The 112,788-nt window shown below is 35.6% G+C and overlaps 6 protein-coding genes, 2 long non-coding RNA genes and 15 other non-coding genes across 27 annotated transcripts; 18 read left to right on the top strand and 5 right to left on the bottom strand.

Moving 5' to 3' along the window:
* Positions 1–14,383: 14,383 nt before the first annotated feature.
* Positions 14,384–17,245, top strand: LOC104892964 (uncharacterized). Its single transcript, XM_010678990.4, has 3 exons — positions 14,384–15,603; positions 16,294–16,944; positions 17,065–17,245. The coding sequence occupies exons 1-2, from the start codon at positions 15,493–15,495 to the stop codon at positions 16,942–16,944; spliced, it is 762 nt and encodes a 253-aa protein (XP_010677292.3). The 5' UTR covers positions 14,384–15,492; the 3' UTR covers positions 17,065–17,245.
* Positions 17,246–19,847: 2,602 nt separating this feature from the next.
* Positions 19,848–27,464, top strand: LOC104892994 (uncharacterized). 3 transcript variants are annotated; one of them, XR_007274526.2, is made up of 4 exons: positions 19,848–20,860; positions 25,877–25,971; positions 27,006–27,083; positions 27,155–27,464. It is a non-coding gene; the product is annotated as an uncharacterized LOC104892994 (long non-coding RNA). The 3 variants fall into 3 exon arrangements; XR_007274524.2 differs by having other exon boundaries at positions 19,881–20,860; positions 27,006–27,464; XR_007274525.2 differs by lacking the exon at positions 27,006–27,083 and having other exon boundaries at positions 19,906–20,860.
* A 4,971-nt stretch (positions 27,465–32,435) lies between these two features.
* Positions 32,436–34,060, bottom strand: LOC125497880 (uncharacterized). The gene is made up of 3 exons (XM_048645588.1): positions 33,709–34,060; positions 32,900–33,522; positions 32,436–32,552 (listed from the first exon to the last, which is right to left on the bottom strand). Exons 1-3 carry the CDS (start codon positions 34,058–34,060, stop codon positions 32,436–32,438), a joined length of 1,092 nt encoding a protein of 363 aa, XP_048501545.1.
* A 1,446-nt stretch (positions 34,061–35,506) lies between these two features.
* Positions 35,507–36,433, bottom strand: LOC125497881 (uncharacterized). Its single transcript, XM_048645589.1, has one exon. The coding sequence runs from the start codon at positions 36,431–36,433 to the stop codon at positions 35,507–35,509; it is 927 nt and encodes a 308-aa protein (XP_048501546.1).
* A 12,842-nt stretch (positions 36,434–49,275) lies between these two features.
* On the bottom strand, positions 49,276–50,654 carry LOC109134947 (uncharacterized). Its single transcript, XR_007274527.2, has 3 exons — positions 50,450–50,654; positions 50,148–50,175; positions 49,276–49,575 (listed from the first exon to the last, which is right to left on the bottom strand). It is a non-coding gene; the product is annotated as an uncharacterized LOC109134947 (long non-coding RNA).
* A 13,569-nt stretch (positions 50,655–64,223) lies between these two features.
* LOC104892965 (ribose-phosphate pyrophosphokinase 2, chloroplastic) lies at positions 64,224–70,503 on the top strand. Of its 2 annotated transcripts, none has more exons than XM_048644833.2 (8): positions 64,224–64,612; positions 65,990–66,163; positions 66,323–66,571; positions 66,912–67,055; positions 67,138–67,305; positions 67,752–67,821; positions 69,207–69,288; positions 69,449–70,049. In XM_048644833.2, exons 1-8 carry the CDS (start codon positions 64,496–64,498, stop codon positions 69,456–69,458), a joined length of 1,014 nt encoding a protein of 337 aa, XP_048500790.1. In that variant the 5' UTR covers positions 64,224–64,495; the 3' UTR covers positions 69,459–70,049. The 2 variants fall into 2 exon arrangements, with proteins under 2 accessions (XP_048500790.1, XP_010677293.2); XM_010678991.4 differs by lacking the exon at positions 69,449–70,049 and adding an exon at positions 70,093–70,503 and having other exon boundaries at positions 64,225–64,612.
* A 6,561-nt stretch (positions 70,504–77,064) lies between these two features.
* Positions 77,065–77,156, top strand: LOC125498099 (small nucleolar RNA U61). Its single transcript, XR_007274865.1, has one exon. It is a non-coding gene; the product is annotated as a small nucleolar RNA U61 (small nucleolar RNA).
* A 95-nt stretch (positions 77,157–77,251) lies between these two features.
* LOC125498103 (small nucleolar RNA snoR14) lies at positions 77,252–77,343 on the top strand. The gene has a single exon (XR_007274870.1). It is a non-coding gene; the product is annotated as a small nucleolar RNA snoR14 (small nucleolar RNA).
* Positions 77,344–77,408: 65 nt separating this feature from the next.
* LOC125498089 (small nucleolar RNA Z101) lies at positions 77,409–77,500 on the top strand. Its single transcript, XR_007274855.1, has one exon. It is a non-coding gene; the product is annotated as a small nucleolar RNA Z101 (small nucleolar RNA).
* Positions 77,501–77,602: 102 nt separating this feature from the next.
* On the top strand, positions 77,603–77,684 carry LOC125498090 (small nucleolar RNA Z101). Its single transcript, XR_007274856.1, has one exon. It is a non-coding gene; the product is annotated as a small nucleolar RNA Z101 (small nucleolar RNA).
* A 217-nt stretch (positions 77,685–77,901) lies between these two features.
* LOC125498121 (small nucleolar RNA R30/Z108) lies at positions 77,902–77,998 on the top strand. Its single transcript, XR_007274887.1, has one exon. It is a non-coding gene; the product is annotated as a small nucleolar RNA R30/Z108 (small nucleolar RNA).
* Positions 77,999–78,086: 88 nt separating this feature from the next.
* Positions 78,087–78,184, top strand: LOC125498086 (small nucleolar RNA snoR31/Z110/Z27). The gene has a single exon (XR_007274852.1). It is a non-coding gene; the product is annotated as a small nucleolar RNA snoR31/Z110/Z27 (small nucleolar RNA).
* Positions 78,185–78,401: 217 nt separating this feature from the next.
* LOC125498111 (small nucleolar RNA snoR134) lies at positions 78,402–78,544 on the top strand. Its single transcript, XR_007274878.1, has one exon. It is a non-coding gene; the product is annotated as a small nucleolar RNA snoR134 (small nucleolar RNA).
* Positions 78,545–78,676: 132 nt separating this feature from the next.
* LOC125498109 (small nucleolar RNA U36a) lies at positions 78,677–78,761 on the top strand. The gene has a single exon (XR_007274876.1). It is a non-coding gene; the product is annotated as a small nucleolar RNA U36a (small nucleolar RNA).
* A 53-nt stretch (positions 78,762–78,814) lies between these two features.
* On the top strand, positions 78,815–78,908 carry LOC125498069 (small nucleolar RNA Z223). The gene has a single exon (XR_007274834.1). It is a non-coding gene; the product is annotated as a small nucleolar RNA Z223 (small nucleolar RNA).
* Positions 78,909–79,179: 271 nt separating this feature from the next.
* LOC125498085 (small nucleolar RNA snoR31/Z110/Z27) lies at positions 79,180–79,277 on the top strand. The gene has a single exon (XR_007274851.1). It is a non-coding gene; the product is annotated as a small nucleolar RNA snoR31/Z110/Z27 (small nucleolar RNA).
* Positions 79,278–79,481: 204 nt separating this feature from the next.
* On the top strand, positions 79,482–79,620 carry LOC125498112 (small nucleolar RNA snoR134). Its single transcript, XR_007274879.1, has one exon. It is a non-coding gene; the product is annotated as a small nucleolar RNA snoR134 (small nucleolar RNA).
* Positions 79,621–79,856: 236 nt separating this feature from the next.
* On the top strand, positions 79,857–79,930 carry LOC125498075 (small nucleolar RNA Z199). Its single transcript, XR_007274841.1, has one exon. It is a non-coding gene; the product is annotated as a small nucleolar RNA Z199 (small nucleolar RNA).
* Positions 79,931–79,950: 20 nt separating this feature from the next.
* On the top strand, positions 79,951–80,025 carry LOC125498123 (small nucleolar RNA SNORD18). Its single transcript, XR_007274889.1, has one exon. It is a non-coding gene; the product is annotated as a small nucleolar RNA SNORD18 (small nucleolar RNA).
* A 2,012-nt stretch (positions 80,026–82,037) lies between these two features.
* On the top strand, positions 82,038–82,131 carry LOC125498079 (small nucleolar RNA R64/Z200 family). The gene has a single exon (XR_007274845.1). It is a non-coding gene; the product is annotated as a small nucleolar RNA R64/Z200 family (small nucleolar RNA).
* A 68-nt stretch (positions 82,132–82,199) lies between these two features.
* LOC125498110 (small nucleolar RNA snoR117) lies at positions 82,200–82,272 on the top strand. The gene has a single exon (XR_007274877.1). It is a non-coding gene; the product is annotated as a small nucleolar RNA snoR117 (small nucleolar RNA).
* A 1,771-nt stretch (positions 82,273–84,043) lies between these two features.
* On the bottom strand, positions 84,044–86,277 carry LOC104892966 (peroxidase 20). The gene is made up of 4 exons (XM_010678992.4): positions 85,827–86,277; positions 85,523–85,714; positions 84,895–85,060; positions 84,044–84,797 (listed from the first exon to the last, which is right to left on the bottom strand). Exons 1-4 carry the CDS (start codon positions 86,031–86,033, stop codon positions 84,385–84,387), a joined length of 978 nt encoding a protein of 325 aa, XP_010677294.2. The 5' UTR covers positions 86,034–86,277; the 3' UTR covers positions 84,044–84,384.
* Positions 86,278–87,082: 805 nt separating this feature from the next.
* Positions 87,083–97,117, bottom strand: LOC104892967 (type I inositol polyphosphate 5-phosphatase 2). Of its 2 annotated transcripts, XM_010678993.4 has the most exons (11): positions 96,248–97,102; positions 96,044–96,149; positions 95,827–95,919; positions 95,285–95,375; positions 95,070–95,174; positions 90,727–91,567; positions 89,609–89,793; positions 89,398–89,506; positions 88,701–88,849; positions 87,593–87,821; positions 87,083–87,477 (listed from the first exon to the last, which is right to left on the bottom strand). In XM_010678993.4, exons 1-10 carry the CDS (start codon positions 96,278–96,280, stop codon positions 87,614–87,616), a joined length of 1,920 nt encoding a protein of 639 aa, XP_010677295.2. In that variant the 5' UTR covers positions 96,281–97,102; the 3' UTR covers positions 87,083–87,477; positions 87,593–87,613. The 2 variants fall into 2 exon arrangements, with proteins under 2 accessions (XP_010677295.2, XP_048500791.1); XM_048644834.2 differs by lacking the exons at positions 87,083–87,477; positions 88,701–88,849 and having other exon boundaries at positions 87,682–87,821; positions 96,248–97,117.
* Positions 97,118–112,788: the final 15,671 nt, after the last annotated feature.

Genomic DNA, 112,788 nt, shown 5'->3' with positions numbered 1-112,788 from the left:
TCAAAATCAAACAAAATCACAATCAAACAAAATCACGACATGAATTAAAACTAACAACATGCAATCATTTATTGTTTCAATTCAAGAAAAATTACCTTATGAAATTAAACGACATGCAATTCCTCCGAATTTCAATTCAAAAAAATTCAATTCAAGAAACAGTTGAAGAAAATTACCTTATGTGTTTCTGGCTGAGATGAGCCGGATGAGCTGGTTGCTGGCTCTGGCTCTCTCCTCTTTTCACCGCTTAAGGCTCTCTCCTCTGCTGCTGGTGTTTATGTATATATTGATTTTTTTTAATTTTTTTTTTGGTTGAAAATGAACATTAAATAGATGCAGTTGAAGACAACTACAGTTGGGTGTTTATGTGGTTGGAGAAAATGCAGTTGGGTGCAATTACTTTAGGAGTTTAGGTGCATCATTTATTGATTTTTTTTAAAAGTAAAAATTAGAGTTGATCCACAAACCAATGCAGTTGACCGGCTTGGATTCAGGCCTAGAATTATTGCCCAAAGCCCGAAATATTGGAGCGGGATTTTCGGGCTTTTTAGGGTCGGGCCCAAAAAAATTAATTGAGATGTGTGAAAATTGATTTCCAAAGCCGGCGCAAAAAAAGAAAAAATTGGGTCCGACCCGAATCGAGCCGAAAAAGTCTTGCCCAAAGTTCGCATTTTTTCTGGCGGGGCTAATTTTGATCAGCTCTACCTTATAGTATAATATTTGTTACCCTTTTTTTTCCGTCACAAACAAAGTGCTTCAACAATTAAATGAATAATTGCTCCCAAATTGCTTCAACAATTCCATCATTCTGAACCCTGAAACTAAGTGGGGTGCTTTTGAATCTTTATCTCAAGTCTTTATTCGGTCGGAAGTTACCCCTTGAGAAGTTCAACCATTAGAATTTATACACAAAAGCATTACACACTTATCGGAAAAAACTTTGTAAAAACTTAGAATGCTAAGATAATTGCAATGCCTTTTTTAACATTCCATGTACCAAAACCGTCTGTTTGAGTGTTTGGAACTCAAAAGTCTTGGACATTATTGATGAGGATTTTTTTAAATGACCAAGGAAGGCATTACCGTGAGCTATTGACTCGTGAGTTGAACTTCATTGTTGGGGGGACCTTACACGAAAATGAGGTTCGGGAGGCACGACACTCGATATTTGGGTTGAAACTCAACAAGGAGTCGACGTTCATTGCCATTAAAGGCCACCCAAGACGGCGTCGTACAATTGCCCAAATCATTGGTGATGATCTCAACACGGCCATGTTGTGCCTCCCATACTCCCACACATGAGTTCGTCGTCCCGAGACCGATTCCAATAGCTGGCTTTCGGGTTGGATTGCTTTCGGGTCGGGTTGGATCGATTCGGATTGCTTCTGGATCCGGTAGGTCCGAGACAGATTGCTTTCGTATCGGGTAGGTTCGAGACAGATTGTTTCAGATTGGTTTCGAACCAAGTTTGTTCGTATTGGATTCGGATTGGGATCAGATTATTTTAAGTTCGGATCAGATTTTCGGACCCCCCCCCCCCATTTTGGTCCCAGATCGGACCACGGATCGGATTTTCGGATCGGGACTATCTTTGCCAGCTCTAGTGATTATTCAGCCATATTATTTTATTGTTCGCGCGGTCCACTCACTCAACATTTTATCAGTCAACTCTCTCTCAATTTATTTTTTATTTAAAAAAAAATCAAAACACCTGTTGACTCTCACCTTCATAAAACGATGATATTTTATAAAATAATATTGTTATTATTGGACAGTGAACGGAGTATAAATAAGATGAGAACGATAAAACATTGAAGGTAGTTTACAAAACAATATTGATAATTTTAAAGAAATGTATATATTATAAAACAATAGTACATAAATTGTTTTATTTTCCATTACTAGTATTTTTTTTAAAGGCATAAACTATTATTTGTATATATCGTCATGACTATTTTATATATAGATTACCATTGTTGTTCTTTGGTCTATTATTATTGTTTTATAAATTACGTGTATTGTTTTATAAAAAATATTGTGGTAAACTAATGAATTATCATTGTATATTGTCTTGATTGTTTTATAAATTACCATAATCGTTTTTTAATATGTGGCCATTGTTTTTTTTTTTTTGAAAGGAAGAAGGAAATTATATTAAATCGTAAGAAGCCAAAGTACAAATGTGCTAAACAATTTCCCCCCCTCATAACATGACTATAAACTAGATTAGAAAAAACATACCAAGGATATCTTGGCCTAGTGGTTAAGATTGAGGTGCTGTGAACGATAGGTCACAGGTTCGAATCCCCCCTCCCCTTCTTTGTACTTTGTACCGCCTTCGTAGCTCATATGGATAAAAAAAAAATAGAAAAAACATGACTAATACTGTACGGGTATAACCCAAATGTATTAGCGGCCACCTATTTTTAGGCCGCGAATAAGATTATGGACGCGAGTGTGATAAAACCATTAAAAACACCGTTCGAGCCAGTTCATCCCTGAAGGACTGACAATGTTGGCGGACGCCTAACAAGACAAAATAAAGGGAATCTTCCCACATGTCAAATGCGTCACAGCCCTAAAGGACTGACAATGTTGGCGGACGCCTAACAAGACAAAATAAAGGAAATCTTCCCACATGTCAAATGCGTCACAGCCCTACACGTGTCAAAGGATTATATGCCCTGTCAGAGGAATAGTACTTCTATAAATACCCCAATGGTACTATTCTGCAGGTACATTCTCTTACACACTAAAAATAGCTTATCTCTCTCTCTAGTTTCTCTCTCTACATCCTAGTGGTCCAAATTACTGACTTGAGCGTCGGAGGGGGTTTCCTCAAAACCACCCCGAGGGTAGTTTACGTTTGCATCCTGTGCAGTTTTCCAGCAAGGACGTGAGCTCTCAGAACTTGGCGGACTCTTGCGAGGACGCTAACTGTTTCCAACCGAAACAATTTGGCGCTAGAAGGAGGGGGTTTCTATAAAAAATGCGGACTTTTGTGTATAAATTCTAATGGTTGTACTATTCTGCAGGTACAATCTCTCACACAGTTCTCCTGATGGTCATACAGTACTCGCATCCGTTATCTTACTCGCGGCCCTGCTTCTTACGGCCGCTAACAGACTTGGGTTATACCCATACAACTAGCCCCCCAGCATTTTTTGGGGTCGTGACCGCTGAAGATGCTGTCGGATGGACGCGGGTATCTTTTGCTGATGGTGATGATTTTTATTTTGTTATTTTTTTTTTTTTTTGTTTCAGTTTTCACCTTTTTGGGATAGGTTTGATAGATGCCACGTGTCGCTTTGAGGAGTCAAAGAATTTCGAAAAGTTAATGATTGTTTCTTCCGAAAATCCCGCCCAAACACTTTATTAGGTTTCATTGTGACCTTGACACTTGGCACATATCCCAGGAGAAGTTGGAGGGTTTGTTCAATTCGGGCCCTTGATCTGGGTATAAATGTGACAGGTAGTTTATTTTCTGATTTTTTTATTTCTTTGCTTAAACCTTCCTTCTTCCTCTTACTTTCTTACAGAGAGAACTCCATTACTCGCACTTGTTATTTGCTCAAGAACTGACTTTTTAGTGCTTCTTTCTTCCCGAAAAGTTAACCAAACTTCTAGTTTTCTCTTTCCGGTCCCGGGAGTACTAAGGATTTTGCTTTTCCTTGTCCTGCATTTTCTGGGTTCTTTTTTATTCGGGTTTTCGTGCTTTTCCGGTGGTTCTTCGGTCCAAGTTCTTAGCTTTCGGCGCTGTCTCGGCTTCTTTGGAGTTTTGCCTGTCTTTTCCGGCGAGTTCCACTTTTTGTCTCTTCTCTTTTTCCGGCGACTTTACATTTCCAGGTAACTTTACAACTTCTCTTTGTCTTGATTCTCTTTCTCGTACTTGCCATGTCGGATCAATCTGATAGCCAGAACGCTTTTGATGAGGTCTTTATAACTGAGAGTGACCCCTCTTCCCCCTCTGTTGACCCCATTTCTGAGCCTGATTCTAGTCCTGTGGGAAGAACTAGGCTGTTAGCGGACATACCCCCCACAATTGACAGAGAAAGAGAGTTGAGATCTAAGTTCTTTAACGACCCCTCTACTCCTGAAGAACACAATTTAACCTTGAAATACTTGACCGCTAGGCAAAGTGGTGATAAACAGACACTTAGGGAGCTCAGACATCAAATCCTAGCTAGACGTTCTCGTAGACATCCGCCAGCGGATGCCGTCCCTGGTCTTGACGTTCCCCTTCTAAGGGAGCACGCTTGGTTGGATAGCCTGGCGGATGCTGGCGTTAGGGTATCATCCGATTTTTTCGACCGCTTACAGGAGTGTGTAGCTCCTAATCCCCCTATTATTGATTTAGGTGACGACAGCAATTCACTACTAGTGCTATGGCCCAAGATGATTCATGCTGAGGCCGTTTTATCACCGTCGGACCGATAATGCTAATTCGAAAGCTCCGGTTACTGAGGAGAATCCGCTATCTGATCAAGAAGATGGGCCAGATGTTGGGCCTGGATCAGGTGCACTTTGGCTTGCTGAGGATGCTACAAATGGTCCACTTATAGTGGAAATAGATGGGTTGTGGCGCCAGGACGCCTTAGATTTGTGTTATCCGCGAGCGGCTCGGGATTTATATAAGATGCCCTCCAGATATCGGTTGGTTGTGCCGTCCGAAGGATCTGTCATAACCGAGTGCCCTCCCGGCCATGTTGCCGTTTATACACATCATCTAGAGTTCGGCCTCCGTTTTCCTTTGGACCCTTTCTTGGTGGAGATTTTAAATGCGTTCAAGGTTTGCTTGGCGCAATTAACTCCTTTGGCGGTCCGAAATATCATAGCGTACATTTGGGTAGTGCGTTTTCGTGATTTCCCCCAAAGCGTCAACCTGTTCCGCCATCTTCATTGGCTGAAAAAGAATGGATCTTCTCGGTTGAACGGTTGGTGGTCGACAATGACGGCCGACAAGAAAATGACGGTCCAACCGAAGATGACCAGTTTGAAAGGCTGGCAGGATGCGTTTTTCTGGTTACGAGTGCCGGAAGATTATCCCCTTCGTCGCCATTTTACAGAACCCGCTCCTCATATGGAGCATCTGCCTCTGGAGCCGTTAACTGAGGAGGAGTTAAAGGCTTATAATTATTTTGCTTCAGTTGACTACGACATCACCTTTGAGGACGGGAGGGTTGTTAGATCCAAAGAGCCTTCGATATGGCTTCCTCACTCCAAGTACATTTTGGGAGACAAACCGCTATCTGCTGTCCGCTTATCGCGTGCTTATGAGAATGGTGAGTACTGTTATCAGATTGGTTCGTCTAGTGGCGGTATTAGGGCTTGCTCTTCTTCTTTTTTTTTTTTACTTATTTTATTTTACTTCTGTTTGCTTGTTTGCAGGCTTTGACGACCTTGATCTTGACGCTCTTGGCGTTGACAAGGATTATCGGCCGTTGACACACTTGCCTGCCGCTCCTTCCACCTACTACCCCACCATGCATAGTGTTACTAACGGTCGCAGGGGTGGCAACCACCACGGACCTCAGAATCTTCGCAGGGGTCGCGGGGGGGCCCAGGCTACTCGCGTCCCTGTGGTCGCTACTTCTCCCGTCGCCCCTTCATCTGCTGCCCTTCCTCTTAGATCCGTTACTTCTCGGAGCGTTACTAGGGGGGCGACAAGGAGGCGACAAAGGGAGCCGGCTGCAGCTGACTCGGCTGCTAACAAACGGCAAGCTGTGGAGGATCCTGGCACCTCTGCTGCCAACGAGGTAGTCCAGGTCGAGGATCTGGATCCGACAGCTCCAGGGGAGACTGACGGGTTTGTCGCGGGTGTGAATGATCCGACACCTGTTAGCGGCACTTCCTAGTTGTCGGGCTCTGCTTCTTCCATTAGGGAGAAGATAAGGGAACTGATTACCAGGCCTAGCTTTCTTACTAGCTTATCTCCTGGTATTTTCTACCGGTATCGGGAGTAGATAGAAAAGAAAGAAGTGCCCCTGACTGATTCTGCGGCGGCCGCATTTGCCCCTTCGCCTGTCACTGCTGGCAAGGTTTATCAGCCTGCCTGGGATGTCCGGGAAGACGAGTCCCTTTACTCCGACATCCGGGAGAATGGTGGCATCCTGGCCTATAGGATCTTGAAGGGTATGCAGTTGCCCTTAGGTAGGCCGTCAGGGTCTCTGATCACTCCTGCCGCCCGCCTAGCCCATGATCAGCTGATTTTATGTATCGTCCATTTTCCTCTCTTACTTCCTTTCTTTTTTGGAGTAATCTCTTTTCTGATTGCGTTGTTTTTTTTTTTTTTTTATGTGCAGGCTAACAATGTTGCCCTTGAGCTCATAGAGCAATATCTGGAATACCAGAGGCTGACGGACTCCTACAAAGCGTCCTTAGAGACTTGCCAAGGTCTACTTCGGGATGCGGAAGAGAAGTTGGCGCCTCTGGAGGATGAGGTGGCGACCTTAAGGGATAGGGCGGCCCTTTTGGAAGAAACGGAGGAGAACGTCAAAGCTCTGACCAAGGCGGTGGAGGCTGCTAACAATGAGAAAGTGATAGCTGTTCTAGATGCCTCTGCTGCTGAGGCTCGAGGAGCCGCCAATGCTGTGGCTGAGTTCAAGGCGTCTGATGAATATGTGGCGGAGCTGCATAAAAGATATGATGGTGGCTGGGCTGCCGCTATGAGATGTGTCTGCAAAACCGTCCCAGGCTTTGACTGGAACGTAATTGAGGACGCTCATGCGGCGGGTCAACATCTGTCGCCTTTTGAGGGGGATCCCAACTTTGCGGATGAGGACGCCATTGCAGACGTAGATCCTCGGGAGCCCACGACGCCAGGACCTCCTGCCTCTTGAAGCTTTTGGCGGCCATCTATCAGCTCTTCCTGCTCTTCAAACAGCCTTTAGTTTTTTTGCACCCTAATTTGTAATACTTTTTGAACTATGATGTTGTAATTCGCCCTTTGGTGGCGCCTTGAACTATTATTTTGTTTATTTCGCTAAGTACTTTTTGCTATGACTAAAAGCCTTTTTTCATATTGGCCGCCATAATTTTTTTTGTAGTTGGCCGCCAAGCCAGTAGCTTTTAATCTATGAAAAGTACTTTTAAATTTTCTGATTGTTTATTTTGTTCGTTGTCCGTATGCTTGTATGACTTGTCGTTTTCCTCTATTTTTCCGTTCTTCCTTTGCTCCTATTCAATAAAATGACCTGTATTCAGCCTGTTATATGGCTTTAATTTGCGTCCCAGGTCTGTTATGTGACCGTTAACTTGGTTAGCCTGTTATATGGCTTTAACTTGTGTGCTAGGTCTGTCATATGACCGTTAATGCACTTAGCCTGTTATATGGCTTTAACTTGTGTGCTAGGTCTGTCATATGACCGTTAATGCACTTAGCCTGTTATATGGCTTTAACTTGTATTCCTCTCTTTTTTTTTTTACGTAGATGCTAACAAAGAGTATGATGCAATAATAAACAAGAGAATTTATCGGAACGCTAATGTAGGTCATATTATTTATGTAATTTAATCAAAGGCTCTTGGCCCATTACAATCATTGCCTACACATAATATTTTTTGAGAACATCAGCATTCCAGCAATTCTTAAGTTCTTTCCCGTCCATATCTTTAAGGATAAAAGAACCAGGGCCTATCTTCTGGGTGATGACATACGGGCCTTCCCAGTTCGCCGTCAGCTTCCCCTCAGCATGTGCTTTTCCTGTGGCAGCTGTCCTTCTGATCGAGGACGAGATCATTGACATCTAGTGGCCTTTCCCAGACTTTCTTGTTGTAGGCCTTACTGATTCTGTCTTTGTAGGCGGCCGCTTTCAGTTCCGCCATGAGCCTTATCTCTGGCAGGAAATCCAGACTTTCCTTGAGAGCTTGCTGATTTGCATCCAGGTTCTGATATTTCACTCGGTATGAGGGCAGACCCACCTCGACCGGCAAGACTGCTTCTGCTCCGAAAGCCAGCTTAAAAGGATTTTCTCCTGTCGCATCTTTTTATGTTGTTCTGTTTGACCAAAGAACGGCAGACACCATATCTGCCCACTTTCCCTTGAACTCATCCAACTTTTTCTTGAGGGCATTTAGGATTTGCTTGTTTGCGGCCTCTGCTTGGCCATTGCTTTCGGGGTGGCACACAGCTGAGTACGCGAACTTGACTCTATACTCTGTCAGGAAAGCTTGTATTGGACGGCAGTCGAACTGAACGACATAGTCAAAGACGATAGCCATAGGGATCCCAAACCTTGTCATTATATTCTGCCAAATGAATCTCTTGACTTGGTGGGCTTTAATTTGAGCTGTTGGCTCTGCTTCTATCCACTTTGTGAAGTAGTCTATGCCCACTATCAAGAACTTCCTTCCTCCGGTTGCTTTTGTAAACGGCCCTAGGATATCCATCCCCCACTGCGCAAACGGGATGGGGCATAATATGGGCTGCAAATCATTAGCTGGTCTGTTGATGACGGGAGCAAATCTTTGGCATTTGTCACATTTCTTGACATAGTTCTGAGCATCCGCTAGCATGGTTGGCCAATAAAACTCAGCTCTTAGCGCCTTCAATGCTAGGGCTTTTCCGCCAATATGATTTCCGCAAATGCCCTCGTGTATTTCCTCCAGTATTTTCTTCGATTCCCATGCCGTCGAGCATTTTAGCAATGGCAAGCTAAATGACTTTTTGTACAGCTCATCCCGATATATGACGTACCAGTTTGCCTGTCGTCTCAATTTCTTTGCGGCGAAGGGATTGTTTGGGAGTACCCCTGTCAGCTTGTACGCCACCAACTCACTGAACCACTCCCCCTGCTGATTTACCATGTTGACGGTCACAATTTCCTCTAAAATGCTTTTATCTTTTTGCATGTCTATGGTGACTGTCCTTTTAACGTTGAATGAATTGGAGCAAGCTTAGAAAGAGCAACTGCTTTTGCGTTCTCTGCTCGCGGTATGGCTTGTACTTCGAAATGTCGAAGCTGAGCTATCAACTCTTTTGCTTTCTGCACATACTTCGCCATGTTTACTCCTCTAACTTCAAAGTCCCCTTTTAGTTGGCCGCTAACCAACTGAGAGTCGGTCTTTAGGAGTACTTGTTTGGCACCAGCCGCCAAGCACATTCTCAGACCAGCTATGGCTGCTTCATATTCCGCTTCATTGTTTGATGCTGGGAAACCGAATCTGATAGCGTACTGGAAACTGTTACCTTCCGGACTTGTCATTACTATCCCGGCTCCCGAGCCGCTATCAGCAGCGGATCCATCTACTTCCAATAACCAGCTTTCTTTCTGTTCTATTTCCTCTTCTTCATATGAGGCCTCTACCATGAAATCCGCCCAGGCCTGAGCTTTGATGGCGGTTCTGGGCTTGTATTGAATGTCATACTCAGATAACTCTACGACCCATTTCAGCAGACGACCCGAACTATCCATCTTCTGGAGAGCTTTTTCCAGTGGTTGATTTGTGAGCACCTGAATAGGATGACAATCGAAGTATGGCCTGAGCTTCCTGGCTGCTATGATGACCGCCAAGGCCATCTTCTCCACCAATTGGTAACGGCTTTCTGGGCCGTTAAGAATGTGACTTATAAAGTATATGGGACACTGCCTTTTCTCCTTTTCCACCAATAGTACGGCCGCGACCGTCTTTGGTGATGCTGAGACATATAACTGCAGTACATCCCCTGTCTCAGGTCTTGTGATGGTTGGTAATTTTTTCAAATGCTCTTTTACAGCCGCGAAGGCCTTGCTCTACTCTTCCCCCCACTCGAACTTGTTGTTTCCCCTTAACAAATTAAAGAAAGGTAAGGCTTTGTCGGCTGACTTGGAGATAAACCAAGTGAGGGACGCCATTCTTCCAGTTAACCTTTGGATGTCTTTCACCCCCTTAGGTTATGGCAAGGTCATGATTGCCTGAATCTTTTCCGGATTCGCATCTATTCCCCTTTTGCTGACAAGAAAACCAAGGAACTTCCCTGCCTTCACCCCGAACACACATTTTTTAGGATTAAGCTTCATCCGATACCTTCTCAGCGTTCTGAACGTTTCAGCCAAATCTTCTAGGTGTTCGCGGTCAGATTTACTTTTTTGACGATGATGGTCGTCAACATAAGCTTCTATGTTTCTGCCTCGCTGATCCGCGAACACTTTATCCACCAACTTCTGATAAGTGGCTCCGGCATTACGAAGCCCAAAAGGCATCGCCTTATAATTGTAAACTCCACAGTCTGTTATAAATGCCGTCTTCTTTCTATCTGCTTCGAGTAGGTTGATTTGATGATATCCTGAGAATGCATACATAAAACTTAGTAGAGCATGACCGCTAGTAGAGTCTACTAACTGATCTATCCTGGGCAAGGGATAACAGTCTTTAGGGCAGGCTCTGTTGAGGTCTGTGAAGTCTATGCACATTCTCCACTAGCCGCTAGCTTTCTTTACCATAACAACATTAGCTAGCCATTCTGGATAGTCACATGGCTCGATAAATCCTGCCGCCAACAGCTTGTCGACCTCTTCTTTTATGGCCCTATTCTTTTCGGCTGAAAAATTTCTCTTCTTCTGCTTGATAGGACGGACGGCCCTGTCCACATTTAACCGATGGACTATCACAGATGGGTCTATCCCTGGCATCTCGTCAGCTGAGAACGCGAAGAAATTTGCATTTTCTCTTAAGAGAGCCACCAAATTGATCCTAACCTCTGGATCTATATCCGTCCCTACAGCCACCGTCCTTGCCGGATCTTCCGCCAGCATTTCTTGCTGAGTTTCCCCATCAGGCTTTGGCCTTGGCGTATCCTCTGGCCTGGCCTCTAACTCCTCCATCGATACTTCCATCATTTCTTCACCTTTCTCCAGCTCCTTCTCTCCTTGCTCATTCATGGCGGCCCTTCTCTAAGCCCTTTTCTGCTTTCTTCCAGGTGGGTTTGCTTCTTCTATTGGCATTCTCCTGGCCGGCTGTTTGAGAGTAGTCAAATAGCATGATTTTGCTGCCTCCTGGTTCCCCCTCAATTTAGCTGTCGTCCCTTCATTGGTGACGTACAGCATTGTCAGGCGATAGGTTGAGACGATACCCTGGACGTCGTGAATCAGGGGACGCCCTACTATGGCGTTATAAGCACCAGGGACATCAACCACCAAAAATTCGGTCATAATATCTCGGACTTCATTGCCGTCCCACCCCAGTGAATCCTATCACAGGATATCGGACTAGCTTTAGATATTCTCGCCCTATCATCAGTTTTTCAAATGTTGATAGGTATAGGATGTTGGCGGAACTGCCTCCGTCTACCAGGATTCTATGAACCAGGCAATTTGAAAATTTCAAGGTGACCACCAATGGGTCGTCATGAGGGAAAACTACATGCTCCGCATCCTTCAGCGTAAAAGACATTGCCGGCATTGCTGGCGGTTGCCTCCACCTCATACTTTCGTTAAAATTGACCTGGTGTTTGAACTCTTTCAGACTGGCCTTAACTCCATTCACACTACCTCCATGAACGGGGCTGCCACTAATGACATGAATTTCGCTTATCCTTGACTGCACATTCTTGTTGACTGGCTTTACAAGATCTCATTCCTTCGTCTGTGCTTTATATTAGCTGAAATAACCTCTTCTTATCAAATCTTCTAGGTTATCTTTCAAGTGACGACAATCTTCTGTGACATGGCCGTGATCCCCATGGAAATCACACCATTTGCTCTTATCACGATTTTTGTGAAACATAGGCTTAGGACGCTGCCATTTGTCGCTATCCTTGTTCTTCAGAAAGATCTGACTTCTTGAGGTAGTCAGTTGAGTGTACGCGTCAAATCTGTCTTTGCGCTCACCCTTTCGAACATTTCTTTCACGATCCCTACGATCGCGGTCATACCTCTCACCATCCCTTTCTCGTTCATCTCCTCTTTTTACCATATGCGACTCTTGTCGTCTATCATCTCGGACGCGATCAGATTCACGGCCCTTATCTTTCTTTTGCTTATCCTCTTTCTTCTCAGATTCACGGTTACCCACAGCTTTGTCAAACTCCTCCCCCTGATATAATCATTGGCTTTACTCAGGACGGGACCCAGAGTCGTGTAAGATTTACGACCCAGATAATTTCGAAATGGTGACCCCTCCTTGAGGCCAGTCATCAAAGCTAGCACCGCTACATCTTGTTGTAAGCGTGGAATTGAAACGGCCTCAACATTAAAGCGACCGATATAATCCCTTAAACTTTCGTTGGCCCCCTGCTTGACAGACAGCAATTCTCCCGTAGTAAGCTCGCGGCGTCTATTACTAACAAAGTGAGTGCTGAATGTGGACGACAACTGGGAGAAGCTAGAGATGCTACCTGGCTTAAGACTCTTGAACCATGTCTGGGCTATGCCTGTCAATGTGGACGGGAAGACCTTGCACCATATGGCATCACGTCAGTGTAAAGAAACATGTGGCCTCATAAGCAGCCACATGGTCATCTGGTCCGAAGTGCCATCATACTTGGAGGTTGGCATCTTGATTCTTGTCATTGGATGATTCAATTATCCATGGTGAAAGGGGAGAGCTTAGGCTTGATGAGTAGGTGACCCCCCATCGAATAGTTACTAGCGCCTGAGGCACTGTACTCACGACGGGAGCCACCCTGGGCCTCTTCCTCCGAATGGTACAATTCTTCTGTCTCCAATATATCTTCTTCGTAGTCTGACTGATCAATCCTTTTCTCCATCTCCCGTCCGCTAGGATTCAAGGATCGCATCTTTCGAAGAGGGGTGCCGTCCGCGTTCCTACCGGCCGTGGCCAGTGGTCGCTTACGTGCACCGCCAGCTGGTTGATTGGGTGTGCTTTGTTGGGGGTTGGCAGTCAACATTTGAATGAAAGAAGCTATAGTTTGCAGCTGTTCAGGTGAGAATTGAGTTAGCTGAGCTAAATTGAAAGGTACATTACTGTTTGGAGTTTGTACCTCGGGAGATTGGTAGTTGAATTGTGGATTTCCTATCGCCCCAGTGATGACTGGCTGCGATGAGGTCTGACCGACATCCTTATCCTTGGGTCCTTGATTAGTATTGTTTACGTCACCCATGGTTGTTTCCTTGCTAAGGTTAGGAGGCCCCTCCTTCTAGCGCCAAATTGTTTCGGTTGGAAACAGTTAGCGTCCTCGCAAGAGTCCGCCAAGTTCTGAGAGCTCACGTCCTTGCTGGAAAACTGCACAGGATGCAAACGTAAACTACCCTCGGGGTGGTTTTGAGGAAACCCCCTCCGACGCTCAGGACAGTAATTTGGACCACTAGGATGTAGAGAGAGAAACTAGAGAGAGAGAGATAAGTTATTTTTAGTGTGTGAGAGAATGTACCTGCAGAATAGTACCATTGGGGTATTTATAGAAGTACTATTCCTCTGACAGGGCGTATAATCCTTTGACACGTGTAGGGTTGTGACGCATTTGACAGGTGGGAAGATTCCCTTTATTTTGTCTTGTTAGGCGTCCGCCAACACTGCCAGCCTCTAGAGACACGTTGACTAGGATGGTTCTCCTGATGGTCATACAGTACTCGCGTCCGTTATCTTACTCGCGGCCCTGCTTCTTACGGCCGCTAACAGACTTGGGTTATACCCATACAGTTGGTTAAATAAAAGAAATGCATCAATACTCCTTCATAAGGAAAAGAATCGGATCAATCCTCCCTCATAAGGAAAAGAATAGTATCAATACCTGTTGTTTGTGCTTCTGCTGAAGCTTCCCAGTGGGGTTTTTCGCCTTTCCAATCAGTTATGGCTCCACCAGCACCTTCTATGACCGGTATCGATGCAAGGAAGTCATAGGGCTGAAACAATCCACTAACTAAATTAATCATGATGAAAAAGCAACATGATTATAGCTACAAGATAATGATTCAAACAAATTTGAGAAATTAGTGATCTAACCTTCAAGCCAGATTCAACAACGAGATCTACAAACCCAGAAGCTAAAAGAGCATACGCATAACAGTCACAACCATACAATGGCACTTTAACCTGTTTTCATCATTAGTTGCCAGTTAACATTCAAGGGCTCATATTGACGCTTCTTTTCCCTAGTTCAAATGATATGGGTCACTCTACTATCAACAGAGAACGCTTTCTTTCAAGAATTACAATACCTTAAGTTTATCCTCGTCATAAAAGCAACACCCCCTTCAGGTTCGAGTTCGTTAAGTATTTTTAAGGTTCGAGTTCGGCTTGATAGCTTGATAGCTCGATTTAGCATATAGTCCATGAACCCACCATCACCATCATCATAAGATTGATTAACACACCATCACCATCATATATGTGGAAGTACTTCTTCAAGGTTCGAGCTAACCTCTAATATTGTGATGTTAGGACTATGTAACGAACTGTCCAAATTGATTATTGAAGGTCGTTTCCTGTTGTACCCCAAATATTGTGATGTTAGGACTAGGTCGTTTCTCAATTAATTGTTGCAACTTTTGGGCAACAAATGAATATTTTAAATATGACCAAAAAAAATATCCATTTGTTTAAACTTTTAGAAAATAGGAAGTACTCCCTCCGTAACATATTAACTGCAACGATTGGACATTTTTTCTTTTTACTTTATGTCAAATCGTTGTAGTTAATGCGATATGGACTAATACCTGGCAAATGGGTTAAAATCGATCGATCGGGTCAATAGCAGGTCGGTCAATATTATTAATGGAATTTTGGATGAAAAATGTGATTTCGTCAAAAATGGACTTTGAATTCTACTTTTCGATTTCGGGTTCGGTCAAATGGGTCGGTCAGTTGGTACTGCAACAAATGGGTTAGCACGGTTTCCAAGGCAAATAAGGTAAGTGGGGTTTAATGGTATGATTAAGGGATAAGAGGAGAGAGAAAACGCGTGGAGAGCAATACTACAACCACCCATCTCGAGCAGCTGCCGCCGCGAAACAGCTCCACCCACCTCCAGCCGCCGGCGCAAAATAGCTCCACCCGCCTCAAGTCACCGACGCGAAACACCTCCACCCTAAACCCCAAATCGAACCACCCTTTCTCCATTCATTCATCTTTATCTAATTTTTTTTTCAGATTCCATCTTAAATGGCATCTTACCGGTCTTCTCTCTCTCTCTCTTTCCTCCATTACATCAAGGTTAGTCTTCCGAAGAGAACAGGCCCTTAGAGCCTTTAAATACCAATATTTGATGTCATTTTACCATACAATAAGTTCAGTTTAATTCAATTTAGTTCAGTTCAATTCAACTCAGTTCAGTAAATAAAAACGAGCCATAGTAATCCAGAATTCTTATTCACCTTTTGCCATCATTACACCTAGCTGATCTAATTCGTATTTTCCGAATCTCTTTGACTCTTCTCTCTCATTTTCCCTCTGTATTAACTGCATGCATCAACTCAAGTTTTCTCTTTGACTCTTCTCTCTCATTCAAACCTCTTTTGCTTCGAGCGTAGCACTCTGCCATTTTCGCTTGCGTCGGAACACTGTTTATACAGTACACTATCAATCTATCAATCAAACTTTCCAATTTTTTTGAGTCATGGCATTAAAGCTATTAAAACCAAATAGTGATTTATTGAAAGGCAGTGAGAAGATTGAGAAGAGTGGGATGAAACGGAAAAGAAGTCTTGAAAGCAGCGCCTCATCCAAGGTAAATTTTCTTGCTGCGAATTTTTTTCCAATTTGATGCTTGTTAAAATGAGTTTTGTTATTTCTGAGTTTTCTACTTTCAATTTGTTATTTATTCAATAGTGATTATGAACAAATGAGCACAAATATGGCAATGACAAGGTAAATTTTCTTGCTGCGAATTTTTTTTCCAATTTGATGCTTGTTAAAATGAGTTTTGTTATTTCTGAGTTTTCTACTTTCAATTTGTTATTTATTCAATAGTGATTATGAACAAATGAGCACAAATATGACAATGACAATGATTGCAGTAAACTGTTTTCTACTTTCAATTTGTTATTTATTCAAGCTGAAATTGAAGCGGAAAGAACAATTTTTTCTATTACAATAATTGCTTAAATTTCTTCCTTAGATCCCACACACAAACAAACACCAGTTTGTTAGTAATAAGGAAATTGATGATCAAAGATATTCTTGTTATTGGGTTGGATTGTTGTTGGTTGAATTGTACAGTTTATATTAGTAAAAAATAGTTAGTAAAAAAAATTATGAGGGAATGTTTGCACCTAAAAATTATGAAGCCTTGATTATGAATTCAGTAGTTCTCTTAGGCTTGAACCACCAATTTTTTCTTGTGTCACATATATGTTTAAGTTGTAATTAGAGAGTAATTTTTCTCTATGTTGTTCTAATGTGCAAGTTCTGCATTTAGCCAGTAGAAATGTCAACGACAAACCGTCAATGGAGTATCGGAGAACTTAATTTGGGTAAGAGAGTACTAAAGGAGTACTCAACAAATGGGTTTCATTACAACCATGGAGGTGATTATTGGAACCTGCAAATTTGGTTGGAATTTCTAGCTCGATACAATTCTCTGGCACGGCAACAATCCTTGCCGGTGCTGAATGGCACAGAATTTCTCGATCTGGGAAAACGTCTCCAAAGTGAATATTGTTTGGCCAGAAAGAGGGCCAAATCTTATGGCCATACAGATATGGAAGATGTATTCAGCCCTTGTCCTAATTGCCAGAAGAGGATCCCTGTCTTCCCAAAACATCTTCTGAGCGGATCAAATTCCCTCTCCAATACCCCTTCCGAAGCTTTTGGCAATGACTCAAACAATGGTGGCGGGCAGGAACTCAACAGTGATGGTGGTCGATCGAAAATCGTTGAACAAAAGGTGAAGGAAATGTGGTTGGCTGATCACTTATTAGATCAGCATGTTGTTGAGCTCTTTTCAGCGCCCGAATTGCGTGAAGATGTATGGTATGACTTCCTGTTAGATGATACCATACCAATCAACCGAAAATCCCGATTGTTGATTGTAAAGTTTTGTGGTGGTGCTAGTACCTCTAGGCAGTAGGTATGTTTCTGTTTGAAATTGAGGATCAATTGTTGATTAATGTTCTTGTAGGCTTGAATTCTTAGGTATCATGGTTATCATAACTAATCATGATCATGGTTATTCTTAATTTTAAATCAGATGATGATGCTTGCCAAGGATGCTGCTGCTGATGCTTGGTTGGGATGTTTCTGCTCAGATGCTGCTGCTGCTGATGTTATATGTATTTTATGAGGATTTTTTGTAATTCGGATTTGTTTGATGCTGATGTTATGGATTTGTTTTATGAGGATTTGTTTAATGATTAATAAATAAGATACGTGGATAAGTTGATGATGTTGTTGATGAAACTGTGATGGAGAAATTTATTTTCTGTGGAACTAATTAAGCTCTAAAAAACATCCCAAGTACTAAACCCAATTAGTGTAAACATCCCCTAAATTCAAACCCTAAATCCCCTAAATTCGAACCCCAAATCCCCTAAATCGAACCCTAAACCCCCATTTGCAACAACCCCAAACCCTAACTCCATGAATTCGAAAATTGACCCCTCAATTCGTCTATTTATCTCTTTTCTTTCAAAAACATTAGTCCTCTTTCAGAAATTCTTTATTGACCCACCTTTATATAGTTGAAAATATAGATTATGATCATGATTTCGTTCATGAAATAAGTCCACTAAGATAATCATGAAGTATTACAGTAAAAATTGAAATGGTTGTAATGGATGCAAAGGTTACATATATAATTTATTTACCTTTTCCAATATCACCATTTATATTATTTGTATTTTTACATTTTACATTAATTCAATCTTAAATTTACACTTTATTGAAACATGTTTATTTCTTATATATTTAAATGTGAAGGGAAATATACAAGCTATTGTGAAGAAATCTTTAATGGAAATAAAAAGTTTTTAATGTAATTAAAATAAAAAGTTGAAATAAATATTTATTATCACAAATAATGTGTAATTAAAAATCTAAGTAACTATTGGTATAATAAATCAAATCCGTGCAATGCACGGGTCTTACACTAGTAATAATAATAATAATAACCAAATGGTTCTGATACAGAACAACCAAATGATTATGAAAATAGACAAGGTTTTTCTTCTGAAACAGAAGAACCAAATGGTTCTAAACATATACAAGTTTTTTTTTTTAAAAAGATCCCAGCTCACCAGCTGGGTGTGAACAGAGCCAAATATACAAGCTCCTGAAAAATAACCCAGCTCACCGAAAGCTGGGTGTGAACTTATCAGGCCGGTTACGTTGACGAGTGCCTCTCCAAAGCTCCTGATTTCCATGAAACCTACGTTTACGATGAGGAGCACGAGGAGGAGGAGGAGCAGAACCATCATCATCAGTGCTATCATCGACTTCAAGACACATTTTTTTTATCCCACATGCAAGCTCCTTCTTATACGAGTCGAAATAATTGTGTCCGTTACCGCCACGATTATCAATAACTTGTATCCTATGATTAATTATATTGAACTTGTCCGGATCCAAGATCGGGTCGAGCTCGTAGGCTCCAAGTTGTTTTGTAACATTATGTGGTTTATGTTGAACCACATAGTTGTTACAAAACATCGGGCCAAGTCGTGTTATGAACTGTCTATCTTCTTTCAGCTCGTCTTGAAGCACCCAATTCGAATAGGGTTTCCAGCAAATTTCCTATCAATAAAACATCGAATACAACATCAAAACCCAAAAAAAATTCAATATAATTTAACTCCTAAAATGGCCTACTTGTTTCAGTTTACTCCGAAGCTCCTAAAACAATGTGAGGTGCTCATTAGTTCCCTCGGGGGGAGGGGGGTTCGAGCGAGTCCGATTTCCCCGTAAGGGCGACTAAGAGATAACGTCGGACAACAAGAGTCGATAACTTGGGTAATACTCCCTCTTTTAAGAATGTAATTGAATAATTTGGAAGTTCAACGATTAAAATTTATACACAAATGCACTACACACTTATCAGAATGTTGAAAAAGGCATTGCATCTATCTTAAGGATAACAAAATTTCAAAGCAAGAAGAATCAATTTGTTAATTCTTGAGTTGTGAAGTTGAATGAGTTAATTGGAATTTTGAAATGAGAAAAAATGAATAAAAAGACAAAATAAAGAAATAAGGAAGAAGAAGAGTTGACAGTGAAGTAGTAGAGTAGACAGTAGAGAAAGTGGCGTGAAAATGGCAGTGAAAGTTATGCTTTAGCCTTTTAGGCTTTTTGACTTTTCATCATTTTTATACCTTAACTTTTTTAAAAAAATTATTTATTAAACTTTTGGGTCGGGCCCGGATGAGCCACGAGCCTAAGAGCATGACCAAAGCCCGCTTATAAAAATTTCAGGCTTGCTTCCAAAGCCTATCTACAGGCCCAAAAATTCATCACAAAGCCTATCCGCTTATAAAAATTTATTTCGAATTAGCAGATTGATTTTGAATGCGATTGAGTTTGTATGCGATATTTTGGACGAGTTTAATTTTATACGCTTGGTTTTGATTTTGTAATCAATTTGGTTGATTTTGTAAGCAACCAAATTTATCAAACAGGGCATTTGTAATACTGATAATACAAAGTAGATGATGTACTTTGGTTGCTCTCTAAATTTGGTTGCTCTACAATTTGATTGATTTTGTAATTAATTTGGTTGATTTTGTAAGCAACCTTGTATGCGATTGATTGCAATTTTGGATGTGTATGCTTTTGATTTTGATTTTTATGCAAATTTGGATGAGTTTGTTTTATGCGATTGGTACTGATTTTGTATGCATTTTTATGCAAATAATGTCGAATGCATGTAGAGATGGAAATCCCACCCGCTAACCCGCTTCATCCGGTCCACCCGGTTATATGGATGGGTGAAAAACCCGTTGTAAATGGGTGAAAGGCGGGTGACGGATTATCGGGTTCGGGTGACGGGTCGGATTCGGGTGGTGTTTTTTCATCCGCCACCCGACCCGGTAACCCGAACCCGATAATTGAGAGAGGTTTCGGATATTTCGGATTGGATATCCAGAAATTTTCAGATCAGATTCGGATCAGACTTTTTGCGCTTTCAGGTATTTCGAATATCCGAAATATCCGATTTTTACATTAAATAATAAAATAATATGGAAAAAATAAAAGAAAAATAGCAAAAAAGGTAAAAAAAATATGCATTGATCTGCGATCCGATCCGAAATTTCGGATATCGGATCGGAGTTGGTGGTTCGGATATTTCGGATATCCGACTTTTCGGATTTGATTATCCGGTTTGAACACCCCTAGAACAAACACATCAATATAACATAAAAAATAAAAGGAGTATTTGAATTGTTGAATTCAATACTATTTTGTAACATCTATATGATATAATGCTCTCATTACTCATTCTTGTGCTGTTATTACTCCCCAATCCTATGTGCCGTACTCCTATAAATAAAAAAACAAAAATGCTCTCCTATATAGTCATGTCAATCTCTCTTTCTTCTCTTGTGATTCTACCCTCTGTTCTCGTCAAAAAAAAGATTCTACCCTCTGTTCGGTCACCTCTGTTTCTGTCCTCTATGGTCACCTCTCGTTCCCTCTTTCTCTTTCCTCCATTATTTTTCTGCTGTATCTTTCTCTTTTCTTTTCCATTATTATCTCTCGTTTCCTCCATTATTATTTTACGTTGGCTTACGTTGCATTGTTCACAAACTTATTTTCTTCTTTTCCGTTACCCTTCTTTTCCATTATCTTCTCATTCTATGCTCTTTCATGACCCTTCTTTTTGAAGCTATGTGTTTGGTAAGGTATTTTCACAGCTTGGAAACGGATTCAAAAATTCTTTTCCGTTACACAACAATGGCGGAATCATGCTCGTTTGTTCTCGTTTGATTAGAAAACAGAGTAAAAAGAATGGCGGAATCAAAATCATCATTAGCAACCTCATCTTGCATTCATCGGTAAGACTCATCATCAACAACAATAGAGTGATCTGATACGATTGTGATCATTTGATTTTAACGATTTTGAAGTTATTTTTGATGATCTGATGTTGGTGATTTTGATGATAATGCGTTGATGATTTTGGTGATGCTGATTTGTATGATTAAAGAAAAAAATAGAGTTAATAAAAAATGGCAGATATATTAATAAAAAATGGAAATGGCAAAAATTCGTTTATGCAGGCTTTTGTTTGATGGAAATGGCAGATATATTAATCAAAAATTAAACATCACAATCTTATTTTATACGAACCCAATTATGTTGATTATAACAAGCAAGAAGAAATGGAGTCAATCTTATTTGTTTCCATTTCATTAGGATTCCAAACTATTAATAAGGGTAACATACTAATACAAAGCAATGGATGTTGTGTAAACAATAATCTACTTCTAGTGATCATACAAAAATAATCTACTTCTAGTGAAAAGGAAAAGCTTCTTTGATTTCTATTGTGCTTTAAATCTTGTTATCTGGTTTGTATTTGATTTCTATTGTGTTTTGAATCTTGTTATCTGGTTTGTAAACTAGCTTCTGTTATGATCTTTGCTGTTGGTGTAATCACAGTCTAAGTGAATAATTAATGTAGGGGTGTCAAAAACTGGGCCGACCCACGGGTGAACCCGCATGCGATCCAGACCCAACCTGTTCCGAGCCGAGAGTGGTCGGTTGGAAAGCCGACCCATTCCGACCCAGCGTTCACCCGTGCCCAGTTTAACCCGTGGAGTTGGTAACCCAACCTGAGTTGGGTCGACCCAGTTTGACCCGTACCCAGTTGCACCCGTGAACAACGACCCAGACCCAACCTGTTTCCGACCCAAAATAACCCGCACCCAATTTCACCCGCCAATGACCCAGTTAAACCCACCCAGATATCACCCAACCCAGCTATCACCGACCCAGTTCTGACCCAACCCAGTTATGACCCAACCCAATTTCAACCCAACCCAGTTACCACCCAACCCAAGTAAACCCGACCCAACGCCATTCTGACCCAAGTAAACCCGACCCAACACCATTCCGACCCAAGTAAACCCGACCCAACACCATTCCGACCCAACACCATTCCGACCCAAGTAAACCCGACCCAACACCATTCCAACCCAATACAATCCGGCAATGAGTAAATGAGTTTATGAGTGTACTATTTTTGGTCAATTTATATAATTTTTGGACAGAAAATATTTCGTAACTATTTTTGGCCATGATAATTTTTTATTAGTACTTTAATTTATGACATATAACTTAATTTCTTGATAATTTTCAACTATGTCAATTTCACTGATTTTACATTTTACCCTACTTTTATGATATACTCTTACATAAAATTTATCTTGATGATTTTATTATTTGTATATGATTTATGACATTATACTTTATAGCTTATGAAATCATGTTTAATTTTGGGAAAGTCTCATCTAATATTATACTTCACTACTGCATCCAAGTTTCAAACTTTCAACTACCATTCACAGATTCACTACCATTTTCGCATGTTACTCCAAGAACTAAAAAGTCCCTTAGTAGTAAGATCACATTAGACGAGAAATTAGTGATCTCCATTGAAGTTTTGTTAATGAAGAAAGAGAGAAGAAATAAGCCCAGTCCACAGTAGAATATGTTCTATCGCCACAAATTCCAACATATCATTATCAAATGCAGCAATTGTGCAGAAAATTATCTTTCACTAGATTTTAAGTTCCCACTCATTTCTCTCTTGATTGAACAATTATAATTACTATCAACATTTCTCAACATCAAGATCTGAAATCAAATTTGAAATATTACAAAGAGGTTAAAAAATCTGAAGACTGAAAACAACTAGAACTGTAGATTAGCAAAGCCCAAACAAATTAACAACACATTCATCTCATTTCAACCTTCCAATTTGCAGTTACAGTAAAATTTGAAAACCAGAACCATAAAGGGTACATATGCCCCTTCCTCTTTACACCGCCTCGTCGAGCCAGTCAATGAATGACGTGCTTAGTGACTGAATGTTATCCCTGAGAACCTTCCTCTGCCTCTTTGCTCCTCCCTTTCCAATCCCCTTTCCTCCTTTTCATCTTCATGACATTTTCTCTCTTCTTTGACTTTGAAACTTTTTTAGTATTGTTTGCTAATTGCTTCTGATTATGGTAGGAAAATGACTTTGAGGAGGTGGGTTTATATAAGCAGGAGAAATAGCGCGGTGCTGTGAAATTTTTGAGTTTTGGTTTTGGAGGGATTTTTATTTATTTGGTTATCAATGAACTAGAGTCTAGAGTGGTGGATCATAGATGTAATTCAATCTGACGGTTAACAATGTTGATCCGTGAAAAACTTCATTTGTCATTTGACACCGTTGATGAATTTCATCTAACGGTTATATATTGGTGCTTAACCAAAGTAAAAGCTCAACGGATGATGATCACTATGAAAAAGCAATAAGTATAAATTGTTAGCATCTAGTAATTTTTTTGGTATTTGTATTATTATCAATTTATTTATTACTACTAGTATTTGTATTATAATTATTAATATAAGTATTTATTAATATACATATTACTTTTGTTTATCTGAATTTGTCAAGACTTATCTAAAGTCATTAGGTTTTATTTGAACTTATGCGAACTTATTTTAACACTTATTGTCAGTGTAGCGAAAATTATTTGTGAGTGTGTCAAACCTTATTTTCACTAACGTACATATTTTTAGACCTCATTAAACCTTATTAGTCCTTATCTGAACTTGATTCAATTAATCTAAACTGGTTGTTAATTAGTGATTATGATTAAACCTTATTAGTCCTTATCTAAATTTAACACTTAATGGCTCTAATAAATAGTTTAATAATTAATCAGTATGGAGTATGTACTTATAGATTATGATTGTTAATTGTCAGGTGGTTTGTGCTCACAAAGAAGTGTAGAGCAAATGTAATTTATCTCGATTATCGAATGTCCAACCTCCAAAGTCAAAACTATAATCCGAATTTGATAAATTAGTGATTGATCATTATTCATTAACGAATAATCACCTTAAAGTTTAAATCTTTAATATATATCAATATATGTATAATGTATTAATGCAAGTTTTGACATGTTAATTGAGTTCAACCTTAGTCAATAATATATAAGTATTACCCAATAATATAAGTGAAGTACTAGTTTAGTTTAGTTACTTTTAGCATTAGTAATATAAGTTTGACATGTTAATTGTTATAACTTACGATTTTCTAACTTAATAAGTAATATAAGTACTTAAGTAGAGTACTGTTATTATCTTGAATTAAACTTAGGATACTATTTAAGCAGATGTTTTGAGTTTCAATATGAATTAAACTTAGAGACATATGAATGTATGAATATTTAAGTAATGAAATAGACGGATTCCTAGTATGACTTTTGATTAAGATCCACAACGATACGTATGATTAAGTTGTATAAGATCATTTCATTAATTAATTTATGCCAAGATTGTGAACCTTAACTTAACGAAATTTGATCATGTTCATCCTCTACTAATATGATTATGTATCATCTTCATATGACATATTGGCATATTCGATTGAGTGATAAGTAATTTAACGTTGATCATTGTTACTTCACTACTTATTGAGTTGTTCCATGAACGATCAAAGTCTAACTCTTTTTGTTGCTATATAGTGACTAATTCAGACTTGAGAGGGAGTAAGTCACTAACTAACAAAATATTTAAGTTTAATAGTCTATTGACTCTAACACTATAAGTCTATAATCAATAATCAGTATGGACTATGGACTATGGAGTATGGACTTATGCCTTAAGCCCTTAACAACTTAAATGCTTAATCCTCATGGTTGTTAGTTGTTACTTGTTACTTGAATACTTATGCAATCATGAATAAGAATAAGTGAATGACCGATAGGCGATACTTAGGCAATAGGCCAATAGCCAATGCCCAATGATGAATGGCCTGATAATATAAGTATAACTTATAAGTATTACTTTAGTAACATTTCAAATTAGTAATATAAGTATCAAACTATTAATGATTCAATGTATTATTAAAAAATTCACAATGACTCAATCACAATGACTCAATATCAGTGTAATTACTATAATATATCACTATAAAGTATAATCTATACCACAATATCACAATATCACATGTTATAAGTTTATAACAATCTCGACCCAAATCAATACGCAGCGGCACCGCCGGTTTGATATTTCAGCTGTTCCAAGAACCAAGTCCTATCGATATCCGATTTATTCCGACACAAGTCATCCCGAAATCCGATTTACTCTGACCCAAGTCATTCCGATAATCGATTTCTTGAATACTCAATTAATTCTGAAGGTCGATTTATTATGACCCAATTCATTCTGGTATCAATTTCTTCCGACCCAAGTTATTCCGAAAGCCGATTTCTTCCGACCCAAGTAACCCGAAAGCCGATTTCTTCCGACCCAAGTAATTATGAATGTCGAATTATTCCGACCCAAGTCATTCCGAAGCCGATTTATTCCAACCCAAGTTATTCCGATATCGATTTATTCCGACCCAAGTAATCCGAAAGCCGATTTCTTCCAACCCAAGTCATTCCGAAACCCGATTTCTTCCGACCCAAGTCATTCCGAAACCCGATTTCTTCCGACCCAAGTCATTCCGAAACCCGACTTCTTCCGACCCAAGTCATTCCGAAACCCGATTTCTTCCGACCCAAGTCATTTCGAAAGCTGATTTGGACCGACTTCACCTTATTCCATTCCGATCCAAATTCACCCAACCCAGATACTGGCCGACCCAGTCTCACCCGACCCAGTTCCGACCCAGTTCCAAGTTCCCATCACCCAGTTTCACCCGACCCAAGTTCACCCGACCCACCCAGTTCCGACCCATGACACACCGTCACCCAGATTATTCCGCCCCAAATCATTCCGACCCAGCTTGGGTCAACCCAAACCCAACCAGTGACCCAGATTGACACCTCTAAATTAATGTATGGCAGGGTGTAATTACGGGTGCCGTTGGAGCTGCTTACAAACCATGTCCGGACTGCTTTCATATTCCATTTTTTCCTACGAGAATTCTTCTCGATGGATAGTAAGTTTTACTTGATTAATTTAATGGTTTGGTTTTCTTTCGGTTATCTTTTACTAGTCATAATTTATGCTATGTTTGGATAGCAAGATTTCATTTCAAATCCCGGATTTGGATGAAATCTATTGTTTGGATGACATGGAATTTGAAATTATGAAATTTGTCCAAATTCTTATCAAAAGCCTATATTAGTAGAATTTAAAATTCAAGCTATTACTTTGTCATTTGAAATTTTCTCCTCATACATATCCCAACTTCATGAGTATCTATATTCCAACTTCTCTCATTCTCTTTCTAATATCTATTTCTCTCTCCTTTAGTTAACCCACACTTTTTCTCTCTCCTCTATTAAACCTCTATTTCTCTCTCCTCTATCAAACCCCCTTTACAAAACAATGATTAGGAATTGAAATACAAACTTTAAATTCCAGATTTCAAATCCATTATTTGAAATGAAATACAAGTTTCCAAACACTACCTTATTGGATTTCAATTTCCTACTCGCACAAAAAAATGCAAAATAATTATAAAAATTATAAGTCGATTGTTTACAAATGTACCTTTTAGATTCAATTTTACTACTTCGATTTACTATTGTTGTATGTGTTTATAAAATTCATTATGATAATATTGTATTGTATAGTATAGATTAATACTATCCTGATATAATAAAAGATACATCTTTGTCAAAATTTTGCTTAAAATAAGTAGATTTTATCATGTGTTTAATTATATTGATTGATATTGCAAATTTATAAACAATTATATATTGATGTGGAGAATCTTCTAGAATTTAGTAAAAATATATTCTAAATTTTAGATGTAGTGTACTCCGTATTATATTACTAATTTTGCAAAAAAATAATAATAAAAAAAACGTAATGGAGGGAAAATTTTAATATTGTATTGGTGACACGTGTCACATTTGGTTTTATGCTTATGCAATAAGGTTTGAATCCATTGAATATTCAACTTTGTTAGAGTCCTCCCTTAACAATAAAATAATATGCCTAAATTTTGATGCTGCTCATGTGGAGATTAAGGCCATACTCCAAGCAATTCAGTGGATGAACAAAGAAGGATGGACTCATATGACTATTTACTCTGACTGCAAGGTAGCTGTGCAAGGTGCCAATGGCCTATTCTGTAATAGTGATTTGTTCTATAATATATATACTACTTGCAGAGAACAGAAACATGCATCGACTCAAATTAAATGGCGGACCAGAAGGCTGAATCAGTGTGCTGATCTCATTGCAAAGGGGTTTCGAGGTGCAGCTGTGGAATGTAACAAACTACTGGAATTTGATAAACCTTGTAATTTCGATGTTATGAATTGTAACTCTGATCATTGGAGTAATTATCTTGAAGGGATTAGCCCTTACTTCTCACAAAACCTGGGTTCGTGCCTAATACATCAATCAGGTTCAGGAGTTAACTGGTTTGAGGGACACAACCCTTCAATAAATTCAGTACAGATACTGGCCGTGGCCTTAGTTACATCAAAGTTCACAGGTTTCCCAAACTCTAATAAGCTATTACAAGTAATACATGCTCTCCTTGCTGCCTTAGCAATTGCATCAACTTCCTAATTTTGCTCTCTCTTCATCCATTTAATCTGAATCGAGCTCTCTTTCAGTGCCCTGCATGAAAGGTACATATTATAGTATATGTCAGCACTCAAAAAATCACCATTGATTCCTTGCACATTTGCAACCAAACCCTCTACATTTCCTTCTAAAGGACACCTGTAGAAGTATACATAAATTAATTGACAAAGTGGCACAAGTTCGCAAAGCATTCATCCTCTAAAATAACAATACATCAGTGTTCATATATAACACCATTAGAAGCATTGAGCTTAAATAGGTCCAAATTTAAGAGCATATAAGATAAGGGAGTGTTCATATGCCATAGCTAATACAATAGTCCCGAAGGAGGTCCAAATTTAAGACAGAAACAAGTATTACAATGATCATTGTCTGATTTTCATAACTAATAAAGATGCTACAATATATTAGTAGATCAAACTCCATAGATTGCATCGCACGCGTTTAAAGGCTTCAATAGATGAGATTACCATAGTGTCCTGCAGGAGCAAAAAAATTAATAATTCTACCCTATTTTTCAAACAAATATGAATTTTTGAATTGACACACTTTATCAGAGTCGATCAACATCATTTTACTATAAAAAAATAGCCAAGAAAATAGAAATTGTTGTCTGCCCTACTCCTTAGTCATATTAGACTACTCCGTCGAGTTCAGAAATCAAAATAAAATGACAGAATTCTTTCAACTAAAGGAACTAATGACAGAATTTAAACTATTAAAGATTTGAAGGATGAAGGGACAAACAAGTTACTTAGCCAGAAGAATGTTTAAGGGGATGAGCACCTACATGTGTATCACCAATTCGCCATCAGACTTTTTGAGGATCATTAGACACTCGAAAGATGCCCATACATCTTCTTCTCAGACTCAATAGATAATAAGAGCTGCTCCTCACTGCCCTGACTTTCTGCAAGCCTGCACATCATTTCAACATTCACATGTAGCCCATGATTTAGCATTGCACTATAAATATCATTATTACGCTGGGCTTGCGCATAGGTAATTTGACCGCTTAAATACAAGTGAAACATATTTGAAGCAACTCGTGCAATTAAGCCCTCATTGACAAGTGAATCGTGGCTTCGCTTTCTTGAATTTCCAGAACCGGAAAATTGCTTCACACTGTTATTGGTCACAGACTGAGAAGTTTCTGCCACAGTAATCTGCGGTACCTTTGGTATGAGGCACATGCATAGCTCCTGCAATATTTAGAAACACAATTCAATCTTAGTACAAAAATTATGACGGTACCATGCTGTTTTGGAATCAGTTGGAGTTCGTTCTTACCCTGCATTTGTTGCCGCAAACGCACCAATCTATACTCTTACACATATTCATAATCTGTAATAAGGTCAAACATTCCAAGTTTGGATTAGCCCTAACCTCTACTTCTCGATTGTACTTGGCCATAATTGAAATCCACAATTCATTGGTTTCCCAAGTTTTAAAGCACTCTCTAACTTGCTGCATACCATATTCTTTGATCACTAAGCTCAAAAGGTCTCTCTCTTCATTATTAAATGTGACTAACTTGTAATTGAGGGTTTTTTTTAAAAAAAAAAGTCATCCACAATGATTCTAGATTTTTATTTATTTTTGGGAATGTTTGTTGCTATTTCTGTCTGTCTTTGAAGTTTGAACTAGTAATTAACAACATATTTCATTCTTTTGAATTTTGGAATTGATACTAGTGAATTGAGAATTGATCACTTTAGTTTGGATTTTTTATTTTTACTTTTAGTTAAAAAAAACCTTTTAATTACAAGATTTTGTGAAAATTGAAAAAACACTCTCGTTAAGTGTGATTTAATTACAAGCTTTTGTGAATCCTAACTGACATTTGGGGTTCAATTTCTGATTGTCTTCAGCTTTATTTGCTTCAATTTATGATTGTATTTTGCTGCTGATTAAAGGTGAACTTAGCAAATCATTTTGAGATTATATGCATTGGTGTGATGTAATATTCTTAAGAGGCTTACTATTGATTTACTTTGTTTTAACAGAGTTTCCAAATCACTCATCACCTGAAAACATCACTCATCACCTGAAAGCCTCAACCTCCATGAACAAGCCCCAAATCACTCATCACCTGAAAACATCAACAATTCCTCAATTACTAATACAATAAAAATTCAAAAAATTCATTTAATTAACATAAAATCCAAGACTATGAATCCACGTAACATCAAAAGGTTGGCAGCAACAATACTGGTATGGGAAACCAGCAGCTGAAGCATTTCATGGGGTTAGGAGGCGGTAACATTAAATGAATTTGGTCTTTCATGGGGTCACTGGGTTTTGGAACATCTTAACCTCCCCCCAAAAATTCTAAAGTCACAAATCTTTAACCATTTGAACCTGTTCCTCAACAATCCACCTCATCCAAACCTGAACCGGATAGCAACTGGGTAGTGGAATCAGACATACCACCTTTCTTCATTGAAGTGGATGGGGCCTTTGCCTCAAATTACTCTAGTGGCATTGCAGGTATTGTGAGACACAATCAGGGGCATGGATTAAAGGTTTTGCTATGAAATGTACTGGTATTGATGCTACTCATGTGGAAATTAAGGCCATACTCCAAGCAATTCAGTGGATGAACAAAGAAGGATGGACTCATATGACTATTTACTCTGACTGCAAGGTAGTTGTGCAAGGTGCCAATGGCCTATTCTGTAACAATGATTTGTTCTATAATATATATACTACTTGCAGAGAACAGAAACATGCATCGACTCAGATTAAATGGCGGACCAGAAGGCTGAATCAGTGTGCTGATCTCATTGCAAAGGGGATTCGAGGTGCAGCTGTGGAATGTAACGAACTACTGGAATTTGATAAACCTTGTAATTTCGATGTTATGAATTGTAACTCTGATAATTGGAGTAATTATCTTGAAGGGATTAGCCCTTACTTCTCACAAAACCTGGGTTTGTAATACTCTAACTTGCTTTTGCTAGTAGGCCTTTTACACCTACTGGTACCTTTTATTTATTTGATCACTTTAACCAAAAAAAAAAAAAAGGAGGCGGTAACATTCATCCATGGGGTTAGGCTTTCTAGGTTTGTACTAACAATAATGTATGCATTGCTGCTGTTATGTTTTGATTGTAATATTATTTTGTTTATTAATAATATATTTATTACTTTTCTAAAAAAAAAAAGTTGTTTGAAATAATCCAAAAAATAAGAAAAGAGCAAAAATTGCAGCGATGGAGTTGTTACCATTAATATAAGTGATTTTTCACAGCGATGGTGTGGATCACCTTGAGACGAAGAGCTGTATTTGGTTGTCAGGGATGATCTGGAGGATGTGTTAGACGCTTACAAACTGTCTCAATCACACACCAAAAAGTCATGGATTAAGGTTCAAACTTTTGTGGGCAAGCAATTGTTGGTCTTATTTTGTTTATCTCAGATTTTGTTGCTGCAGATTAATATTAGCACCCTTCTCCCTTCAAAATTTTGTAATTGTTGCTGATTAATATTAGCACCCTTCTCCCTTCGAAATTTTATTTTAGTCTTTTGCTAAATTATATCTAACAAAACATTGTTTGATGCATGGTGAAGGATGATGAGGTTAATAATAAGATTTTGGACATACTGATTGAAATAAGGCGGCTTGAAGGTAATAACTTCGATGATACCCCTATTGATTTTAATGGTAGGGCTATTTGGGTGGCAATCACCAACCGATTGAATCAGCGGAGGGGTCCGAACATTCCGGATTATGAGGTCTTTACCAGGGCCAAACAAATGAGCAATAAGTGTACTAAGAGGGTAAGTTCTTGCTTCTAGTTCTCGATGTAATGCTTGCTATTTGTGATTATTGATTTTAAAAGTTTTATTATCCTGACATAATACTAAAATATTATATTGTTCGGATTGTGTGAACATGAAAAATGCATTTTTGGACCAAATCGGGTGATATCTGAACTCCTTTTACATCTCTAATAAAAGAGATTATGCCTTTTACATCTTTAATAAAAGAGATTAGGCTATCTTTACAATTTACATTGAACTTTGTTGTTCCATAATGAGTCATTCCTACTCCTCCAAATACCATCCACAGTAGCAACAATGGCTGCAAGCATCACATGCTTCCGGATTCACTTAGAGCCTTTGAATCTCATTGGACTTGCTGATGAAGCAGTTTCTGTTGACAGTAGCACCATAACCATTCCATGATTCCTTGCATACATTGGGAGCTGTAGTGACATTCCTCCCTGACCAACATATTCACCTTTTCTTTTTTTTTTCTTGTCTTCGATCTAATAAGTGAATAAGTGAACTTTCGAGTCTTTGATCCTGAACTTTCTTCTTTTCTTGGAATTTGTTTTGCAGCCAGTTATTTTAATAGACAAATTAAATGAAGCATTCGGCCCTTGTGGGAACTGTGGGCACGTTGCAACTTTCCCTGATCTCTACCCCCGACCACCTAAAGCTAAGCGCACGCGCACAGCTTCGCAGCTCTCTTTGTCTGTGTCCTCTGCATCACCCTCGAGCAGTGCACCTCAGGTACCTCAGGTACAGGCATCTCAGATTCTCAGGTACCGGCAATAGAGGATTCTGGACCCAATATTTTTGAACGTATAAATGGCCTCATCAACTCCGGAGATGTTACACTCGAAGAGGGGATATAAGCTAGCAACTGGCTGGAAACACATTTCAAGGCTGGAAGCCAGCTGTTCGCGAAATTGTCGGATGAGAATCTCATCCGAGCTGTGAAAAATCACTTATATTAATGGTAACAACTCCATCGCTGCAATTTTTGCTCTTTTCTTATTTTTTGGATTATTTCAAACAGCTTTTTTTTTTTAGAAAAGTAATAAATATATTAGCCAAAGCAGTTGCTTACATCACTAACATTTGCTTTTGCTTCTCACTACATCTAACAGCAATTCTAAATATGATGTTTCTAACAATTTGATTAGGATTTACATCTGAATCCCTAAAAAACTTAGCATTTCTCTGTAACCAGATGGCATACAAAGTCTCATACATCATAACAAACAACTTACTCCTATCCTTAGTGCTGCGAGCTCTTTTGATGGCCAGCTCCAATTCATTTTAGGCATTTATGGTTGGGTGTTCAAGAAACTAAGGACCTTGGACCAGACTGTCTTACTATAAGAGCAGTTAAAAAACAAATGTTGCACATTTTCTATCTCATTACCACACAATTTGCACAAGGGACTCACATCCCTACTCCATTTGCTCACTCTTTCAGCTGTAGCTAGCCTATTTAGCATGGCTAGCCATAGAATAAACTTACTTTTTGGGGTAGCTTGGTTATTATAAATTAACCTTTTCCAGACCATATTGTCATAATCGTCTTGGAGGAGCTTATAAGCTTTCTTTATGCTGAATTTCCATTGAGTACTCACTGCCTCCCAACCTCCAATCCTTACCAGCAATTCTCTAGCTTCAAGAATTTTTCTTAGAAGCCATGAAGTGTTACTGCTAACAGTAACATTTTCTAGTCTTTGTCTCTTGATGTAATAGGCATTCACCCATCTGCTGAGAATAGATTTCACCAACTGTAATCTTCCAGCATATGATAGCAAGTGAGCAATCCAACCTTGAGCTCTTGCTGTGATCTTGTCAATGAGGGGTTTGCACTGAGAAAAGTTAAGTTTTTTTGCTGCAAGTGGAACTCTAAGGTACCTAAATGGCAGGGTGCCAATAGGCATCTGAATATTTTCAGCCATTTGACTTGCCTTATCCTGACAAACACCCCCAAAATAAATACAGCTTTTCTCAATACTTGCCTGAAGACCTGAAGCCTTTGAGAATAAATTGAAAGCTTTCATGATCTTGGTGATGGAACTTGCATCTGCTCTAGCAAGCGTTAGCAGATCATCCGCAAACATGAGATGAGTTTCTCTCACATTTGGGATGGAAATTAAAATCAGGATCATTACACATATCACCCATACACCTACTCAGATACTCCATGCTCAAAGCAAATAAGAAAGGAGACAAAGGGTCTCCTTGTCTTAGTCCTTTCTTTGCATCAAAAGGGACAGAAGGCACACCATTCAGTAAAATGGAATAAGAAACTGTCTTCACACAGGCCATATCCACCCAATAAAAATACTAGGAAAGCCTAATTCTTTGAGCATACTTTCACAAAAAACCCATTCAACAGAGTCATATGCTTTCCTAATATCAACTTTTATCACACACCTAGGAGAGATATGTCTTCTACTGTATCCTCTTATAAGTTCAGTAGCTAAGAGAATATTATCACCAATGTTTCTCTCAGGAATGAATCCTGTTTGTGCACTATCAACCACCTTTGTAATCACAGCTTGCAATCTCTTTGTCAGAATTTTAGAAATTATTTTGTATAGAGTAGAGCAACAAGCAATGGGCCTATAGTCTCTAGCATATTGTGCATCATCAATTTTAGGGATCATTGTTACAGCAGTACAATTTACAGGCTTATGCATGAAACCATTATCAAAAAACTCCATTATACCTGCATATACCTCATGTTTAATCAAATCTATTCTTGAAGAAAACTGAGTTAAAACCATCCAACCCTGGTGCCTTTGCATCATCAATAGCAGCCAGAGCTTGGTCTATCTCCTGTATAGTGATAGGTTGCACTAGTTGCTCACAAGCAGTAGCACTTAGTTTAGCCCCAGCTCTCACTATATTCAAATCTATTGCCTCCAGCTGATTTGAACTTGTGCCCAGCAAACTCTTGTAAAAATTGCAAATTTCATTCTAAATCTCAGAAGTTTCTGTCAACTGTTCTCCTCTGTCATTATGTAGAGTCACAATTTTATTCCTAGCTTTTCTCACTTTTATTGCAGTGAAAAAGAACTTGGAATTAGAATCACCCAGTGACAGCCACTTGATTCTTGCTTTCTGCTGCAGTATGCTTTCATCAATACTAGACCACTTCCTCAGCTGAGCAATCAATCTCTTTTCTTCCTCTTGCAAGTCACTAGACTGTATCACCTCCGGCAAAGCTTGAACAGCAGCTAATTTCCTTCTAAGTTCCTCCAACTGACGGTGAGCTTTAGAATTTTTTTTTGAATGAAAACCTTTCAAAGCTTTTTTTACTGCTTGAAGCTTCACCCAAATATTTTTCATTTTAAATCTGCTATGAGCTGAACCCCAGGCCTCCTTCACCACTTCAATATAACCTTGTTGATCAGCAAGAAAGTTTAAAAACTTGAAAGGTCTACCACCTTCATCTTGATGCTTAGCAACATTAAATATCAATGGAGAGTGATCTGAAATCCCAGCAGCATGGTAATCTATAACCACATTAGAGTAATGGTTAATCCAGGCAACATTGACAAAACCTTTGTCAATCCTACTTGATATTCTGTCAGGGCCTATACTCTTATTATTCCCAGAGTAAAATAAACCAGTAGTAGGAGCTTCCATCAACTGAGCATTCAAGACAAAATTCCTTAGATACACAGTCTCAGCTTCACTTACATCATTACCATTCAATCTATCTTGGGCATTATAAATAGCATTAGAATCCCCTATCAAAATACAAGGCTCTTGACACAATGACACAAAGTTATACAGATCCTCCCATAGCACCTTTCTATCTGCAATTGTATGGAGACCATAAACAGCAGCCATCTTAAATAGGGTCACCCCATAACTGTTCTGAACCTCCATAGCAATAACTTACTCAGTAGCAAGCTGAACAACAATCTTAACATCATTATTTATCCAACCAACCCAAATTCTCCCCCTTGGTGAATAAGTGTAGTTATTAACCCAACTCCACCTATTACCAAACTTTTTTTGTATTTTCACACTATTTTGATATCTTACTATAGTTTCAAAAAGGGCACATAATGAAATTTTGTGGGAGTGCAGAAAATTTTTAACTTCCTTCACTTTGATGGGGTCATTCATACCCCTCACATTCCATGTTGTAACCTTCATTATGACAAATAGGGATTAGATCCCCTAGCACCCCTAGGACAGCTCCCAGGTAAACCTGACCCAAAATGCAGCTGCATTCCACTCTGATTATACACCTGTTTTCCTTTGTCTTTTGTCTTTCTTGTAACCAGTCTCCATTCTCCTTCATCTGCAGCTGGAGTGTTAACAGGGGTATTAATAGGAGTAACAATAGGCTCTACTGATATCTCATTAACCTCCACTGTCTGATCTTGCACCCTTTCCTCCACTATTTGTTCTGCATATGCTTCAATTGTGGGAGGAAGCTGAACAACTATCTTTTCAACAGGCAAGACCTTCTTAAGAATCCACCTTTGAACAACTCTACTAGTAACAACATTTTTTCCTCCACAATTATGACCCACTACCTGACATTTTTTACAAAATGTAGGAACCCAATCATACTCTAGTTTTTGTTTGAATACAACACCATCAGGGTCTTCAACTGCCACCACTTTAGGTATTTCTTGAGTAACATCCATCTTAATCAACAGTCTAGCATAAGAAATTCTCAAACCTTGACTGGTACATTCATCCGCATAAAGTGGGACACCTAGTACACTTCCTATCCTGCTCAAAGAGTCTTCTCCCCAACAATTCAAAGGTAGATTAGGCATCTTTACCCAGATAGGAATTACCTTCAATACTTCCTCATGAAAATTAAAACTAGCACTCCATTGCTTAACTATCATAGCTTTACCAAAAAACAAGTGAGGCCCTGAAAACAAAATATTATCCCTTTCCTCTCGAGACTTCATTCTAACAATAAAGAAGCCTTCATCATGCTTAAACACTTGTGGCTCTTCCTGGGTTTGCCACTGAGACTTAACATATTGGGATATAGCATTCAGAGTGGGATTTTGTCCAACTACATAAACCACAACAGCATTTAACCAACCCTCACTCATTCTTTCCACCTCGATTTTGTCTAATTTAGCAGTCAGAGTTCCATCAATGAAAACAAGGGGGATGAACTTAATTAGCTACTAATTATTTTTATTAGCTTGATATTTCCGAAAAGATTATGATTAAGAGTGTTTTCTAAAATAAATATATTTACATTAGTATTACGAAAAATGATGTTCATTATGATAAATGATTTTATAATATATTTATGGAATTAATAAGAAAATCTTGTATATTATTACATGATTTTGAGTTACTAATTTTTATTCAAAGCTTAATGTTAATGTTTTGGGTTTCAAAAATTTAGCAAAACCGAACACTTTTAAAAAGGATCCAAATTTGACACCAAAAGAAATAGGAATAGAAGCTTATGTACAGCTCTCTCACAACCGACCACCCCATAACCCTTCTTCTTCCTCTCTCCTCCTTGTCTCTCCCTTGCTCCCCAAGGTGAATGAACCACCAATCCCCTTCATTCCACCTCCATTTTGTTCCCCAAAAATTCAGCTACAAAAACCCATTGAATATGAGCTTGAAAATCACAAACAAAATTACAAAGTTTCCCCATTTCTCTCGGCACCACCCCCACCACCATTTGTGCACCACCTCCGGTGCACAGCCCTAGCCACCCTCTACCGATGCTTTCCTTCGACCACCGGGGCTGCCGGAAACCGCGCTGCACCCCTACAGCTCCACTAAACGCGAACCCCCCGTGTTTCCGCTCACCCGCGTCACCTCGCCGGAGCTTCCTTTCGTCCCTACTCGCGCTTTGTTGTGGAGGTGTTGTAGATGTTTTTTCGCTGTTGTTGTTGGTCTGCTGCGTTGTTGCTCCACCGACGACACCGCCGATGTTCTCCTCTCTCTCGTGCGTTGCCTCTTCGTCGCTGTTACTGCTCCTGCTCCTGCTTCCGCCGCTGTCGGAGTTCCGAAGGTCGACGCTGAAGCTGCGCGGTTTTCGCCACCGACCTCCCGTGTTGTCGCATGCGTCGCTCGCCGGGGTCTTTGTCGTGTGTTTTTCGTCCCTGCTACAAGTGAGCAGAGGTACTACACCCCTTTCTTTTTTATTCTTCCCTCTAAATTCTGATAAAGTGTTATAATGCAAGCCCAATTACTACCTTTTATTAATTAATCTAAGTTGGGCCTAGAATCTGATTTACATTTGTTAAACCAACTCAATTCAATTGTTAAATGTACATTACTTGGGCTGGAAACTGATTTTTCATAATGTTAGTTGAGCTACCTAATAATAGTTGGGCTAATGGAGTTAATTAGTGCTGATTTAGTGCTTTATTATTTTATGTTAGTTTAATTTATTAAGTTAAACATAATGTTGGGCTTATAATTTGATTTACTTAATTTTTAAGATGATCTAAAGTATTCAATCACACAAGTTAAGCTAAGAAAATTTGCATTCAAGTTGCGACTCTTTCTAAAGAAGCCATGTATATGTCTTTAAGTGATGTTCATGCTATGTCGGAATTGAGATAAGATAATTGACCGTGAACAACTTGGCATTATGTTACACTTAAGGTATATTTATTAACTATGTCAGGTTATCCTTATATTTTAGTAATTTTGAAAGCTAAGTGTATCACTGGACTAATCTGAAGATTATTTAGAGTTTGAATTATGTTTAATGACGATAGTCAGTTATGTGTAGGGATGGCAATATCCAGTGGATATCCAGTAACCCGCTCCATCCTGTTTAAATAAAAGGGTGAAAAACCGTAATAAACAGATGAAGACCGGGTGATGGGTGAACCGGGTGACGGATCCGGGTGACCATTTCTCACCCATCACCCGATCCACCACCCGGTTAAGCACCCGACCCATTATCCATCCGTTTAATTTTTAATGCTCAAACTCGTATTTTTGAAACTCGTATTGTTGAAGTATTGTTGTCGAGACTTTATTATTGTGAAGACAACTTCTTAAAACTTGTATGGTGCAATGTCACCTTTTCTTTATGCTAAAAACATCGGCCTATTTATTTATGCTTTCTGAAAGTGTTGGTGGAAATTGAGTACATTATTTTTTTAATAGTTATAATCTAAATTTGATATTTAGATTTTTCACCCGTTAATCACCCGAATCACCCGGTTGTGATGGATGGATGGATTTCGAGTGATGAGTAAAGCGGGTGACTGATGGATGGATGGGAGTCAATCTAACCGGGTGATGGCTCACCGGACCCAAATCCCGCCCGTTGTCATCCCTAGTTATGTGAACTACATCTTTAATAAGCTTGTTATATGGATATGAAGGAATATGAAATAAACATGTCTTTCGTTTCATAAGTGAACATAACGTGTGAAAAGATGACTCTTGTTCTTATGAATGGCGCGTATGAAATGTTTACTATGATAAATGTTCATGTTTCCAAATATGCCACTGTATACCTTTTAATTTTGAAACAATTTGAAAGTATAAATGACTCTTAAACGATATGAAGTATGAAAAGACAACTATGCTTTTGTTATGCTTTTGCTATGATTCTGAAAGTATTTAAATTTATGAGATATTCTTATAGATATCCGAATTGTGCAAATGTATACGTTATGATCATTTTAAAACGAACGGCAAGTATAGGAAGTATGACTCTGATATGAAATAGTTGCTATGTAAATGATGTTTATCAAATGATTTTCAGGCTATGTGGTATGATGATCATGATGTTATGAAAATATGAGTATGATGACACTATGATGTTAATAATGTTTCATGATTATGATTACAATGATTTAATGTAATTATGATATGTATAAGGAACGAAACATGATAAAGTAAAGTGAAAGATGGTTCTTGGCAAGTATGTGGGCACCGAAAGTGTCACCTATAATGTGGCCTCCTTTCTGATAATATGCGGGCACCGAAAGTGTGAACTATGTGTGGCCGCCTTTCTGTATGTGTTTAAGGAGACGTCCCTATATGTGATATGTGATATGTGATACTTGCCAAGTTACCAATGTAAATAAGTAAGATGGAAAGATAAGGATAAAGCTTATGATATGATATGAAATATTGTGATGCTTCTTATATGATATGATACTATGAAGTATATATGATGACTCTAATGTTACGAAAATGTGATTATGAATGCAATTATGTGTTACAATTTCACACACTATGTTATCGATGTATGAGGTGAAAGATATGTGATGACTTATGCATATAATGATTGCGATCAATGACATCATGGGTGATTCTCAAAGTATATGTTTAAGAATGATATATGTTATGTGTAACCTTCATGTCTAGCAATTATGCATGCTCGTATATGTTATCTGAAATGATGACTTCGAATATGTGAATATGACTTTGTAATGATATGACTATGTGATGCTATGACTCGATGAATGCTCAAGAATGTTATGAATAGTCATGTTTATGAAATATGGTTATAAGAATTATGGATCTATTATGATTTATGGGTGTTGTTCGGAGATATGAATATGTGCAAGTTTGTAAAAGTGGATAGTTTTGCTGGCTTGGCATTTATGAACTGAACTGGCAAATGGGTAAGTTACAGGTGGAGGAATTATGTGATATACGAATGAACACGGACCAAAATGGTCATATGAGAATGTTAATGCTATGTCCAAAACCTGTACTTACCAATGAACTATGGTCACGCAAATGTTCCTTGTCAGTAGACTATTCAATGATGACGTTTTCTGATAGTATTTTCAAACAATTACCAATACAATGTATGGTTTATGATACCCTCCCTTATGTTAAACACATGTTCTCTCTTGTTATTTAGAATTGGGACATAATTAAGCTACAATATGAGGTACTGTATTGATTGTAGTAAGTTATATGTATTGTTATGAGTTATTAGCAAAACATCAAAGCAACAAAGTCGCAGAACATTATCATGTTATCTTAAATTCCCGATAAGGAGTCGATATATGAAAGCATCATAGTGAAATGTACTAAATACTTATAGAAAGGATTAAAGATAGTTACGTGATTCGTCCATGCTAAGCTTGGTTAAAGTGTAGAAGTTGTAACAAGTAAAAGATGAATGAATGAAAGAATAAAGTGGAGTAAGTTGTGCATCGAGGTTAATGTTGCTATGTTGTTGTAATATGGTTATGAACGATGTGAACATGATGATGATTAGATGAGAGTCGTAGACACCAAAGCATGTCTTAAGAATGTTTTATGGGTTAGTACTCAGCGTTGTGCTGATATGTGTCAAATGTTTTGTTTTCTCACTACTGTGGCCTGTCACTTGGTGGGTGGCAGTGTTACAATGGTTTCAGGTAGGAATTATGAAGCACCACTTCAAAGGTAGAAGCAGTCATGTGCTAAGAGTTCAACTATGTTGATTTTATGTTTCTTTTGAGGCGAGGACGTCCCACTTTGTATCAGATAATAATTAATGAGTTAATTTTATTTCTAGTGTTGGATGAGCAAATATTGCTCCTGTTTCACTTAAGATGTACTCCGCGGAAGCGTTGAGTTAAGGATTTAGGAATGTTTTATTTGTAACAGGTTTCTCAAGCATTTTTCCCATTTGGGTTGTCCAATTTACAAAGGAGACTTTGCCGAAATTTCTAGAGAATATTAATCTACTATTAAAGTGTTTCTTTAAAGAGTGACAAATCTAAGTAATGTCTCTATAAGTTAATGTTAAATGTTGCCTTGTATGTTCCCTTAGTGGAAAGTACGGGGGTAACACACCGACTAAGTTCAAGTTTTCTGCTGCTAATCTTGATTAGTTAACTTAATAAGGATGTATGAAAGTTGGGGTGTTACAATTTTGCTCTTTTTTTTCTCCATAATACCTATGCGAGTTTTCACACAAAGAACAAGCGGGAGATGATCCGATTTCCTCTAAATGAGTGACAAAACCCATGTAAGGCTCCTTCCAAGTTGAATTCGCCATAAATCTGTCAAGCCTCTCATGGATGTTCTCCATACCTCCTCTATTGTTTGTCCATGTAAATGGATGCCCAATAAAACACTAATCTTCCAGTTTACAATAATCCATAGCTTCTCTCAAAATAGCAACTTCTTCATATTTGAAATCTCCATCACCCTGTTTTTTCGACGATCATAGCATAAGATTGAGGTCTCCTCCACAAATCTACGACCCACTCTCATTATTGTATAGATTTTTCATCAACTCTCTGGTTCTATATTTGTTAGCTTCTTTTGGGAAGCCATAAAACCTGTAAAACGCCATTCATTCTGCTCTTCAGTGTTTATCATTACGTCAATGTGGTTTAGAGATAAGGAGTTTGGAGTTATACTCCAATCATTTTTTCATAGTAAGCCATTCCCACCACGTCTTTTTCTTCCAATCCCTTCATATCCAACACCCAAACACCCAGAAAATTTCAGTTTCATTCTAATTCTTTCCACCTCAGTTAGGTGAAGTTTATTCTCTTGCAAGAAGATTACATTGGGATTTTCATGTACTACTATGCGGCGCAACACATTCTCTACCTTAGGATTCTCGAATCCTCGGCAGTTCCAAGACAAGATGTTCTTCATTGGCCACTAAAGGCCCATTGTGTGGGGCCCGCCACATCCATGAATGAAACAAAAATCTTGTTGTTGAGTTTGAGACACATCTACTCCTCTCTTTTTGTTAGCACATCCATTTTCCACTTCAATAATTGCATCACCTACTCCTGTTTCTTCTCTATTTTTTCTGCACAAACTAGTCACCTGCTCCTGCTTATTCTTCCCTTCCTTAGCATGTCTTCATACTCGCTTCCATCCTTTTTTCTTTACTGCGTCAGGTACACCTTCCTCCTTTTCCTTATTTGTTTTACTAGGAGGAGGCATTACATAATTTTCCACATATATAGGACTCCCAGGTTGTTGGACATTTACTATTGTGGAATCTTGTTGCTGGCCATTGTCCATGATCTGCATACCTTCATGGTTATGACCTCCAATTTAGTCTTTGATCGCACACCCATTAAGTTTATGCACCACCTCTTCCACGTGAATCTTCGGGGTTTCTTCTTTTCTTCCCTTGGGTTTAGTTATGAATAGAGTTTTAGCACAACTAACCCTTTACTTGATCACCCCCCCCCCCATTTTGCTTAATCCATCACACTTCTCTTCCATGGTGACACTTTAATCCAACTGCCATAACCAGGCAGTGGATCTTCATTGTCCTTGCACTCTTCACAGTCTTTAATACCGTGACCAAATTTTGCCACAAAAGATACATAACAGGGCTGGCCTCTCATATTTAACATCGAAGTACTCGTCAACTCCTCCCCGCATCTTAACCTTCACTTTCGCTAATAGGGCTTTACGAACATCTACTTTCACTCTCATCCTAATTGACTTATCAATCCCCATTAATCCTGAATTTTCCAGTTTAATGAAGGAGCTAATTTTGTTTCCAGTGGCTTCCATATTAGCATAGTTAAGTCTTCCCTTAACAGGGAGATTATACACCCGCACTCATATCGGCAACTCATATAAGTACATATCAGAGGGTTTCACATTCCAGTCAATGTCTCCAAGAAGGATGGCATGGTTATCGAAATGCCATGGTTGTCCTTCCATCACTCTTTGCTTATCCCTCCAGTGGTAAAATTGGAACACAAAAGTGTTTTTTCCAATATTACTAATATCGATGCCATGATTAGGCTGCCATACATTTTTTATAGTCGCCATAAAGGCGTTTGTGTTCACATTCCGGTTTGTCCATATCTTTCCTACCACTCTTAACTCCACCCTCGCCTCCTCATCCTCCTCTCCATCTTCCACCCATGCTAGAGCATCCTCCTCACCATTACTTTATCCTCCTCCCTTACATCGCTCTTTCCATCTATCTTCTGCATCTTAAAAGATAGGGTTTTTTCACGTAATTATCCTCTTCATCACTTGGATTACGAGATGAGGAAGCCATATTGTCTACCAGCCTCGATCACAATCGAGACGATAGCCTTCAAACAAGGGCTCGACTAGCAAAACTCTAGAACAAACCCTCCCAAGGAAAGAAAAAACCTAGAGGGAACTTGTTGAGACAAAGTTAACTATCTTTAGCCTTCTTTTCTTGGATTATATCTTAACGTAAAGTATATGTTGCCACGGGGTTGTAAGATTTAAACATGCGACCAATAAGTTGTATAGTAGAATGCTTATAATCTCAACCAACTATTAGATATGTTTTTTTACTCCACGTATTATATATAATTTGGAACATATAGATTTATAACAAATTAATCTAAAATAAAATATAAACTTAAAATATAGAAGTATTATTCAAAATATAAATTTGGAGCATTGTTTGAGATATGCACTAATTTTACTTAAAACAAACTGATAACTCATATTGGGGATTAACGAGCGAGGGATCTTACACAATTATAGTTGTTGGGCTTTGTCCAATAACTTGTTACATGAACAGCGATCCAACCGTCATAAAACATCCGGTCGAAAAGTTGTTGCCCTTTGGCCTTTACTTGTCCTTAACGAACAATTTTGATCCTGTTGGTAGTTTATTCGGCATATCATGACTTGCTATATAAATTGATAATACGATATTGACCAAATAAACTTGTGTTGATTATTAGAGCTCTCAAATAAGTTATATCTTGTCTATTTTGTGTTTGTATCTAGAGCTGTCAGTTTGGTTAATGAACTGCTGGTTGAACTGAACAAACTGAAATTTAAACTGAATTAAACTGAACTGGGAGTAACTGTAACTGAAATCAACTAAAAAATGCTAAACTGAAACTGAAATAAACTGTAAATGAAAAACCAGAACTGAACTGCAACTGAACTGAAACAAACTGTAACTGAAAATAACTGCGAAAAACTGAAAAGTTGATCGATCAACTGAACTGAACTGAACTGAATATTTAACTGAATTAACTGAACTGATTCAAACTGAAACTGAAACTAAACTGAACTGAAACTGATTCAAACTGAACTTTTTTAAACTGGTTTTTAATTGTACACGAACCGAATTCACATATTAGCCGAATTCATGATAGTACCTCCAATTCACATAGAAACACAGAAAATGAACTCACACTGTGTCAGCCTTTAATATAGTTGAGCGTCAAAATAAAGCGTCGTCCATGCTTTAATTTTCAACGCTCAAAATTGGGAGATAAATTATCTTTCGACGCTAGGTTTGTCGCTCTATTAGCGACGCACATGACACCTTGAGCCCACCAGCAACAGCACAAAGGGTGTCGGACAATAACCTTTTCGTCGGACTACACTACTACATTTTCGATCAAAGGCAATGGTTTGAAGGTAGCTAGTGCAACGGTTCTTTAAATACCGTTGCAATAGAGGGGTCTATTGCAACATCCCATTGCTGACTACTTAATGAATTAGGCTATTGCAACGGCTCAATTATAGTCGTTGCATTAGATTGAGATAATGCAACGGTTAAAAATAGTTAGTATAGCTAGTGCAACAGTCATTGAAGAAAACTTAAGCGCGCAAAGAATTAGATCTATTAATTTCCCACTTTTTGTTTATGAAATTTCAAACGCCACACACATCGCCAAACCATAGATCCCTTTTTATCTAAGTGCTCCATAAACTGCTCATAAGAAGTTATCTCACCAGCGGCTCTGCTGCAGATATTCATCAACAAAATTATTGAGTTTTCTACGAAATTTTGGTTCCACAATTCAACCAAAATATGCTTATTGGCTAATTATTTAAATCTATAAATTCGAGTTCAAATGGAGCGAGACACATGAAGACAAATATAGACAACAAAAGGAGAAATTAGGGATTTGAAGCTGCTTCATTATTTTTGTAATTAGCTGCACCAGGTACCCTTTATTTCAATTGTCATTATTATGAGTTTTTTTTTAGGTGAAATTAGGGTTTCAAAATTATTAGCCATTGCTTGTAAATTCATATTTTTTTGTAATCGGAGCAGCATGTAACAATGGCTAACCATCCCTGCAGATATGAGTTAAAATCGAATACATTATATATTGTGAACTTAAAAGATTTGTTGCATTGTTGGTGATGACTATATGCTTTAGTGGGTTTCCGAAATATTATATGATAAAGTTCCTGTAGTTCATTTTTTTGATGAATTCTTTCCGACCTGAAGCATGTTTTACACAGATAAATTTGTCAAAGAGTTGAATTTGGAGCAATTGTGACAAAAAGATTGCAAGTGACAAGTTTCATGTAATGAAGTTGTGTTATTGTGTTTGTATTTGGACGGATTATTGAAAATGATTATATGCTTATCATAATTTGGAAAAAATGGTTGGTTTATTTATGTTACATATGTACTACTCTAGAATATTTTATAGTGTAATCTAACTCAAGTTATAGGATAGTCATAATGGAAAAAGGAACATGTTGCGATTTTTCCAGGTGAATGCTATTGCAGACTTGTTGAAACACACTAGAGTTACAATTGGGGGATGCATTCAAATAGATGGAGCAATTAATCATGTGGATAGGTATTTCTTTTGGTTTCTATCTCTATCTAAGAGAAACTAACAATTTTCTATAAGGAGACCATCCTATAAGCCCTGCAAAGGCAAGGGGATAATACACTAAGCTTTTAAAAGTATTTGTTTAAGGTTGTTTCATGTTGAAACTAGCCATGTACATGAACTTGGAAATCACATATAATTAGATTTTCCACTAGCGATAACATGTATCTTCCTCTAAAAAAAAATATTTGGTGTTGATTAAGTGTTTTGATTGTATAAGCATTCTATATTTATTAGCAATTACTATCTCTATCTGAAGAGTAATACTCTATTTGTCAAAATGTAAAAGTATTATACTAAATGAGTTGTAAAAGGTTAAATCAATTTTCCTAATAAACGTGAATCTAATTCCATCTACAATGGAGACAGGAACTATACCCAGACGGCCAGACCACATACATGGAGAATACCAAAGTATGCATGCCTTAAAATCTGAATCATCTAATTGTATTATTGACTATTAAACATTTTTTGTTTCGTTTTAAAAGAAATGCTTAATAGTTAATAAAACAAGCAAGACACTTAGAGAACCTTACAATGCATTATCACCTCCATTGAAGCTACCATCTGATACAAAAGGATATGGGGAAGTAAGGCACCAGTTATGGTGTATCTTGAAATACTAACAAAATAAGATATTATGGTGTAAGAAAATAAGACTAAAGCTGAACTAATCTATAAGAGGTCTAATAGAAGCTACAATTTTTCTAGCAATATACCTGAATCTTTAGAGGCTTTAACTCCAACTTTTAATGGCTCTAAAGCACCAACAAATTCCCTAGGTTATGGGTATTCCAGTGTAGAATAATAATATGTAAGAAAACCTAGCTTACAAGAAGAGAAAAATGGTTTCAGTTAAGTACAATTTGTTCCTCTTAGTCATCTGAATCATTCTTTCTTAAATTATATAAATCATGACAGTTTTTTGTATGGTTTCAGGTGGTAAAAGAGGGATTGAAGCAACCATTATCTCAACCAATATCTATGAGGAGTTATGTGAATAAAAATGGTCAGATCGTGAGGTACTATTTACTACTATATCTTAGTCTTATTTTACTGATTATAGAGATTAAAAACATATGTACTTACATATTACCAATAGAAAAGGGATTTCTCAAACTTTAGAATTGAACAAATGAAGCAGAAACTCAATTAAAATCACTTCAGCTCTGTTCTAAATAATTTTTTCTTTGAAACTGAAATTCATACCAAAAGGATGGAATGTTTACTTCTCTGTTTTCTTTCCCCAACAAACCAAGGCATTATGATCTCATTACAGTATTTCACACAACTACTTTAGTCCTTGATCAACTTATGCTCACATTAAAGGATCCAATATCTTGGTTTGCAGATACATATATAACTTTTTCATAAAAAGCAATAGTCTGAATAAGAACTCCAGGGTTGACTTTGACATGGATTTAAGAATAGTTGTTGAATGAAATTAAAGTAATAGAAAGTTGACGGAAAGAATAAGACAAGCGTTGTTATGGGTTTAAGAACAGATTATACTACTCACGATTTGCATCTACATTGGAAAGCTACCAATGCACTTGCTACTCTTTCATTTCGAGACAACAAAGATTAGAATATTTTTATTTATTTTTACTTTTTTCTTTGGGGAGGGAGGGGGTTTCATGGTCTTATATGCCTAATCAGAGAAGGACTCATAGTGAGGGAAAAAAAACTAGTAATAAATTGATGAAAAATGTCACTTTCTTTTAAAGAATACAACTAATTTGGTTTAGTCTTAGACTAGAACTCTATGTGCTAATATATATATTTTTTTAATCAATAAGCAACATTTTACTGTTAAAAAGTAAGCAAGGTCTTAAATGCCAAAGCACCACGTATTGGTAATGCCCACCTTAATCAGTAAGTATCATGTGCTTTTTTATTTCTACAAAGCTATCATATTTTCAACCCATAGTTGTTAAATGATGTGCGTGAAGACTAAACTAGTATCTGCATATTGTTCTTGCATAATTGGTCTAACATAGAAAAGTAATGAGAATTGAGATATTAACCTACTCATTTGATGTACAAACATTATATAGGCGCTTTTGTGATGTTTGTTGATTATGTAGTCTGATCTGAAGTCAGTCTTCAGCATAAGTTAGAGGAATTTTAATCTCTATAATCAGTAAAATGAGGTCTTGTGATGTTATGCAGGATCATGTTCCAAGAATGGTTTGGTGAGGCCATTGAGATATCATGTTGGATCTTAACCATTGTGTTATAGGTAGTATGTCACTCCATTCAACCGTTAATAACACAGCAGTGCACTATCTAGCCAGCTCTTAATCCATCACATGAGACCAAATGCTAGTAATTGGATTTTTGAATCAACTGCTTGGAGCTACAAAAGAGGTGTTTTATGCGTGTTAGTTTCTCTTTCCCCTGTTCACTACTTGCTAGATGAAAATATGCTATCTACAAATGAAGGGATGCCAATCCTTTAGCTTGGATTGATTTTGTCGTTTTTACTTCTTTTTCTTACGCAAGCTTAATATGAATATCATTGATTTATTGTGTTGTCATTTCTTGGATAAAATCTAATATAGGTACGAATTGTGAAGGCTCGACTTTGTTGATGGTGTTTACTAACTATTACAATGTTTGAATTTTTAGGTGAATAATGAACCAAACGGAGGAGTTCAAATGTAGACGTCTCACTGTACATACTGTTGGCTGAATTTAGCTAGCTATATTATAATGATGTGTTACTTGGTGGTTAGAAGGAAAGTGATGTATATGTACTTAGATGTATTATGTGGTAAAAACAAATATGTATTTGGGTATTAAGTAGATTTTCATATATGTTATAAGGATTTGTCATGTATACTCTTAATTTAATTAGTTTGGCAAATTGTAATAAAGGCGTGACAATGAATTTTGGCATTTATTTTGTTATTACTAGTATAGAGGGCTCCAATAATTATAGTTGTTTAATAGCTTACAGTAATAATCGTTGCAATACCTCAACAAAAATGAAAAAAAAAACACAAATTCGTTGCACCAGCTTAAACCCGTTGCACTAGCTTCAACAGTAGGCGTTGCATTAGCCCATAAGGTTGCACAATATATTTAAACCAACCACTAACAAAGTCGTCGCATAAGATAGGTGATCTAAGGCAACGACACTTTTAGCCGTTGCAACAGCTCTAAATGTCGTTGCATCAGGTCTATTGCAACGCCTACAAATGCGACGATACAAAACCGCTGCAGTAGGCCTATTGCAACGACTTTTAACCCTATCGCAACGATTTTGATGCGTTGCCTTTGCCTTTTAATGTAGTAGTGCTATGTCCAACATCCGACGCAAATCACGATTATTTTATTAAAAAAATATAAAGTTACAAATTTAAAAAAATATAAAGTTACAAATTTATATAGAATTTATTAGTTTAACAATGTCAATAACACTTATGTTTGATTCTGCACATAATTTATTAGTGTTACTATCAAAAATGTATTACAAACCACTATTCGATTTTGAATGAGAGAAAAATATATGTAAAATAGATACAAATAAATTACATTTTTGCATAAGTACAAAAAAAAAATGTAAAACCAAACTGAATCTAGAACAATGAGAAATAAACTAGGCAGACGATGACTGTCGACGTTTCCAATGAGCTTGAATAGGAAGAAGGCTTCGAGAAGAAGCAAATCCGGATCTGAAAACGAAAAAAAAAGAATTTCAGAACTGAAAATTTAAAAGAAAATACTAGATCTGAAAAATAAACCCTAGACTAGGACAAATGCCATAAAAATAAACAAAAAATCAGATATAAGAAAAACGAAATGATATTATTTTCAGTTGCACCAAAATGAAAAAACTAACATTCAGATAAGAAAATTAAAACAAAAAATGAAAATGGAAAAGCAAGCAAATCAGATATAGAAAATGAAAAGAAAAATCGACAAAGCCAACAAGTAAAACATCAACTCCAAAAACACGAACATCAAATCTGGGCAGAAAAAAAAGCACAGATTGTTGAACAAGAAAACCCACAAGAGAGAGAAAAAGTGAGTTGCATATCAAAGAAGAATTAAAAGTGCTGCTATTATCAGTGAAAATTATAGTGTAAAAACTCGAAAAATGGATGTGATAAAAACGCAGCAAATATCTTCTAGAGCAATTGAGAAAGTGGATGTGATAAAATTATAGTGTAAAATATCAAATCTTCACCACCAAAATCAAGTCCAAAATGGAAGATCAGTGGCAACATCAAAAAAGTGAACTCACTCTTTCTTTTCGATCCATCTTCAAAGATCTGTGTACAAGACAACAATGGTTTCCCAAATGAACAAAATAAATAGAGAAAAAGGAAGACTCCTAAGTTGAAAAGAAGCTAAACCCAATATCTTGTTAGATGAAAAACATAAACTTGAACATAAAAATTGAAACTTTAATGAGAAAAATTGCATCTTTAATAAAATGAAAGAGATGAGATGAGTTAAGTAAGTTGACAAATTAAGAATCACCCATTTGTTGCAAAGAAAAGAATAACAAAATCAATAGAAGGGAGAAGAGAGAGAGAGATATACCAAGGTAAAATTGGTTGGAAATGAGCAGCTACACTTACACAGACGAGAGAAATTGAAATTAAAATGGATGCAGAAGAGAAGAAGAGATGAGGAAGCTTGTGTTATGGGGTTTGGTGACAGTCAAAGGAGGAAGAGAGGAAAGAGTATGAGTTTGTGAGGAACGAGTATGAGAGAAAAGACAAAAGAGGGAGGGTTTAGGGATAGGGAGATTCAATGGTTGGATTTTGATCTTTTTCAAATCAATGGTCTTAATTCATAATCCATGATATTCTTTTTTGACCAATGAGAATTGAGAATGTCCAATTACATGGATTGCTAACTTAATCAATGGTTGGATTTTCATCTTTCTAAAATCAATGGCCTAAACTACTAATAAACTAGTATTGTATTTTGATATTATTTTGATTTGAGTATTGTAAATTTCTAATTCTAATATTATTAGTTTAGTAACTTTAAAAAATAGTAATGTTATTATAACTTAATAGAAATTATAAACTTTCAAAATTAAATTAGCATTATTGATTTTTAATAAATTATTATTCTAAATTTATAAATTAGAAATATGTGAACATGTTATATGATGCGGTGATTAGGGATTAATTTAATACTAACATGTAAGACGTAACACAATAACAGTTAACCTACTACTACTATTGTATAGGTCTTCATTAATACTTAAGTTTTGTTATAAGCTTATATTAATCTACGGTTATTTCTTCTATTAAGGTAGATTTCTTATAACCTTACTTATACAATTATTTATTATTACTCAGCTATAATTTGATTGTATTCAGTTAAGTGAACTTATATACGTTATAACAAGCCTTAATCAGTGCTAAACCTTAGCTTATAGTATACTACATATACGAATTTTTGCTTTTCATTCAGTATCTTACTAATAAGCAATAAGGTTTACTACGACATAGTAACAATAATTAACTACTTTTTCAATTCAATTAGATGATTTGGGTTTCGAAATGAACTTAACTTAAAGACGATTACCTTAGATAGAGTATTGTTATCTTCTATTAAGTTAATTAATTAACTTACATTGATACATTTGTTGATATTATCCAATATCCATTATCTTAAACGAACTTACGCCATCTTGAATTAGCTAATCGACTTACATCGATACATCGATCTAATCCAATATTAACTTGTTTCAATTCAAATTAGATGTTTTGAGTTTCGATATGAATTTAACTTAGAGACGATTAAATGAAGCATTGTTATATTGAACCAATCTATTGAGTTATACTATTCTACATCTGTTGCAACTGAATTGATGCTTTCGGTTCCGAAATGAATTCACCTTAAAGATGATTAATTTAAGTAGAATAGTATTATTATCTTGAAAAAAAACTTAGGGTACTGTTTAAATAGATGTTTTGAGTTTCAGTATGAATTTAACTATAGAAGATTAACTTAAATGGAGTACTGTTATATTAACCAATCTACTGAGTTACATCATTCTACATTTGTTGCAACTGAATTAGATGCTTTCGGTTCCAAAATGAACTCAACTTAAAGATAATTAACTTAAGTAGAGTACTGTTATTATCTTGAATTAGTTTATCGACTTACATTGATACACTCATTCCAATAACATGTTTCAAGTTAAGTGAACGGTTTGAGTTTCAATTACTTTATCGACTTACGTTGATATATTCATCTGATCTAATATCAATTGTAATTTCTTTTAGTTTGGCTAAGATACATGAGTTTCAAATTGAATATAACTCGTTAACGATTAACTTATATGGAGTATTGTTATCTTGATTTCACTTATCGATTCACATAGATACCTTGAGCTAATCCATAATCAACTTATTTTACGTCGATTATAGGCTTTCAATTTTCAAATGCATAGAGCTTAATGACTAATTAATATAGATATATTAATCCATTGAACTAATACACTAAGAGTAAGACATTAATATAATCAACTTTTTTAAAACGTACACTCGTCTTTTGAGAAAGTTTATAATAATTTATATTGATATGAGACGTCCTTTTTAAACCAAATATGGTATGATTTGCATACAACTAAAAGTTTGAATACCGACTTACATAAATCTGTCTTACCCCAAATCATATATATTAGTAATAAAGTTGATTTTTACCGATGTCACTTTCATTCACGTTTTTATAAAGTACAACTGTTTTTTTGAGGCAATTGTGGAAGTGTCGACAACACTTATTTGTTGAATTAATTTTTAACCGGACCCGAAAAAACATTTGGCCAAAATCGGCATGAAGCTCAATTTTTCCCGAACAAATACAAGAGTGTGATTAACTTCTACCCGAACCAATGCGATTATCGTCGAAGTTATGTGGTTTTCGTTAATAACTGAAATAAACCGAAACGAAACTGAAAATAACCTCAACAAATTTTAACTGCATGCTATGGATTCAACCGTTGGTTGGTTTAACTGTTTGGTCAAAACTGATTTAAACTGCAACTGAACTGAACTGAAAATGGAAAGGAAAAAAACTGAATTAAACTGAACTGAAAAGTTTGTTAAACTGAACTGTTAATTATTTCAACTGATACAAACTGAATTGATATCAACTGAACTGTTTGGTTATAACCATAACTGAAATGTTGAACTGAATTGACACCTCTAGATATAATTGTGTCAAAAAGCCTCGGTATTAACTCGACACAGTATTCCAATCTATTTATTAAATGGTACAATACTTGTTCACCCGTTTATAAACACGTGTTTAAAAAGTTGGAAACTAACCTATTTTTCATGTTTGATTCACGTTGTGTTTCCGTTTCATGCCAAGATTGCCAACTATTAACCACTCTAGTGCTAATATACCATTATACCATTATACCATTTTGGTCTACCTCAAATAGTATGTACAATGGGGCTCTCCAACTAGCTCTCCAACTAACTCTCCAAGGAGAGAGAAAATGGAGAGCCACCTCTTACCCAACAATGGGGCTCTTGGGTGTGTCTTGGGTGTCTCTCCATGGAGACACTTTGCCAAAGGGCTCTTGGGGGAGATACCATTTGGGTTGATGGAGAGATGGCTCTCCAATGTGTGAGACCCACTTTTTATTGTAATTACTTCAATTCTTTTTTCTTCATGCAACCATTTAATGATCTTTTCTATAAAAATTATAAAAAAAGATGGTAATAATTATTATGCCAACAAGTATAATTTTCCTTTATCTATAAAATGAGCCTAATATTGGATATTTAAAAATTAGTTTTTCATGTTGTAGGTTAATTCTTCATTCCATGCCAAATTTATGAAAATTAAATATTAGCACTCATAATTATATTGTTTTTTAAAAATTGTACTTTGCTTAAATTATGAAAAAGATTAATTTGTAATTATATTTAATTTACATGAATAACTTAATTTATATAACTTTGATCATAATATGAAATGAGGTTCATTTATTGACATGGGGACCACAAAATAATGAAAAGTTGAATGGAGAGCTCTTTAAAGGGTTTTATTATTGTTGGGTGTTTTTAAACATGACTCTTGAGAGTAGCTTGAAGAGAGAGAATAGGAGAGAGAGTGTGGAGAGCTAGTTGGAGAGACACCAACCATTGTACATGCTCTTAATAGCAATTTTTTTGCCGTTTCTTCAAATTAATCCTTAGTTGTTTGCCACTTGGATCATGTTTTATAATTTTTTGGTTTCAAAATAGTTGCACAGGTTGTTTTTACACGTTTGAGAAGACACTTTTTTAACGTTAATATCTCTAATTGCATATATAAATAAAAAGTTAATATTTAAAATTTTTGTATTAAGACAAATCTAACAATATCCCACTTAAATATGTTTCTTCTTATATAATGGTAAGAGAAAATTCGTCAAAGTTAGTTGATAAATAGTGACCAAATGTCAAATGGTACAACTATTTTAGGCCTGTTCTCTTTGGCATAAAATAGCTGAACTGAATTGAACTTATTGGAGCTGAACTGAACTTATTGGAGCTGAAATAAGCTGAACTGAACTGAACTGAACTGAATTGAATTGAATTGAATTGAATTGAATTAAATTAAATTAAATTAAATTAAACTGAATGTAATAAATATATAAATAATATTTTAAACAATAATAATATGAATATTAAATAATAATTATAATGATAAGTAATAATAACGAATAATAATAATAGTATTTTGGATATTTTTAAATGATAGTTATAAATAAATAATATTAATAATCATAAATTAATAATCATAAATTAATAATAATAATAATAATAATAATTAATGACAATAATGATAATTAATAATAATTAATTAAATTATTTGTATTAATATATTAATACTTGACGATGATATATAATAACAATAATATCTAAGAAGTAAATTAATATTACTATTTTAATATTTAAATTTAATAATATAAAAATATTTAGTAATAAAAATAATGATTGGGTTGGACCGCGAAAATTACATCATAAACCGTCTTGACGCGATTTGATTGGTTTATGGGCTAAAAAAAGTGGGTTTATTTGTGCTTTGACCTAAACCATGTTCCTCCTAATAATAATAGTAATAATAATGAGTAAAGCTATAATAAAAAAATAATATATAGAAACAACATAAATAATAATACTTAATATTAATGATATATATTTAAATAATAATAATAACAATGATAATAATAATAATAATAATAATAATAATAACAATGATAATAATAATAATAATAATAATAATAATAATAAGAATAAGAATAATAAAAGAATAATATAGTTAGTAAAATAAATTATACCAACATAATAATAATATTTAACAAAATGGTTATAAAAGAATGGAGCTGAACTGAACTAAACTGATCTGAACTGAACTGAATTGATTGGAGGTGAACTGAACTGAACTGAACTGAACTTGTTAGAGCTGAACTGAACTGAACTGAAAATAAGCTGGGGAGAACATGCCCTTTGATGAGAAAGGCTTGGTAACCAACGGTTTGAGTCCAAAAAATACTCAAACACCCAAAATAAAATACAATGGTACCATTATAACCTGACATTGGTATCAAATTGTTATCAGGACTGGTACCAAGGTATCAATATTTTCGGAGAATGGTACCATTATAACCTAGCATTGGTACCAAGCAAATGTCAGCCACACGCGCGTGAAATCTTCCAACGCATAAAATGACCAAATTACCCCCATTTGAGTCCCCTAAGAGACTCAAACGGTTGGTTGCCAAGACAAGCTCCCCTTTGATAGAAGGAAGTATAAATTTAAACGATACAAAAAGGTTGAACTTTTCTTATTATTTGTAATTTGCAAAGCTAACGTCATCATTATTGTTCTCATAATGATGACACGTAAAAATAGAAAAAGATGAAGAGACGTGAGTCATGATCTTAATAGAAAGGAGTTAACTACCTAGTAAGGACCTAAAGTATGAGAGTTTTTTCCAACAAGGACCTCAACAATTTTTTTGATCTACTAAGGACCTCATATCTACTATGGTTACATTTTCCATCCAATATTATTAACTTTGTTTTCTTTTTGTTTTAAAAAATTGAAATGGCCCCACCAACTCAATTATTCTTTATCTCTTTCCATATTCCTCTTAATTTGACTTTAACTTTTTTTCCATAAAACTATGAGTATTTTTATCAAATTGGTACTTTAAGATACATTATTTAATCACATGAACATATTTTAAAAAATTATCACATGTGTGTATTTTCAAAAAATTTCTTTAATCATATGAGTATTTCTTAAAATTTGGACTACTCATAAGTATTTAATAAATCTTCATTGACCATATAAGCCCTTTAGCTAATGTTATATATTCACCTCTATTTACATCTTATATATTCTTAGAGTAATTCTCTCATAATAACTCTAAAGAATCGATAATTATATCTCTCTCAATTCTTTACCCTTTGGTAATTACTGCGAGAAGTTATATTTTAAAATATCATTTGGTAATTACTAATCAGACCCTACACAACCGTCCAACCCTTTGTCTCTCTCTTAAAATATATCATGTTTGTGTAGGTCGTAGCTCTCATCCACCATCTTTACAAATCCAAAATTTATCCTAAAAGTTAAAATTCTTTTCCTCTTTAGCCTAATTTTTTCCATTGATAGTGCAAATTTTAAAATGTATCCTCTCGCAATGTGGGCATTTTAAAAAAATGGTGATACTGGTATAACAGTATTTTTCAAAATTTTATCTTTTTTTTTTTTTGGAAAAGATACAAGTAAAGTTTAGGGAACTCTTCTTTCAAGAGTATACCTTAAACTATCTAAAGTAACTAAATAATTGAAAAACATATCGGACTGAACATCAACTAATTGAGATGGATTTTGGAGATGGTGCCCAATCTTTGAGAGGTAATCCGCAACCCGGTTGGCTTCCCGATAGACGTGAACAATTGTAACTTTCCAGAATGAAGACAAAAGTTGAATGTATCTTAAAGTACTAATTTGACAAAAATACTCATAGTTTTATGAAAAAAGAGGTAACGTCAAATTAGGAGGAAGATGGAGAGCGATAAAGATTAATTGAGTTGGTGGGTCTTTTTAATTTTTTAAACAAAAAATAAACAAAGTTAATAAAATTGGATGGAAAATGTAACCTATTGGATGGAAAATGTAACCATGGTTAATTTGAGGTCCTTAGTAGATCAAAAAAATTGTTGAGGTCCTTGTTAGAAAAAATTCTCATAGTTTAGGTCCTTATTGGGTAGTTAACTCTAATATAAAGTTCTCTAGCAACTTTTGATCTCGTCAGAGTTTTAGGCCTTGTTTGGTTGACAAAACAAATCATGGGAAGTGCAAATTCCTAGGAAGTATAAGTATATGAAGTTGTTTGGTTGGCAAAACTATGGAAATTTGCACTTCCTAGGAAGTTCTACTTCCTCCAAAATGGAGGAAGTTACTTACCTAGCTCCCCCTAGGTAAGTAGAGCTTCCCATAGGAAGTTCTACTTCCCATTATCAACCAAACACAATTTTACACTTCCTAGAAATTTCAAATACATGGAAAAAATAACTTCCTAGAAAGTATGACTTCGATCCTATATACAACCAAACAATACCTTAAAAGGATAGAGTTGTAGAATTAATCAATCCATATAAATAAAAGTTTATGCATTGCTATTTGGCATTTGCTACTAACCATTCGGTGTTAGTCTTGTATGAAAACCCTTATAACTTTAACGAAATTGTATAATCTATACAATATATTAAAAGGCGTATACAATGTATACATGTCACGTGGCACCTCTATTACTCCATTAATTAGAATTGTCCAACGTGTATATAAATCATGTCAATTAACAAAAGTAAAAGTAACTTGCAACAAGATTTGAACCCATAACCTCTTGATATTATACATGACACAATTACAAGGGGTGAGCACAACCGGGTACCCAGTAGAATTTCATAGATCCGGACCAAGTGGGTATTAAAAATCTGGAATTGGAACTGGTTCAACCGGGTCTAACTTTTTGGACCCAAACCCAGAACCGGTGGGTACCAGGTCCAGAACTGGGTACCCAATTGTAAGTTTAACAACATACTAAGATTGGCTAAAATTTAAAAACAAAATTAAATGGGCCTAAAGGCCTACTAAGTAATAACTTTTTACTTAACAACTATTATCCTATTACCAATTCTATATGAGTATATGAATAAAAAACCAATTCTAAGTATCGGGTACCCGGACCCAAACCCGCTCCAACCGGGTACCCAGAGTCGAAATCGGTCAAATCGGGTACCCACCATGTATCGAGTCCGATAAAATTCTACCCATAATTGAAACCAGATGCAACCGGGTTCATTTTTTGGACCCAGTCCAACTAGCCCCGGGTCCAAACCGAATCTGGGACTGGGTCTGGGTACCCGAAATTTCTACTCACCCCTAACAATTACCATTTCAACCAACTTTTAATCATGCTTTGTGTCCATATTAATATATCTGTACCTTTTAAATATTGAGTTTTCCTTCTTATATTTTAATGGGATTGGAAAAAAATGTATATCATGTTCGGAGAACAGTACCAACCCGGTGCAACGCCCGGGCCCAAATACTAGTATTTATTATTATGACACAATCTAACTCAAATAACCAGATATCGTTCGATTATCTCAAAATGCTCTCACTATTAAGGCTATGTTTAGTTCACCTAAAATTTTCTGATCTGAACTTATCTGATCTGATCTGAACTTATTTTTTCTGATCTTCTCTGATCTGAACTGATCTGATCTGATCTGATTTACAAGATCTTATCTTTTATAAGATATATTATTACTATTATATTATTACTTTGTAATTCATTATTATGCAATACATTATAAGATCTTATTTATAGTATTACTATTATTATCATTTTATTTCTATTACAACTTTTACACATTTTATTATATAATATAATATTATTCATTATTATAAGAAAAAAAATTATATTATAATATAATTATATATTATACCAAGTCATTAATTTATAAGAGCACTTATACAATGTTTACACTTTCCCTTAAAAAAATGTTTCACACTTGAGAAGTCGCAGACTCAACTCTTTTTTTCATATAAAATAAAATAAGATATACAAACAACTATGACTTGCACAAAAAGAAATAAATAGCGTGCAACTTCAAATAGCTAGAGAGATTTGGAATTCGAGGAAGAGGTATACGAATCTAATTTTATAATTTGTATCTCACACTTAGGTTATTTTGAAATGTAATCCGAACTTAGTAGTTTGATTGTCATGGATTTGAGCTATCATATTTTATATATTTCTTATTTTTGCGTCAATCTTATGTTCTTAACACGCGGTTTTTAATTTTCTATTATTTAGTAACAACAAAATAACTTACAATAATGATAACAACAAGATTAATAATAATTACAATATTAATAATTAATAAGTACACAACAACAATAAATCTTTTGAACAAATATACTAGTAAATAGTAATACCTTTGTATTTTTTTATCTTTCTCACTTAGAATCTTGACACTATTCACAATTAGAGAGAATCTCTTTGATTTTTCTCAATATATAAGAAAAAATATAGTCATGTGGAGTCTTGTTTGATTCGTCTCAATGAGTACTTTATTAATATTCAATTATTATAATTTTTTAATATGTAATGAAAGATATTTAATAGTAATAATGAGTTTTTAAATATAAACATGATATGATCTGAATTGATCTGATCTGAACTTATTTTTTCTGATCTGATTAGATCTGAAATAAGCAAAAATAAGGTGATCGAACTGAACATGGCCTAAATCATTATTATTGGCAAGAGGAATTACTTTCAAACCATCTAATTTAATGTGTTTCACTACTAAGCACTTATTGATAAGACAAGGTTTAAGTTGGTGATAATTTTTATATTTATTGAAAACAAGTATTAGACTTATGTTTGTTACTTAATTATATTAAGTGATATGATTTCATATAATTAAAAATGTTATATATGTAAAGAGATAAAGTAATATTTCCTCTTTTTTTTTTTATCTTTCTCAAATTTTTGTACCCATCTTCCAATGCACATCTTCGAATGTAAATATCTTTTAATATATATTAGTAAAAATTATAATGATTGAATATTAATAATGTACTAATTGAGACGAATCAAACAAGATCCCACATGACTATATTTTTTTCTTATAAATTGAAAAAAATTGAGAATATTCTCTTTAAGCATGAATAGTGTCAAGATTTTAGGTGAGAACGATAAAAAAAATAGAGGGAGTATATAAGAGTCACAATTAACTTAAATTGAGATGTCCTTCCCCCTTTCTCTCTTTTTCTCTCTAAACCCTAGCCTCCCTTAACCTTTCTTCATCAGTTAAAGGACTGCCATGGATGTTTTCATCCATGGTAAGCCCCTCTTCCTCTTTTATTTTTGTTGAATAAATTAGTATCTCTTTATGGGATTTTTTTAGTACTCTCTGCTGTGGAGATCTCTTTCTCCCCTATGGGAGTTGTGAGTATGATTTTTTTGTTTTTAGGTATGAGAAATTGTTCTCATTGGTTGAAGTTCGAGACTCAACATGAAGGTATTGGAATCTCGGATGCGGTAAACATGGCTCGATCAAGATTGTTCTTCCCAAACTATCTCAGAATGGTAGACTTCTTCATCAATAGCTGTTTGATTCAGCAAATATACAAGAGGGATGCGCTGTATTGCTCGATCTGGTTCATTGTAGTTTTTTCGAAGACGAATTTGATTTAACCTTGTTTGATTGTATCTTTTTTTTCTTTAATATCTATTGTAGATGTCGTTTGGCCTTCAATTAATGAAATTTCTCCTTCAAAAAAAATAACTTAAATTGAGATGTTATTTTGAATATAAGGAGTTAAATTTATTTTGATTTTTATCCTTTTTTAAAATAATATTTTTAGGACTAATCATGCAATTAATTAAACAACTCATGCAATTGATTATATCAAATTAAACATCTCACTTGCTTTGATTTAGGACTTCTTATTTTACCTTTTCATTTTATAGGAGATTTTTCATCTATCTAGTATATAAGTCAAGGGGGAGCCATGGTGTCCCCCAATGAAATGTTTTTTTTATCCTTAGCTAAATGTATACTTAATTGAATATTTAGATTTTGTATAATTATATCCTTTCCTAATTTAAAAATGGGTCAAAATTTCAATAATAAACTACATAAGCATTAACAAAGTAACTTGACATAATGAGAAAAATGGTTACTCAATACAAAAATTACAAATTTAATTTGACTATAACACTATCTTAATTTCTAAACACTTTATAAATTACAATAGTTTGTATAACAATAATTATAAATCACACTTCTATAATTATATTTTGAATAAATTTATTAAGTACAGATCCAAAGAATCAGTGCACGCATCGCATGCATAGAAGACTAGTAGTATTATACAAGCCAAGATAGGAGTTGTGGTGTCCCTTCTTGAAAAGACTGATATACTCTTATTCTCACAAAATATTAAATAAAAGATTTTCTTAATTTTTTTCCTCATTTACAAATATGAGTAATAAGGAAAGTTATACAATACCAGAAGAATTACATAAAAATGTGAAAATAGAGGAAACTCACAATTGAAAATATAAATTGATGACTAAAATTAATTTTCAAACAATTATAAAAGCAAAGATTTATAGAGATTATTATTATCTAAACTCTCACTTGCAATAGAAATTTCAAATAACATGCATTAACAAACCATAAAAAAAATAAGAAACTTTAGAGAATATTCACTTTTATTTACTTTTTTTGGGGCTGACAATCAGTTGGGATAATAAATAATTAAAGAGATAAACATACATCATCAGATAATATCAATTTATAATTTTTTTTATCGAAGCACTACTCACCATATTATGCCTAAAAACCTCAATTATCCAGTGAAAATAAATTGAACCACTACTCAAAAAATGCGCCTATAAAATATATGTAGTTTGAATAAATAGAAAACATAACGTAGATAATTGTTTAGAAGGAGAGTTGTTGAATTATCTACCAAATATAATATTAACATGTCCCACCTTGACATAGTCCTTTTTGGAAAAAATTACTCTTTACACTTGAGCAATGCAAATAAAAAGTTATAACGCTCATCAATATTCAACATAAATATTACACACTTAAGTTAGTTTTGTAACACTCTTTGATTTTAATATTAATATACTTTTACATGCATCGCGTACATATAGTGTTATTTTTGCTTATGTGAACCTAACTGAGCTGATTTGAACTTATTTTTGCTGAAAATAACTTCTAATAAGTTAAACAAAACATAACCTTTATTGAAAAAACTGTCAACTTAAACTATTATAATGAGTTGTCGCTGCGTATGTATTGCGTACATGTAAAACTAACTACTCGATATTACGAAATATCACGATGAAAAAATTGTCGTCGCTCGCATCACGTGCTTAAAAAGCTAGTTTTAGCTAACTTAGCAGCTATTATTATCATATAACCGAGAATTAGGATAGGTGAAATTTACATTTATCTATCTATTGATGCTTATCTATACCAAAATCTATTATGTAGTGAACATTTAGATAAGTATGAAGAACTCATTTCTTTGATTGCGTGGGATGCATTTTGTAAGAGAAATTGGAGATGTACATTGCTTTGTCATTGAGTCATTCCCTTCTAGTAGTACTTGACTACTTGATACTATTTGGTAAACCTTGAAAAAAGAACTACATAGAAGGAGGGCCCACTACCGAATAAATTCTAATTTCCAGTACCAGCAGGCCCACTAACAAGTCCAAGTGCGGAAACTAGAGTGTACGTGTGTTGCCCATAATTTCTCGCCCAATTTCGTGTCTCTTCAAAAAGCGCACTTTTAATGGAAAAAACAAATCTCCTCCTATTAAAAAGGAGCGTTGTGTTTTCATTTCTTTTTTTTTCTTCTTTTTTTCTTTTTGATTATAACGCTGAGTCAAGGAAAGTATAAGCTATAAAAACACCTGAGTCACTGTTACACGACTCAACACTAAACAGGTACTCCTATTACTCTATTAGTATTCCTACATGTACTTTGTTCGAACATGTTTGCGTTAAAGACATTTCCACGCCAAATATAACCAAACTTGCTTGGTGGAGATGGTGAGGAACTCATTTTGTGACTTGGAGATCACAAGTACGAACCCCACTTGAAGGTCCAAAAAAATCCACGCCAAATATGGGGAGTAACCAAGTAAGAGCGAAATACAATATGTGAAAAAACTTAAAACTGTTAGTAATTCATCCGTTTCGTTTTAAACGCAACAAAGGAATATTATTTGTAAGATATAAAATATTCATTTGTTACTGCGTTTAAAATGAAACGGAGGAAGTACAAGTCATTAAAATTGAAAGAATTTTATTATTTTATTTTAAAAAATGGCAAGATGATAGAGACGATTTAGACAATAACTCTACAACTTTTTGGTTTGAGAAATGTGAGTTAGCTACTAGAGAATAGGGGAAATAAGAGGTAGTAGTCTTGGGCAAGTGACAAAGTACTAGTTAGCAAGAACTAAGAAAATAAAATGTATATTTGGGTTCATTAAAAACTCAACGTAAATGTAGTTTCAAAGGTAATCCATATCATTTAATATCATCGAGATATTTTAAATCATTATGATATTTTATGTGGTACCATCTCAAATAATTATAGTACCTCTCACAACCCTAACAATTTATGAGCCACCGGCCCACCATCCTAGAGTCTTAGGTGTCACTATTGCCAATTTGCCACCAACCACTCCATTAGGCCTATTCTTTGTAATCAATTGACATTCATTACTATTTTCGTCAAATTTTACAATAACGACCGAGAATTAAATAGATGCTAAAAGGAGAATTATGAGTATGTTTGGTATCAGTAGTGAGGGGGGGATTGTAACAATGTAGCTGACAGACAATAAAAGTGGTGAAAATCTGTATAATTATTAGAAATGTACCACATAGGAATATAAATAACTGCTTGATATCACATGAGATTTTTTTAAAAGTAAGATGAAGTCCCTTTAAGGAAGGGGGGAAATTGAGAATCCCTCCTCCTTACCAGTAGTCGAACGTAATGTCAATACTAATATACTATCACCTGATGCTCGATATCATATGAGATTAAAAACTATGAATAGTACCATATAGAAAAATCAATAATACAAGGATAAAAGAAAAAAAAAAGCTATTGTGATTTGTTTTGCTATAATTTCCTTTTCTATCTTATTTGATTCCAAACCTATCGTATATTTTAATATCACTCCTACTTCCGTAGGACTATAAAATAATTAGTCCTCCCTCTCAATCTCAGGCTCTCAGCAGTCAGCAAAGACAAGAAAAGGGTGGCAACTTGCAATATAAATTCGAAATCCGAAGAAAGTTTTTAGGCACCCCGACTCTCCGCAGAAAGCCAAACAAGCAATAGCAAAAGTGCTACCGCCATACAAATTCCCACATTCTCTCTCCTCTTCTCTTCTCCCACATTCTCTCTCTCTCTATCTCAATGTCAAACCTCGCTTAACTCCAACCCTAACCCTATCTCATTTTTGTCCCGTGTTTTTAATCTCCATTAATGGCGTCTCTTGCACTTCGCTCTCTGTCTTCTTCTTCCTCCTCTTCGTCTTCCTCTTCCTTCAGTATTTCGCCTCCTCCTCGCTCTCTTTCTCGCCTTCTTCGTCCTTTTCCTGTTGTAAGTTTACTTCCAATTTTTTCCATTATTTTTTGTCTTATTTTTGAAGTTTTTTGTGTTTTTTTTGGTTGCGATTTGTTGAATGTCTGAATTGTGAACTCCGGAAACAGAGGAGTTTGAGGATTGAATTTTTTGTTGTTGCGATTGGATTGAACTGCATGCTATTTATTGTGTTGTGTTATTTTGATATTCGATCATCGTTTTTTTTTGTTTTGATAATTAAATGTTATATTGGTGTAATGTATGTTTTTAGGTTTAAACTTCTAAATTATATGATTCATAAAGTAATTTATATGTCGTTAGCAGCAACAAAAACGATAAGTTTAATTGATTTATGTCCAAGGTGTGCTTCATGCTTGTCTTTTCTGGAGTTAATTTTTTGTTTTAAAGAAACCTTTTTTTAAAAAAATTGGTGGCGTGGTAATGATCTAACTATGAGAGAGGGTTGAATGTGTTTTACACTGATATATGAATCATATCATAATAAATATTATTATAGTAATTGATTCATGTCGAAAGTGTGGTTCATGCTTTTGCTGGAGTTGTCTTTTTGTATCTAAGTATTTTTTGTTGGCAAAATGGACATAAATAATCCCAACTATGACCGGTCTGCTCAAAATAATCCCAACTTTGGTTTATTCTAGAATAATCCAAACTTTTTTTTTCTTGCTTTCAACGATCCTTTTTGGGTCTATTATATATAGGATAATTAAAAGTTTAGATTATTTTGAGAGAGTACTCCTAATAGTTTGGATCATTCTAGAATAACCTATAGTTGGAATTATTTTGAGTGGAACGGTGATAGTTTGGATTATTCTGGTCAATTTTTCCTTTTTTTTGTGTGACATTAGTGGGGTATTTTTTTTAAGAAAAGAATTGTGTAATAATTGATTAAACAAACTTTATTTTACTTGCCTTTCACAAGTTTTAACAGGTGGTGTATATGATCTAACTATTACAAAGAATAACTAAGAAAGTGAAGAATTGTGACTCATTGTCCAATCTAACTTCTTTGCGTCTAACTGATCAATTTTTATTTTTTTTTGCAAGTGATGTACATACGATTATCAGAGGACCTTATGTTAGTACATAAGTATTAAAATTGCCATAGGAGATTGGAATGAAACAAAGGCTTAAACACAAACATGAAATCTACTTTAGTATATTGAGGAGAGTGTGACCTGAAATTTCTCGGTACAATATATACATCTTTCCTTTTAGTTTGAAGGGGATGAGGGTTTTAGTAGTCCTTTAAAACACCTCACAGTGATGTGTCACATTAACTTGTTGTTTAGACTTAGGAAGTCTTGCTATCAGAATGGCGCCTTTTTTTTGATATGTTGTAAAGTTATAATGCTTCCCTGTATTATCTTGTAGAAATGTAATGGTGGTGAACCATTGAAGTTGGTTAATGGACGGCCATCTGTCCCAGTCCTTGATGAGCAATCTCTGCCGAAATTTTTGCACTCAAAACGCCTGGAGAATTCTGTAAACAGGAGTAGTACAAGGTTGAAACTATTTTCTGGTTTGGCAAATCCGGCGCTGGCCAAGGTTAGTTCAAGTGTCATATTGCCTTTCTCCCCTCTCACCATATATATGTTGGTTGCAGCAGTGTTAAATTTGCTTATGTTAATGTCAATCATTCCTATAGTTGATTTGTGTAGTTTCAGAACCTTATGAGTTTTCCCTTGTTTATGCTTGATGTGGCAGGAAATTGCTTGGTACATGGGATTGGAGCTGGGAAAAGTGAATATAAAACGGTTTGCAGATGGTGAGATTTATGTGCAGCTGCAGGAGAGTGTTAGAGGATGTGATGTATTTATTATTCAACCAACATGCCCTCCGGCTAACGAAAATCTTATGGAGCTTTTAGTCATGATAGATGCTTGTCGTAGAGCATCAGCCAAAAACATCACTGCAGTGATCCCGTACTTTGGGTATGCCAGAGCAGATAGGAAGGCAAGTGAATTTTGATTTGTCCATGATGCACTCGGTTAGTTTAATTATTAGCATTCTTGTTGCTTTTCTTGAGATGTGAAACTGAAATGAGTGAGGTCTGTGATCGTAGTTTGCTTGTGCCTCGCTTTTGATGTGTCATGCAGGGTATAACTGTATAAGCAGGTTAATAAGACTGATGTCAAGTTTGTCATTCCATTAGTCTTGCAATGTTTCTTAGAATTCCTATTCACATCCTTTTAGGCTTCTAAGTTCTAACTCTCTTCTTGTCATTTCACCGCTGGATATTTCAATTAATTGAATGTAGAAGACCTTACCATCTGAGTTCTATGTGTTTATTCAGACTCAGGGACGTGAATCAATTGCTGCCAAACTAGTAGCGAATCTTATTACAGAGGCAGGTGCTAACAGGGTACTAGCATGTGATCTCCACTCTGGGCAATCAATGGGATACTTTGATATTCCTGTGGATCATGTATATTGTCAGGTAATGATTGATGTTCATCCTTGTTGGTGGCATATAGAGCTGAACATATGCATTTTTTGATGCTCCATTGATCTGTATGCAGCCTGTGATACTTGATTATTTAGCTAGCAAGGGTATTGCATCAAGTGACTTAGTCGTAGTCTCCCCTGATGTTGGAGGAGTTGCGAGAGCTCGTGCCTTCGCCAAAAAGTTGTCTGATGCACCTTTAGCCATTGTGGATAAAAGACGAAATGCACATAATGTTGCTGAGGTAATTTTTTCTTTTGAAAAATTGCTAGGAAATTGATGATCTGGCATGTTGATAAATCATGATTTTGGCTTTGTCTTTATTGTATTGCTTATATTCTTTCTGGAAGCTTGAGGACCTGAGTTCCCCATACTAATTAGTATTAATAGTGTGCTTTAATCTTGTTACTTACAAGTTATGTAATATGATATTGGATGAGGACAAACAACTATCACCTTTCCCGGTTTCCCTATGTTTTTGGTGATTAAATCATTTTTATATTACACATTTTCTGCCTTCTTGAGTTGAGATATGCGTAGATATATCTGCCCCCTCTTGTGTAAACTACAAGATATTGTGATCTCTTTTGTTATAAATAAACATATCATGGTTTTACTACACACATATGTTAAATACTTACTGACAGAGAAAGTAACTCATGGCACAATAACCTGTTTTCTTTTGGGCAGGTGATGAACCTTATTGGTGATGTGAGAGGAAAAGTTGCTGTGATGGTGGATGACATGATAGACACTGCTGGTGAGTTGGGTTTTCTAATAGGATACACTAGCAATGTGTACTGATTTATTTACAGTTGCAAGTGGTATAAATTGATCAACACTATTTTGTACTCTCTTGACAAGTTTGCTGTGTGATAAGCTATTGTTTTTGCAAATCTGGGGCTGTTGAGCATTGTTGAAAATATAAATTATAGTTTAACAAAGGAATGGTAGATTTCAAGGGGCCTATGTTATCTTGTATCCATTGCAATAGTAATCCTTTTAGAATTTGATTAGAAATTTGACCCCCCACCCCCACCCTCTCTTCTAAGTGAGTTCTTATAATTTAACCGTTTCAATGCCAATTGCCTTTGGCTTGACATCCTAATTTGCTTCAGATGGTCAGCACATTATTTAGATATAACATAATCTATTGCTGCTGCCTTTCCTCATGAAATACCTAATTCTTCTTTCACAGTGTAGAGCGGTTATCATTGTCACATGTAAAAAAACTTCTATGTGTCTTGTGCCATCCTTGACAACGTCAAACTGCAATAAACTCAAATATCTCTGATCTCGTCAGAGTTTTTTTAGTCTTCCTAGCACTCCAAAATGAAATAGGCGCATCTTAGCGTGGTTATCCTTAGCTTCTACATCTTTTGAGGTTATTCAGCTACTTGGATATGACCCTGATTTTGTTCTCTTTTTTCCTGCTCCCTTTTGGTCCTTTTGGTGTCATTTGAACTAGTAAGAGCGAGTAACTGGTTCTAGACAGCTGTGATCTATTGTTTCTTGAAGCTCATGAAGTGCTCATTGGTTTTCAATGTTCATCTCCTACTGAGATTCTCCAACTTATAGGAAATTGTTTCCATGTCCACTTTTATCTCCATGTACTTATAATATTTATCACCTATATTAACAGTCATCTGTGTAGCTGATCTTGTGATAATGGGTTCCATCAGTAGGCTTTCTCTACCGTTGATTATTGTACATGATGTGTTGGCTCAGTGCTTTATTCGAGCTATTGGTCAATGTGAAAGTTGGTGTATTGTGTTGATTTCCAATGGCGAACATCACGTCTCAAGAAATGTTAGCACTAGTTATTGAAAGGCTTTGGGCCTGCAGATGAGACTATTAAGAATAAGGGCTTATAGATATCATCAATATGGAGGTCCTGTTTTGGAACTCTGTTTTTAAGGCCAATTGGCTTTGTTTCTGTTCTAGCCATATCTTGTCTTGGCTTACGTCTATGGTGTGGCTGCTTAACAAAAATGCATTGCAATTTCGAAAAACTATCTTGTAAATGTGACAGCCTTTATTTGATATAGGGTCTACATATGTTACTGATATCACTGTTTCCTTTGATTAGATCTGAAGATATTGATTAGGTAAGAATACAATGAGTAATGAAAAATTTGACTGCAGGCACTATTACAAAAGGTGCAGAGCTGCTGCATGAAGAGGGGGCTAGAGAAGTCTATGCATGTTGCACTCATGCTGTTTTCAGGTAAAAAATTTTATCAATATTTTCTGTTTACTTTTACTAGTTAATACTTGGAAGCAGTCAAGTTTCTTGTCCTTGTAGCTCTCTTTGAGACTACCGAATCAAGATATCATTGTTAGCTGCTGATTCTCAAGGTTTTGTTTTGTGACAATGAAATAATCAGATGTTGGTGAATCTTGGTATTTCTACATGGCTTGTAGGAACTGTATCTGATTGGATTTGGATTATAATGTGAAGAGGTGCACTAGATTGCTTTTCTATTTTTTCCCTCCTGAGTTCCTTTCAGAACTCCTTTTTGCTTTAGTTATAATCTTAAGACTCGTAATTGAGTACTAAAGGATATGTATGAATCTGACAAAAAAAGGGGGGGAGGGGAACTATATGAGCTTAGTACATGGTGTCAAAATAAGGCCGGCATCGTATCGTATCACACGTGTCGTAAAGGTTTTCAAATCTACCGAACCGATATTACCCGCATTGTAAAGGTGTAAAAATACCGCATTTTAGGCGGGTTTTAGGGATAATTCATGATTTAAGCCGATATTTAGCGGTATGACAACCACATCAATCATCATCCCTGTTACATCACTATGACCGTTACCGCAACCGTGACCAAAACAGTATTTTCGAACTATGGCTTAATAGGACTTTCTATCAGTTGAAGGATTCATTTTTATTTTCTTGTTTCTAATGTTTTTTCTTTCTTGTTCTCTTGATATAACTAGTATCTCTTGGTTCCTTTTTAATGCACTTATTTATGTATATTACCAGTTTTACTAACCTGACCGATCAATGTATATCTTGCAGTCCACCGGCAATTGAGAGATTGTCTAGTGGTTGCTTCCAGGAAGTGATCATTACAAACACACTTCCAGTAGCAGAACATAACTTTTTCCGTCAGTTGACTGTTCTTTCGACGGCAAACCTTTTGGGTGAAACCATATGGCGAGTTCATGATGACTCCTCTGTTAGTAGTATATTTCAGTGAACATTAATCAGTCAACCAAATAGTAGCGTATCTGTCCTATAGAGCGGGCCACATCTTTGTAGGGACATTGTTTCTTCAAAACACACAGGGTTGATGTAAATTATAAGCTAGTCAATTATGTTTTTCTAGTACACAAGAGTAGCATAAACGTTATTGAATCTTGTTCGATTGTTCCCGTGCGTCATAAACCGGCAATCCAAGAATTGAGGATTGCATTTGTATGTCTTAAATCACTATGGTGTACCAGAGTTTACTTCTAGATAGTAATGAATTGATAATATTAAGAAGAAAAAGCAAGGAGAGAAACTGTTCTTTGATTGATAATATGAAGTTTGACAGTAAATTAAAGATAATAACAAGCATTTGAGAGGCTTTTTTTTCTCTCAAAATTAAACTTTTAAATCCTCAAATATTTTATCGGTATCCTTCTGTCTCTCAATCTCCTTCATTTATTCACATTTTTATTCCAGAAAAAATTCCTATTAATTTTATCAAGACTAGCAATATTAGTAGTTGGAAGAAGGAAGCTTTGCATTTGAAAATTTGCCTTCGAAGATAAATTAGATAGTATCAGGACTGTTCTACATGTTTGGTAAAGAGAATTACCATTTTGACAATTGTTTTTGAGAATTAGTTGTTGCCTCTCCAAAAGTATCTTTAGCAAAGAGAATTACCATTTTGACAATTGTTTTTGAGAATTAGTTGTTGCCTCTCCAAAAGTATATTTAGCAACTCGTTCACGGGACAACCTAAATATTTGCTTAATGAGAGAGCATTATCCTTTTTGTAGGATATCTTTAAAAACTACAAAATCTTGATATGAGACATTAGAAGTACATTGAAAAGTCGATTTTATGATAATTAACTAATTGACCAGACATCCTACAATAATCATCCAGAATATCTCTTGTGAGATGAGAAGAATTAGGATTAGCTTTGGCAAATAGCAAAGTATCATCCGCAAATGTTAAAAAAGGAACTTTTTTAATACCCGACCTACCAATTTTGACACCCAACTCCTTTAAACCAAAGAAACTCTGCTGATGCACTTTCCTGGCTAATATCTCAGCACACAAAATAAAAATATAAGGAGATAAGGGGTCTCCTTATCTCAAACCACGAGACGGATTAAATTGATTGCCTGGGATACCATTAACAAGAACTGAAAAAGATACGGTAGATATACAACTATAGACCCACTCAATTAGTTTCTCGTGAAATCCCAACTTTTTTAGAGTGGTGATCATAAAATTCCACTTAATCTATCGTATGCTTTTTCCATATCTAATTTAATAGCGAATCAACCCTCCTCCCCACCTTTATTTTTGAAGGAATAGAAAACTTCATGAGTTAACAATATATTATCTTGATTAATTCTTTCCGGAATAAAAGCTTCCTGTAGCGGATGAATAATATTGCCCAATGTTACTTTTAATCTAAAATTATTTGTTGTCTTCGAATTTTCAATCTTAGGAATTAATATAATGAAAGTATGATTAATGTCAGATAACATTTTTCCTAAATGAAAGAATGCTTTAACCGCTCTCACTACTGAGTTACCAACTAAGCTCCAATACTTATGAGAGAAATATGGAGGGAACCCATCTGGACCAGGAGTTTTATCCGGAGCTAAATCAAACACCGCATGTTTGACTTCTTCGTAACACACTTCCTTAATCAGATCCAGATTTTCTTGCGGGAAAATAATAGGCGTAGTTTTTACAGACTTTAAATGACGGTAAAGACCAACATGAATCCTGATTATCTTATTAAAAGAAAGGTTATTGGAACAAATTCTCTTGATAATGACACTTTAAGATAGAACAATTGCAAGCTAACCCGAATTAAATTGCAATTTTTGTTGCTAAGTGTATTGTTGATAAATTTTTTAAATTATCTTTTTTGATGATAAAGTTTATATGTTTTGTACGCACTAAAAAAATTTAAAATAATGATGCATATTTATCATTTCATCTTCATTAAATATTGAAAAAAAATATTTAAATGAACATGATACTGCTCATAGAAAGTTTAGAAACTAATGTTTTGTGAGGGAGAGGTGGTAGCTCGATGGAGTACCATCCCAAATTCCAGGGCATTGCCCATGATTCGAATCCTCATCCCAACAATATGTTGGGATTCAATTCTGGACTGTTTAGCCTTGTACCCAACCTCTAAGCTGGAGTGCCCGGGCGGCTAGTAGCCTAGCAGGGGTCCGTCTTCAGACTAATTATCTTTCCTAATAATAATAAAAAAAAAGGACTATTAATGCCATGCATCGCACGGGTGCTAATCTAGTACTCCCTTTATTATTTTTTTATCTTTCTCACTTTCCCGTACACATCTTATCACTTTCCAGTACACATCTTCCAACACACATTTTTAAACTTAAATATCTTTTATTATATATTAGTATTAATTATAACGATTTAATATTAATAATGTATTAATTGAGACGAATCAAACAAGACCCCACATGACTATTATTTTTCTTATAAATTGAAAAAATTGAGAAGATTCTCTCTAAGTATGAATAGTGTCAAGATTTTAAGTGAGAACGATAAAAAAAATAGAGGGAGTATTAGACTAATCACTATAGTAGTTGGCACAAGAAGATTCATCGTTGTTTCATTCTTCCATTTAATGAAACAACATCGATGAATGAGAGAGTTGGTATCGGAGGGTCGGAGATGGTTCGAAGATGTAAGAATTTCTCTGATTGGATTGATAGCAATGGACTTCTGCATCTAGCTAGGTTGCTCAAGACGGAAATTCACTTGGTCAAGAGGTGCCTCTTCTGATTCTATTAAGGCTGCGAGATTAGATAGAGCCATTGCTAATGATGATTGGAGGATAAGGTTTGCTGAGGGTGTTGTTCATAATCTTCCGAAACTTAAGTCTGATCACTTCCCTATTTTGATCAGTAATACGGGTTTTGCTCCAATTCCTAAGGCTTTGAAACCTTTTAGATTCCAAGCTGCTTGGATTCTTCATGAAAGGTTTGAAGAGTTTATGTATACAAACTGGAAAAACGATGTTCCCCTTATTCCTTTTCTGAAATGTTTTGCTAGTTCTTTGCGTGATTGGAATAAGAATATTTTCCACAATATTTTTAAGAAGAAATCTGAACTTTGGGCCCGTCTAGAAGGTGTGCAGCGTAGCCTCAACAATGGTGGCCCAAGTCGTTTGGTTGCTCTTGAAGATAAACTGAAGGTGGAGATGGAGAATGTCCTAGCACAAGAAGAGTTGTTATGGTTTCAGAAGTCTAGACAAAGTGCAATTAGGGATGACCGCAATACTCGTTATTTTCACTTGTCTACATTCATCTGAAGGAAAAGAAACATAATAGAATCTCTTCAAGATGCTGAAGGGGTTTGGTGTTTTGATCAAGAGAAGATTAAGCAGGCAGTACAGGAGTATTGGCATTCGTTATTTCAAGAGCAAGGTCAGTTCAATAACTTGAATTAGCTTCTGCCTGATTATTTTTCAAGAATGAGGGATGATGAGTTTGAAACTTTGAATCGGCCTTTTGCTCCATGTGAAGTTAAAAAAGCTCTCATGAGTATGGAAGTCTACAAAGCTCCGGGACCGGATGACTTTCAACCCTTATTCTACCGAAAATTCTGGGAAACAATTAGTCTGACTCTCATTCGTTTAGTGCAGGAAGGGTTGAATGAGGTTAATTCCCATAAGGTTTAAACGATGCTTACTTGGTGCCGATTCCTAAATGTGATGTGCCGGAAAAAGCCAATCAATTTAGACCAATGAGTCTCTGTAACATTGTGTATAAGGTGGTTACTAAAGTTTTGGTGAACCGTTTAAAACCTGTTTTACCATCACTTATCTCGCCTACACAATGTAGCTTTGTGCCAAATCGCCAAATAACTGATAATGTCATTATCGTTCAAGAAATGTTGCATACAATGAGGCGAAAACAGGGCAAAAAAAGGAACAATGGTGATAAAAATAGACTTTGAAAAAGCCTACGACCACTTACGATGGCCTTTCATTCGAGAATCTCTACTGGAACTTCGATTGCCTCAACAATTAGTGGATGTTGTGATGAAGTGAATAACGTCAATGAAACTACAGATTCTTTGGAATGGTGAACCCATGGAGTCGTTTAGTACAAGTCGGGGAATTAGATAAGGAGACCCATTGTCTCCCTATCTATATGTCATTTGTAGGGAAAGACTTACTCATCTCATTGAAAGGGAAGTTCAATTTGGAGGATGGAGTCCAGTTCGAGCTAGTAGATACGGGCCCCCTATATCTAATTTTGCCTTCGCGGATGACTTGATTCTCTTTGGAGAAGCTTCTTTGAAGCAAGATGTGACTATGCAGAAATGTTTAGATATATTTTGTGAAGCTTCGGGTAGTAAAGTGAGTTTAGCAAAATCAAAAGTCTATTTTTCTCCCAACACTAATGTGCAGGTGAGATATCAAATTTGTGCTACCCTTGCTATGGAGGCTACGGAGGACATGGGTACATATTTAGGGGTGCCTACAATTCATGGTAAGATCTCGAAATCGACGTACCAATTTGTGGTTGACCGCATTGACGCAAAGTTAGCAGTTTGGAAACAAAAAACGTTATCTACAGCTGGTAGAGCAACGTTGGCTCAAACTTCTTTATGCTCGACACCTTATTATGCGATGCAATCTACAAAGCTGCCTCGTTCGATTTGTGACAGAGTTGATCAGAAAGTGTGTGGTTTTATTTGGGGTGACACTGCCGAAAAGAGAAGTATTCATTCGGTGGCTTGGGCAAATGTTACAAAGCCTAAGGATGAAGGAGGTCTTGGGTTGAGATCAATGAGACAAGCTAATGCAGCGTTTCTAGCCAAGCTTGGGTGGAGGGTGTTATCGAAACCCAAAACATTGTGGTCACGAGTCTTGCAAAGCAAATATTGTGAGGGTCGTTGCGACGTTGACATGTTTAAGTACAAAGGTGATGCTTCTAATGCTTGGAAAGGAATTGTGGAGAACATTAAAATTGTTCAACAAGGGATTAACTCGGTTGTTGGTAATGGCAAGAAGACCTTCTTTTGGCATCATCGATGGGCCACTCAAAAGCCTCTCTTAAATGATGCTAGTCCTGAGCCTCCGGAGTGGTTACAAGATGTTACTGTTAGTGAAGTGTGGGACACTAATACAGAGTGGAAAATAGACTTGTTCGCTGACTACTTGGCACTGGATAAACTCTAAGAAATCACAGCCCACGAGTTGACGGCAGACGATGATGCTGGAGATGAATATTACTGGAGTGGTAAAGGAGCCAGATTGTATACATGGGAACCATTGGAAGAACATTTGGCGGGTTCAAGTTCCGCAAAGAGTGTGTTTGTGTACCAAGATCGTGTGATGACGAATGTGGCTCGGTTCTTGCGAGGATTAACTGATGATCCTAGGTGCTATGTGTGTGGGTATGTGGAGGGGAGTGAGGAGAATATTCTTAGAAGATGCCCTGCTACAACTATTGTATGGAATAGCCTTGGATGAGATGGTGATAGTAGTGTTTTGAACGAGGAGTTTAAGGTTTGGTTAATGAGAAATCTTTCGGAGTAGAATAATGGCAAAGGGGAAGAGTGGCCAAGAGCATTTGCAATGACTTTTTGGTGGCCGTGGAAATGGCGTAATGAAATGATTTTCAATAACAATCCTAGTATCCCTATGGATCAAGGGGAGTTCATTATGGTAAGATGTAGGGAGGTGCGCAAAGCCATGGAGTTTGAAGATGGGTACTTGGGTGGTAAGAGAAAGCGAGAGGAGGTGATGATTAGATGGACTTATCCAAGAGAGGGATGGGTAAAGTTGAATAATGATGGCGCAACGAAAGGAAACCCAGGCCCAGCTGGAGGAGGTGGTTTGATACGAGGTCATAGAGGTGAATTTGTGGTGGCTTATGCTATGAGTTGTGGTCGATGTATGTGCACTAAAGCAGAACTGAATGCTGTTGTGAGGGGACTTCTTGTGGCGTGGCATGAAGGGTTCAAAAAGGTGCAGATTTCTATAGACTCTACAGTTGTGGTACGAGCTTTGACTGGGGAGTTTTCTGGGCACAGTCCATATGTTCATATTGTGCGAAGATGCAAAGAGTTGATGAAGAGAGAAGGCTGGGTTGTGAGTATTAGCCATTGCTATAGAGAGGCTAATAGAGATGTTGATTGGCTCGCGAATGATGGTGTGAATGTGTTAGAGAAGTGCGAAATCATAAGGACAGTCCCGAAGGATCTTCATGCTATTTTATTGGGGGACATGGGGGGCGTTGCGTTACCTCGACTAGTTCCTGCACCTTGATGGTCTGTCAAGTTAGTCTGCAGTAGCTAGTAGTGTTTAGTTGTGCTTTAGTTTTCTTTTGTTGCGTTGTTGGTTTGCCGTAGTTGTTGTAGTTGTTTTTCTTTGTTTTCTTGTGTTTTCGTCTGTTTTTTCGTTTGTGTTTGTTGGGTTCTTTGCCCTTGTTTTACCAAAAAAAATAAAAAAAAATATAGTAATTGGCCAATGGGCATAGACTATAGAGTGTCAAGTTTTTTGTTTCATGGGCTAACATGGGCTAACATGGGCTGTACTAGAATCAAGGCTGAATATCAACTTGAGACCAAACCCAACATAAACCCCGAATTAGGGTTTCTGACTTGACACAATTAGGGTTCTTAGGGTTTATAAATAAATCTTGCTTCCTCTTTCAACATCATTCGACTAAATCTTCTCTTCAACCCCTCAAATTTCTCCCCTGAAAACTTTTCTTTATGATTTTTTTTCGTACTTCATATTTCTTTTATACTATTTTACAGCGATGAGGAAAACATCTGTGTCCAGAGTTGGTCTTCTATGGAGGTCCTTCAATGACGGTAAACACAACCCTCTAAGAAGTTCTGAGCTCAAATTTATCAACTTTTCAAAGATTTTCTTCGATTTCGTTCAAATTTAGGGTTTTTTTTTTTAAATTTTGGGTGGAAATTATTGGGAAAAAAGAAGACGAATTGATGATAAGATTTCATTAGTCTGTCAATCCCCTGATCCATTTTAATGGTGTGATGACACAATGATTCTCGACAGGTTCTGATCGTTTTTCCTATTGTTTGACTGAATTTTTTTAATTAATTAATTGTTGTAAAAATTATTTTTTTGAAATTTAGGGTATATGAGGAATCTAAATTTTGTCAAATGGGTAATTTGCGTCTGAATTTCATTGATGCTATACACCTTGGAGAACTGATGCCCTTTTCTAATTCAAAATTATATTTTCACTTGTAAAATATTTAACTTTTGATTTTAATTTTAATTTTTAATGGGATAATTCATGTGATTTTCTTTTTTCTTTCAAAGAATTGGCATTTGATGAAACTTTTATATGCGTCTGATTTTCATTGATGCTAAATATTTTCACCTTGGAGAACTGATGCCAATTTTCTGTTTTTCTTGAATATTTTCAGACTAAATCTTGTAATTTGTTTATTTTACAGTGAGGATGAATTTTATTTTTTCTGGGTCAATGATGGTTTTAGTACTGAAAATCCTGAAATTATTTACTGTTGACAACATAATCATAAATGCTGAGATCCCATTAAAAATTACAGCTTTTTGAAATCTTATGAACTTTGTTTATGAAAATTAATGGTTAAAAAAGAGATTGCAATGAGGATACCAAGCTCCCTCTTCTGAATTAAGCTGAGGACAATTGCTGGCAGAATCGAACCATTATATCTAGCCACCACTGAGCAATCTCTTCCTAACAAAATCTATGAAAAATAAAACACTTTTCTTATTATAATGAAATCTTCTTTAAGTTAGTATTTTCTCCTAGATTAAGAACATCATGTGATGAGATTGGAAATAATCTTAGGACACCTTCCAACACAGCATTAGAAAATGCTGTGAGTGAGAAAGAAAATCCGTTCTGATGATGTTCAAAGTTTCAATCTTTTTAAATCAGGAGTTTTTTCATCAAACAATTTTTACAAAATTAAGATCATGTTGTGAGTGATATAGATTGAATTTTTTAAACAATTTGACTGGATTTATTATTTACTCTCTTTGTTTTTTAGATGCAACATTTGATATTATTATGCATTAGACAATTGTTGCATCTAAACAACAGGGGAATTACACAAAAAAATGCAAAATTCTGCACGTTGCACCCCGGGCTTCTCTGAATAAAAGAAAATGTCGAATGAAGTCCCAATGCTCGTGCTAGATTATTTTGCCGTTCGTGTTGCAGTTTAGCCTTTTTTTTATGGCTGAGTTGTGTCTTAATCAACGGCCAAATCTTATTACCCTTTTCAAAGTTCAATTTAAGTACATTGTGCTGCAATTAATACTTGCAAATGATTCAAATGTTCATGATGTTACAAATTTTTTGTGAATTGTAAAATGAAAATTGTTTGAATTAGTAGAGGTTGAAGGCTATGATTAATAATTATCCGCGCTTCTGAGATTGCTCTATGAAGTAAAGGATATTAATGGTTGAATTTCTTGATATGAGCTGTTTTTTTTCTCCCTTGAAATTTGTTTTTCTTTTCCGTCCATTAGAATACAAATGTTTGGCAATGAGGATTGTTAATCGCAGCTTTAAATGCCAGTTCTGCTTCAGAAAATTCTTGATTGACAAAGCTGTTTTATATCTGAGCTGAAATTCTTGATTCATTGAAGTGTTATTATTATTATTGTATGTCTGCATTTTGGTAACTCTCTTGTAGTATGCAGATTGATTGTTGGTTATTTCATCTGGTTCTTGGTGATAGTTGTTGCAGATGATACTTCGGTTGGTTTGCGTGTGATCATACCATTACCAATGCATCGAATCACAAGTATTCAACTTTGCTCAGTGAAAGTTGTCACAAATTGATGGGTGATCATTTGGGTATCTTAATAAGTTGGGTTTGTCTCCTAGCTCCTAGATTAAGAACATCATGTGATGAGATTGGAAATTATCTTAGGACACCTTCCAACACAGCATTGAAAAATGCTGTGAGTGAGAAAGAAAATCCTTTCTGATGATGTTTAGAGCTTCAACAATTTATATTTACGAATTTAAGATTGTGTATTGAGTGAAATGGATTTAATATATTAATATGAAGCAATGTTTTTGAATTTATATTGTTTCTGTTTGTTAGATGCTAATGTTTGATTGTTTTAAGTTTATAACGTATCAAAAAAGGCAAATGTTGCTTTGAAACAGAGGAAGTATATTAGAAATTGCAAAATTCTGCACGTTGCACCCCGGGCTTCTCTGAATAAATATGACGAAAAAAGTCCCAATGCTCGTGCTAGATTATTCTGCCGTTCGTGTTGCAGTTTAGCCTTTCTTTTATGGCTGATTTGTGTCTTAATCAACGGTCAAATTTTTTATAGCTCCATTAATTGCCCTTTTCAAAATTCAAAATTTGTCTAATTGTGCTTCATTCGACGTTTACAATTCATTTCAAATGTTGATGATGTTATAAATTTTTATTGGATTGTAAGCAGAATATTGTTTGTATTGCTAGAGTTTGCTAGCAATGATTAGTATAATGGTTGAATTTCTTGATATGAGTTGCTGTTTCTCTTTAGAAATTTGTTTTTGTTCTTAATTTGAATTAACAATCATCTGATGAGAAAAAACCTGTAAGTTTAATGAAATCTTATGATTCTTTTGTATTGAAGTCTCTGATGATTGCTTCTAAGTCAAAGTTTATGAGAAATGATGAAAATATTTTGGTCCGTGTTTCTGAATTTACCGTGACCGATACTATTTAACCACTTCTGATCTCAAATTTTACCATTTAATTCATGGTGGCTTGATGATATTCTAGCCTGTAGAGGCATACGCTATTCTGAATCACATATGTTGTCAACCTTTTTGTCTCACTCAATAAATCTATCTGGTCTGATATGGAACAGTACAATACAAGACAATAGAATGCAATGGGATGGATGGTAGACGACTCGCGCCAAATGGCTGCCCCTTTCTTTCTTTCAGAACCTAGTGGACTGAAGAAAAAATAGAAGGTTTTAAAACAGGGCATAGAAGGCTTGCCAAGTAGACAGCTCAGCCCTTAGCCTTGATATTCTATTAGTAAAAGGGACTCTATCATGATCATATGAATTTAAAGATCTCAAAATGGAAGACAAGTTCTTGTGCTGGCCCTTCTCTCTAAAGGGGCGTAAGCACTTCATTTGCTGGGGAATGAAATCGATTCACTTGCATTCTTGCTAGCACTGCAAAAAGCTTCGGTCTTAACTCCCTTACAATTGCTGTCGAGCATTTCCTTGGGTTTGTAGTGTCAAGTTTCCTGTTTACCCACAACGAAGGAGTTGCCCCCACTGGGCAGGCAGCCACGGGTCATAACGCACTCTTCGCACAACAAATCCACTTTGAAGTTGACTTATTCGCTCGGCCAATCGTCGGAATGTGTACGAGATACCATAGGGGCCCAATATCTCAATAGCACCTTTGTCTAAAGCTTCGAATGAGACTTCATACCCGAAACGCAAGAACGATCTGACTATAAAGTCATTCAAAACTTGATCGAAGAACCAGCGTTTATTGAAGAAGCTATAGAGTCGATTACAAAAAGTACTAGTTTGAAAGGCTCGTTGGAATTGATCCGCTACGGGATTTACATTATACGCAACAGAAGCACCTGAAGTACTAAACAGAATAGGTATTAGTTTGGTAATGGTTGGAGCAGCAAACTCGGATTCGGCAAGAATCTCATTTTTTGGTAGTACGAAGAGGGAATTGGCCCAAAAATTGGATAGGGGTCAAGACGCAGTCGGGCGTCGGCAGCTGATTTAAGTGCCCCTTAACTCACTTAAAGGATACTAATTATTCGTTGGCCGTCCAGCGTACCCCTCGCCCCTTAACTCACTTAAAGGATGCTGCTTAATTACAAAGGAAATTCTTTCTTAATCTAGGGATTTCCCTTTCATTAAGCGCATCGAGCCAGGAGCGGACCTAAGAGAAATTCAAACTTAGAAGACTATGTCTCCGAGTGCGAATCTAAATCATGTCGCCGGACGACTTTGTCTTGCAAAAGCTTAAAGGCTTCGGATTGGACTCCGCCCCTATTGAGGTCTTCCAATAGGGCATAGAGTCTCTCCAAGGGCTCTTCTCCCGTGGCGGTACGGGAATTATGGAAAGCTCGAGCTCCCTTTCCCACAAAATTCCCCGTCGGGTCAAGGCCCGCCATGATTTGGATAATCTCAATCGTGAGCTTAAATATGTCTTTGACTTGAATTCGAGTGAATTGGTAATCTTTCAATTCCATCTCCTTACCATGCTTTTAGCCTGCAAGACTGATCAAAGCCTTTGTTTGATAGTGTTTAGGGACTCCCCACCAATGACTTCGTCATCAGCATATGGAAATGGTCTTACAAGTGGGAGTCAACGTAGCTAAAGCAAAGTGAACTCCACTGGTGGGCTGTTTTCCAGATCCCAATCCCAAAACATAAAAAAGGCTATAGAAGGAGTCATCAACATATAGTCCTTTTGGTGTGGTACTTTCTCGATCAACTATTTGAGTTTAATGAAGAAAGACAGTGTTTTATTTTTCTCTTAATGATATATATGATATAAGAGATTTTTTTTTTAAGAGTGCTCCTAATCTTAGAAGGAGATGAGCTACCTAGATCTTTGTATGTACGGGTATCTGAAGAGAGAATAAAAAGGAACTCTTTAGAATTTTTAATGAGAGTCGTGAGTTTTATTAATTTTATCGATTTCAAAATTTTCCACGATTTATAAATTTGATTTTTCGCTTGTAAATTGATTAAATAATTTTCTATGTGGTGATGATTTATGGAATTATTCACATGTCAGACTTCAGAGATTGTTCGCAATCTGTGAGATTAAAATCCTTATTTCTGAACACAGCTGATAAAATTTATCTAAGTTTTCATACAACATTTTTCTGATTTTGTTTTTCAATTTGTTTGTATTTTTGGCCTAGGATTTTTATCTAATTGTTCGTACCATCTGATATTTGATGAGTCAATTTGCAATTTTTCTGAGGCCAAATTTTTCGATAATTTTTTTTCTAACTTTATTTTTTGATTTAATATCCGGCAATGATCTTCTATTACCATCAAACTCTGAAAGCTTTTTAAAGCTTTTATGTGAGGACACAAAACGACAATAAATTAGAGTCTCGATATTGTTACATGATAAATTTATTATGTTAGTGATATTTTCACATTAGTATAATTTACTAAAAACGGCAATAAATTAGAATCTGATGCGCTTTTTAAATGGCGCTTTTAGCGTTGTACGTTGCCAATATCGTTTTGGAATTGAGATTATGGTATTTTCCATTTCTTTCAATGGTTTATGCATTCAGACGTTCCTAAATCTCATTCTAGTGCAAAATATTGTAAAAAATTGAATTTAGTTTAATAATTGGGAACTAAAGGAGACGGAAGTGATTTTTTAGTTTAACAATGTTACAATGGCACTTTTGTAACGAGGGCAACAGGCTAGAGGCTAGATGCATAGTTGTATATGGGAAATCCTATCACTTGGTTCAATATAAGTGGGATCTCAACCACACCAAAGATGAGAAAAAAAGAGTAGACATTTTCTCAAAGCATGACATTTGAAATCGACCGAAAAAGCCCTATATAGTGTTTGGATGCATAGTTGTACATGGGAAATCCTAGGGGTGAAAGTTCGGTGTGCGGTTTGGATTAGGGCCTAATCCAATCCGATCCGAATAAAATTTGGATTTCAATTTTTCAATCTGAAGCCAAACCAATTAGGGTTTGAATCCGATCCAATCCAATCCGAATCTTCATACTCTAGATTGGATCCGATCCGAAAATTCGATTTTTTTTAAAACTCTAGTTTTTTGATGAAATGATTTAAGCACAACAACAACTTAGTAGATTTAGGAAATGAGGAATTAAGTGCATTTAGTGTTTTAGGGGAAGGGTTGAAGTGCTATGTGTATTGAGCTATGGAGTAGGTTTTTTTATAAAAAAAAATCCAGATATATAATAGAAGGCATATTACTATTTGGTTATATTGGATTTTTGGATCTGATTACCCTCAATCCAATCCGATCCAAAAATCCAATTTTTCGAAAAATCTCAATCCGAATCCAATCCAAACACAGTTCAAATCCGATCCGAATTACTGATTCGGATTGGATTTTATCCGAATAACTTTCACCCCTAGGAAATCCTATCACTTGGTTCAATATCCACAGCAAAGATGAGAAAGGAGTATTCACTTTTTCAAAGCATGACATTCGACTTCGACCCAGAAAGCCCCATATAGTGCTTGGATGCATAGTTGTACACGAAAAATCTTATCACTTGGCTCAATATAGGTGAGATTTTCAACCACACCAAAGATGGGAAAGAAGGAGTAGACACTTTCTCACAGCATGACATTTGAAATCGACCCAAGAAGCTCCATATAGTGCTTGGATGGATAGTTGTACATGGAAAATCCTATCACTTGATCCAACATAGGCGGGATCTCAACGGCACCAAATATGAGAAAGGAGTATGCACTTTTTCAAAGCATGGCATTCGACTTCGACCCAAAAAGCCCCATATAGTGCTTGGATGCATAGTTGTACATGGAAAATCTTATCACTTGGTTCAATATAAGTGAGATTTCAACCACCAAAGATGAGAAAGGAGTAGACACTTTCTCAAAGCATGACATTTGAAATCGACCCAAGAACCTCCATATAGTGCTTAGATGGATAGTTGTACATGTAAAATCCTATCACTTGATCCAATATAGGTGGGATCTCAACCACACCAGAAATGAGAAAGAAAGAGTAGGTACATTTGCAAGTTATGTCACTTGAAATCGACCTAAAACGTCTCATATAGTGAATTGCTCGCGAGGTGCATGGGGTTGGTGGCCCCCCATATGGTGCTTGGTGGTGTGCTTGATGGTGCACATACAATGGGATTTCTGTACATTTAGTTGTGATCAACCATCACTAATAGTGATTCACTAAGCTATTGGATGCTATAGTATTATGGTGATATTTTGTTCAAGATGTATTTTTCTATCGTTCAAGAGTATGATCAGTTGTGTGGGTTCGTTGAATTGTAAGAAATGCTTTATATAAATGCCATTGTTCTTGTGAAAATCAACGAGTACTTGGTAACTAATTAACAAATCTACAATTTTTCCTAATTTCTCCTTGAAGCCCTGTTAATACATTAATATTGCCCATCTTAATAATAGAGTTAACAAAAGATTCAAAGAAAAACTCTCTGCTAGAAGCATATGCCCAAACTCTATCTTGTATATTTCCACCTTGATCTTCGAGTACCAGCACATTATCTGAGTGTAATAACCCTTTTGACTCCACCAGGTTCTCATAGTAGTGATTATCGAAGTATGCTGGTGTACTAAAATCCAGTGGTGCTAACTTATTATCGTTTCCTGATCTAGGACATATTGAGCTTAGGGAGTTCTGGAAGCTTGAGAATTTTTCATAGATGTTTTCTGCGAAACTCGTGTCGTATATCCTTTGCCTGAAGCTTACACATCTTGCTACTCCCATGGTGTGGGCTCCTATGGTGAAAAAGTGGTCAGTTGTGATAACATTGACAGATTTAGTCGAGCAATCATATGCTAAAGCTTAAATGTATCAGCAGAAAATTGATTTTACCTGATAATGCAACCAAGTCCTTGGTGTCTAAACCTTGTTGCTTGAAATTGGCAATGAGAGCATCTAATGATAAATTTGGAGTTGGGATGAACTTATTGGCACCATCAAAGCTTGCTGTAAGGGAGTCTCTTCTGCCAAGCGAAACTTCCCATGATGGTCCACCTCTCTTCAAAAGGACCAAAAACATAGTGGAAGTCATATACTAGTAAACTTGATACACCTCTACCTGTGAGACAAATTTTGTGACCTAATCTAACATGTATTGATGAACCACCATATATATGTGACAAATATTGATCAAATTTGAGTGAGCTATTTGCCACCACTAGAGCTAGTTATTAGACAGGACAAGCCATTCCAGATTAAGATGATACAGACTTTACCTAACTATCAAGTACAATATAGTTGTAAAAGTTATAGATAGAAAATTCACTAATCATTAAGTTGTAATCTGTGCTCATTTTGTTCATTTCCTATCTCCTTACTTCTCTATGGGACTTCATATTATCAACTTGCAATATGCATGATCCATTAACAAGGTGATTCAGTGTTGAGCGGAGCCACTATTGACCTGTACACATTACTACTTGGCTAAGCTGAGAACATGAAGAAAGAGAAGAAAAAGTACCAAAACAACAGAGTCGCGAGCAGCAAGAGTAACAATATCAGCACAAGAGACTGTCAATGGACATGCCTCTTCCACTGCGGCCTTAATCTCATCAATAACTTCAAAACCTCTAAGTGAATTTCTGTTTGGATTTGCTCCCTTCTCGCTCACTATCACACCGTTGCTATCCAACAATACTGATGCATCACATCCCTACAACAATATTGTTAAAAGGCGACAAAACTCACCCATGATTAGCAATTTTTCAATCTTCAGTATAATCAGCTAAGTAAAGTCTTAACTGAAGTTAATAAACTGAAGTTACCTGCACAAAACAATCATGGAAATGGAGCCTCAACAATTGAGCCGCCACTCGAGGTTGCCTCAGCACTTTAGTCTTCATAATGTACCTTACAATTTCTTCCAATAAAGGGCATGATTCATTGTAAAAATCAGGTACAAGAACTTGTGTTGAATTCTCTAGGCCATTTATAATAACTAAAATAAGTAGTAGTAATTTTATGAAGGCCATTATAATGTGAAATATGGTAAGTTTTCACAATTGAAAGAAGAATTGGGAATTATATCAATGTTGGTACATTATATATGTAATTATCTTTATCCAAATATGATGAGAAAAGTGATTCTTCTTTGTACTGTTTTGTTTGTCATTTATGGGTGTATTCAAACCAAACTTCATTGTTGATGGCATTTGCTTAGGGGCTTGGGCTAGAGATGGAGTATGGTACAGTTTTTCTGTGCTGTGATTTTTGTCTATATATTGCTCCTCTGACCACCTTATCATATAAAAACATTTTTTAGAATCAAAGTTTGATGTAGCTAACTCTACCAAACTTTTATTTTGGTAGAAACTTTAGGGTCAATATGGTGCAGATAGCTAGATCTTTTGTTTTGGGTGATAAAATGAGCTCAACTTGCTCCTAATTTTCTGCATTTACAGCCAGAAAATAGCATGTTATTTTATGTTCCACCATATATGGTAATCAATCTTTACAATTTACAAACACTGTCTTTCCCACATACACAAACTAACCAACTAATAAGAAGCCATCCAGAAAAGAAGAGCAGAATACATTATATCTAGTTGAGTGGTGGTAGCTCATATAGCTCAACTGCTCAAATGTACGAGTAAATTACAGTTTAATTTCGTCGATTCATAAATGATTTAGTGCCAGGCTCAGTAATGGAGTAAAGTTTGATTCACTTACAAATCTAGAATGGTGGAGTGATTCCTTAAACTTATGAAGTGAATATTTTCTATTCAAGAAGGAAAGAGGGAAGAATTTTCTTATTTTTGAAATCTTATCTCATTAAGGGAAAAAACTACCTATATTGGCTATATATACAACAGAAAACTATAGCAACATTGAACAAACTCCGACTACATGGACACATAAGCTATACAATGTTATATCAGAAGATATTTCACTTATAGTATCTTCAACCTAGAGCACATCTTGCCATAGAACACAATGCTCTCAGAAACAGCCAATAGCTCAGCAGCGAAGGTCGAAGCAAAGCAGCATTGATTTTGCAAGAAAAGTGAACGAAACTCGGACCAAGAACAAAACAATATCTATTATACAAGCTCACAAGTAGTACAAATTTTACAAAACTGCTGATGAATTACAATATTCATGTAATCATGTTTCTCTCTAGGCAAAAAATTTCTATAAACTTTGTTCTGTTTTTCTTTTTGCTGTACATTTTTTATTGCTTGAAGAGCAACTTCATATGATGTGAGAATTATATATTTATACACTTACATATAATTGTCAACATTACACAACATAGCTCACAATTAACAACTTTGATATATGGCTCTCTTTTCTTCTTTGTTCCTTGGACACGAGCCATGAACTACTACATATGCTGGTGAAATATGATGTTTGATCAATCTCCCTTCACCGTTTACATTGCCTGGATATAATTAGCCTTTTCTAAACAACTTCACCCTGCAAAGATGTAAAAATATAAATCTGTAAGCGTTTTTTGTGTAACATTAAGCTTGTATAACACATTACTAAACTGTGTGAAAAGATCATACGTGAGACTCAGAGAAATTAGTACCTATAGGCTTATAGCTGGATACTACAAGAGTTCACTGTCATCTGGAAAAATTTCTGGATGTATTGCTGCAGTATTGTAATGAAGAGTCCTTTGAAGTTTTCTAGGGTCTAAAACTTCGACTTCAAATGAGAATGAGGAGCTAACTGCACGATGATCTGATAGTTTTGTTTCTGTTCTTTTGTAGAAATGTTGTTTTATGCCCTTCCCTGACCACAGTATTCGATCACACCTGCATAACATAAACAACATTATTAGTCAGCCACCAGTGACCAGACTCAGAATCACATGTAAATTACAGTTCGTCTTCTGTGTGACACTCGAACAATGGTGTAGCAATTAGTATTCTCTAGAAAGCTTTATGAGTAAAGCCATATACTCCCTCTGGTCTTTATTAGTTTACCCTTTTCTTTTGCATAGAGTTTTAGGAGAAATAATGTTGTGGGTCGTAGAAAAAAAGAGAAACTATTATTTTACATTAAAGTTGAATGTGTGTGTGATGAAAAGTAAGTGGTCCCATTCCAAAAATAGAAACAAAAAAAAGGGGTAGACTAATAAGAGACGTCCCAAAAAAGAATAAGGGTAAACTAATAAAGACCGGAGGAAATATATATATTATCCCATTTATTTTAATAAATAAGAGATAACACATGTTGTATCGTTAACTAATATATCTTTAATTGTTCAGCTTTGAATATTCGAATTAATCTGAATAACTATGCGTGTTTTTTGGTATCTCTAAGGGCTTCACTCCTAGCAACACTATGGTTGCATTGCGTTCTCTTCACTTAAACTTATCTTAATTTCCTAACTTGAACACGACCAAATCTGATTTCATCCTATGTTTATATTCGAGTGGTCCATTGGACCTTATCAATCCTAAAACTTACTTTTTCAAGGTGAAAAAAACACACCCTTAAACTATTAAACGTCACACCATATTGACAACATGATTACGCTCTTGTTACTTTTCAACTAACAAAATCAGTTTTAATAAAAGAAATCAATTTTTGGATAAAATCATTCAGTTTTTGATAGTAGAAATAAGAAACTGTTTTAAAGTAAAAACACTAGTAAATCAATCAACAAAATCAGTGATTAAGAAACTTACCATGCTGGTGATCTTCTCTTCTCCCCTTCTTTTGGTTCTTCACCGACATATCTATCGGAGTTTTTTTCATACTTGTACGTAGGTGGGAAAGTTATTAATCCTTCCTTCCATCCATCAAACACATGCCCACTTCGAAGCTCTTTGCTTAACTATAAGAAAACAAAGTTTTGTTTTGTTTTTTTCAGTTGGGGATGTCTTAGGACTTAGTAGTATAAATAACAAATGTATATTCTTCAAAATATCACCAATTCAGTTTCTTAGATGATTTATGATATGTCTAGACCACAAAATTCAAATTCTACTTGCACCGTGTTCACAAAAACTTATTGTAATAGTATTTCCTAGACAAATATAACTTCCTGCTACCTCTATCACCACCTATTATGTAATATGCGCCTCCTCGACTAAACTAACTCTGTTTTTTCCCAATCAATATCTCTATTCGAACTTCTCTACGCTATCAAAGAAATAGTAATTTCTAGTTGTACCTCGTAAAAAATATACTTCTTTTTTTGTGTGGAATTAACCATTCTTTTTCATTTAGAATGAAATTTTGTTCATGTAAGCAAGCAAATATGTTATATTTACAAGAATCTATCCGTCGCATATAGGCTAAAACTCATGCTCAGTTGCTAAAAATTATTAAAATGCGTGAACAAACATAATAGGATATTTTTTTGATCTAATGAAGAGTCACCTGATCACTGTTGAGAAGCTCACTCCATTGTTTGTTGGCAACAAGCTTTCTTATCTCGGAGTCCGTCATATCAAGACGGTAATTCAGATCACCAAACCAAAATATCTGGCTGTTCATATATAGTGAAATTAGAAGCAGTATTAGATGATGTTCCAAAGCCAAACTTAAAATTTTTAGCAACACAAATTAGCATGAGAGAAAATGTGCTTACTCATGAGAAGGGATGTTATGTGGTTGCTTATCATCAATGATGGATGTAAAGCGAGTACGTTTGATGATTTCATCCACATTAGCATTGCGTCTTTGTTGATCTCCATCTTTGTGACCAGAAGTAAGATGAGAACAAACAAAGCACATGCGAGACTGGTGAAGAGACATGCTAACAGATATTGATCCCTGCACAAAAGCAACCATAAATTCCATATCATATGTCTATTTAACTTACTTTTTCAGTACATATATTCTTTGTCATTCATATATCTGATAGAATATTAAACTATTCATGAGACTCCAACCATCAGTTTAAGCTTTTGGTTGTGTTGGTCCCTTGACATGGTATCGGAGTCAGTGTGACATAAAGGTTACAGGTTCAAATCTCATCCACCCCCCTTTCTAAGTGGAATATTTAGCGCCAGGTATGAAGGAGACATGTGCTGCATCCACATTTCAAACCCCATGGGCTCTTGCGTGAGGGGGCGTGATAGAGTATTAAAATACTCATGAGACTCCAACTATCAGTTTAAACTTTCGGTTGAGTTGGTCCCTTGACAATATCCATCCACAATTATTTATCAGTACAAATGCAGTATAAGGCCTTAGTTCACTTCAATTGGTAAAAATCAGTTTCAATCAGTTTAAGATTAGTAAACAATAATCAACAAAAACCAGTAAACATATACGCGAAAACACTAACGACCCGTTTGGTTAGTGGTTATAAATAGTGGTAATGGTAATGAAATTTAGTGTAAATTTGTAAAGATTTTCACATGTCCATAACCATGGGAATGAAACTTTATCACAAAACATGGGGTTTCCTTTATGAATTTTCATTACCACCTAATACCACCTTCCTAAGTGGTAATGGATAGTAATGAGATTTTAGGAAGAAAATGGACATCTTGTGATTAAGTAGCATTACCATTGGTAATGACATTGGATTTATACTGCAAATTTACACTATAATGCATTACCATTCCCACCATTTATAACCTCTTACCAAACGAGCCGTAAGAGTATCAGTTTTAATCAGTAAACATAATTAGACTTCAATAAAATTTCAGGTTGCAGTTGTACCCTATAGAATCATGGAATCGGAGAAGTGAAAATTACCTTGTTTCCCATATAACCCATGAACCCAACACCAACAGGAAAGACTTTCAAGTTACTTATATGTCTCCTCAACTTCTTGCGAACCCAAACTGATACATATATTCCAACCATCTGCTTACTGACAATCCGAACATATTTAGGACACGCGTCAACACCATCAGAACATGGGAAAACATCCTCTGATACACCATAGAAAGAATCATCATCATCATCTCCTGCAGAAAATTCATGTTCAGAAGCATCTGACGCGGATTCATGAGAGTCTTCAGGTGATCTCTCTGACTGTTCCTCAATCAGGTTTGCAAAACCAGGGTGTAACCTTGATAAACCAGTATTATTAGGTACTCTTCCAATGATGTTAGGATCAAAATTTAACGGATTCTCCAACCATGGAACTCCTGTCATTCCAGAGCTACTTAGAACTCGGCGTAACTTGACAGCAGGAGAAAGAACTGGATGCATTGCAAGCAATGAATTGCAGGGCCAGTCTATCCTTCTATCACTGTCTATGCCATATATCCTCTTTATCATGCATTTAGTTTCCTCCGTATACTTTTCTTTCAGTTCATGTCTTCCCAAGTTGAGATGGCCAAGGTTCGACTTAGAGTCATCATTAGAAAATGCGAGTGGAGGAACATCAGCATCGATTCCAAGCGCATCAAGAGTAGATGTTGCTGTTCTTAAGATTGGAGAAGGAGGTGCACTGTAACTTTTGTAATCTGCTTCACTTTCAGAGGTTTTATTCAGGGTTTTTCTGATCAATGTTTCCCACTTTGATATTGGTCTGTTATCCTCTGCTCCTAGCACGTTTCCTGGATTAAGAGGAATCACCTCCTGGAAACTGTGAATCAGGAACCACATATAGTTAGCATCCAAATAATGTATTTACTGCCACTTAATCTGAGGTTTATGAACTGCCTATGTTCAATTGTTCATGTAACTAGAAACAGTTACATATAATCATTGTTATGCAAGTGCAGGGCCGTCTCATAAAATTAGGGGCTTTGTGCTAAAATGAATTATAAATATTAAATTTTTTGGTGAATAGAAGAGACGAAAGAGTTATAAATGGGGTTCTTGGGAGAATAAGAAAAGAAGAAGAAAAATAGCAAATAGAATTGATCTCTTTAAATTTGTAATTAGATTTAGGTTTTCTTTTATTTATTTTCTTTAGTCATACAACTAATAGAATGAGTCCTTATATTTCGGGGGTCTTGTGCAGTTGCTCACCCTGCACATGGCCTTAACCGCCTATGTGCAACAGTGCAAGTGTATTTTCAGATTATAACAGTTTGGTTGATTGTGATAATCATTTCTACTTTCACAACACCTAATACAGATTATAGTATTATACCAGTTGTAACACTTGTACTGTATGGGATTCATGATAAATATTAAAACCATTAATCCATTATTCCTTCCCAGCATAATGGAAATATAGTGGAATTTGTTTTTAGAAAGTTCTGAATAAAGTAATAAAATGCTCTCAACTTGTTACATTATTGCAATTTTTTTCGCATAGTATATAAGAAAACCAACAAGAATAAATTTAAGTTTGGGACATTATATGAAGTTATTCCCAAAAGTGATAAATTCATATAATAATCTCAAGTTGGGTGGATTCATATAGACGAAATTTTCTTATGCATCCGTTAGACTTTTTTTTTAATCAACCATAGAAATTAGTTTATTAAAAGGTTTCAAGTGATGAAAAAGTCATAAAAAAACGAGGTTCATTTTTTTTTTATGTTTAGTTGATCAATATGAAAATAACTCAAATTGTTTCACGAATTGGTCAAACTTGATATTATTTTTGTTAATGGACAAAAATTGAGATTATTTACGTCAAACTTTCATTTATTTTTGATAAAAAATATTTCGCATATTAGATTTGGAAGAAAATAAATATATATTTCGAAAATCGTGTCAATTTACACAAGGAGCACGTCTCTAGCTTGCTTGTTATTTCCCGGCCCTCCACTCCTCCAGGCCTCCACAGATAAGCACAAGGCTTTCAGCTCAAGAGTCTAAGACCTTTAGTACGTGGTCTATATTCCAATCCTTTAGTATTAAAAGGATACGTACATAGTTGTTAAACTTGACAATAATGAAGTAGAAGTTGACAAAGAGAAAACAAAGAAGAGTAAAGTAAACTCTTGAGAGAGTTAAGATTTTAAGAAAAGGATAGAATTTGTGCTATTACAGAAATAGAAAAGTTTATTCAAAAAAAAGGAGTGTCACATTTTAAAAGAGATATGCCTTTTTCTCTACCTAATACATGCTTTAACATCATGAAATATTGCCTGAAAATTAGCCAAGACATTTTCTCGTAGCAAAACGCCAATCAACAATAGCCGACTATTCGATTCTTCCAAAACCAACGCCGACTTGGTAATTTCGAACTTATTCCTTTTTTGACGCATATAATACAGTACGTCTTGCCCTAAAGATTAAGTATTGGTTTTTTTTTTTTATATATCTATTACTATTAGTTGATCATAATACTGACTTTATGAGAATAATGTGGGAATCCAATAGTTGGAGCTCCCACCTCCCAACCTCATAGTCGGGAGTTCGACTCTCATCAACCTCATATTTAGATTTTCAATCTCTGGAAGTTTTTTATGGGTTGGGATTTCATTTTTACCTCCTAACTTATGAGAGTTGAGGCTGCTTGGACCAGTAAATTATCGAATAAAAAAATAAAAATGATAGTGACTTTATGTTGCTTGATGCTGATTTTTAATTTTAATTTTTTCAATCTCTATTCTATAAACACATGGGGGACACCAAAAAATAAAAAAAAAAGAAAAAAAGGAAAAAAAGGAGATAACTAACTGTTTCATTTTGAATGAAAAAGGGGGGAAAGTAAGACATTTAAACTAAACATCAGCTTTTTGAGAAAAAAAATATAAAGACAGTTTTTCTACCAAATTAATTTCATTCAACTTCATATGCTACAACACGCTATCGCACGCATTGCGTGCATGTAAGACTAGTTTTATATATGAAAATAGCCACTATCGGCCTATTGCCGACAACTTAATGGGAAAATTTGTCAGAAATTACCATTTAAATCCAATTTCTTTTATCTTTCCCGAGACTACTCGAGATGGGGAGGTTTAGAGACACGAAAAGAGAAGAGAGAGAATGAATTAAGGGAGAAATAAGAGAGAAATAGGAAAGAAATTAGGAGCGGGGTAGTTATGTGCATGGGTTACTTGATGTATGTGTGCGAGTCAACGCCTGAAGATGGAAGTTAATGGCAGGATTCAACAAAGACTTTTATCTCGCAAAGAAAAGTTTATAAAATGTGAATTCATGTCAAGTTTTTTTTTTTTTTAAATATTTTCTCAAAAAAACTGACATTTAAAATATGATTTCTGACAAGATTTCGATCTTTAAACCTTAATATTTTTTGAAATTGTCCATCTTATACTCACTTCTTAACCTTTTGAGTAAAAAAAACAAACAAACAAGTTACCATGTATTTTGACACAGAGTGAGCGTATGACAAAAATTCGTGAATCAATTTGTATCATGTTCGACACTAGTTAAGAAGGGACTATTATAAGACTACTAGTCATAGTAAAGATATTTGTGGGACATCAGGTTATCGCCCAATACACGCGCCTTTAATTGTCCCATTTCATTACATATTTCCTTAAGAATGGTATTCTATTATGTGAACTACACCAATCTGAGTCAAATCCCAACGTTTGTGATATTGAGAATGAGAAAACATCAACTATGTAGCATGAAAACGGTTGTGATTTTGAGAATGAGAAAACCTCAAGTACTCTCATTCTCATCCATTTATGAACTTTATTGCCACTTACTCCCTCCGTCCCAAAATATAGTTCCCATTTCATTTGGTACAGTCTCCAAGACGTATGTTTGACCTACGATATCTTCTATTTCTTATTAGTAAAAAATATAAAAAGTTGATATGATGAATTTACACATTGAGACGAATCTAACAAGACCCCTCATGAATATGTTTTTTTATATACATTAGTAAGAATATTTGGTCAAAGTTTTTAAAATTTGACTTCCAAAATAGAAATGGGAACTATATTTTGGGACGGAGGGAGTAATAAATAATTGGAATTTTAGGAACATAAAATATTTGAAAAACCTCAAATCCCAAAGGTTTCTGTGCTAATCCTTGTCTTCTCCATTGAAGATGAGAATAGTAGGAGTATTAATTAAAAACATGTTACCATATTTAAGGATTATAAACAAGAGATCACAGCAGGGGCCACATGTATATGCATGTATATCTATAGTCGGACCAAAATAAGATTATTAAGAGGTGCGTGCAATAGTCATATAAAACTTACCCAATAATGTAAATGTCTGCTGGTTCCTCCATGCACAACCAATCATCTATATCAAGACCTTGAGATGGAGGTCTTCCTGCTACATTCCAAGTTCCTATTGTCACTCTGTAGGATATCATCATTAACAATGAACAGTATAATTATATCATACGTCTTTCACATAGACAGATAGATCGATAGATAGATATTATACCCTAGCAAGCTTACGAGCTAACCTTACTTCCTTTGTTTTTATGTACTCCACTCGTAGTGTTTCTGAAAGTCCTCTTCTGTGGCGCAACTGATTACCTCTTTCACAAGCCTTGTCTGAACATATATCAAATTTTATGTTAACTTTATTAGTTTATTAGAACATATATTCACATGAGTAGACAAAATATTAGAACATATATGATGGAGATTACGTGTTATCAGGTTGAAATTCCATGATATATACTTCCTCCGTTCCATAATAAGTGAAACACTTCTCTCTTTTATGTGAGAGTTTTTTTAGAGAAGTATTTCACTTATTATGAAATGGAAGAAGTATATGGAAGAGATAAAAACAGTTTTCAATGGTACTTAATTGGGAAAGTACAGTCTTAAGAAAAGTCGTCTTTGCTAATTTCGCGTATGAACAACGTGATTTACAACCTGTCATTTGTACAAACAACTATATGGATAACGTAGTCGGTCAAATGAAAATCTAAGTGTCTCGTTGTTGTTCATACCCAAAACATAATAATCAAATGAAATAAAACTTTGAACAAATTATTGCCTGAAATTTGATTTGTGCACGCAGATTGGATCGCAGCATCTCTTTGGAAACAAAACCCAGCATCCTTTGGTTTAGAATCCTTACATGAGAATGCTAAAAAGAATCCCCAAAAGGAAGAATAATAAGAAACACAAGTTGAAAAAGCGAAATTGAGAGGCTGAGAATAATTGAAGTTACTCATTTAAAATATACACCATTGACAAACATAAAAACACACCTTCATCATCACTCTCAGTTTCAGTATCGAAATCATCTTCGCTAAATTCGTACTCCTTAGGCTTGATATTAAGCCATTTCTTCATGACCATGGAAGGCCAGAATGCCTGAACAGATATATCAAAAAATTATTATTATATTATTTAAGACGAGTCTTATTAGGATCATTATGGTATAATAAAGATATAAATTTCATATGGCATACCTGATCAGAGCGCCTTGCACGTCGAGCTCTCATATCGATTTTCGACGACAGATGAGAATGTGTCAAGCAACCAGGGACACTAGCTGGACAAAAAAGGGGCAAAGAGAGGAAGGAAAGGACGCAAGGAACAGCAAAAAAATGGGATGAGCAGTAGCACCAACCAACAACTGTTTTTGGGTGATTTGTGAATTTAGTATATAAAGTGGAGGATCAATTATAAAAGTTAGTAAAACCGTTAGGGGAACAAATGGAGGATTTATAAGTAAGGGCTTATTCTTCTTATAATTATGACATTCATATTTCGAGGAAGATACACACTAAACAACAAGTAAGAAACGACATAGCAAAGCATTAAGCTGAATGTGCGGGACAGACGGTACACTTCATATTTAGCTTCAACTTGCACCAAAATAATGGACTATATATTATGCTGTTTGAGTGAATGGTCCTCTCTTCTCTACGTTTGAATTATGACCAGACATTTATATATCAAAGCTGCTTCATTATAGAAAAAATAAAATTATAAAAGTTTAGCCAATCAAAAATTATATTGTACTCCATATAACAAATTTGTTATGTCATTGTCAATGAACTAAGACTTCAACAGTCATAGGTCAGTATGCGCATATTGCAACCATTGCTTTCAGGAAATTGGTGGGCTTATTGCTTGGATACAGCCCCTAGTCACAATTCACAAACAGTAAAAGAAAATTTAAAAAAGTCCTCTTTTTTTTTATTCAAAATTTAATTACGTAATTTTAATTAAATGACCCGTCTTTGTGATCATATAGGAAACCAGCTCACTAAATAACCTCGATATGGAGGTGCTTATTAGAGATATTAGGAAGGTGACATATTGTCCTAATATGTTTATCAGAATATTGGAATTTTTTTTTTTAAGAAGGACAGTTTTACATATTTATGCGAAATATATTCTTTTATTATTAAGTACAACTGTCATATCAAAACAGCGAATCAACCAATTTGGTTTTATTTTTTTCTCATAAATTTATCATGGTATCAGAGCCACATGAAATTACCATTTGGATTTCGAAAAAATAAAAAACAAAGGAAAAAGCCACACACCAATCTAAAACTTGAAGAAGCACTCAATAATAAGCAAATGTAGATAAAACCCAGATAAAAAAATTGGCCACCTGAAATATAATATCTATTGAGAGGGACCCTTAATCACTGTTAAACCTCTAGGTGATGAGCTTATTACGACATTTGGATTTGCCATTTGCATAACCACATAGCAATTCATGCGGTCTGTATAATATATAGATAAAAGAAAGAACATTAGATTAAAAATTTAAAGCCATGCTAACATAAAGTAATCATAAATTACAGATGGATTATTGATAAAAGACAACATACCATACGTCCAAAGCTTCTAATGACCCACCCAGAAAATTGAATATCTTCATAACTTAACTGTATTATAACAAACCTAACCATAGAGGCATAGCTAGGTTTAATTAAGGAGTATAATATATTATATACTATGAGCTAAGGTCAAGAAATCAAGATGTCATGAAGTATTAGAATTAAAACTTTGTTAAATTGAAAGAGGAAATTTCTCACCAACTATAGGGTGTAAAAGCATTGAATGAAAACGCGGTAGAAGTTTTCTTTGGATAAAAAGAAATACTTCTCCAGTAATTTGCTTTTTTTGTTTTGTTGTGATTTCTTGTGGGGTTAAAAATAAGGAGAGAATAAACCATAAGAGGTTAGAAAAAAGGGACCCGTGAAGGTGAGAGAAGTGGGCCAAGCGCACCATAAGTGGAGGTGGATGATGATGAACGAACTAACCGACTGAAAAAGAAATTGAGGTCAGCCATGCAAATAAACTTTAATAAAGATAGTACATGGTTTTTTTTTGGTAATTTTTTTTGAAAATTTTTGTTGGTGAATTGGGTGAGATGAAATCTACTAATTTACCAACAAAGTCACCACGGTCGGAGATTGCTACATCTACCAACTGAGTAGACTACCTATTTGAAATAGACAATTAAAAGTTTATTAATTCTATTGAGTTGGACTCCGCTGAATATTGATGCTTATTTCAAGTGGGTAAATTATCCGGTGGGTAGACAAAGTTTTTCCTGTAAAGAAGTCGTTTCAGTTTTATCAAAGTTTTCGAGTCTTAATTACTTAGGCTTCAAATAATTGGATGATTTGGTGGGGGAAAATAGAAACTACATTACTTCAAATAATTAGGATCAGTTAATTAAAAGTATAGGTATGGGTTTTATTCATAGTCTGGGTATATAATCTTTTGATAAGTCAAATAACTTTGTGATATAAATTTGACTAAAGGTCTGAGCTAGCTTGGCTATTCAAGACTCAGCTTGAGACTCAAAAACAAATTTATATCAAATATATGTACGACTTTTGAGTTCAACTAACGAATTATTAGTTGTATAAGGTAAGATTTGTGAAGTGTGAATGAACTTGGAGTAAATCATAAATGGGGTTGAATGATAAGAAATAAATAAAAATGAGTAGAATGATAATGTGTCAAAGTTTAAAATTTGAGTGAAATTAGCCCGGTTATTATCTTAAGTCTTTAACCCTTAAGTTGTAGGGATTTGCTGTGAATCACATTCAATTCACACATATTTCTTTCAAAGTACAGTATATGTTTTTGTTTTTGGTTCAAGGAATCAAATACTATCTTTATCAACAAACTTTTAGCAGGTGATCAGCATCTTGTTATAGATGTGGAGGGTTTGTTGTCTGTAAATTAACATGTAAAAGCTGGTAAGAAAGTTATTTGCTTTTAGATAAAACCAAGAAAAAGGGATTAATTGAAAGAGAGTGGCTTTTGAGTAGAAGTAGCTGGAGAATAACATTGGATGCGCCAACTATGCCACAGCTCACTAGTCACAACCATGCACACCATGTCATGTGAGCCTAGCTTCCTAAATCGTACTTGCATGGCAACGCACGATGCTTGACGGCTCAAGTAAGTTGCACTTTCATGTACTCCCTCCGTCCCAAATTATTTGCTACATTTGCTTTATCACAAAGACCAAGGAGGAAGTGGGGACCATTGCCATAACAAGAATTAACAAAAAAACAAATAGGTAAATTGTGGGACCTATGTACTATATATGGAAATATTTACAAAATCAAGGAGGGAGTGATGACAAATTTGTAAATAAAGTGTGGGACCTATGTACTATATATGGAAATAGTTGCAAATGTAGCAAATAAATTGGGACACACCTAAATGGTAAAATGTAGCAAATAAATTGGGACGGAGGGAGTATTCAACACGTATTGTTGTATTGAATCAAAGCATGGATTATGTATGAGGGTGCACAATGCTTATTGTTCACCCAAAAAAAACATACCATTTATAGAATAACACGAACTTTTTTCAACAACTTTTATACTTAAAAAAAAAAACATACGACTTAAAATAAAAGAACATGTAAATTTATATTTATAAAAGAACAATATAGGTTATAATGAAAATAACATATAGTAAATGAATATCTATGCGCAAGGTAAAAGAATATATATACCTTTTAAATTTAAATTTGAAAAAGGAATTTTTAGTTGCAAAATTTAAGGAAACAAATAACAACAATTTTTTAAAATTATATACTCTAAAAATGATAAAACGACGTAATTTAGAAGAGAGTGCATCATGACTCTACATGAACTTGGGTGCATCTACTTATTTACTAAGATTTTTACTGAGTAGGCCATGTTCTTTTAGGCACATTCATCAGTTCAGCTCATTTCAATTCAGTTTAATTCAACTACTTTCCCCTTACAATTTTACTCCAATTCAGTTTGGTACAATTTTTAATTTAGCTCATTTCAGTTCAGTTAAGTTCAACACAAAAGAATAGGGCCTAAACCTTTGAAGATACTCCATCCATTTCTTTTTGATTTACACGCGTGCTTTCCTATTTGATCTATTTTTTTAATCTACACATTGTTACTTTTTCTATCCTTGGTAACATGTCTAATTGACTTTTCCCTCTTTTTTCATCCATGTCATCCTCTTTTTAATATTTTGACCCATTTTTTAGTTTCTTTCTCACACTTTTAGTGTTTCTCTCAACCTTTTTAGTTAATCTCTTATACTTTTGTACTTCCTCTTTAGCTCTCCTCCAAAGTGAAGTGAGTAAATTAAAAAAGAAACGGAGAAAGTATGATGCTAGCTAATATTTTTGATATATTTGTTCTATGTCAATAATATTTACAATATTTCTTACACTTGTTAACATTTTTTACATTTAATTAACAAACCAGAATAATCCATGAAAAGTGGCAAAACAAGGATGAAAATAGTCAGAGAAGAGAAAATTGCCGAAAACAATAAAAAAACACATGCATAAGTAAAAAATATAGGAAAATGATAGACTAGAAATATTCAGCAATAACTAAGGATTAACAACGACATTGATGGATTTTGTCATAAAAAAGAAAAAAAACATTGATGAATGTTGTCAAAAAAAATAAAATAACATTGATGGATGAGTGACTCTATCATAAATTGCTAAACCAAAAAACCAATGCCATTTTTTTTTTAGGGTAAACCAATACCATGTAGTTAATGCTTATTCTTAGCGTTAAGACTTCATAGTAACCTAAAAGTATAATAAGCATCATTATAGCTTGATGTATTCTCTTTAAGAAAAAATAACTTACTGAAAGAAAAGAGTGTAATAATTAACATAGTTGATGACCCCTCTGTTTCAAAAATATAGACATTCACGCTTTAAGAAAATTTGGTTTGATAACAAATATCTCTCAAATACGATAAATAAAAATTATATCGTTGGATTCGTCTTGAAAAAACTACTATAATAATATTACTTTTTAAAATTTTCTATCAACATAAATTGAGAGTAATTAACGGTCAAAATTCGACCTCGAACATCGTACATGTCTTATATTGTGAAACGGAGGGAGTATATGATACCGCTGCTACCACCACCACCACCAAGTACTATAATTTTTCTATGTTTATTTTTCAAATGTTTTAATCATGTTTATATCCAAATCTTATCTGTACTAGTATTAGTTGCCATTTTACGGCGACTTTTTTTGCATTGAGTTGAGAAATAAGGCAGCATTTAATACTTGTAGGGTTCCTCTAAGGACTAAGAGTTAAAAGTCAACCATTTAAGATTGGTTAATTGAGCTGGACGGCCGGTTTTAGTGAGTGTGCGCAAATCCAATTCAAGATTTGCTTCCCAGTGAATTTATTAATTGCGCGCGCCTCGTAAAATCCAACTCACCTACCACTATACCAACGCCCCAGGGAATAGGAAATATTTTTAGCTGTCCACTTGCTATGGTATATAATACTTACAACTGTACAACTATAGTAGTGAGCTTGTAGAATACTTCCTCTATTTTATGAAAATTTATGATTTTGTTTTTCAAGGTCTAACTTTGATTAAGAAATTGAGTAACCATAACTATAATGATAAAGGATTTTACTTGTATAACTATGTATAACATGACAACTTGGTCTACTCTTCTAAAGACTAAAGAGAAATGGAAGATGATTAATTTTATAACTTATCACATAAAATTTACATGTTTTATGATCATAGTCATTCTTGAATCTTCGTTGATGTAAACCATGATTGTATTAATTCCGGAGTATCAAAAAGTTGAATAATTAGAAAATTTTACAGGGAGCACAAATAATTACACACGGGTGAACATCGTCGAAACTATTAATAAAAAAATAAAGGGCGAATCACGTGTCATATCATCGTGAAGCCAAACAATCACGAGACATTTGATAACTTCCTTCTTTTGTTGGATCTTTTCTAGTCATCAAAAGTGTAATGACTAATAAAATCATCCATGGTATACTATTCTATTTCTTCCCCAAATCTATTTCTATTAGGAGTACTTATGCAGATTAATGACTGTAGGGAGTGAGATTATATTTTGTAGGACCAACTATGATTGGAATTATATGCTACTACTATGATTATCCAAAGAACTTTATTCAAAGAAGATCATAATGGCAACAAAAGTAAAACCAGGTTGTCTTGTTGTCCAAACTCAAAACCTTCTCCGCCCACCCCCTGAGAGAAAAACAAATCCTAGATGGCTACTAATTGCTACAACAACTGACTAACGTAACTTCATGAAAACTGAGCCATTAAATACGAATATATGTTTCCTTATAAACACTTTGTCAAACGACCAATATCTTTGTCAAGCTGCCTCTCATTAATATATAAACACAAAAGAAGAAATAAATTAAAATTAATACTCCTATTATTTTTTTTTTCTATTTGATCTATCTAAGAAAATATTTTTGATAAGATATCTAAGAAAACAATTAGGTCACAATTATCGTTGGTATACATATATGGATATAAATGACATAAATCTTGTTAGATGTGGAAGAATGTCATATAAAATGAGCTTAAACTTCAAGTATTGATATTTCTCCTACAAAGTACTCTCTCAGTTTTTTAATGGTTACACTTCACTTTTGAGGAAAAATCAAAGAAATTGTGCAAAAAACAAGAAAGAAGTACAAAAAAGAATGTTTGATTTTGAAAAATGTAAAGGAAGCATTAAAATATTGTAGAAAAGAGAAAATTAAGGTAGGTATGGAGGTTTTGGGTTGATTATAGGAAAATTTGTCAAAAAAAAAATATTTTAAAAGTTTAGTATTGCAAATTAAAAACCTTATAAAGCATTCTTTGCGAAAACAAACCAAAAATTAAATTATTTTTGCAAGATAAAACCTAATCTCATTTTCTAGTGTTGATCATAGACTTTCCAGCGTTGACCACTTCTATTTCCCTTCTTCCTCCATAGTTACCGTATAGCCACCACTACCAACACCTCCCGCCAGTCCCCCCACCGACCCACCCCTGCAGCCCCCACTTCACCCCCACCCCTGCAACCCCCACTTCACCCCACCCCAGCCCCCACTACCTGCAACCCATCAGCAACCCCCAACCCCTCCCTCCACCCCCTTAGGCGGCAACCCCCATGCACCCTGTACGCGACAACCCGACACCTTACCCTCCACCCCCCTTTGTCCATACCTTCTCTCCTCTCCCTTCTTCCATCCCCCTACAACTCCTCCTCCTGCCTAGCCAAGGTTGAAAAATTACAGAGGCAACCGCGTACGAGGGTGGGGGCCTGCCGCCTAAGGGGGTGGAGGGAGGGGTTAGGGCTGCTGGTGGGAGTGGGGTGGGCTGCAAGTGGTGGGGGCTGCAGGGGTGAGTGGCGGGCTGCAATAGGTGTTGGTAGTGGTGGTTAGGTGGTGATTATGCAAGAAGAAGAGAAATAGAAGTGGCTAATGTTGGAAAGTCCATGGTCAACACGGATTGAGATTAGGTTTCATCTTGCAAAAATAATTTACTTTTTTGTTTGTTTTCGCAAATAATGCTTTATAAGGTTTTATTTTGCAAAACTTAACTTTTAAAAGGTTTTTTTGGCAAATCTTTCTTATTAAAATGAATGACGGAATATATAAGATAGAAAAGTGTAAAAAATTGATGCGATAACTTATCATATAAGAAAGAAGTAAAAGTATAATAATTTTTGTAAAAAAGAGCAAAAAAAAAAGCCCAACAATTAAAAAAAGGGAGCATTAAACTATTAGTGATATTTAAATCACCTCCAATGATTTTAGAAAAATGATGCTCTTTAGTCTTTACTCTAATAAGCTTTGTAGTGCGGTACTCCTTGTTTTTTTTTTTTTTTTTGACGAGGCGGTACTCCTTGTTGAAAAAGACATAATAATTGACACATAAATGATGAACCCTTACACGTGTGAAAACTCGAATAGTACGTGAGAAAAGCATGAGCTTACATGGAAACTTGAAAGAGAGAGATGAAAACGGGAAAAGATATTAATAAAGAAATCGGGTTAAAATAATAAAATCCCACCAAATTTAAACTTGTTGACATTATAATATAGGGTGTTGCTAAACGCAACCTCACTTTACTAACACAGCCTTAAAAAAACCCCAAAAAACCCTTATTATCATATTCTTTCTAAAAACCCTTTCTCTCTCTAAAAATATTCTCTCCTCCACTCTAACTATTAGATATTAAAAACTTCATTGAAGATCTCTACAAATTTTAAATTGATATTCAATGGACCATAATTTTGACCCAATTGAGTTTCAAATCTGATGTAAGTTGTAAAAAAAAATTCGTAATTATGATTGAAGTCGTGAAACGCAATTACGATTCAAGTTGTGAATTTTTTCCGCAAATTCGTAATGCATGATTAGTCTGTTTCGTGTAGACTACACGAAACAGATGATTCCGTTTCGTGCAGACTACACGAAACAGATGATTCCGTTTCGTGCAGACTACACGAAACAGATGATTCTGTTTCGTGCAATCTGCACGAAACAATTGAATATGTTTCGTGCACCTTGCACGAAATATTAAATCATCAATTTGCGCCAACCAGCAAGAATGTTTCAAAAAAATAAACCCTAGAACTAATCGATTTGTGCCAAAGTCGTGAAATTTGGTTAAAAATCAAGACCCAATTCGCATTGCATGAAGCCAATAACATAATCACTCATGCAAATCGCTCCAAAAGATGGAGAATTGGATACAAATTATTCTTGAATCAGCCCCAATTTATTCAACATCTGAAGAGGACGAAGAGGGAAGATGGAGAGAGAGGAGTAGTTAAAGAGAGAAATGGGAAAATCACCCCATATGATGGAGAATTGGGTACAAATTAATATTGAATCAGAAACATCTTCAAGAGGACGAAGAAGGAAGAAGGAAGAAGGAGAGAGAGAGGGGAGTGGAGAGAGGAGTAGTTAGAGAGAGAAATGGGTTTTAAGGTTAAGGGTATTTTAGATATTTTATAGGGTTGTAGTAGTAAAGTGAGGTTGTATTTAGCAACCACATACTTCTTTCATCCTTTCATTTTATTCGCTACACTTTGACTTTCACACTTATCGATACTTTACTTTGGACTGCTAATATCTTTAATTGTGTATTAGAGTACAAGATAAAAATTTCATTTAAAAGGAAAAATTGTTAGAAACTACTTATTAAAGACACTTTTTTTAAAAAAAACTACCTTATATATGTTTATTTTACAAAACTACCTTATAAGTGGAAAAACTTTAAAAAGCACTACCAAATTCAGAATTTACTAACTATGGTTAACTACTCTATTCAATTATCCCTCTAATATAAGATTATGAAAATACCCCCTAAATTCAGTACGTTACAATATGATATCATCACTTTCTTGATCACTTGATGCTCTATCTCTCAAATATACATGTGGCAAGTACAAGCACACCTTCTCTTCTTCAAAAGTCAATCCCAAAAACAAACCAGCAGTAAAAGTGTCTAGTAGAGTAAGCTTTGCACCATCATCAAACCATATTCTTCATCATCATCAACGACATCAATTCATGACCAAAAACCCAATTTGTATCTGCTTTTGTTACTCATAAAATTAATTGGTGAAGCAAAAGGTTGGGAGAAGAAATTACGCAAACAATTTAAGGGGTATTCAATAGTTAAACACTGCTGTGAAGGAAATTAACAAAGAGGGGTTGAGGTAAATTAAGGGGGTATTTTAGTAATATTATATTAGAGTGATAATTGGAGTAAATAGTTAACCATGATTAGTAAATTCTGAATTTGGTAGTGCTTTTTAAAGTTTTTTCACTTATAAGGTAGTTTTGTAAAATAAACATGATATAAGGTAGTTTTTTTTTTTTAAAAAAGTGTCTTTAATGTAGTTTCTAACAATTTTTCCTTTTAATTATGAAGATAAGCATTGAGAGGAATCCAACAATATACTACATTAGAACATTTGATTTATCTAATAATAAATAATGCATGGTCAAACCTCATTGATGAATAATAGAATTTTCAAAGTGTAGTTTAGAGTTGTGCGCAAAAAAAAAAAAGTTCTCCTGGTTGAATTCAAATGTTCCGCAGTGGATCTCGAAATGGATCTGGATTTCTGAATTTTTGGATCTGATGTCTCCGTATTTGAGATATGACGACAAGGCCAAATCTGGATCTTATATTTTAAGATCCAAATCGTGTAGATCCAACCCATAGATCCAAAATATATATTTAAGATATACTTTTATGTAATATCTTGAATTTTACACTTGATGATGTAATATTTGGCATTTATTATATTTATTTCTATTTTAGTGGAATTATGAAAACTTGATACTTATGTAATACACATTTGATTAAGGGAGTATTTTTCATAAAATTTGTTTTTCTTACATAGTAACATTTGTTGGAATATTTATAGGGTAATGGGTTTTATACTCATATGGTTATATACTAGAAGAGGAGGAGGTCTAGATATGCAAAAGATTAGAGTACACAAAGTTGTAAAGTCACGTGGAAAACCAAGGAAAACAGAAGACCGGTCGCAGGTTGCAACCTGGGCCTCGCGACTCGCGACTTGTCTTCTGCCTTGGAACGTGAAAAGATGCTTTGATGGTTTTTCAACCGTTGTGATGTGTACGTTATCCGTTTAATGGCTATTAGGATCCTTAAATCAGTGGATTAAAGGTCCTTAATCAGTGATTAAAAGGGGGGGGGGGGGTTATGAAAGTAACCACTCTAATCTATGAAGGGTATATTTTCTATATAACCTTTGTGATTCCTATGAGGAGGTGGTTAGAAGAAAAATCAGATTTTTGTTATATTCTAAACTTCTTGCTTTGCTTGAGAGAAACTTTGCTAATTTCTCTTGAGTGTTCTTCACAAACTCTAAACACAAGTTCTTGTTGATTCACTTAGAAGATCATCTAAGTGAATTTTCTCTCCATTGTATCTCATTAGTTATTTCGTGGTAACCCGATGATCCTAGAGGGGGGAAATTAAATTAATAGGAAAACGTAGTTTCCGTGCCTTGGAGTGGGATATCCAGTTCTCTCATTGATCACACCTAACAATCTATTAGTTTAATTTTCTTCTTTCTTTTCGGATTGGCTCAATCACTCAGGGACATGACTATGAACTTCCAAAAGTTTGATAAGTTCGAGGGGGTGGGATATCGAAGATGGCAAAAGAAGATGCACTTCTTGTTGACTACCTTGAATGTGGTGTATGTTCTTTCAACACCCATGCCACCACTCCCGGCGGATGGAGAGGAAGAGTCTATTGAGACTACAGGAAGAGGATAAAGTGGGAGAATGATGACTACATTTGTCGGGTCATATTCTCAACTCTCTCCGACCCTTGTTTGATCTCTACCAAAATTGGAGAGTGCAAAGGAACTTTGGGATGCTCTTGAGGCCAAGTACATTTCGGAAAGATGCTTCAAGTAAGAAATTCCTTGTTAGTAATTTTAATTCTTTAAAATGACTAATGATCGGCCTATTTGGAGCAATTCCATGAGGTTCATCAATTTTGAACCAAATAAGATCACATGGTATGGTGATGGATGAGGCAATTGCGGTTGCCTCAATCATTGACAAATTACCAAATTCTTGGAAAGATACAAAATTCTTTGAAACATAAAAAGGAAGACATGTCCATGGAGCAATTAGGAACTCATCTTCGTATTGAAGAGGGGATCCGGGCTCAAGATGGGGTTAAGGATACTACTAGTATTCCTAAATCTACCGTGAATTTGGTAGAGATTGGTGGTCTAGTAAGACCAAGAAATCCAACAAAACAACAATAAAAAACCAATGTTGCAAACAAGAAGAGGAAGACCCTCCTTGTTGGATATGCAATGGTCCTCATCTTAAGAGGGATTGTCCTTCTAACAACAAGAAGAAGACAAAGAAAAGACAACCTAGTGTTGTTCAAAACCAAGGTAAAATGACATGTAAATGTAATTGAAGAAATGCATTTTGTTGCTATGATTTCTGAAATTATGTGTGTGCAGGTTGATGATTCTTAATCTTGGTGGATAGATTCAGGAGCCTCTAGACATGTGTGCAATAAAAATTTCTTCAAGTCTTTGAAAGATTTGGATGATGGTCCAATCTTGTATATGGGGAATGATTCTACGGTAAAGGCTAGAGGATAGGCCAAGTAGAATTGTTGTTAACCTCGGGAAAGACTTTAACTCTCGGGATGTTGTTTGTACCGGAAGTTAGGAAGAATCTTGTGTCGGAGGTCTTTTAATAAGTATGGTTTTAAAGTTGTTTTTGAGTCGGATAAATTTGTATTTCCAAGGGTGGTATTTTTTGGACAAGGTTTCTTTTGTAATGGAATGTTTAAATTTAGTATTGATAATAAAATTGGACTAGTTCTATTTACATGCTTGATGTTTCTTCTCTATGGCACAATCGTTTATGTCATGTGAATTATCGTAGATTATATGACATGTCTAAAATGGGGTTATACCTCTTTGATTTAAAGTTAGAGAAGTGTCAATCGCTGCTAAATAAAATTACAAAAAATCCTTATCCTAGTGTGACTAGACAAACGGTATTGCTTAATTGGTGCATAGTGACTTGTGTGACTTTCATAGTTCACCTTCTTTGGAAATAAAAATATTTGTAACTTTTATTGATGATTTTTCAAGGTTTTGTTACATATATTTATTATTTACTAAAGATGAAGCACTAGAAAAGTTTAAGACCTTTAAAACGAAGTGGAACTAACTTAATCAAAAGATTAAAAGACTTCGAACGGATAGGGGTGGTGAATATTATTATCCAAGTTATTTTAGTTCCATTGGTGTAATTCATGAAACAACCGCCCCATACTCACCTCAAAGTAATGGTATAGCGGAAAGGAAAAATAGGGTCCTAAAAGAAATGGTTAATACTTGCTTTCTAATTCGGGTCTTAATGACGGTTTTTGGGGTGATGTAATTTTAACTGCAGGTTAATTTTAAATCGAGTTCCTAATAAAAGGAATAAGACTACCCCTTATGAACTTTGGTGTAATAAAAAGCCTAATCTCAATTACCTTAAGGTATGGGGTTGTAGGGCAATTGTCAAATTGACGGAACCTAAAAGGAAAATTTAGGTGAAAAAGGAATTGATTGCATTTTTATAGGCTATGCGGTACATAGCAAAGCCTATAGGTTTTATGTCATTGAGCCCAATGACTTTGTCTCTATTCACTCCGTAATAGAGTCAAGGGATGCAATATTTGATGAGACTAGATTCTCATCGATTCCAAGACCAAAGGACATGATACCTAGTACTAGTTCCAATGTTGTAGATGACATTTCTAATGATCATGATACTACAACACCGGAAATTAGGAAAAGTAAACGAATTAGAAAAGAGAAATCTTTTGGACCGGATTTTCAACTATATTTAGTTGAAGGGTCAAGGGAGTCAATTTCGACTCAAATTTCATATTGTTACAATATGGAGGAGGATCCTAGGCCTTTGATGAGGCTATGAAGTCTCATGATTCTGCTTTCTGGAAAGAGGCAGTGAATGATGAAATGGATTCTATAATGGGTAATCACACTTGGATTTTAGCTAATTTACCTCCCGGTTGCAAACCCCTAGGTTGTAAATGGATTTTTGTAAGGAAAAAGAAAATCGATGGAACCATACTAAAACATAAGGCCCGGTTAGTGGTCCAAGGTTTTAGGCAAAGATATGGTATCGATTACTTTGATACTTATGCTCCAGTAGCTAGAATAGCTACTATTAGACTATTGATAGCATTAGCTGCGATTCATGGTCTAGTAATTCACCAAATGGATGTAAAAACTGCTTTTCTTAATGGTGAATTGGAGGAGGAAGTGTACATGAATCAACCTGAAGGGTTTGTGGTTAAAGGTCAAGAAACTAAAGTTTGCAAATTATTTGATCTTTGTATGGTCTTAAACAAGCACCTAAGCAATGGCATCAAAAATTTGATGAAGTTGTGTTGTCTAGTGGGTTCAAAATAAATCAGTCCGATAAGTGTGTATATAGCAAATTTGATAATAACGGTAAAGGAGTTATAATTTGCTTATATGTTGATGATATGCTTATTTTTGGGACTGATTTGGAACAAGTGGAAAAACCAAAGTCCTTTCTTCTAGCTTCTCCATGAAAGATTTGGGTGAAGCGGATGTTATTCTAGGTATTAGAATAATAAGAGGGAAAGGGTCGTTTTCTTTATCACAATCTCATTATATTGAGAAAGTGGTCAAGAGGTATAATGAGTCAAATTCGACTCATTTTGCTACTCCTATGGATCCTAGTATTCACTTGGTTCCGAGTAGTGGTACTCCAATTTCACAATTGGAGTATGCAAGCTTAATTGGAAGCTTGATGTATGCTATGACTAGCACTCGGCCGGATATAGCTTTGCTATTGGCAAGCTCAGTAGGTATACTAGTAATCCTAGTATGTTCATTGGCAAGCATTGAGAAGAGTGTTAAGGTACTTGATAATAAGACCTTGGATATGTCATAACATACAAAGAGAACCTTCTATCTTAGAAGGTTACTCGGATGCTAGTTGGATTTCGAATAAGGAAGATTATTCATCCACTAGTGGTTGGGTGTTTCTTCTTGGAGGAGGTGCTTTCATTCATGGGCATCCAAGAAGCAAACATGTATAAGGATTCCACTATGGCATCGGAATTCATTGCTTTGGCTTCTTGTTGCCAAGAAGCGGAATGGCTAAGGAAGTGTTGAGTGAGGTACTTATGGTTAAACCTATGTCACCTCTTGCTATCCATTGTGATAGTGCATCAACCATAGCTAAAGCATATAGTGAAGTCTACAATGGCAAGTCAAGGCACATTGGAGTTAGACATAGCTATGTGCGGGAAATGATAAGGAATAGTTGTATAACTATTAATTTTGTTCGGTTATTTGAACTTGGCGGATACGTTTACAAAACCGTTGTCAAGGGAACTAGTGAACAAAATGAACAAAGGGATGGGTCTTAAGCCTATTGATCAACCTATGGTGAAGGAAAACTCTATTTGATGTCTAATACAACGTTAGATCTCAAATTCAAGAGGATATACTTCTCTAGAGGTTGGGAGCACTTGTTTAATACATCCCGAGGTTAGTGCTTGTTGCTACAATGATAAAGAGGTTGAATTTATTCTTAATAAATCTTTGATAAGTGCTCAATTGTAGGAGCATGTTCGAAAGATTTACCTATATAAGCTAGAAGTTTGGCCGCTTCACAAGTCTAAGGCTTGACTTGGAACTGTATGAATGGATATGGACACCAAGGCTTCATAGGTGTCGGAGGTTTAGAACCTAGTTTATGTTTGTGTATTAGTAATTTCAATAATTTGTAATGTGTTATATGATTCAAAGCTTTTCTATCATTATGATCGAAATTATGTAAAGTTACTTTTACTAAATGGAAATTCAATCGTAGATATTTCCATGATGCATGATCATGAGTGTTTATGATTTATAGCAAGTTGAAAAATTTTCAACAATACCCTATAAATGGGAGGAGGATTGTTGGAACATTTATAGGGTAATGAGTTTTATACTCATATGGTTATATACTAGAAGTGGAGGAGGTCTAGTATGCAAAAGATTAGAGTACACAAAGTTGCAAAGTCACGTGGAAAACCAAGGAAAACAGAAGACCGGTCGCAGGTCGCAACCTGGGCCTCGCGACTCGCGAGCTTTTTCGCGAGTCGCTACTTGTCTTCTGCCTTGAAACATGAAAATATGCTTTGACGGTTTTTCAACTGTTGTGATGTGTACGTTATCCGTTTAATGGCTATTAGAATCCTTAAATCAGTGGATTAAAGGTCCTTAATTAGTGATTAAAGGGGGGGGGGGGGGAGTTATGAAAGTAACCACTCTAATCTCTGAAGGGTATATTTTCTATATAACCTTTGTGATTCCTATGAGGAGGGGGTTAGAAGAAAAATCAGATTTTCTTATACTCTAAACTTCTTGCTTTGCTTGAGAGAAACTTTGCTAATTTCTCTTGAGTGTTCTTCACAAACTCTAAACACAAGTTCTTGTTGATTCATTTAGAAGATCATTTAAGTGAATTGTTCTCTCCATTGTATCTCATTAGTTATTTCGTGGTAACCCGGTGATCCTAAAGGGGCGAAATTAAACTAATAGGAAAGCGTAGTTTTCGTGCCTTGGAGTGGGATATCCGGTTCTCTCAGTGATCATACCTAACAAAATTTTGTGTTTTTTAAATTATGTTCAATGTGAAATATTAGAGTTGTGCAATAATCCAACGACTATAATTATATAGTAACACTTTTTTCTTATATAAACCCATTCGATTAAGAGAGTATTTTTCTTATTTAAAATTAATTAAGTTCAATATGAAATATTTGAGTGGTGCAATAATCAAATTACTGTGGTTATTGTAGGATGAAGGAGTCCAAAGAGTAATATTTATATACTACACATACGATTAAAATTAAGAAGTTTCAGGTTAAAAAATATAGATAATTTCAAATGATTATTAGATCTAATAAGTTAAAAAATAAATTTCAAGTAGATAAATTCAAAAAAAAATTAAGGTGATCAAAAGGTAACCTAAATCTAAAAAAAATCAACACATGATCAAGAATGAAATACAATAAATAGAAGTATTTTCAAAGATGCACAATCTGAGTTGATGAACTTTACCTTGATATCATAATGT

The sequence above is a fragment of the Beta vulgaris genome, chromosome 5 (assembly GCF_026745355.1).
Source record: "Beta vulgaris subsp. vulgaris cultivar EL10 chromosome 5, EL10.2, whole genome shotgun sequence".
NCBI classification, from domain to species: domain Eukaryota; kingdom Viridiplantae; phylum Streptophyta; class Magnoliopsida; order Caryophyllales; family Amaranthaceae; genus Beta; species Beta vulgaris.
The sequence above is the reverse complement of the archived record's forward strand: the minus strand, read 5'-3'. Positions and strand labels throughout refer to the sequence as shown.

What these genes read in the sequence shown, in the direction of transcription:
- LOC104892964 (XM_010678990.4), top strand. Translation starts at nt 15,493, where the DNA reads ATGGCATTAAAGCTATTAAAACCAAATAGTGATTTATTGAAAGGCAGT. An exon ending in AAAGCAGCGCCTCATCCAAG is followed by an intron (nt 15,604 to 16,293) that starts GTAAATTTTCTT and finishes TTCTGCATTTAG; the next exon opens with CCAGTAGAAATGTCAACGAC.
- LOC125497880 (XM_048645588.1), bottom strand. Translation starts at nt 34,060, where the DNA reads ATGGAGTTTTTTGATAATGGTTTCATGCATAAGCCTGTAAATTGTACT. An exon ending in TGAATGGGTTTTTTGTGAAA is followed by an intron (nt 33,523 to 33,708) that starts GTATGCTCAAAG and finishes GTATCTGAGTAG; the next exon opens with GTGTATGGGTGATATGTGTA. An exon ending in AAGACGATTATGACAATATG is followed by an intron (nt 32,553 to 32,899) that starts GTCTGGAAAAGG and finishes ATCTGGTTACAG; the next exon opens with AGAAATGCTAAGTTTTTTAG.
- LOC125497881 (XM_048645589.1), bottom strand. Translation starts at nt 36,433, where the DNA reads ATGAGTGAGGGTTGGTTAAATGCTGTTGTGGTTTATGTAGTTGGACAA.
- LOC104892965 (XM_010678991.4), top strand. Translation starts at nt 64,496, where the DNA reads ATGGCGTCTCTTGCACTTCGCTCTCTGTCTTCTTCTTCCTCCTCTTCG. An exon ending in TTCTTCGTCCTTTTCCTGTT is followed by an intron (nt 64,613 to 65,989) that starts GTAAGTTTACTT and finishes ATTATCTTGTAG; the next exon opens with AAATGTAATGGTGGTGAACC. An exon ending in CAAATCCGGCGCTGGCCAAG is followed by an intron (nt 66,164 to 66,322) that starts GTTAGTTCAAGT and finishes TTGATGTGGCAG; the next exon opens with GAAATTGCTTGGTACATGGG.
- LOC104892966 (XM_010678992.4), bottom strand. Translation starts at nt 86,033, where the DNA reads ATGGCCTTCATAAAATTACTACTACTTATTTTAGTTATTATAAATGGC. An exon ending in TCCATGATTGTTTTGTGCAG is followed by an intron (nt 85,715 to 85,826) that starts GTAACTTCAGTT and finishes ATATTGTTGTAG; the next exon opens with GGATGTGATGCATCAGTATT. An exon ending in GGACTTGGTTGCATTATCAG is followed by an intron (nt 84,798 to 84,894) that starts GTAAAATCAATT and finishes TTTTCACCATAG; the next exon opens with GAGCCCACACCATGGGAGTA.
- LOC104892967 (XM_010678993.4), bottom strand. Translation starts at nt 96,280, where the DNA reads ATGAGAGCTCGACGTGCAAGGCGCTCTGATCAG. An exon ending in GTGCACAAATCAAATTTCAG is followed by an intron (nt 95,376 to 95,826) that starts GCAATAATTTGT and finishes ATATATGTTCAG; the next exon opens with ACAAGGCTTGTGAAAGAGGT. An exon ending in TGGGTTATATGGGAAACAAG is followed by an intron (nt 89,794 to 90,726) that starts GTAATTTTCACT and finishes GCTTTTGTGCAG; the next exon opens with GGATCAATATCTGTTAGCAT.